At 38.5% G+C, this 131,827-nt stretch overlaps 7 protein-coding genes across 10 annotated transcripts; 4 read left to right on the forward strand and 3 right to left on the reverse strand.

Annotated features, from left to right (window-relative positions):
* The first annotated feature begins 845 nt into the window (after nucleotides 1–845).
* Nucleotides 846–15,498, forward strand: LOC120485531 (E3 ubiquitin-protein ligase TRIM16). Its single transcript, XM_039681354.2, is given in 7 exon segments — nucleotides 846–1,488; nucleotides 9,539–9,634; nucleotides 9,716–9,949; nucleotides 10,363–10,522; nucleotides 10,673–10,720; nucleotides 14,138–14,655; nucleotides 14,658–15,498. Coding segments are annotated over 7 exon segments (1,653 nt in total). The 5' UTR covers nucleotides 846–915; the 3' UTR covers nucleotides 14,682–15,498.
* Nucleotides 15,499–25,391: 9,893 nt separating this feature from the next.
* Nucleotides 25,392–31,447, forward strand: LOC120461208 (uncharacterized). Its single transcript, XM_089126843.1, has 2 exons — nucleotides 25,392–25,463; nucleotides 27,662–31,447. Exon 2 carries the CDS (start codon nucleotides 27,703–27,705, stop codon nucleotides 31,045–31,047), a length of 3,345 nt encoding a protein of 1,114 aa, XP_088982969.1. The 5' UTR covers nucleotides 25,392–25,463; nucleotides 27,662–27,702; the 3' UTR covers nucleotides 31,048–31,447.
* Nucleotides 31,448–44,919: 13,472 nt separating this feature from the next.
* On the forward strand, nucleotides 44,920–61,428 carry LOC120485540 (uncharacterized). 3 transcript variants are annotated; one of them, XM_089126950.1, is made up of 3 exons: nucleotides 44,920–45,207; nucleotides 45,708–45,761; nucleotides 45,846–46,673. In XM_089126950.1, exons 1-3 carry the CDS (start codon nucleotides 45,006–45,008, stop codon nucleotides 46,394–46,396), a joined length of 807 nt encoding a protein of 268 aa, XP_088983076.1. In that variant the 5' UTR covers nucleotides 44,920–45,005; the 3' UTR covers nucleotides 46,397–46,673. The 3 variants fall into 3 exon arrangements, with proteins under 3 accessions (XP_088983076.1, XP_088983077.1, XP_039537305.2); XM_089126951.1 differs by lacking the exons at nucleotides 45,708–45,761; nucleotides 45,846–46,673 and adding an exon at nucleotides 51,724–61,428 and having other exon boundaries at nucleotides 44,991–45,066; nucleotides 45,184–45,207; XM_039681371.2 differs by lacking the exons at nucleotides 44,920–45,207; nucleotides 45,708–45,761; nucleotides 45,846–46,673 and adding exons at nucleotides 48,754–48,825; nucleotides 49,465–49,606; nucleotides 51,724–61,428.
* Nucleotides 61,429–77,124: 15,696 nt separating this feature from the next.
* LOC120485543 (uncharacterized) lies at nucleotides 77,125–79,062 on the reverse strand. Its single transcript, XM_089126958.1, has 3 exons — nucleotides 78,580–79,062; nucleotides 78,028–78,081; nucleotides 77,125–77,943 (listed from the first exon to the last, which is right to left on the reverse strand). The coding sequence occupies exons 1-3, from the start codon at nucleotides 78,818–78,820 to the stop codon at nucleotides 77,393–77,395; spliced, it is 846 nt and encodes a 281-aa protein (XP_088983084.1). The 5' UTR covers nucleotides 78,821–79,062; the 3' UTR covers nucleotides 77,125–77,392.
* A 3,354-nt stretch (nucleotides 79,063–82,416) lies between these two features.
* On the forward strand, nucleotides 82,417–88,013 carry LOC120485538 (uncharacterized). 2 transcript variants are annotated; one of them, XM_039681367.2, is made up of 3 exons: nucleotides 82,417–82,468; nucleotides 84,457–84,600; nucleotides 86,088–88,013. In XM_039681367.2, the coding sequence occupies exons 2-3, from the start codon at nucleotides 84,516–84,518 to the stop codon at nucleotides 87,032–87,034; spliced, it is 1,032 nt and encodes a 343-aa protein (XP_039537301.2). In that variant the 5' UTR covers nucleotides 82,417–82,468; nucleotides 84,457–84,515; the 3' UTR covers nucleotides 87,035–88,013. The 2 variants fall into 2 exon arrangements, with proteins under 2 accessions (XP_039537301.2, XP_088983072.1); XM_089126946.1 differs by lacking the exons at nucleotides 82,417–82,468; nucleotides 84,457–84,600 and adding an exon at nucleotides 85,202–85,257.
* A 12,613-nt stretch (nucleotides 88,014–100,626) lies between these two features.
* LOC148969276 (uncharacterized) lies at nucleotides 100,627–111,264 on the reverse strand. The gene is made up of 3 exons (XM_089126959.1): nucleotides 110,748–111,264; nucleotides 103,951–104,082; nucleotides 100,627–103,747 (listed from the first exon to the last, which is right to left on the reverse strand). The coding sequence occupies exons 1-3, from the start codon at nucleotides 111,160–111,162 to the stop codon at nucleotides 103,473–103,475; spliced, it is 822 nt and encodes a 273-aa protein (XP_088983085.1). The 5' UTR covers nucleotides 111,163–111,264; the 3' UTR covers nucleotides 100,627–103,472.
* Nucleotides 111,265–128,852: 17,588 nt separating this feature from the next.
* LOC148969277 (uncharacterized) lies at nucleotides 128,853–129,809 on the reverse strand. The gene has a single exon (XM_089126778.1). The coding sequence runs from the start codon at nucleotides 129,807–129,809 to the stop codon at nucleotides 128,853–128,855; it is 957 nt and encodes a 318-aa protein (XP_088982904.1).
* Between the last annotated feature and the right edge of the window lie 2,018 nt (nucleotides 129,810–131,827).

Genomic DNA, 131,827 nt, shown 5'->3' on the forward strand with positions numbered 1-131,827 from the left:
CATGAACATTTCACGAATCCTCTTCAAGTCAACATTATTCAAATACTCACAGCAGGGGCTTGCTTCAGTGTGAGAAACTCAATGAGCAGATACTGCTTCTTCTTGAGAACAGGAGAATCAAATGGCAGTACATGAACACTTCACGAATCCTCTTCACACTGGACAGACTGGAGCTACAATCCTATACAGTGCATACTCAACACACAGCAAAGGGTTAATTCTGGCTCAGCACTCCAGGACAATGAGTGTAACGGCTGGGAACACGGACAGACACAGACAATCCTCACACCGGTGCATACGTCAATCACTTCAAATAGTAACATGTGAATAAGGTCTCCACTCGTTATCCCAGCCAGCTTGCTCCTCTTGTTTGATGAGGTAACATGAACCCTCTGCCTCACTTCTCTTTTAATCTTGTCTCTCTTTCCCCATCCAGGTTAAACTGCCGTTTTTAGACTCCTTCTCTGCAGTGGATCGCCCCTTCCCGCTCTATCCTTCCAGCTCTGCATGCCTTCTCATAAGCGGTGTTATTCTGGTGGAGAACTATCTGTACTTGTTGAGTTAACATGGTTAAAGTGGAGCTTCCACTTTATAAGCTATAAGTGCAACAACATTCAGGGTGGGTTGAGTAAAAGTGACTACAAATGTGGTGTTGCTTACAGGTGTTTAAAAAGTGTTTTCTTTGTGTTTGGAAGGAAGTTTTGGATCACAAAATACTGTCAATAAACACCATTGCACTTTTGACACCAGTGACTGTTCTTACCAACATGCCTCATCTTTACAGACACACCTGTTTTGCACACGACACACTCAAACACAGAACCAGAAAAACAGGAATCACATGAGTTCAGGGAAAATGAAACTGAAGTGTAGTTGAGCTGTTGTGTGTTTGTGTCTCTGTCTTCATGTTGTAAAATGGCAGAAGCCAAATTTTCTCAGGATGAGTTCATGTGTCCAGTGTGTCTGGATCTCCTGAAGGATCCAGTGGCCATTCCCTGTGGACACAGTTTCTGTAAGATCTGTATTAAAGGCTGCTGGGATCAGGAGGATGAGAAGAGAGTCTACAGCTGCCCTCAGTGCAGACAGACCGTCAGCCCAAGACCTGCTTTAGCTAAAAACACCATTTTGGCTGAAATGGTGGAGAAACTGAAGAAGACTGAACTTGCTGCTGACTGTTACACTGGAGCTGGAGATGTGCAGTGTGACATCTGTACTGGAAGAAAACACAAAGCCGTCAAGTCCTGTCTGGTGTGTCTGAACTCTTACTGTCAGAATCATCTTGAACAACATGAGAGTTGGTTTAAAGGAAAGAGACACAATCTGACTGATGTCACTGGACGACTGCAGGAGATGATCTGCCAAACACATGATAAGCTCCTCGAGGTTTTCTGCCGCACTGATCAGAAGTGTATATGTGTGCTGTGTGTGATGGATGAACATAAAAACCACGACACTGTATCAGCTGCAGCACAGAGGACAGAGAAACAGGTATGAACTTACAGAGATCCCATTATTATCATTTACAGGCTCATAATGTTGTTTATTAGCCTGACTTCGTCATACTCATATTCTAGTGAGAATATGAGTCTGAAACTCCTCCGTAGGGCTTTGATTATGAGGCGTGTCGTAACCGAACCAGGAAAAAAAAACCTCTACACTCAATTGGATAGTCGGTAGACCTACAACCAATCAGAGCAACGCAGTAAGTCAACTCCTTTGCATAGCGCAGTTTTCAACTACAGAACTTAGTTATTTTAGAAGTTAAATAACGAGTGTTGCTTCTTTTACTTACTCCTCCATGAGTGCCACCAAAGGAGAAACCACAACGACCACAGGCTTTTCATTACGTCCCATCTTCTTAACGACCGTCAGAGCCAGCTGATAAGTTACACTTTTCCCGAATCATGTAGGAAGGACGCCAAAAATATCTTTCCGATCGACAAATGCCTTGATTGCAGTTCTCTGTTTGTCTATTAAAATGAATGCGCTGTCGATTTATTTTACAACAGACGCGACAGCGGAATCTATACATCTCAATTCTCCAGCTGCAGTCATCTTTGAGGGAGACCAGTTAAGCGCTCTTTGATAACGTGATGATTATGTCCTTGCAGATCATCTGTCCATCATCGTATAAAGTCCGCCATGGCAATTTGATTGGCCTAAACGTTTCTTGTCTGATCATAATTACTCCTCAATGGATCGAGTCCAGACCGAACTTCCCGACCAAAAAATGTTGTGGGCGGAGTTCGGGCTGGCATCCAGGCTAGTTGTTTATGGTAAAGCTTCACAATCTTTTTTAACCCTCAATCTTTTTTCACCATCTTTTTTCTCAGCTAAGTACCCCCTGACCGGCCCCAATCATTTGAGAAAGAAATAAAAGCTATGACTATGATATAGGGATGTGCCATCATTATGAGATTTATTAAACGTAAATGAAAAACATTTGCAATAATATGTATCATTACTGATAACTGATCATGCAGTTTAAGTACCCCTTGACTGGCCCCAAACATGTTTGATAAAAGAAACCAATATAAATAATATATATAAAGGCAACCAAAATATTTGCTGCCTTTTGCCACTAAGAGGCGCTACAATCACAGACTTTGAAAAGTGTTCGTTTATTGCATAATCTGCAGCCGCGCCGCGGCTCATTCAGAGCGATTGAAAGCTGATAGCAAATTAATTCAAGTGAAACGTTGCTAAATGAATTAATAATCACAATACTGAAATTAAATTTAATAAATAATGAAAACTTAAAACATTGCAGTGGAAACATAGGCTACATCAATGAGGCTTTACAAGTGTTTACGACGATAATGCATCAGCAGTCTAATGGTAGCTCTGTGGTTAATCCATCAACCTCAACTTCATGGAGCTTCAACCGACCCAAGATTGAACCTCATTACATGCTGTTGGCCGACAGCTTTTATGTTTTACCGTTCTTGAAGCTTAAATAAGTAACTGTTTATTAGTGAGTTTATTAACTGTATTAGCAAGTTTTATTAAGTGTCCGTTAATGACGTAATTTGCCACTGCTCATTGAGAGCTGAGGTCGCAGATAAATTCAGGTTAAACATTGTAGTTAAACGAATTCATAATCACAACACTGGAAAAAGTAAATTCAAATAAAATAAATGTGAAGTAAAAATAGGCCTCTATTATCCCATCAAATTTAAGCAAGGTACACTTTAACATTAGGCTATGTGCACAGTTTTTCTATAATTTAGAAAGGCTTTGTCAAAAGCCTTTCTTTTACTTTGTGTTATTTAAATTTGTTAGTAGATTTATTAACTGAAACATAAGTGTAATAAATTAAACCCAATAATTTAAACATTAAAACATTTTCAGGGCTTGCAGTTACTAAGTGATGTTACTCGGCAGCATTTGTGTTTAAGCATTCTTTGTTCTATTAAGAATTAAATGGGCTGTTTCAGTTGGTGTCAACCAAAATGCCTACTTGCATTAAAAACCAGTCGCATTAAAGTCGTTCGGGACATTGTCAAAGGGACATTGTAACAGCAATGTAAGGAAGGACTTTCCTAAGACTGAATTTAGGAATTCAAAACTGCAGTAAAACAATAAAAACTCACTAATCTGTAAAAGAGATCAAAGGGACAGAGGGCACCACACAACTGGCCCAACCTGATATCTTCCCCCCATGTTGTGGTTCTTGACTCTGCACAATATCTTCTCACCTCTAGGGCTCATTCAGGCATGCAAATCTCACAAACCTCCTGCATCCAGCTGTGTTATGCAAGGGCGAAATAAATACTTCTGGCGCGAGACCAAATTGTTTCATTCCTGCAGCAGCAGAACAGGCAGAACAAGAAAACAACGCCTGTTCTTCTGTTGTGGGAGATGCCCCAATAAAGATTGTGGATAACCATTGGCTTAATCCCCCAAGCTCAGGCACAACCACTTTGGTCACGAGAAAGGGTAAAACAAAGGCTGAATAAAGATTTGGGTGATAGGTGTGTATTGTTCTTTTGTTTGTGAATCTAAGGTTTTCCCTTTTCATGTTTGGTATCATTTTAAGTGTGATTGGTAAAATGGCCTTAATTTCATTACAGTCATTGGAAATAGGAGAAAGATTGAGAACTTAGGAGAATCCTGTTCTTTTCCATGGGTGATGTCTTTTCAAAATATCTCCCCTCTCCCCCGGGGTATAGGAATTGACCAAAACAAACTCTGAAAGCTATTGGTACAACCCTTGTGTTCTGGGGGCCTGTTTCAGAAAGGAGGTTAAGTGAAAACTCTGAGTATGTTAACCCTGAAATGAGGGAAACTCTGGGTTTTCCGTTTCAGAAAGGGAGGTAAGTTAAACCTGAGACAGCAGAGTAAGTCAAGCCCATTTCTGAAAGAGAGGTAACTTATACTCAGAGTCAGTTACCATGGTAACTTACTCCGTGAACCTAACCTGGTCGGGAGCAGGTTTTCTTCAGTAAACTCAGAGTTTCTTGCGGTCTCCTCCCCTTTTTTAAAGAGGAAGTGCTGTTAAACTCCAACAATAATACTAAAATGTATTTACACATTCTTTAAGGAATATATATTGTTTGTCAATGGTTTAATTGACTAAATCTGTTTTGTAGCACTTTTCCCAAAAAATAAAAGGATTTAAAACGTTTGCTAAACTTTTATTTGATTACCACCGTTTTTGATAATATATTTCTATTAAATCATTAAAAAAAAATAGGAATAAAAAACATTTAATAGAACTCACTTATTTTTCAAACATAATTTAATAAGTTATTAATGATAAAAAATAAGATGTTAATCTTATTCATAATCAATTATTGAAGTTAGTTGATATGTTTTATTGAACAAATGTTTAATTTATTTAACTGTCATTTTAACTGATGATAATAATAACCATAATTTAAGAATGCAGTTTATATATTTAATAATTGTTTAATACCATAAACCGTGATCTGAGATGTTTCTCAACTCTCCCCACATGGGGGAGTCCCCCACCCCACCCCCACAAGTTACTCAGCAACTTTTACTCATGTTTTAATTTAAATTAACTACTTTTTACTTGAGTGGATTTTTAGACTGGTATTTTTACTTTTACTTAGGTAAAATTTTATCAAAGTAATAGTAGCCTACTTTAGGTTGAATAACATTCTTCCAGTTTCACCTCTATATTATAACAGTAAGTTACTCTAAAATAGTTATGAATTATTAACTGACATCTTCAACGGTGTAGTTAGATTAATGTAATAATCAGGCTACTATCTCTAGAAAGTATTGGTCTACATATTAGTAATTGCTAAATCTCAACCTCAACCACTTGATTAATACAAAGAGGAGAGACAAGAAATTGCACTTTTAATTCTTTCAAATTCACAATATACAATTGCATGAATTATTCTTGAATTCATCAAAGTGTGTAGAGGGAGAAGGTTACATAAAAAATATACCTTTTAAAAATGTATGTTAAATCCACTATTGTTTTATACTTAATTGGTTTATGTAGTAGCCTATTTAATGTAATTGCATCATATTTTATTTTAAATTACAGAAGAATTAAGAGTAATCCCTTTAATTAAATTACAATATTTAGATTACTTGGTAATTAATAACACCAAACACCTCTTTTTGTCTGGCGCTGTTGCCATGGTGACTCATAATATCTGTGCTCCATTGATAATGGCTTTTTATAGTTGTGGTGCAAGCGCTTAACTCAGAGTCAGTCAACTCAGAGTTGATTGAACTAACTCATTTCAGCTGTTCTGTAACCGAAAACTCAGAGTTTCCCATCTCAGGGTAAGTCAACTCTGAGTTCAAGCTTTAACTCAGAGTTGGTTGAACCTCCTTATTGAAACGGGCCCCTGGTCTGGGTATTTAAGGCTAGGTAACAGAGCAGTCTTCGGGAACCTGTAACCAGGAAAACCCCCATGCAGTGCTGTGTCAGTGTTTTCCCAGTGGAAAGGAATGCATTGCTTACTTTTAGAATCATCTTTGAGTAATTGATGTCATGTATTTACTATTTCTGAATTGCTTGGGTAATAGGCATGATACATTTTTTCAATACAAATAAATGTTACATCTTGATTTACTCTGGAGTATTCTGACGTCATTATTTTAGTAAATTATAGGAGGCTGGTGCTACCGCAAATCTTGCAGGATAGGTCAAACTAAAGGCACAGATGTGAATGGAGCACTAGGCACGTCCTCTGAAGACCTTTTGATTTCTGTCTATCACTGATTTAGCAAGTTGTATGGAAGTGGCTAAAATAAACTACATTCTTTGTACGTGTGAGCAGTAGGCAACCGACTTAAGAAGTATTAGTTCACCCTGCACCCTCTGACTAAATACAGAACTGACAAGGTTTGTGTCCGTTAGAAACACGATCCGGCCGACGTGATCTCTGTGCGGCATCGGGTCCATAATGAACGAATAATTGAAAAGGAAAGAAACACAGACAAATCAAAGATCTAAATTAAATTATAATCAATAGTTATCCCAGATAGCAAACTGACATTGAATCAACGTAGAAACATGACATCGAAACAACGTTGATCTGACATTGTTTTGCTCATCGAATTAACGCTGAACCAACGTCAGATGCGTCATTCTTTCAAAACTAACGAAAAATCAACTTGAAATCAACGCGTTGTTTCAACGTTATGAAAGCAAACCAATTTTCGATTTTCATTTAGCTTTAAAGAATGCCGCGTCTGACGTTGGTTCAACGTTAATTCGATGAGCAAATCAACGTTGTTTCAATGTCATGAGAGACGACGTTTCCACATTGATTCAATGTCAGTTTGCTGTCTGGGTATGGTTATTTTCTAATAAGAAACACAATCTAACCTTGATCATCAGTAAAAATTGGAGTCAGATTAAGCGTAGAGCTAAAGCAATATTGAAACTAAATTCTAATAAATTAAGTGAACTTCACTGGAGCGCTGAAAAGACATACACACATTATCCCTTCGCTTAGCCATTGGATTCCGTCTTTGGGCCAATGGGTGGTCCTTACAGCAGCAACTGCTACATTTAAAAATGTGAGTTTACTATCTGTTTATTAAAAAAAAAAAAAACCTTCATTATTTTAACAAGAATGAGACTGAATAGCACAAGGTTTTGTAATTTTTTATCTTTTTCAACAAATAATTTTGACATGGAGACGGTAAAGAGCCAGATGTTAAAAATAAACAAACAAACAAACAAACAAAAAGAATATAACAAATTTTAAGACAAATTGTAGCTACTATTTTTATAATAAATTAAAATAGTAGCTACAACATAATTTGTTAAATTTAATGAAGGCAAAATTTAAATGTACAAAAATGTTTTTAAACTGAATAGAAAAAATGCTTAGAACAAAAAAAATAGAATTCAAACTTTAAAAATAGAGATGACTACAATATCTAATATTAAACACGTCGGTGGGCAACAGTATTCCTCAGGAGCGTAGAAATTCGTTCACCCTGTCCTTGATCCATTTGCCATCACTGCTAGTCATGTGTGGAAATCTCTAGGCAACTGAAGTCGTTATAAAGTTTCTTACATTCACAGGCAGTTCACGTTTGCCTCTTGAACCATCCCAGCTTGTTGTGGATGCCCACTCTTCGTAGATGTGCTGCAGTACCACGGTAAATTTTGTTAATATCAGGGGCGGACTGGCCATCTGGAGCACCAGGACTTTTCCCGGTGGGCCACTGGCCAATATGAATTAATTGGGATAATACTGTCTTTTCTACACAAATGGATGAGTGAGTCGATCGCACAGGTACGGCCGACAATGGAGTGTGTTTTGTGCATTTGAGTATCTTGAAACACGCCCCCTCACGTCTAATTTACAGAAGCCCCTTTTACACAGATATTCCAGAACAAACAAGACTTTGAAAATATGTAAGTTAATTTTAATATTAGCAAATTATGGTGATCTTTAAGCATTAATGCTCAACGAAGCATGCTTGGGAACTCAGTTGTGAGCAAGGGAAAAAACAACATTGGCTACTGTATAGCCAGCATAATCTCAGGAGCTGAGTGGGGGATTGTTGAAGTGGGGGAGGGCACATACAGTATTTTGCATTTGAATGTTGTGTTACATTCAAAAACATTTAATGTGTGACGCACACACACAACTGAGAAACATTTTGATCTTATCATAAACACACACGCACAGACACACACTATATATAAATTTTTTTTACAGAACTGCTTTTGAAATTACTATTGGTATTATTATACAGATGTAAAGTCATTCTGTTGGATACTGTTTGTTCCTTAGTGTAAAATGGAAATGCATGCAATTTTATTTTCTAGACTAAATATGAGAACTAGACAAATCTCTCTGCATTAAAAGCCTAAATATAAAATTTAAAGGGATACTTTGAAATTAATTTTTAATATGTTTTAGGCCCCGTCCACCCGAAGACGCATTTCGCTGTATACTTATAAATTTTTTATCGTATTGGCGTTTCGTCCACACGGATCCGGCGTTTTGGGAGAGTGAAACCACTATTTTTTGAAACCGGGTCCCAAGGTGGATAAATCTGAAAACAACACCCTTGCGTTTTCATGTGGACGGCCAATCCGTATATTTTGTGAAACGATGATGTCATCACCCCACGTGTCGACTAGTCAGACAAGAACAACTGCCGAACTGCTTGTATAATAATATAATATAATATAATGCGGCAGAAACTTCCTTTATTTATTATTTACTTGAATGTGTTTTTCTTTTTTTAGGCCTATACAATTTTTCGTATGCTGCTTGTCTGAAAAAGACATTTCGTATTTTATAGGGATAGGGATTTAACGCAAAAATAATTTTCGACGATCAATGGGAATTATTTGATTATTTTGGCTATTCAAAAAATGCACCCCTGTAATGTTCCACTCCGACATTACATTTCTCTGTAGATTAAAGGGTTAGTTCACCCAAAAATGAAAATTAAGTCATAAATTACTCACCCCCATGCTGTTCCAACCCCGTAAGACCTTCGTTCATCTTCGGAACACAAATAAAGATATTTTTGATTGAATCTGAGAGCTAGATCAGTCCTACATAGGATGCCTAAGGGACTGGCTCTTGACGGCCCATAAAGTCATTAAAGAAAAGGTTTAAATATTCCATGTGCCTACAGCGGCTCAATTATAAGTTTATCAAGCGACGAGACTACTTTTTGTGCGAAAAAAACATAAATAACGACTTTATTCCACTATTCCATTACTTCCTTATGGGCGCATGCGCGAAAACTGAGACGAGGACGTTCTCATTCGTCTACTTCTTGTTACCGGCTGCTCACCGCTTAGGAGTTTTACCGCCCCCTACCGAATAAGATGATGTGCTGATATAGCTGGAAGCGCAAAACGTTCTGTTTACAAGCAGAGGAAGATGCGCGCTGTGCACTTAAAAGCCTTTAATCTTCTCAAAAAACGACAGTGTTCCTTATAATCCGGAGCGCCTTATATATGGATCATCATTTTATACGGTAGGTGGCTTCATTGACACTAGATTCATATCGGTTTAGTTGATGATTAATGTGATGTTTCTCCTGTCATTGGTTTGTCCTTTAGCAACAGCTGAAGGAGACGCAGAGGTCGTTCCAGCAGAGGATCCAGCAGAGAGAGAAAGATCTTCAGCAGCTGAGAGAGGCTGTGGCGTCTCATAAGGTGAGTCTGGAAAAGAAGTTAGAGACGTCTCAGTCAGGACTCACTGAAGCTCACTGTGTGATTGTGATGTGTGTGTAACAGCGCTCTGCACAGACAGCAGTGGAGGACAGCGAGAGGATCTTCACTGAGTTTATCCGCTCCATTGAGAGAAGCCGCTCTGAGGCGACACAGCTGATCAGAGATCAGGAAAAGACTGCAGTGAGTGGAGCTGAAGGACGACTGGAGCGACTGGAGCAGGAGATCAATGATCTGAGGAGGAGAGACGCTGAGCTGGAGCAGCTTTCACACACACAGGATCACATCCAGTTCCTGCAGGTAACAGAGATCTAGAAGAACAGGAGCATAGTGGACTTGAGCAAGAGACTCACAGAGAAACATTTCATGAGAGCAGAATGAGCCGTTTACTGAAGTGTTGATCTGTGTGTTCGGTTATTATATCATCATCAGTCAGAGTCTCATCTGATCTTCTTATATTGAAAGAAACACTTATAAATGCAGTTCAGCTCTGGAAAACTCTGAGGAAACATTTGTTTCCAATCAATATATCTGAAAGATATATTGATCTTCCAAATAAAAAGTTCAAACCTTTTTTTCTAACAATGTGAAATCCATGAATTGATGGCACCAGTTTCACTACTAAAGATCAACAAGAGGTGCTCAGATCTGCCAGTAGTGCAGGTTATTGATGAAGTGTGACGGTGATGAGCTTTGATTTCTGTTTTCTGTAGAGTTTCCAGTCTCTCTCAACTCCTCCTGAATCTACAGACGTGAATGACAATCCCTTCAGTTCTTTCTCCTCTTTTGATGGTGTGAGAGAATCTGTCCGTCAGCTGAGAGACAAACTGGAGGATTTCTGCAAAGAGGAGCTGAAGAAGATCTCTGACAGAGGTAAAGTCCTGGAGATTCATCAGCTCTCAGAAATCATCCTCCATCATCTCATATCATGTAGAAGATCATGTTAGAAATGTCTTAGGAACAGATGCAGGGATCATTTTCTCTCTTGATAATCACACTCTTCATGTCTGTTGATTTCCACAGTCACTTTCACCAATATTGTTCCCAGAACCAGGAACGACTTCCTACAATGTAAGTCACTAAGAAAACCAGCAGAGAAACTCACTGAGTGTATTCATGTTCTTCCTGTAGAAAGAGAAAGAAAACATAACTGAAGAGTTTTATAGTTGATCGTGTAAATTATCGTTTCTCAACGGGAGAACATCAGGGGCCACTGGAAGCAACATCTTCAAAAGGGGTGTTGAGGTGTTCTTGGAATGCGTTTGTTTGAAGATTTACGAGATTAAACTTGTAATTACTTGTAAAAGAAATGGTCTGCAACATTCTAACAATCTAGCATCTAGCAATCTAGCAAATGCATGTGTCCTGTTGTCAGTAGCAAAAGTAACGTAACATCCGCATTCAGTGTCACTGATTATAATGGGTTCTGTGTGCGTTCACAGTCATGATTTGGCGTCCAGTGTAGGCCGTGTGCGACCTGCCAGTTTACACCAATGTGGCCAGATTATAATAGACTATAATAGAATGTCTGTGGTGTCCCAACAACCTCCTAAGGGGGGTTTATGGGACAATGATGATGATGATGACATGATAGCCAGATTAGACGTGTCACACTTCCATAGCAAAGATTATTTACTTAAGTGTTTTCTTCAGCTTTCTGTAGCGCAGCTGCCGAACTTACAGTGAAAACAACTTCTGCGTTTAGCACATACTGTAGACACTTTGATTTTACCCCCAATTTTACCCATTGTTCATAATTAACCAGCACAAATTGAAATTATAACAATTGGTAAATCTGATAAATGACAGAGCAATTCATCACATCAAATATACTACTCTTTATTGTAAATTATATTTCAAAATTATAAATATACAAAAATTGCAAATCTATTCAAATCTGACAGATTACTTCAAACAGTTTGGCAAAAAAACAAATCTTTTTGCATTTTCAATGTGTCTAGTCAAAATGGTATAATGATTTATTGTGTGGTCTGGGACATTGTGAACAAATGTATATATTAGAGTATTAAGGTGTGTGTGTGACACAAATATCTTTTTGCTTTTTCCCTGACATCTTTGAGAAATACAAATGCAATGGCAATTATTAATGTATGTGTTGACAGGATATAAAATAATACCCAGAGCACTAAATTATATATATATATATATATATTAGGGCTGTCAGTTTAACGCGTTATTAACGGCGTTAACGCAAACCCATTTTAACGGCGTTAATTTTTTTATCGCGCGATTAACGGTCTTTTTGTCCTAGCAAACTTTGTAGTTTTTTCACATGCTTTTGCAACAGGAAGCGGCATGCGTCCTGATCCATTTCGGCGTCTCGAGCTCATCCACTCAAAGCCTGCTCGCAAGCCCAAACGTGTGTTTGCGGCGTGCCTGTTGTTTTGTTTCCGTTCTAGCTAGATCCGCTTGCGCTTTGGTCGAAGAAGCAACAAAACGTCCTCGCGCAGCGCAAGCCATTGAAATAAATGGGTTCAGAGCGCAGCGCGAGGACGTTTTGTGCCGCACACACTCGTTTCGGCTTGCGAGCCGGCCAAATAGTAACGTTACGTTTTGAGTGGATGACAAGCGCGAGGCGCCAAAATGGATGCCCTTAGAAGATTCTGAATGGAAAGTTTACTTTTAAAAAGTTGCCAAATTGTCCCATTGACAAGACCAAGTGATCTGTGTGTTTTGTCGTTGTGAACTGAGCTATCATCATTGCAGCACGTCCAGTCTAAAACACCACTTGATGCTTGATGATGGCCAACACACACACACACACACACACACACACACACACACAGATGATGCGAATTCTCCACCCCCTCATCAATATCAGGACCTCGTCAGTATTTCTTTCACCCTTTTATTGATAGACAGTGTTACATTGTGTGAGAGATTATTTATATATGTTAGTGTGAAATTGAACACTATTCCAATTTTATTTTCAATAATAATAATAATAATAAAAACATTTGCACTAAACAAGCCGATCCACTTTTCCATGTTGACAAGATCATTAAATTGAGAAAAAAATAAATGTAACAAAAAGAAATCAAAAGACATTTAGAATAGATAAAAATATGCGATTAATCGCCAGTTAACTATGACATTAATGTGATTAATCGCGATTAAATATTTTAATCGTTTGACAGCACTAATATATATATATATATATATATATATATATATAAATTATATACAGTATAATATATAATTTAAAATAAAATACATCTTCATTCCGTCCCATACCATAACATTTCCCTTATAGTAAGGTAATGTAAGCTAGCCAAACTGAGCCAAAGCTTCTGGCCTGGTTACAAAGTAGTTGTAGAGTTTTTGCCTGCATCAATAATAATGTATATAATGATGGGCTATTTTTATATTAAATGTTCTAGCCTAAAAATGTTAGACGAGCTTTCTTCCCTTCTCTAACACGACGTGTGTTCGCGCAATGTTGTTGGTTACCTAGTATCGAACGTACGGTGGCTGAGAATGTTCCGTCAACTTCAGTGTGTTTGCGCATCTATGTTGCCTAACGATCTTTAGGCAATGTTAGGCAACTATAGACCACACGGAACAAGCCACACAGACAACGGCCACTAGGCCACATTGAACCGTGCCCACTAAGGGCCACAGACCACTGGCCATTTTTTACATACAGGACAAGGCAACTTTGTGGCACAAGGCCTTTATACCCACACAGAGACAGAACCACTCATAGACAAGGCCCTAGGCCACATAGAGCCAATGCCATAACTGGCCACAAGACCACAGGACAAGGCCACATTAGGCTACATGGTCACAGTAGACCACACTTAACATAGAATAAGGCTGCAAGAGCCGTGATATCGTGATATGTCCCCAACTAAGCAAGCCAAAAGCCAATGCAACAGTGGCAAGGAATCAAAACTCCATCAGGTGATTGAATGGAGAAAAACACCTTGGGAGAACCCAGGCTCAGTCGGGGGCCAGTTCTCCTCTGGCCAACGAAGGAACAGTGATTACAAAACAAATTGGATCGAAACATTAAGAGAATTGTCAATTTCCATCTGTTTGGATGTCGAAGTAATCAAGTCGGTTTGGAGACGAGATGTTGAGGATCAGTGCCGATGGCTGTCGTTTCAATCAGGCCGGCACTTAAGGATGAGTCGGGATGGGTCCAGGCGCAGGTCCACCATAAAGGGTCCCTCGTAGACAAGCTCAACCCGAAAGCGAACGGACAGCACCGAACGGCCCCCGCACAAATCTCCTGGATTTTGAAAAACAATTGTTGACAACTATGCTCTCTCTCACACACACACACACACACACTAAATTAACTTCAGTTCTGAACTTAAGACGTAGTATAAACAATGATTTTCACAGGATATTTGGTAAACTGCATGGAGACACTGCTGATATATTGAACATGAAGAGTTCAGCTATAATAAAAGATCAGACAGATTAATAACTCCTGATTCTGATATGTTTTCTCTCCATCAGATTCCCATCAGTTCACTCTGGATCTGAACACAGCGAATAAACATCTCTGTCTGTCTGAGAGGAACAGAGTGATTACTAACACTGGCACAGTTCAGCCGTATCCTGATCATCCTGACAGATTTGATGATGTGTGTCAGGTGTTGTGTAGAGAGAGTGTGTGTGGACGCTGTTACTGGGAGATTGAGTGGAGTGGGATGTTTGGTGTGTATATATCAGTGTCATATAAGAGCATCAGCAGGAAGGGATCGGGTGATGAGTGTGTGTTTGGGTATAATAATCAGTCCTGGAGTTTGGACTGTTCTTTTTCCAATTACTCATTCAGACACAATAATATAGTGACTAAACTCCCTGTAGAGTCAATCAGCAGGAGAATAGGAGTGTATGTGGATCACAGTGCAGGAACTCTGTCCTTATACAGCGTCTCTGACACAATGAGCCTCATACACACAGTCCAGACCACATTCACTCACACACTCTATCCTGGGTTTACTGTTTATCCTGGATCATCAGTGAAACTGTGTTGATGAATGAGAACAGACTGTAGAGAGATTCTATTCACATCGTGGATCAGGGCCGGCTTTGCCGACAGGCGACACAGGCGGCCGCCTGGGGCGCCATCTGCTGGACGGGGCGCAAATTGCAGAATTGAAAAAAAAAAAGTGAATTAAATGTATGTATCGTATCATGAAAGCTGCGCACACACTGTACACTTTTACTGTACATTGTCTACACTACACACTGCTTGTATTTGTCCATTTCTTTTACAAGATTATACAATCCTAAAAAACGACAGGCGTGCCTTCGGCTCAAAATAGTCCTCGTCGGCTTTGTTTCGCCCGATTCGACATGTTGACAAGGGGATGCCCGCGTATATTCAAAATGGTTGTCACGCGCTGCTTTGTTTACGTTATGTGTATCTGCAGCCGGCCGACAGCGTCGGTTTTCCTTTATATCTGCAGAAATAGACAGTTGGCTCATTGCACGCAGGCGCAGAATATAGCTGACAGTCGCCTGTAGTTCTCTCGGTGTGTTCAAGTCATGGTTCAAGTGCAGCTTTTTACCCCGGCTTTCATCAGCGCTAGTTCGTCGCCGTTATATTAACCTTCAAATGGTCTTCGTTTCCTGTTTACACTTCTGGGCTTCGGGGTCTATACGACCAACAATTGATTGAGTAATTGTACAAAACATATAAATTTTTAATCATACAAATATTATATATATACATATATATATATATATATAGCCTATATATATTTTTTTTTTTGTTTGTTTACTTCTCATCTATTCATTAATGCTGTGTTTTTGGAGATATAAAGTACTTTTGTATCCATATACCACACAATTCCTCAACTACATTAGCTTGCATGAATTTTTTTTATTACTATTTTTTTTTTTTTTTTACATTGTGGGGGGGGGGGGGGGGGGTGTTGAGGGCACTCTCGCCTTGGGCACCAAATAACCTAGAGCCGGCCCTGTCGTGGATAGACCTAAAACAAATCAGAGCGATGAAGGAGATGACAAATGCAGAGCGGCGGCCAGAGGAGAAACATCTCCGAGTGTTGTTCTTTGCTCAGTTTTTAACAAAAAGGAAACGTTCAAATCGCTTAAAACAGACGCTATAGCTGAATCAAAGAGTGATATTCGATGGCGGCATCCATCTTTGTAATGTAGGCTACAAAATCTTCTTCAAAATCCCACCACTCTTGTCATCACCTGCCCTAACGTTTCTTATTGGTGCCTCGATTTCGACGGACTGGAAAAGGGCTTGAATGAGCTCTTTGCCAGACTAACTTTCAGAGCAAATCTAAATTTGCCGGAAGTTGTCTGGGATTTCCCAGGCGATCTCAGATCAGCAGGGACAAAAATAAATAAATAGCCTGAATAAACGGACAAAACTTGTCAAAGTGTTCGTGGAGGTTTGAGGTTTAGCAGCACACTTTTGATGCAGCATATTAGATGTACCTGTCTTGTGGCTGTCATGAACATAAACTTCTTCGCAGATTTTGCAAATTACAAATTTACCACTCTGTAAAACTTATTCCAGGCAACTGGTTTTAACAAGCAGTCAGGGTAGCCTTAGCTACTTTTAACAAGCAGTCTCTGCATAGACTCAACTAGCTGCCTGATGAAAATTTGACTATTTTAAAGTGTGCTTTTTTGGGGGGGATGTTGGTATAGCCAGACAACAGTACTTAACAATGTATACATATATTTTTCATTTGATTGGTTCAACCGCCCACCACCCACCTGAATTTAATTATTTATTAAAATAATTATTTTTTTTTATAAAATATTATTTCAGAACAGTGTGTGTTTGTGAGTCATGATGAGTGACGGTGTGTATTTTCTCAAACTTAATTTGAATTATTACAAATTAAAATTATACAGTCATTCAGTTCTTAGTTTTACATAAATAATTTCTATATGACTATCAAAATTATCTTTGAATTGAAATTATCACACAGGATTCATTGAAAATGGTTTAAAATAATTGTTGTAAATTTGATAAATAAAATTTCCAGTTATTAATAAAGGTGAAATATATAAACCCAGATCATCTGATTATACAGTAATCCTTTAATCAGTGAAAGTAGGATCATTATAATACATAATTGCACTGCTTTTAATAAAGTAGGATCATTATAACACATAATTATTATAATACAGTTTACATTAAATAAAGCTCCTCATGAACAGAACTGAATTAACAGACCTGAGACTCGGACAAAACTGAGATAAGATAAAAACAACAACAAGGATTGAGTCGAATCATCATCAGTTAAAGGGATACTCCACTGGTTTTCATATTAAACTATGTTATTCCCTCAACTAAGACGATTTGATCAATACCTATCTCGTCTCAGTGTGTGCAGTATATCACTCTGTCTTGCCATGAAACTTTGTTTGCACTTAGCTTACCCCAGTTCATTAAATATGTGCCAAAAGGAGAACACCGAACACCTTCTCGTTTTCCCTATTTAAATACAGTTACTCGAGTAGTGTAACTCGACCTAGGCTGGTGACACAAAATAAGACTTTGCGCTTGCTAGTTTGTGGACAATCATGGTTAAAACGTGCATCGTAAAGGGTTGTGATAACAAAGGGAATGTACATAGTGGCGTCATTTTTCACCGAATTCCAACACACCACATACAGCGGAGAGCTTGGTTAGCTGCTTTGAACAAGAATCCAAAAACACCGTTGAAGAATTGGCATGTTTGCTCCGAGCATTTCACAAATAAGGACTATACCTGCACCGGAACACGCCTCGAGGCTACACCGACAATATTCAAATCACGAACACAACAAAGTGGATCATCACCCAATGCTGTAAGTATACTTTTGCATGGTATTTGGTTTTCCTTGAAGTGTCAGTAACCTTCGGTGAGTAACATCTCTGTGAAATCAGTGCACTTCTGAGACAGGCAATAAGAAGTGACTGTTTTATTTACATAAGGACTGAGCTCAGAAATAAAAATGTAGTATAAGCCTAAAACCGTAGAAGTCCGTAGTATAACGTTATAGTGTCAACAAATCGGATTCTCTGTATCTTGAGACTGCAAGGTTACGTTTACCATGCTAATACATTGACTAATGGAAAGGGGAGGGATATTTTTGTCTCTGGAGAAACACTGACGCTAGTTCTACCATGCTAATGCCATGTCTGACAATTAGCTAACCAAGCTCTCTGCTGTATGTGGTGTGTTGGAAAAGATTAGCACAAACTAAGACGAAGCTTTGCAGTATACTATGCTTCTCCATCCATTTACGCTTCTTTTCGATGGCTGCAACTTCAGTATGGTCTTCCCAGTGGACCAGCACTAAAACTGTCTGGATTGAGTTGAGTAGGGGACATCTCTAGGGTCTTCAAGTGGGCACCTTACGCCCTCAGTGTTTCGTTGACTGGCCCACAACACCTCAAGAGGGCTCGGCAGTGACTCTGGCGTCCCAGAGTCACCCACTCCGTCCCCCACTCAACTCAGCCTTTACTGACCTCTAAATTCCTCCTGCTGCTGAGGTTGCTTCATCATCGTAGTTCACATGTGACCTAACCGCAATCTCACAATCTCTCCGCAACCCAACCATACGTGCCAACCCATTTGACTAAGGCTGTCGAGCCCCACTGGTGCGTTAAAGCAGTTTCAGTGGCAACGGTTCCGTATGGCATACCATCTACCGCAAAACACAATAGCTGTGTCCCAATGTGAAGGCTGCATCCTCCGAAGGCCGTATTTGAAAGCTGGTTGGCCACATTTGAAGGCCGATTGCATCACATCAGCGTGACAAAGGCTGTCCCAATTCAAATGCTGCAACCCCCGAAGGTCGCATTTGAAGGCCGATTGCGTCACAGCAGCGCGACAAAGGCTACCCTGATTCAAATGCACCCTTCATTTCGCCGTGAAAGAGAGGATACATAAATGGATCCTATGCGGTCTATCCTACCCCATAAGTCATTGCGCTGGTGACGACAGCATTTTTATTTTATTTAAAAAGGGCAGCCGAGAGTTCGGTGGTGGATGGCAAATTCACATTTAAACATAAAACGTTTTCATAAATCAAATTGCCAGAGAAACCTTCGTCACCATTGCGTGGCTACATTTGTCTCGTGGAAACGTGAAAACGAAAAAACACATTTTTTTAGATTCAATAAAATGTACGTTCGTGGTTCGACTTGTCGAGACTGTTTTCCAAAAGATGACTGCTGCCTGTATACATGAAGTGCACTGTCTTTATAAAATATCTTCTTATTAAACGGTCTGTACACTTACAAAGTTCTCAATGCTTTGTTTTGCATGTATGGACCATCATTATGTTACTGTGGGGCTATTTTGAGCCTTGTTAGTTGTAACGGTCACCAGCTGGAGTGCCCTTGATACCCACCAGAAAGCACTCCAGATAAGACTATGTTTCACACAAACTACATTTCCCAGAACTCACTGCCCGGACTCATCATCACTGATCACAATTACCTGTACCTCATTCACTGATTGCATTCCCCTGTGTCTCATCCTGTTAGTGTGTCTATATATACCTTGTGTTCACGGTCAGTGTTTGCGAAGTCTTGTTGTACTGTGTGTCTGCATTTCTGAGCGTTTTCCGTGTTTGTTTTCTGGTTTTTGATTTTTGGATTGTTCTTGGATTCTGATTATTGCTGCCTGCCCTGACCTCTGCCAGTTTCTTGGATTCCCTTTGTTTATTCTCCATTGTCCTGTCTGCCAATTCTCGACCCTGCCTGTACGACTATTCTTAATAAAGCTGCATTTGGATCTACATCTCCCAGTCTCTGAGCAGTTCATAACAGAAGACTTCGCCACACCGAGATCCAGCAGCCATGCCAACAAGAAGCCCAGACGTCCAGATCTTGCGTCTCCGTCAGGAGAATCGGTCCGTCGAGGACTATGTTTCTGAGTTCATTGAACTGGCCCATTTCGCCTCAATGAGCACAGAGTGTTTAATGATCTTTTTCCGAGGAGGACTCTCTGAACCACTCAGTTCACTCATGCCCTTACACAATCGTCACGGGACATTAGAGGACTATATTAACCAGGCCCTTTTGCTAAGTGGTTCCTTGTTTACTGTGGGCGTTGTAGAGAAGGAGCTCCATGAACCTGTGGTATCTACTCAACCAGAGCTTCACGTTATGCCAGAGCGTCCTGCCGAGCCTGCGCTCACCTTCCAGCCAGAGTCTCGTCCCGCCGAGACAGCCCAGCCAGAGTCTCGTCCCGCCGAGACAGCCCAGCCAGAGTCTCGTCCCGCCGAGACAGCCCAGCCAGAGTCTCGTCCCGCCGAGACAGCCCAGCCAGAGTCTCGTCCCGCCGAGACAGCCCAGCCTGAGTTCCATGTCAGCCCTGCCGAGTCTGAGCCTGTTCACGTCACTTCTGCCGAGCCAGAGACGCTCCACGTCACTTCTGCCGAGCCAGAGACGCTCCACGTCACTTCTGCCGAGCCAGAGACGCTCCACGTCACTTCTGCCGAGCCAGAGACGCTCCACGTCACATCTGCCGAGCCAGAGACGCTCCACGTCACTTCTGCCGAGCCAGAGACGCTCCACGTCACTTCTGCCGAGCCAGAGACGCTCCACGTCACTTCTGCCGAGCCAGAGACGCTCCACGTCACTTCTGCCGAGCCAGAGACGCTCCACGTCACTTCTGCCGAGCCAGAGACGCTCCACGTCACTTCTGCCGAGCCAGAGATGCTTCACGTCATTTCTGCCAAGCCAGTGTCTAAAGACAAGATGGCCGCCTCCAAGCCAGTGTCTAAAGACAAGATGGCTGATTCAGAGACTGTTCAAATCACTTCTGCTGATCCAGATTCTGTTCACGTCACCGCCTTCGAGCCAGTGTCTCCGGACAAGATGGCCGCCTCCGAGCCAGTGTCTCCGGACAAGATGGCCGCCTCCGAGCCAGTGTCTCCGGACAAGATGGCCGCCTCCGAGCCAATGTCTCCGGACAAGATGGCTGCCTCCGAGCCAGTGTCTCCGGACAAGATGGCCTCCTCCGAGCTAGTGTCTCCGGACAAGATGGCCTCCTTCGAGCTAGTGTCTCCGGACAAGATGGCCTCCTCCAAGCTAGTGTCTCCGGACAAGATGGCCGATCCAGTGTCTCCGGACAAGATGGCCGATCCAGTGTCTCCGGACAAGATGGCCGATCCAGTGTCTCCGGACAAGATGGCCGATCCAGTGTCTCCGGACAAGATGGCCGATCCAGTGTCTGCTCCCGATCCAGTGTTTGTTTCTGTGTCTGTATCTGTCCTTGTGACCATTTCTGTTGTAGTGTCTGTTCCTGAGCCGGTGTCTGGTCCTGAGAGGTCTTCGCCGCCGTGGCCGCCCGAGGGGTCTTCACCGTCGTGGCCGCCCGAGGGGTCTTCGTCGCCGTGGCCGCCAGAGGGGTCTTCGCCGCCGTGGCCGCCCGAGGGGTCTTCACCGCCGTGGCCACCAAAGGGGTCTCCACTGCCTTGGCCTCCCGCACAGCCAGCTCCGCCCTGGCCACCTCCACAGCCTGCTCCAACCTGGTCGCCTCCACAGCCAGCTCCGCCGCAGTCTCCAGGTCCTCTTCCGCTCCACGGGCCTGGCCCTCCATCCCGCCCCCAGGTCCGCCTCTGCTCCACCTCCCTCCTGGACATTTTGAGGAGCGTCTGGAATCTGCTCCTTAAAGGGGGGGCTATGTAACGGTCACCAGCTGGAGTGCCCTTGATACCCACCAGAAAGCACTCCAGATAAGACTATGTTTCACACAAACTACATTTCCCAGAACTCACTGCCCGGACTCATCATCACTGATCACATTCACCTGTACCTCATTCACTGATTGCATTCACCTGTGTCTCATCCTGTTAGTGTGTCTATATATACCTTGTGTTCACGTTCAGTGTTTGCGAAGTCTTGTTGTACTGTGTGTCTGCATTTCTGAGCGTTTTCCGTGTTTGTTTTCTGGTTTTTGATTTTTGGATTGTTCTTGGATTCTGATTATTGCTGCCTGCCCTGACCTCTGCCAGTTTCTTGGATTCCCTTTGTTTATTCTCCATTGTCCTGTCTGCCAATTCTCGACCCTGCCTGTACGACTATTCTTAATAAAGCTGCATTTGGATCTACATCTCCCAGTCTCTGAGCAGTTCATAACATTAGTGGTATTAACTAGCGATTTATTTTTACTTATTAAATGCCCCCATATACTAGCATTTACGCCAAACAGTTTTTAGAGATAAAACTCTTTACATTCGATTACCATGAAAACAAATCTCAGAAAACGGTTGACTAGGTACCGATGTTTTATTAGACCAAAGGTTCATTTTGCGCCGGAGTTCTCTTTTTTTTTCTCCTTTTTTATTTTTCCTTCTTTAAATAATTTGGTGTCTTGCTGGAAAATGTAACTTATGTGTGAAGAACAGTAATGTATACTTGGAGTCGCTGTTTTATGTCCACACTTTCAGTCTGTATCTGCCTTTTGTTGGTTTGTCTTGTACCTTGGATTGTTTTTGATTGATTGATTTTGACCCATGCCTGAATTACTATGAGTCTGCATTTCCCTTTATTTAATTAAAATTACTGCACTTGGATTTTCCTGCCTCCTGTGTGTGTTTCGTGACAGAATGACACTTGTTGGATACCTTTGCGTTTTTCTGTATGGGAGAAAAGAGTGATGTGTTTTCTTTGAGGTGGGATATAACTGTGACTATCTGAAAAGTGTTTCTCTGTTAACTTTCTTTTATATTCAGAATAATTAAAAAAACATGGGGGTGGCAGTTAAAGGCCCTTAAGCCCCATTCACACCGCCAGTGACACGCAGAGACATGATTTCATTCATTTCAATGGAGCACTGGCGACACGATGGCAACAGAATGTGGGCGTGTCAAGTGTCAAAAGTTGAGAATTTTAACTTTATGGAAATGAGAAGCAATTTTTACGAGCAACAACCAATAGGAGTGAAGTCAGCGAAGTGCATGTGATCCGTCTGCTGTACTGCAGTGTCATGTCAAGATGGAGAAGTTAATTTTAGCTGTTAGCAATTTCCCTGTACTTTACAATATATCTCTGTGTACATACAGAGACACATAAAAAAAATACATGGAAAAACATGTCTTGGATTGTGGGGATATCAAATATTTAATCCAAAGTTTTGACTAAACTGCATTCAATATGGTCTACCTATTACAGTACAGTGTGTATGTAGTCTAATAACTCTAATAACATCCGAGATCAAATGAGACATCTAAGATGATATCATCGTGCTAATCATGATCCGGCTAATTGGGTTTTTCGAACACTCCTGGCGGTTATGATTAGTATAGCTGGATTGAGTTATCTAAGATAACTGCACGTTCTCGTGTTGGTTTATAAGGGGACATGTATCGATAGCAGAAACAGTAATTAGCAACGCTGCTATTGGCTGTTCAGCAGGGCCAAAGAACACAACCAGTTTTTCTCCCAAGCAGAGCAAGAGCTTTTAATGCAAGGTTATGCCGAATTTCAGTCTTTAATTAAAACGCCAGGAACACCTCAAAGTGTGCAAAAGCCAGGAGAGAGTGCTGGCAAAAGTAGAAGACAAATTAAATGCGTTTGTGGTGGCCATGTTAGATGTAATTTTAATAACTTATTATTATTATTATTTTATTTTTATTTTCATAATTTTATAATAACTTTGTTCATTGTAATGTCAGAGTCACCACACTATAATAATGGACATGGTGAAGTGAAGTACAAAAAAATTCTACTTAATGGTAATTTTACTAGGCCTTATAGGCCTACTAGTCTATTTTAAAAAGGCACTGTTAAATAAATGATTGTCTGTTTATAAAAGCAACCAGGAAAAAGGCTGAAAAAAATAAATAACGATGCTTCTGCACAACCCGGTATCACGACAAGATGTGAAATATTCACGTTGGTGCACTTTGGAAAATGTGTAGATGTCACGGTTTAACCCCCTCAAACGTGAAACTTACACGTTTGCGTTAACACATTCCAGTGGAGATTCCCGGATGTTAACCTATTCTAAAAGTATAACATTACAAATGCAGCGAACACATACTAATGTCTCCTAATCTGTAAGCACTAAGGTAATCTATGGCACTGAAGTTACAGGAGTTTCTTCCCGTTGCTAAGCAAAGGAACTAGGTCAAGTATTTAAAAGGTTATGTTTAACACGGTTAATGTGGTTTAACGTCGATGTAATACGTTGTTTTAGCGTACCTTTTGCTTAAACGAGGAGCTGGGGGACGCCGGAAAAATAGCCGTTTTACTCATTAGGCTGCTTCATTAAAAACGTGACATTTAGATTTTTTTTTTTCGCGTGGATCAAGGCAAATGAATCCTTTTCACCTTGAAAATAATAAATGTTTTTTTTTTTTGCATTTCAAATAATAGAACATTTCTCAGTGATCGTCAATAAAACAAAATTCCATTTTTCTCGGTTTAGCGAAAACCAATAAATAGGTTGTTATGGCAGAGGCGATTGCGTGTAGAATAGGTCAACATCCGGGTATCTCCACTGGAACGTGTTAACGCAAACGTGTAAGTTTCACGTTTGAGGGGGTAAAACCGTGACATCTACACGTTTTCCAAAGTGGACCAACGTGATTATTTCATGTCTTGTCGTGATACCGGGTTACCAGTACTAAAGGACTTCCCATATCAGTCGCGATCTAATCCTGTTTACATGAAATAAGCCTGCTCGAGAGCAGGTTCAAGCTGACGGACCTGTTGCTATGACAGCAAGTCCAGGATGAGCGTCGAAGAACCAAACAATCCAAGATCATGGCAAATCGCCAACAATCAAATCCAGCTAACTGAGTTAGCGACGTACGAAGAACGGGCCCCTTCTCTAAGAGCACCATGGTGATAAGTGGTGCATGTGTAGTATAGATCAATGCTGTGAGGTGATCACTGGAAGGTGAGGAGAATATATTTGTTATCGTACTGTTCTGAGATGAGCAGTGTGCATTTGGGCCTAACAATTGTGTTTGTGTAGTTTTGTGTTCTTTCTTTTTTGGGGGGTTTCGTCTCTGTATACATTATTGTTTAAGTCTTATGTGTGTGTCCTTTATTTGTAGGCCTGGGCTGCAAGGAAAATAAGGGTGTTTGCTGTGCCACAGGAAGGTGTTTGACCGAGCGCAGTGTGAGTGCACGTGTGTGGTTTTCTTTGTTTCTTTTTGTTAAGAAAATAGAGAGACCCCTTTGGGTTGAGTGACGTCGGCTGCCGACCCCAATTTCCATCGCCAGGGCTGCCTAATTTGAATATCCTTGTTGAATGTGTTGTCTTTTGTGATTGTTTGAATCATTTTATATAATAAAAGTGATTTTATTGTTTGTATACCTCTCCCATGTCTCCTGCCTGACTCCAATTGAAACGAGCCTGTGAGCTTGTGTGCTCCTAGTTTGTCTAGGGCGATTCCCTGGAATTAAGCCTCCAGGGTGGTGTAGTTGGTTTATTTATTTTGTGATCGCCCTATCGCCACATATAGAACAACCTTAATGTTTTATAAAAGCATGCAGGATGATAAGAGAAGAATGTCTGAAAAACTAAATAAAATATGTGGAAAAAGAAACCAGCATAGTCATGCCAGTCAAATTATCCAAACCAAAAATAATAATTCGGGAAAGGAGCACCTGTGTGAACAAGGAAACAATTATAGTTTCGGTTCTTACAAGAGGTATAGCTCATGTTCCTTCCAATCATGTGACAAACCAAAAACAAATAATAATCAGGGAAATTCCAGAGCATAAAAGACGTCCTCTTCTTATCCACATATACTGCACCTCCCTTGACTTTTCACTTATGACTCAAGAAGAGGTTTGCTGTGACAGCATCTCAACAACATGATCTCAATGAATGTAAGTATTATAAATACATGCTCTGAACAGACATTCTGAATAAAATGCTTTGAGAATACACTTCTAAACAACATTACACTTAATGTAGAATAGTCTTTGTGCAAACATTATATATATATATATACACACACACACACACACACAATAGGGGTGTGACGAGATTCTTGGCTTTTGAAGAGACACGAGATCGAGTTCACAAACACGAGACAAGATTTTTGCATAGCATTTTTTAAGAAATCCTCAATGACTAAATATATAACTTGATAAATAGTCTGCTGATGCATTTGAAATGTTTTAACTTATCTTGTAATGCATGTCAATTAAGTTTGAGTATGAATTATCATATGCAGTAAAAGACAACAATATACAAGCATATACTGGTGGTGGTGGTGCAGTGGATAAGACACATGCCTTTGGTGTGAGGGACATGGGTTCAAATCCACTGTGAGACACCAATGTGTCCCTGAGCAAGACAGTTTAGCCCTAGTTGCTCCTCACATATATAGCAATTGTTAATCACTTTGGATAAAAGCGTCAGCTAAATGAATAAATGTAAATGTACTGAGTGGCTTCTCTTCTGCATGATTTCATACAAGTTTCTTCAGACATTTATGAGCTTCTAAAACTTTTAACCTCTTAACTTGAACTCCTTTCCACAAATTGATCATAGAAATGAAAACAGTATAAATAAAAATGAATAACAATTTTCTTAGTCGTAAGTGCAAAACAATAAGTGAAACCATAATCAAAGAACTCAATATTCAAAGTGCTATAGATACCGATTTTTTTTTTTTTCAAGCATGATACAACAGCTCAGATTAAAGGGGTCATGAACTGGCTTTTTAAATTTTATTATATTGTTGTCTGAGGTCAACTTATGACGTTCGCTTGGTTTTTACATTCAAAAACATCAAAATGAATAAGTAATAGGCTATTTTCTACCCTAGTTTTGAGCCTATATGAAAAACGCTCGGTTATTATGGCCGTCTCGCACTGAAGACTTGGAAATAAGCGCCCATTGCTGTGAGTGAATAACAGTTTTGCATATTATAATGAGTTTTAACTCACCCGTCGGTGTTCGGAAAATGTCCAATGTTGTCAAATGGCAACCGGAATGATTCACCCATACATGTTCAACCCAGAGTCCGTGTGTTGCACAATTCCTGTCAGATCCAATATAGACGGCATAGCCCCGTTCTTTAATCTTAATCGGTCTGCAAATCCAGTCTTGTTTACAAAACAATCCTCAGTGAAATGAAGCGAACAGACGGACGATGTTTTACCCTCATCAGCTGGAACGTCATTAAAAAAAAGTTTAACCATGCAGTCCTATTGGAATCCAGAGGAAGCTTATGCAGCGACTGTCTTCTTCCATAACCAGGCGCTGCACAATATTCTGTATTGCTCGGTAGAACGATCCGGTGTGTCATAATGAGGTAAGCATGTATGTTATTTAGCTATGCGTGTAATGCGCGAATCGTTGGGCGGGGCTAAACCGGCCATGTTGAAGTAGACGTTGATCTTCTTCTGCGGGGGTGGTGTTTTATCCTCTTTGACGTCATAGTTTCCCACTTTGAAAAACGAGTCGTTTGCTGGGGCTGGTGTCAATAAAAGCTTTCATTGGACTAACAAGGACGTTTTCTGTTCTGAAACTTACAGGATATTCTTATAGTATGATGACCTCTTAGCTCGAGGACAATTTGATTTCTCAGTTCATCACCCCTTTAAATGGTTTTTACAACTACACAGCCCAGCCTTAGATAGCTTTCATATAGGGAGATATTTGCATGCAACATGGAGCCGCTTTTAAAATGCAGGTTATGGAAATACTATTTGAATGTGCGTACACTAGTTATGACTCAGCAGCTCATGTTGGATGATCTGAATGGAATTGAAGCGACTGTTATCCAACTGAATTAACTGTTTTTTTGTTTTGTTTTTTCTATAAAAAGCAAAATGACATTGGAGTCGTAATGTACACGTAGTGGTGGCTTATTCTATCCAAACTTCACCCTCACACTCCGTCATGGCAATATCGTGAGACAGCTTTTCACCTCAACAAGAAATCGTCACATTTAAATCATGCGGCACGAAATTTTGTCACACCCCTAAAATACAGTATGTGTGTATTTATATAGTTTTGCTTATGTAATTTAGTTTAGCAGAGATTTATTTTACTTTGTTTATTTTCTAAATAGGCAGTAATGCTGCACCGTGACAAATATCAAGAGTTTTGAAAATGGAGGCATCAGGAAAACTGTTATCAGCACAGCTGATTTCCCAGCTGAAGGATGGAAAATGGGAAAAAGATGATGTTGTTAAATTGTTTGAAGCCCTCGTGGAGCAATTTAAAGCCAAGAATGAAGATTTTAACTCATGGATGATGAAAATTCTTCATCAAGTACAGATTCACAAAATTAGTGCGTCAGATTTGACATTGAATGATAAGATTGTAGATGATGTTGAGGCCAAAATTAATGACGTGGTCAAAAATACTGGTGATAAAACACTGAAAGATATTGTGGAGGAAATTCGTAAACAAGGAATTATTGCTGAAGAAATGATGGCACAAGTGACAGATATTGTGTCCTCTGTGTCAGATTGTCTATCAGCTTCTACAGCACCACATCTACAAGGGATAAAGCAAATTTTATTTAAGCTCTGCAAAGCAGTGCAAAAGAAGAGCAAGAAGAAAATAACACCTCGACTCACTCAGATGGTGTGCTGGTGCATTCTCGTTCTTTCTAAATCAAGTCGGCTCGTTCAGGTTTTAACAGGAGAAGGAAAGTCGTGCATCGTAGCAATGTTTGCAGCATATCAGGTCATGATGGGAAAAACCCCTGATATCATCTCCAGTTCTCCTGTACTTGCTGAAAGAGATGCTGTAGAATGGTCTGCATTTTATAAGGAACTATGTATCACTGTTGACGTCAACACTAATAAATCAAAAGACAAAGAGCTGAAGAAGTGCTATGACTGCCAGGTGGTCTATGGTACAGTTGACAGTTTTGCAGGTGATTTTCTGAGACAGCGCTTCCATAGAAAAGATGTGAGACCTAAGAGAGAGTTTCAGTGTGTTATAGTGGATGAGGTGGACTCGCTAATGTTGGACAAAAGTCTTGAAGTTGTCTACTTAAATAGTAATATACCTCTTATGGAACCGTTGAATGCGATACTAGCCGAAATTTGGTTGACCATCAAACAGCTGAAACATTTAGAGACTGGTGAGATTTTAGGCCCCCCTCGGCTCTTCTCTCAGGTTCTGTCTGAAATCATGAACGATAATAAAAACACTGATCAACTCAGTATTGTGCAGAATACTTTAGATGCTGCAAAACAACTAGATAATGCAAGTGTTAACCAAACAGAAGCATTTGTGACCAAGTTTATGGGAAACTTCCCAGAGTATTTCTTTATACTTTACCAGGAAAATCCTGATGGGAATTTACAGAAACTGAATGAGATTAATCCCACAGGTACAAAAAAGAAACAAGAAATATCCGTTCTTCTCCTTGGAAATGGAAAATGTCGTGTAGTGTACTATGACGAGGACTCACTAGTTCAGTCATTGTGTAAAATGAAAGCGTCTGAATCAACAAAGGAACAACAAGAATCTCATATTCCGGGTCTTGAAGAGCTCATCAATGGCAAGGTACAAACATGGATTGAAAATGCTCTGCAAGCAACCAAAATGACTCTGGGCCACGAATACATCCTTCATGGAGATGGAGTCGTTCCAGTAGATTATAAATTCACTGGTGTTGTGCAGAACAACATGAGATGGGGAGAAGGACTTCAGCAGTTTCTGGAGATGAAACACCAAACTAAACTGTCCAACATGAGTCTCACAAACTTCATGTCGAATGTAGGATTGTTAAAAAAATACACAAACCAGATTTATGGGATCACAGGAACTTTGGGGGACCAAACAGAGCTTGACATGCTGAAGAAGCTCTACGGTGATATTGACACCTGTAAGATTCCCCCATTTCGACAAAGGAAACTTTATGAGCTGGAAGGCTTGGTGATCCGTGAAGAGGTCGAGTGGATCGAGACCGTCCGTAATGTTGTTCGGGATCAAGTGACTTCCACAGTCTATCGAGGTCCACGAGCAGCTCTGATCATCTGTGAAACAATCAACCGTGCAGAAACGTTACAAGGGGCCCTTGTAGGCACTATCTCAAAACACAAATTAAAACTCTATGTGAATAACAATATGAACAACTCTACAATAATAGACGCAACAGTCCAAGCCGGAGATGTCATCATTGCAACTAATCTAGCGGGTCGAGGTACAGATCTAAAGGTCTGTGAAAGTGTAAATGAGGCAGGAGGTCTGTTTGTGGTCCAAACCTTCTTACCTCTGAACATCCGTGTTGAACGTCAAGCCTTTGGACGAACGGCTCGCCAAGGGAGTCCAGGATCTGCTCAACTCATCATGTGCAGCAGTCATTTCTCTGACTCCATTAACCTTGTGATGAGCCTAAATGCATCTGTCACCAGCTTACTCAGCCACCTGAACCATCTTTTATCTATACTGATGTCATGCGATTTTACAGAGACTGCATTTGAGGAAACGGTTCATCGCTACCTGACAAATCACAGCTTTCATAATTATGAGGCAATGGTCTCTGCTTTGAAAGACCTTTTAACCAAGAAATCATTTTCACCCCAAGACAGTCATTTGAAAAAGGCAAAAGAAGCCAGGAACCTTCTGGTGAACATTAGACTGTCTAGGTTACTTGAAAAAGACATTGCAAAAATCACAAAAGAGGAAGAGCTTTTTTCTGTTTACCTTGGCGAGTTGGACAAAATTTATGAAGATGAAGCTTTCTCTGACCAGCGTGATGTAATTGTGCCCTGTCTTCATGAGTGTTGGGGTTTGTGGCTCCTGATTCACTCAAGTAAAGACATTTCCATTGAGACACTGAAGGAACAGCTGAGGGGGGACTTGTTGATTGCAAAGATGGACATTTTGAGTAAACGGTCCCCATCCACCATGGTCTACTATTACATCAGGTCTGGAAACAATCTCCGTGAGAAAGGACGCCTGGCAGAAAGCATTGAGATGTACACTAAAGCTTTGGAGGACAATGCATGCGGGGAGATTGTTCCTGTCTATAATCGAGCACTGGCCACTATTATGAAGAAGGACTCTGGCTATATTACGCATGCACTGGCTGATCTAGAAAAGGCTGACAATGCAATAGATTCATATAAGTTACATCTGGCAAGGATTTTTACATATGTGCAACTGTCAAGCCAAGAGCTGATAACAGACAGTGATTCTTTGCTCAGAAAACAGTTTCAAATAAAATGTTTGGCAATAGACCTACTGAAGATCAACATTCAAAATGCTGTAATGAAGTTGAAGAGTGCTGAAAGCAGAGGAGGAAATGTGAGCTTGACAGAAAAACTCACAATTTTTCTTGCGGAAGACTTTCTTTTCAGTTCTCCAATAGTTCTGAGAGAGCTGCTAATGGAATTAATGCACATGAAGTCAGTGGGTCTTGACACCGTGTTTTCTTTGGACACTATATTTTCTCTCAGCGGCCTTTTATCAAAGGTGTTAAAACGGTTTTGAAACGTGTCACTTCTCTCAAGTACTGACAGAGGTTAAATTTACAATACATTTATACATATTACATATGTGATGCACTTTGATTCTAATTTAATTATGTGCCAATATTTGCAATTCTAATGACTTAACACATGCATTAGTTCTTCATCTTGTTTAATAATTAAAATGTCCTTCTGAAAATTATAATTCCAAATGATGATAGATAGCTGCTAAAATATACAGTGCATATTTATATATAAGATTATACTATACACTTTTTAAAAGATATTTTGTTGTGTATTTATGTATATAACCATAATGGTTGATCAACTGCAATGCTTGCTTTAAGTAAATGCAAGTTAACAAATTTAATCTATATGGAAAAAAGAGGAAATATTAAAGGATTGCTCACCCACAAATTTCAAAACTGCATGATTTTTTTGGTGCACAGAAGATAATAGGATAACAGAATTTTAATTATTGTGTGAACCATTTAAAATGATCAAGATTTTTTTTCTGCTCATCATTTGTTCTTGATTTCCCAGTTTCTGAATGCTGCGTATCATATCAAATACAATATGTAAGAACAGTTAGGGGAGGTTCAATAAATAGATTTTGGCATTTGGATGTCAAATTAAACAGATAAACCTTACTTAGATTACATATATAATGCAACAGCATTGCACTACATAAAACCAATTACAAAACATGTTGAATGGTTTAAGAATTTAAACACTGGTTAAATTAAAATTGGAAAAAATTAATGTATAGATGAACTTATGAGCACATGGTGGGAGATTTAAGAGCATTTCCTCTGGAAGCAGTCCTTGTGTAATTTTTTAGTAATTTGCTTAATAAGGTCACATTTCAGTGAACTTTAACGTATAGTGAATTCAATATAATTATTTTGTAAAACTGTTTTTGGAAACTTTGTCAAGCCTTCATGATTTATTAGGGCCCAAGCCCTGAGAGTCACACATCTTAAAAGACAATTGCAGATATTTGTAATTCAGTTTTGACTAGGCAGAATGAAAGTTAAAGATATCTTAAACGTCATTTTGACACCCTGTATGGCAAGCAATTTTAACATTTAAAAGTTAAGTTTGACTATCCAGAATTAACATTGTGGATATCAACGTCTTTCTTACCAGTTGTAATTACATTTTGGATAGTTTGTATCATCATTTAAGATATCTGTAACGTAAGTGTGACTAGTCGAAACGACAGATAGAGATACCTGTAATTCATTTTTGACTAGGAAAAATCTATTTTAGATATCCATGAATACGTAATTTCCCCTCCCTGCCATAATCAAAGAAGAAGTGGGTTAACTTCCTTATTTCTATGAATGGAAGAAGAAAAAAAGTAGTCATGGCATTGGCTGTATTCGAAAAACACCAGAAAATGTTTCCAGCATGACACAAATTGCATTCATTAGCATTAGCCTGCGGGTTTCTCAAAAATATTGGCAACATGCAATGTTTGCCATGCATTTCTATGTTTATGATCATGCTTAAAATTACCGTAGGTTATTGATGATGTAGGATTTACACATGAGAGAGATTTACACTAATAAAGATGCTTGTATGCGTGCTATTCTTGCCATGTCAGTGCAATAACATTAACTTCCTTAGATGAGAAAAAAAGTTCTTTGTTCAGGTTATTTCTTATTTTTTATTTATTTTTTTTAACAGTAAAAACCCATGATAGCCTGTAGGTACTGATTTCAGGTTAGTAGCTAACAGCATTAAAAACATGCTCTGCTCCCCCTAAAGTGGGATGTGGGCCTAATTTGCATACAGAAATCTGTTAAGACTAGTTAGAATCAAATTGTAGATATCTCTGGGTTGGATGTCATGTTGAGGACGTTGCATACCATGACGTTTACAGGTTAATTGGCGTTCGGAAGCTTCCATGAGGGAAAAATGTCAACGCGGGAATATAACTTCTACTCCTTTGGAATATAAAGTAAGGAAATTCACCGAATAACACGTTTGTGACACCTATGCTTATGAATAATGAAGAAAGCAATATCATAGATTACGTTAAAAAATATTTGCAGTATTTTTAACTTCCGCATTTTTTTTATAGAAAGTAGATAAGTAATTTAGCTAACGTTAGCATTATTATCTAAAGTTACCACTAGCTAAAATTTTAACCACCCAAAAGTACCCAGTTCCTGGGTAACGTTACAGTTTCTGCGGTCAAAATGGCCAATAATATAGCCTTGGATTTCATTAATGTTAGTAGCCTTTAGTTAACACTTTAACTTATTAGTACTGGCTTTCGTTAGCGCCATTACCCCCTTGGGCCGTTAATGGCGTCGACGCGAGTGTCTCGCATTTTTTCTTATCAGTGCAAAAGAAAATCAAATAACTCTGTCGATTGTCGTCATACAGGCAAGTGTTATACATCATTCAAAACTTCTAAATGTCTTCTTTTATTATGTACAGTAATAATAAAAACTTGTCGTTCATTGTAATGTTCTGTAACTCGGTGAATGCTTGCCACATTTAAATGAAACTTATGTCTTCACGAAATCTGAAGTCTCCATTTTTAAATGTAAATCATATCAAAACAAATATTCTCTGTTTAACCCTCATGTGGTGTTCAAAACCCTATAACACTTGTGGTGTTCCCGGTCAAAAATGACCGGCCCATAAAAAATAACTTATAAATTACTCATTATACCATATTTTCACCCAATCTTGGATTCAATCTTTTTGTCAACTTGTTCTCTTTCAATTAGGACTGGTTTTATATTTCTGTTTGCATCTGATTAATCGTGAGCCTCGTTTGTCTGAGAGTAGGCATCTCATTTTTTGAGTAAAAAAAATAATAATTTATGAGTAAATTTGGAAATATGAATATTTTTTTGAAAAAAATGGCTACTGTTCATCACACTAGTCTACTTTAATGTTTCACCAGGAATTTTGTTTTGAAACTTTTGTTTTGTAAAAAATATGGAACATAGTCACACTTGTGGTGTTCCCGGTCAAAAATGACCGGTCTATACAAAATAGCTTATAAATCACTCATTATACCATATTTTCACCCAATCTTGGATTCAATCTTTTTGTCAACTTGTTCTCTTTCAATTAGGACTGGTTTTATATTTATGTTTGCATCTGATTAATCGTGGGCCTCGTTTGTCTGAGAGTAGGCATCTCATTTTTTGAGTAAAAAATAAATAATTTATAAGTAAATTTGGAAAAATGAAAAAAAAATTGAAAAAAATGGCTACTGTTCATCACACTAGTCTACTCTAATGTTTTACCAGGAATTTTGTTTTGAAACTTTTGTTTTATAAAAAATATGGAACATAGTCACACTTGTGGTGTTCCCGGTCAAAAATGACCGGCCTATAAAAAATAGCTTATGAATCACTCATTATACCATATTTTCACCCAATCTTGGATTCAATCTTTTTGTCAACTTGTTCTCTTTCAATTAGGACTGGTTTTACATTTCTGTTTGCATCTGATTAATCGTGGGCCTCATTTATTTGAGAGTAGGCATGGTAAAAAATGGTCACAATGGGCGACCATTGAAAGTGAATGGGAGAGACTGAAAATAACAGAACAATTTAGTTTTCAGGAGCATGTTCATTATTTTCATGTACACATATGAGCATGTGTGCTTGCAAACATCGAGCCCTTGGACCTGTGCATGTATCGATACATTTACACGCTACCCAGACACACACACACACGTTAAAACACACAAGCTTTTTTGAGTATTACACACATTCTTTTCCAGAGAGAAATGATCCTCCCCACTATTTTCTGAGTCAAAAATCTGATGAATAACATCATGTGCAGAGAGCTGCTTTGCCATTGTGCTGCCACAAATGAATGACAAGCAAGGTGCTGTGAGGCATTTATATATGCCTGTGCTATCACATGATGTATATTTGTAAATATTGTCTAGTTCTGTGTGAGAACCACTGTCTATGGTGAGAACCTCACAGTTCCAAAACAAAATGTCATAATATTTTTTCTGGAAGCTGTGATGAAACAAGAACATGAAAGAAAGATTATTTTGAAGCCGGATCACTGCAGTAACGGCCAGTTTGTGTGTGTGTGTGTGTGTGTGTGTGTGGTAATGTCAGATGGATAAATGTATATTAGATGCAGGTTAGGGTAGAATCAAATTTCTCTCTGTGGAAAAGAATGTGTGTAATACTCAAAGTTTGTGTGTTTTAACGTGTGTGTGTGTCTGGGTAGCGTGTAAATGTATCGATACATGCACAGGTCCAAGGGCTCGATGTTTGCAAGCACACATGCTCATATGTGTACATGAAAATAATGAACATGCTCCTGAAAACTAAATTCTTCTGTTATTTTCAGTCTCTCCCATTCACTTTCAATGGTCGCCCATTGTGACCATTTTTTACCATGCCTACTCTCAAATAAATGAGGCCCACGATTAATCAGATGCAAACAGAAATGTAAAACCAGTCCTAATTGAAAGAGAACAAGTTGACAAAAAGATTGAATCCAAGATTGGGTGAAAATATGGTATAATGAGTGATTTATAAGCTATTTTTTATAGGCCGGTCATTTTTGACCGGGAACACCACAAGTGTGACTATGTTCCATATTTTTTACAAAACAAAAGTTTCAAAACAAAATTCCTGGTAAATCATTAGAGTAGACTAGAGTGATGAACAGTAACCATTTTTTTCAAAAAAAAAAAATCATATTTCCAAATTTATTCATAAATTATTCATTTTTTACTCAAAAAATGAGATGCCTACTCTCGGATAAATGAGGCCCACGATTAATCAGATGCAAACAGAAATATAAAACCAGTCCTAATTGAAAGAGAACAAGTTGACAAAAAGATTGAATCCAAGATTGGGTGAAAATATGGTATAATGAGTGATTTATAAGCTATTTTGTATAGACCGGTCATTTTTGACCGGGAACACCACAAGTGTAACAAGGTAACAGAACTCCCACAAAAAAATACGAAAATGTTCAAAAAACAAATGAGATATAGTTATACCGCTTGGGAACAAAGTCACTAAGTTTCAGTCCAAAGCGATAACATTAACTAGTATTTTCAGGAAAAAGAAAATCTTCTCCGGGTCAAATTGACCCGAACACCACATGAGGGTTAAGTAATCCGTATGAAAGAAACAATGTACAGTTTAAACGTATCAGCCTTGGCATTAGTTTTTTTTTTTATCTAGCATTATAACTGTAGCTTGCTGTCTGCCTGCTAGTGTCATTAACGTTAATGTACTACGTAGCTAGGGTCTAAATTTACTAAATATTGAGTCATTGAAAAAATGACTGCTCAAGACCCGTATCAATTGACCATGATCAGGCTTTAGTTTTAAATTTGTCTACTTATCCTTTAGACAAGCAATACTTCTCTCCCTGTGTCATGTCTAAAGCAGAATATATGGTTAAACAGTTGCTCCATAAAAAAGCTTGTTAATTGGGATAGTACAAAGGTCATTGGCCAGGAAATTAAGGTCATCTAGAAAAAAAAAAAATAGCCAATTCAATATCATTTCTCAGCCCATTAAAACAAAAACACACATCCTTGTTTTTGTTACTTTGTGAGACCCCATGACTGGGACATCACTTGTGGGGTCCACCCTTTCTAGAAGAGCTACACTTCTTAAAAGAATCAGCCAAGATCACATTCATAAACCCATATCTCACTTTAAAAATTAAGAACTTTTGTACAAGTGGGCTGACATGAAATTGGCAGTTTATATTAAAAGCACCAATTAAATTCAATGTGAAGTGAAATCACATTTACAACATCCGCAAGTCACTAAAATTATTGTGCAATATGTTTGAAAAAACTTTCTAAAGTAGAAACTCATCATACCCTGTCAAAATCGTTTTTTTTTGTCACATTATACACCCTGGAATTTAAAATAAAACAAACCTACATTTTGCCAGCGGTATTTACACATTAAAATCTAGTCTACACATAAAAATAAAATAGTGTTTACAAAAATTCAGAACAATTATTTTAATAGCAATAAAATATTAGAATAACCAATATAAAATTGCTCCGGTACAACCAGTTACTTTCCGGATGTGCGTAGTCCCACAGACAACACGCGTTCTTTGGAGGCATGACACAAAAATCCAATAAAAGGAAATATTTTACAAAATGTTTGATTTACCACAATTCTGAATTATTTATGAATATTTTTGTACAAAGAATTTAGATTGCCTTTATTGTCAATAAAATAGTGGTTACACTGTGCACTTGCATTTTTGCCACATCAGATGTGATATCTTAATGCATTTTATGTTGATAGGTTGTGGGGTGTTTGCCCTGTCCCCATTTCTAAAAGGGGATTTTGTTGTGGAGTATCGAGGAGAAAGGATAGACTCTGCTGAGTCTCAAGCTGTCTTTATGGTTACAGGTTACTTTTTCAATTGCATACATTTGTGGTCGACCGATATGTATATATTTTTTTACATTTATTTATTTTATTTTATTTTTATGGCTGATGCCGATATCTTAGAAATCAGGGTGGCTGATGGCCGATATTTTATATATATATACATAAGTGCTAGTTATCACCAGCAATATCACGATACGATGTGCATCACGATACTAAAGCCATGCTACGTATCACAATGTGGATTAGTGCTGTGTGGTATACCGGTTCATACTGAAAACCGGTGTATATTTTTGTTATGGTGTACATTTTTTATATACCGCCATACCGATGTATTTAATTACACAACGTTTGTAACGACCGGTATGCTGCGCCGCCGAAACTGTTTCAGACAGACCCTTTTCAATGTTGCACTTCTAAATAGCAACTGACCAACTGTGAGGCGAGGTGAGGGTGAACCAAACAGCAGTGCTCTGGTGTTACGTTACAGGGAAGGTGGATGCTGCAGAACTATGGCCTTGTTTTCCTGTCAAATGTCGAGAGCGCACTATTGTAGCACGAAAGTAAATTCATATAATGGGCGAGCACGAATCTCTCTGCTCGCGTTTGGAAAATAAAGTGTCGCGCTCTCAGATACACACTGCTCTTGTAAGAATAGATCTATTTTCTTTGGGCTCGCTCAGAGAAATTCGTTCTTGCTTGGTTATAAGAACATCACTCAAATGTCATGTTCAATTCTCCTGTTATATAAACGTTGTATTAATGTTATTTCCTGGTTATAAGGATGCTATTAGAATGTTAAGAAATAACAATTTTAGGTTATAGGTACTAATGACTATAAAATAGACCATCCCAAGTCAGTTTACTGCAATAATTCCTCTCTTAACCAGTAGAAAATGCTTTGAACACCTGATTATGCATGAAAAAAAACCTTCATAAACCGTAAAACAGGCATAATTAAAAAAAAAAAAAACGTCATAAACCGGAAAACAGGCATAATAAAAAAAATAAACGTGATATAAATGTTTGGTCAAACTGCCCAGCAGTAATATGGATTAATAATTAATAAATATTAATAATATAGTTTTCTCTAGTATTTAACAATTTGGTCTTAAGTATTGGAATGTGCACCAAACAAAGTAATTTCTTCTACGTTGAATTAATTTTAAATCCACGCATACTTTTATTAATTTATCCGAGTTAATTTATCCGAAAATTGCATGGCCGTGATTGAACTGTGATTGGGGCTGTCATTAATACATGAAACATGTTTTATGTTGAAACATCCTTTCATTTTGAAGCAAATGCATTATGTTTGCATTAGATGACGTCACTACATAGGTATTCCATGTGGGAAGAAATGCACATTATTTTTCCTAGTTTCCACTAGGGGCACTATTGACTGTGTTATGAAGTATTTTAATGGCTCAATGATCTAAAATTATGTTTCTGAGTATGTGTGGATGTCAAAAGTGTTGACAAAAGTGTGTGTGTAGGGCCTAAATATAATACATGGTGTTTAGGCGAGTGACAAATCACAATATCCTGAATGTCATATTTTACCCTCTCTCTCTCTCTCTCTCTCTCTCTCTGTGTGTGTGTCAGTGGTGTAGGATGTGTGTAGGCATGCATGCTGTGTGTGTGTGTGTGTGTGTGTGTGTGTGTATTTAGCAAGAGAAAGCGCTTCTCACTGTTGTTTTCTTTCGGTTTGATTCATGCGTATTTTACGCACAGACATGAACCTTTGACACAGCTTTTTTTTTTTTTTTAGCAATCTATGTTTAAAAGTCAATTGCTAATTTCTCACATACGTAGAGGCACAAACAAAACCATGCAGTAAGTCCTTAGACAATAATAACACCTTTCATCTTGCGGCAACACAGAGATGTAGCTGTGAAGAATCCAAAACAAAGTCTGCCTTTGTTTTGGATTAGACTGAGAAATCATACAAGTGCCGTTGATGAAAAAGTTATAAAGCCAACAGACAGCGAACCAACAGACAGCGAGCCGGAGTCTGATGGCAGTGAAACGGAGAGTGTGTCTGAAGGCTATGTGGAGTTTCAGCTGAGGCAAGTGGGTCTGCAGACACCCATGACAAGAGGAGAAGGACGTGCAGTGTCTGCCCTAGCAAAAAAAGAAAAATCTCCACCACCTGCTCAAAATGTGGCATTTATATCTGCAAGGAGCACCGCAAATCTGCAGCTCCTGCAAATGAGCTTTTGTTTATATGTTTTATATGTTTATAGAATTAAATTGTTTATATAAAAAAAATTAATATTCATGTTCATGGTTCATGGTGTAGTTTTGCTTTCTTTCTGGAGCAAATTTTATGTGTAGTGAGACAGGCACAGGTTATAATTACCTAGTAGAAATCAGGAAAATGTTTGCAGTACTACAGATGTTTGCAGTTTGTTAATTAAATGAAGAATGGTACCAACTGGTGGAAATCAGTAAAAAGTAAATATTTTTCCCCAAGGCTTGGTAATGACAGAGTATTTGAATATAAATTATGATGTTATGTTATTATGAGAGTGGGTTCAAAAATTGATATTTTAATGGGTTCAAATTGTCCTTAACGTGCTGTGTGATTTTTTTTTATTAAAAAATCTGACTTAAAAAATAATATTGCTGCTAATCATTGACATATTCAAGACTGTGATAATCCAAAGCCAAGGGATTCACTTTGCATTTACTGTATGTAAAATAATTGAATTTTTGTGTTTTTCCCTCTTATACAAACTGATGTTATCGCCACCAAAACTGGCATTTAAAAGGTTAAAATCCTGAAATTAAATACATATTTGGTAGTTATGATGAGGACTGATGCTGGTTAAAAGATTTAACTAAGTAAAAGTGGAAAATAATAATAATATATAATATTTTAGGCAGTGTTTAATATGTGGCCATTTTTGGTCCTTAACGCACAAACTGGGATTTTTTTTAAAAAATCTGACATAACACAAAATCTTTAAATGCACCAGAAATAATGTTGCTGCTAATCTTTGACATATTCAAGACTGTGATAATCCAAATCTAAAGTTTTCACTTTAATAATAATAATAATGAATAATAATATATAAAGTGGCCATTTTTGGTCCTTAATACACTCAACGGTGTTAAAAATCTAATGCAGCATAGGGTTAAGCAATTACAAGAAAATGAAATTAACACAGAGTGTAGATTACTGTTCCAGTAATTCATTGAGGTAATCCACACAGTATATATTATTTGTACACACTGATAAATATGAGAAATTAGAGAGATTAATTTAATAAATTTAAGACATGAAATCATTATTCAAATAAGCCTTAATAATATTATGACAGTACTATTGCACTCTGTAATAGTGTCACATGCTAAAACTTTTTGTCATTAAAGGGGGGGTTGACTGCTTTTTTTCTTTGCATGATTGTGTTTATGGGGTGTAATATAACATGTATTCATGTTTTTCTTTTTTTTAAAGTCTTATTTTTCATAAACTTCACGTTTATTGTCAGCCGCGCTCTCCTCTGTCCTCGAACGAGCGGTTGACTTCCTGATTCTATGAAACCACTCCCTCAGAAACATGCAGTGGGCTCAGATTAGTTAGCTTGGCCCGGTGTGTTGTGATTGGCTAAACTGTCGCTCACGTTGTCCGGAAGATTAACGCCCATTACCTTTACGGGCGAAACATGCAATGTCATGAGCTCCGGTCGAGATGTAAATATGTGTCGAACTGCAGTATCAGTTTGAGGCAGAATCAGACCGAGAAAGCGGCGATGAAGAGAGTCAAACAGAACCTCACCACACACGGCTCTCATTAAACGTTTCTGAATGATAATTTGCTACATTTTCTAACAAATGCACGTTTGTTTTACACAATAGCATCTGACTGGCAACAATAGCAACTGACTGGCTACTAATGTGATACTCAAACAGCGTTTGTTAGTTTACGTTCTTGATCAAATCTAAAATAACGCCATAAAGCATATATACATGAAAAATACGTTTAAAACATTAGTACTTATACAAAATTCATGTCCATAATGTTTGTACGCGTTTGTCGTAGACACAATAGCATTACTAGTAGCCTATTGTGGCTATAAAGCCAGCGCTGGCATTTGAAAAAAATAAAACACAAGGCTACGTCTGAAAATATTCATGAAAATACATTTAAAATGATTTAAATGTACTACTTACAGGTTGTGGCCCAACAACTGCTGCCTCTGGTTTTAAAGTTGTTCTTCATGTTTTAGTAACAGTTTCTTGTTGAATCCGGTGTTGAACTCGTGGAGATTCTGGAAGCTTTCTTCCGTAAATGCGCAGCACAGAGAGCTAAATTTCACTTTTTTCATTTTAAATAGTTTGTAATGTTGCTGTTGGTGCATGAACAGTATGTGCAAAGTTACAGCGCTGAAAGTTCAATGTAAGCAGAGATATCGTCTTTTTAAAATCAGGAAGTATATTGCCTACAAAAACGACTCGATTGGGACTACAGCTGGGTTATGGTACGTCACTAACCCACACATTTGCATCAACCCTCCCTCCGGAATATGCAGGAAAGGGCATGCGCATATTTCAGCAGCTCCAGCTCGTCGAGTGAGTTGTTCATCCAGCTGTCAGGTCTTATGTATTCGAACTTCCCACAGACGCTGTACTTCGTCAACAATGGATACAATTTATGTTTGATTATGTTCCTGAAAATGACAATCGTAATTTAGCTCTCTGTGCTGCGCATTTTACGGAAGAAAGCTTCCAGAATCTCCACGAGTTCAACACCGGATTCAACAAGAAACTGTTACTAAAACATGAAGCAGATCCAACTTTAAAACCAGAGACAGCAGTTGTTGGCCCACAACCTGTAAGTAGGCTAAGACTTAATCTGGTTTAATTACATTCGGCCTGTATCTAAATATTTCTGTTTTATTTTGCACAATTATGCAATTAACATTAGTTTCAGATTCCTCTTCTAAATCTGAAAGGAGAAAACTTGAAAGCAAAAAAAAAAAAGACAGTGAACAAGATGAGAGAGAGTCTGTCCTTTATCACGTGCCAACTATCAGCCCATTCATGGTTACAGAACGCCTCGCCACAATTATTGATGCGCTGAATGAAAGACTGGTTTCACCTGAAGAAGAGAGAGGACTGTTGAGGCCTGGCATGAGTCTGAATGTCATCACTTGGGACAATGTTGCCTCCCACCACTCTCGCCTTGGGAATGAATGGTTTGCAGAACAGCCCTGTATGATGATGCAATTCCTCCCTTCGTCCTCTCCTTTTCTGAACCCAGTTGAGGAGTTGTTCTCCGGCCATTTGAGCCACATGTTTAAATCTGGATGTTTCTTCAACCTTCTCTTGATGTTTCACTCTGAATGCTTCTTCACGTAAAGGATTGTAAGCAGTTTTAGGCACTTTCACCAACTCTAATCCAATCAGCTCAACTATAGCAGTGATTATCATAGACATCAGGAAGATTCACACCTTCATCCATTCATTCACACTAAACTCAGCTATTCGCCTTATTCACTTGGCGGCCATTTTGAAAATGGAACGCCGCTGAGGGGTACACTCACCCGGAAGGATGCATGCGACGCAGCAGCACCAGCAATGAAAACTCGCAATGCGGACCACCAATCATTCCTGTCTGCCCGAATTAACGATGCAAAATGTGAAGCAAAGTGCCAGTGACTGAAACATCCCCCGGGCTGTGTTAATTAAGGGATACAGTACCTGTATCGGAGGTTTTATCCACGACATTGAACGTAAGAATGGACGCCAATTTACCTCAGTTTCTGCAAGCTTGTAGGAAGTTGACTGTGTACTATTAGAATCTATACAAATCCATTACCATCATTATTTTTATTCTTTATGAATCTATACATATATGTAAACTTGTATTGTCACCATAGCAGCTTATCATTGTCAGTGTGTAACAGGATCAGTCCCTGTCAGACCTTAAAATCACTTCTCCTCTTTCCTTTTACATACATGTGAGTGATTTGATTGTTTTACATGCATGTGTGTGTATGTAAGCTACTGGATGTGTATCTATCTAAACAATAAAGTACAATTGTATCTAACATAGTAACTTACACAGTCAACAACTCCATATTACAGCTTAGCTTACTAACGTTAATTACCTCTGGCTGCTGCAAGCTCGCAGAAACAGGCAATGCGTCCATTCCTACGTTCAATGTCGTGGATAAAACCTCCGATACAGGTACTGTATCCCTTAATTAACACAGCCCGGGGGATGTTTCAGTCACTGGCACTTTGCTTCACATTTTGCATCGTTAATTCGGGCAGACAGGAATGATTGGTGGTCCGCATTGCGAGTTTTCATTGCTGGTGCTGCTGCGTCGCATGCATCCTTCCGGGTGAGTGTACCCCTCAGCGGCGTTCCATTTTCAAAATGGCCGCCAAGTGAATAAGGCGAATTGATCACCATCAACAACGACACCAATTACAGTAATGAGACAGAAGCAGCAAGAGCCATTAAAGACAAAAGCTGAAAATCCTCATTTACCATTATTTTGCATTCTATATATCTACACATGCAAAGAAAAAGATATTCATTTAAACTACTAACACTTCTGCTGACTGTCTAAGGCTACAACTTAATTTCCACTAAAATAATTGCCTTTTGCAGTAATTATGATGTGATGATACTTCCATAAATTCTAATTTTTCCATTTCATGTCGATTCGTCAGGGTTTGTATATTGGATTGCAAGGTTTTTACAATCGCTAGGACACATACTCGCGTCACTTTTTCAAAACTCTTCACACAGCTCTTCTAACCAACTTTCGGCTTCACAAAAGTTCACATTCATAATGCGCTAAACATACCAAAACATTTATTTATGTTTCAAACACACTTTTCAATCACAAAACAGACCTAAATAACACTAACATCTGGCAAAATTATACAATGTTCTTTACAAAACAGTGTTGACACTCAGCTGCGTATAATTCACTGCAGTTATATGGTGGCGGCCCGTGGCTGCAGTTAAATGGTGGCTGTGTACATTACAGAGCAAGCGTTCCTTTTTGAATGACTGGTAATGAACTAAAAGAAGAGATCAGATGTTTTAGTTTTCAGATGTATTAGCAAGAACAATGACAACAATGAAAGTAATGATGCAGAAGCATCAAGAACATCAGAGACAAAAACAACATTTATCGTGAATTTAAAGCGACAAGTTGCACTTTTACAAGACAATTATTTTGGTGAAATGATTCAGCTTTAGAAAGTCAGCAGAAGGGTAAATGTTTCATATGAATCTCATTTGTTTAGGTGTGTGAAAATACTAATGTAAATAGTGAGGCTTTTCAGCTTTTGTCTTTAATGGCTCTTGCTGCTTCCGTCTCATTACTGTAATTGGTGTCGTTGTTGATGGTGATCAATAGCTGAGTTTAGTGTGAATGAATGGATGAAGGTGTGACTCTTCCTGATGTCTATGATAATCACTGCTATAGTTGAGCTGATTGGATTAGAGCTTGTGAAAGTGCCTGTAACTGCTTACATCTGTATAAAATCAAAAATGTTTCACTTGTTTGGTCACTCTTGAAGACTGCAGCGCTACTGGTGAAGCAACTGAGATCCACGTGACACTGTTATAAAGATGGAGTTTATTAAAGCGGAGAGTAAAACCATGAAGATTGAAGAAACATTCAGAGTGAAACATGAAGATGTGAAGATTGAAGAAGCATTCAGAGTGAAACATGAAGATGTGAAGACTGAAGAAGCATTCAGATTGAAACATGAAGATGTGAAGATTGAAGAAGCATTCAGAGTGAAACATGAAGACACTGAGGAACGAACAGGTTAGATTCATTCTCAAAACTGAACTCCTTATTAAAATGTCCAGCTCTACAGAAATGAATGATATTTTTGACAGATATAAAACGAGTGTCCTAATTAAAGTGGTTTTATTTAATTGGGTCGTCTCATGTGGACAGACATGTTGAGATCACATGATCAATACTAATGCTGCCTTTAACATGAGAAGATCCCACTTCCAAGTTGGACATTCGATATTACAACACATTAAGAAAAATAATATAGAAGTAGCCCAAACAAATTATTATGTGTGACATAAAACTGAACATCTAAGTGAAAAATAATTATAACCATTGATTTTTATCTCTTATTTATGCAACATAATCTAACAAAAACGTTTATTTGGCATAAACCGTGAAATTTGAGTGATCATTGTTTCAGTTGTCGCTAAACTCTTCTGTACATAATTTTTAAGAAAAAAAAAAAACATATGGAAGTTTACAGTTACTTTGCAAAATCATTAACTACTTTTCTTTCTCTTTAGAAATAGGCACAATAACAACTACAATCAGCAGAAGAACATTCGTCATACCACAAGGTAACACATGCAATATTAATAAACATGCAATAAAATCATAATTGGTATAGTGAACACAGTAAAAGCATATCTTCTCTCTCACAGGTCTACAGGTCTGCTTCCTCACAGACTCAATGTGTCGGGGTATTGAGGACTACTTTCCAAACGCTCAATGCTGGGTTCATCCAGACACAACTCTCCTGAGATCCGTTCAACAACACGTAAAACACTTCGAGAAACTACACAACTACACAATAGTGATTCTCCACATAGGAACAAACGACATCGCAAGTGGAGCGTCTGCATCGACTGTCGTCCAGCGGATGAAAACTCTCATAGCCAGAATCTCTCTGGTCAATCCACACGTTCTGTATTTCGCCGTCAGCTCTATTTTACCACGAGTGAACGACGACTATACACTGAAAACTACAATCAAACAATCCAACAGCTTGATTCAAAACTGGACTTCACAAACAAGGAATATTCTATTTCTGAACACTTCAAAACCATTTCTCAAAAATGGAAAAGTAATCCAAAACCTGTACAAAGACGACGGACTTCACCTCAATCAAGAAGGAAAACACAAACTATTTTCATACCTTCATCGTTTCCTCTGGCATTTCTGCCAGTTTCCACCACGTCCAAAACGTACTTAAAACATCTCATGACAATCTTTCAACACAAACTTGACTTGTTCAATAGATTTGTGAAGCAATTAAATAAAGTTCACTAAACAAAACGTCACATATCTTCATAAACTTCATGAACTTTACCAACATAAAAACTCTACAACAAAGAGACGAGTGCATAGCACACAGATTTGACCTTTATCATTCTTTACACTATTTTATAATGAAGTTTAATTTGGTAACTTTCAACATTAATGTTATGAATATCAACTGTACACATGATATGCACATAATAAAAGTATATTTTGATTCTATCAAGAGTTCTGGGCATTTTAATTCTTAACATGAATCACATTATCCACAGATAGACAATAGATAGACATTAGCAACATACACAGTGCATAACTTAATCGAGACAGGACAACTGAACACTGAAAACAAGAACTTAGGGTACGTTTATACAACACTGATATGCATGAAGTTTTTCCTTTGAGTTTTTGGCGCATAGACGACATCATTGTCAAAACAATCCAGTTTCACACGAATCTGCGAAAAATTACTAAAAACCCTGTATTCTGCTGCTGTAGATGGCGATGAAACACTATAGACTGAACTCGTAATGCTGCTGTGCATGACGTCATCGTCTTCAGAGATTCATGTTTTTGTTGTTTACACGGAGGCCGTATTCAAAACCTTGCACTTTGAAACCCATTTCACCAATAATGCTGCTGTCGTTTAAACGAACGCCGAAAAGCATAATTTTTAGCTGAAAATGTTTTATTAATAGCTACATAAATATTAAAGGGGTCACGACATGGTGTTTTCTGTCTGTTTTATTGTGTTCCCTTAAGTGCAATCATAGTATTTCTATAGGTTTTTTATTTAGTGATTTATGACCTTTTTCCACCCTGTTTCTCATCCTCTGATTCAAACAGTCTGTTTTGGATGTGTTTTCCCTTTAAGAGTTCAGTGTTAACGCCCACTATTATGATTGGCTAAGGTCAGTTCTTATGCATAAATTATTATCGTGCCCTAGTCAGAACATGTGTGTATTCTGTGGAACTGTTTACAATAGTAGCGGGTGCTGCCGATCAGGTTTCTAAATTAACTTTTTAAAGTTACCAGCCAATCAGAATTTCCACTAGCCAATTTTTTTTGCAGTAAAAATAAGAGAAATTATGAGTGCCACTGAATCCATTTGAATTTTTTTTTTAACATTGTTGACATGAAAAACACAACAGAATATACACAGGAAGTGCAAACATTTAATTTCAAGTTTGGGATCTATCTATCATTTAAATCGCAGCTCTTCTTCAGAGGTGATATCAGAATCTGAGCCACCCTCTGTTTCTTTTGTTCCATGTTTCCGCACAATGTCAGCATGCCAGATGTCAATAGCTTTGGTTAGATCAAAGTCTTTGATGTCAGGTGAACACAACTGGGTTTTAAAGGATTACTTCACTTTTGAAAAAACTTTTGCTGATAATTTACTCACCTCCATGTCATCCAAGATGTCCATGTCTTTCTTTCCTCAGTCAAAAAGAAATTAAGGTTTTTGATGAAAACATTCCAGGATTTTTCTCCATATAATGGACTTCAATGGGAACCAGACGGTCCATGGTCCAAAAGACAGTTAATAACAGTTTCAGATGCAGCTTCAAATGTCTTTAAACGACACCAGACGATGAATAAGGGTCTTATCATGCGAAACGATCGGTTATTTCAAAACTTATTCCAAAAATGTAACTTTTCTAAGGACAAATGCTAGCCTTGCTCTATTCTGTAAGGCGCGTTTGTAACGTCACGTAATACGTAATTACGTTCAAAAGGTCACGGTCGACAGACACTGTTTTCAAAAAACGAATTTTGACTATTTGGATTTGAATATCGTGATATCTGGAATAAACTGTTTTGCAAAATCTAATTAATTTATGGAGTTTAAAAGTTTGGTGTTAGTAATTTTTTTTTTAAATTCAGCAACGTTGTGTTAAATCAAGAAAAAGGTGACAGTAAAGACCGTTAGAAAATATTTCTTTTGAACTTTTTTGTTTTAAGTTTCCTGAAAAAAAATATCACATGTTACAAAATAAATTCAGCAGCACAACATAAAATAAATCAGAATGATTTCTTTAGGATCATTTGACACTGGAGACAGGAGGAATGGCTGTAGAAAATGTATCTGTGCATCACAGAAATAAATGACATTTTAAAGTATATTAAAATAGAAAACCTTTATTTTAAATTCTAATCATATTTCACAATATCACTGTTTTTAATCAAATAATGTAGGCTTGATGAGCATAAAATACTTAAACATATTTTAAAAAAAAAAAAACAGTAATGTGTCCAAACTTTTGACCGGGGCTTTTATTTTGGTTTGGTGGTGTGACGTCATATGGCTGCGCCTTTGCTGGGACTCTTTGCTCCTGCTTTTAGTCTGAAACGGCTGAAGAAAGGTTTGTGTTTAAGTGTTTAGATCGATACAAACCCTGTTTGATTCGGTTAGATTTTGACTTAGACCGTTTTATAGCTTTATGAGAGCGATGAAATTAATTATTTATTTATATACATCACTGAATGTAACGTTGTAATGCTTGATTGTTAACACATCATTAAAGACTGTGAGTAAAGCGCAGTAGGGATGGAGAAACGGAGCTTTTGGCAACGCAAACAAAGTCCCTTTAAAACATTTACGTGTTATTCTATAGACTTTGACTCAAATCAATAAAACTAAATGCTTCTCGAAATGATTCAGTGATTCGATGCGCTCGAATCACCGCGTCTAACGAACATGAACGTGCAAGTTAATAAATAAACAATAGCGAATGATTTCATGAAAGTACAGTCTATATTAATCTACTTATTAATCACACCAAAAATGTATTCTAAATAATAGATATAGTAGGCTAATGATGTGTCTGTTTATTTGTGCTCTTTTATTCCTTTTTATTACTAGTTGTTAGGTTAGGGGTTTTTTTAATGACTTTTTGGCTAATTTTTAAGTCCATTAACTCTCACTCTCTTACCAGTGAACTGAACTAGAGCTGATTGAGACACTTCTGAATGTTAACTTTAATAATTCTTATCTTAAACAGGACAAACACACAGAAAAACTCCTGGTAAAGCGACTGAGATCCACTTGACACACTATTATAAAGATGGCATTTATTAAAGAGGAGAGTGAAGACATGAAGATTGATGAAACTCTGAAACACAAAGATACCAAGGAACAAACAGGTTGGTTTCATTCTCGCAGCTTTAATCATTATTAAAAATTTCTAGCTGTACAAAAATTAATGAAAATTTTAAATAATGTCTAAATAAAGCACTATTATCAGCTACAATTATTACTATGTTGAGATCACATGAGTAGCCTAGACAAACACTAAGACTGTGAGATGCAGCTTTTTTTCCCACAGCTAGCGTACTTTTCCCCTATCGTTTTCAGTGGGAGCGCTGCGTTTTTAAAACACCAGAGCTGTGTTCCACGCCAAATTTTTATGCCCTTCAGTCGCTTCAGTAACTTCCCTCAGTCTCGTTCACACAGATGTGTGTCATTGCTTGTGTTGCACGAGTCCCCACTACTAGTAGAACTTGTGTGAAAGGTTTCAGTGAAACACACCACTTGATCGCTCGGAATTCACTATTGAGCTAGTTTATTATTTAAACCCCTTTTTACTTAAAAAAAAAATGAATAAAATAAAAAAAACATTATATGCATATAAGTTGTTGGGAGAAAATCCTATGGGTATATGAGCTAATGGAGGAAAATAAAATTACGCACACAAAAAATCTCATTAGTTTAAACTTTGTGAAGATAAGGTTGCTTCGTAAACTTCAGAAAAGCGTGATATTTTGTGATGTCACAATCATCATCAGAGTAGACTCACTCCGTCCTTCAAAGTGCAGCTCTGTCCAAATAAACTTTCCTCGCCCACTTCACAAAGTGGAACGCACTTCAAAATGGCAACAGGGATCCTCCGAGGGGAAGTGCTCAGGGAGGTTTGAGTGCTTGCCTAAAAGTGGAGTGAAACGCACCCCAGGAGTGTTAAAGGGGTAGTTCACTTTGAAATTAATTTTTTGATATGTTTTAGCTTGCTTCAAGGGCAATAAAGATGTGTCTTTGTTTCCACAGTATTTTCAATTTTGACATTTTTCAGTCAAACCGTTGTTGTCTATCAGTCATACACTGGAGGCTAAGGGGGTCCACCAAAAAGCTTGCACAGAGAAGTCAAAATAAAACATGATTTAATGACTCGTAAATGTAAGTACACATTGATGGCCTAAGACACGAAACGAGCGGTTTGTGTGAGAAAACGAACAGTATTTATAGCGTTTTTCTATAGCGTGTTCACTAAACATATTTAGATATGCGGGAAACCGCAATGGAAGACGATTTCGGTATATCTAAATATGTTTAGTAAAAGGTAAAACTTCCGTAAAAATCTCCGTGTAAATATTGAGTGACGTCACACGCAAGCCATCACTTCCGCCGTAACATTGAACTGATTCAGTTCGGTTCAGTTGGACATTGAACAACTGATTCAGATCACTTAGACATGGCTGTGATTACACGAGGTAAAAACGATATAAATACTGTTCGTTTTCTCACAAAAACTGCTCGTTTCGTGTCTTAGGCCTACATTTCAGTGAAAATAAACAGCAGGTAATATGCAGCTTGTTGTGTGTTTTGAAACCAGCGAAAAATTGCAAGATGGTGTGGAAAAACATGGATTCGCACAACGTTCACAGGAGCGTTTTTTAGTGCCTGTCAGAGAAAACAGAATAAAACGAAGTATATAAAACGTATATATAGGCATGTAGACAAAAAGAAAGGGAAAGTTTGGCCTATTAGTTACTTGCCTAAACTGGACGGAGACAAGGAGCACCCTGTGATTCACCCTGTGAATCTGATTATAACAAGACTGAAGCGAACACGAATTTGTGTAGCTTACACTTAATCACACATTTCTAGGTGGGGTGAGGCAGAAGTTTAGGGGAATTTGATTACATTATTTCAGATAGCCCGTCGGGCAGGCCGGTTATGCATTTTGGTAGCCCGACTTGAAAGCACAAATGCCCCGGGACGTCGGGCTAGCAATTTTGCAAGCCCTGATGTAATATTTGGTTTATGTACAGATATGTGATTAAAGTCGAGCAGACATTGACTAATCGCTGATGACATCATTAATAAAGCAAGATGGGAACGCTTGCCACAATTTGCAACTAGAGGCTTATATTTGTGAACTGAAATGTTGACCTTGGCTTGAGAAGCCAGAAGCTTGTATGCAATTATTTTTCATTCTGTGCCATTAAACTGGGCTTAACGTTGTGTTTATCAATTTTCACCTTAGACCCGATGCTGCTGGAAGATGAGATACAAGAACTGAATGTTGTAAAGGAAGAGGAACATGATTTCATAACTGGGGAAAACCATCCTAGCTGCTCGCAGACTGAAAAGACTCCCTCACGAAAGAGAGCTCGAAAGACGGGGGGTAGACGATATTTCACCTGCTCTCAGTGTGGAAAGAGTTTCAGTAACCGTGAAAACCTTAAAGCTCACGTGAGAGTTCACAAGGGAGAGAGTCCTTACCCCTGCCAACAGTGTGGGAAAGGTTTCAGTGGAAAAGGAAGCCTTAAAGTCCACATGAGAGTTCACACTGGAGAGAAACCATTCACCTGCGAACTGTGTGGTAAAAGTTTTGCACACCAAGGAACGCTGAACGACCACAAAAGAATTCACACTGGAGAAACGCCTTTCAAATGTGATCGGTGTGGAAAGAGTTTCAGACGTAAATTAAACCTTAATGGGCACATGAAGCTTCACTCAAAAGAAAACTGCTTCAAATGTCATCAATGCGAAAGAAGTTTCACAGACAGCAATCACCTTGAGTGGCATGTGATAAGTCACATTGGAGAGAAGCCGTTCATGTGCCATTACTGTGGAAGGACTTGCTCAAGCAAATCAAATCTCGATGTTCACGTGAGACTTCACACTGGAGAGAAGCCTTTCACCTGCCAAGAGTGTGGAAAAGGTTTCAATGAAAAGGGAAACTATCTAGTCCACATGAGGCTTCACACTGGAGAGAAACCTTTCATGTGTATTCAGTGTGACATGAGTTTCACATATCGGCGAGACCTGAAACAGCATTTGCGAGCTCATACTGGAAATGGCAGTGTTGTGATTGGTCTACCAGTTACAGCGCGTAGAAACAAAAAGCCCATTATATGAATCTCAGCTCTGGAGGATTCCTTAAATCGGCATTGGTTGCTGGAAATGAGAACAGAGGGTGAAATTGTAGCTTCAGTACTGTATTAATGGCAGTTTAGACATCATTATTGGCGTATTCTGGCCAATTGTCTCAGTTTTGGACTCATTTGTTTTCTATCATTTTCCTGCCACATTTTTTTTACCATGGTTTTTCATTGATTACATCATACTTGTTAGTATTCAGTTCCTGTGTCCAGTATTATTGTGTTATACATGTTGTTTCATTGCTGTCCGCCTGTGGATTTACCTGAATTAGTTTTGTTTAACATATATCAACTTTAATTTTGAACCCTGACCATCTTCCTCTTCATAGCTTGTTTTCATATGACGTCACGCCACTGCGTTGCCATAGCACGAAATACAAATGGAGGGCAGGAAGTGATTCGCTGTATTCAGAAAGCACTATAACAAACTCAAAATGCCTGTGATTTTTGTCATTTATGGTTACTTAAATCGATCAAACCACAAGGAGTTTTTATCGTGTACCAAAAGTTGTGGTTCATAAGGGGGGAAAATGCAAGAAATTGATCGAAAAACTGAAAAAACGGCTTGCAAACCTCAAAAGTCTGCGGTCGGGAGGAGCCGAATGGGAAAATGCCTGTGTGTAACGTTAGTGATCACTTCGCCAAAGGTGAGTTAATACAATTTAAGTGACTGTTTGTGTAACATGTAACGTTTCCGAACTTTGTAAAGTCAAAGTATGTCTGTAAGACGAGGTAGTTGCTGATATCTACAGCCTCGAAGGCATGAAAATATTTCAATTCAGTTGAAAAATCGCTCCTCTTCATAACGTAAGGATCACGTCGTCCAACATATGTTTGATTTTTTGTTTATCTTTCTCTTGTAATAGCGTGTAAAGTAGTACAGTACAGACTTTCCTCCATCTCGTCAATTGCGCCCTCTATCTGAATTTCGGGCATCATCATAATCATGTGACTGAAACTCAGCTTTTGGACTCAAAATATGTGATATTGATAAACTTTCACTTTTGAACAGGGGGCCTAATTGTCAGTACAACTAACACTAGTTAAACAATTACTAGTTCCATATTGCTTCGTTAACTTAATTTAACTCTTTCCTCACCACTGAAGAAATCACAGTGTGACATTTTCTATAACAGTACAGAGTCTCCAGAATCAAAACACATGTGAAGAAGATGCAGAAACAACATTAAACCGCTCATCAAAATCATCAACATTAAACTGCTTGTTAATACATTGTTGTTATACTGCCATGTTCAGAGACTTGCATCTAAGAGTTTCACCGTCGGGACCGCACAAGTGCTAAAAAGTGAGGCCAACCGCTCGGTGGCTGGTCCCAGCATAGCTCATAAACCCCGTCATCCCCATGAATGGACGCAATGGAAGATAAACTATCAAATTACACTTCATATATATATATTCAAAGATGTTTTCTGTCATTTTTTGGGTATTTTTCATCCCGCTGATTTAAGTGTTTGTTTGTTATAAATAAGGTTGGTCTTGGTTCATTATTTGATACTAGAAAAACAGGAATGTGACGTCATGACAGTTTCTCTGAATTAAGTAGTCACTGAGGAACCAACCGACTTTTTTGGGATTTTCTGGAGGAGATTGGAGCTTCAACTTTAATTTCTACATGTCCATAACTATTTATTTCAAACAGTAAACTTTTTAGTAACCGTCTCTGCGGGAGTGAGGGTGGGACCTTGATATCATGGCTTTACTTCCTGCTCCCGACTCGGGTCCCTGTCAGTGCCCCATTATTAGGACTTTGGCGGTTTCACTTTTCAGGGAAGGAATGTCATCCATCTTTTTTGACAGTCTATGGTCGGTCCACTTTGACAATAAAAAGAATATGATGAGATATAGATCAAAACAGCTTAATATCATTGCATGAAATGTCGACCTAGAACTAGTTTTAGGACTGTGAAGCTTTAGGGCTGTTGATCATCTGTGTTTTGATCATCGTTCTGAATCCCATCTGTATTTGTAGTCTTTGACAAAAATACGACTTTCCCAGCTTTTTGCTCAAAATGTTGCTATTTTTTTATTAAACTGTTATAGAAAATTTCAATGTTTTTAATATTCTTTTCTTTGTACTTTTATTTTCCTTTTTGTTCCACATTATGAGGTTTGTTCCTTTTCAATTAAAACGTGTTTCTCCCCTTTTACTCTGTATTTACATAGCAGGAACTCTCTCACACACACAGCCAAAGATATGCTAAAGTCTTTTGTTTATAGACAAGGGAACCACCGCATTATAAAGCCTTTTGATCTCATCAACTTTTGATCTCATCAACTTTTGATCTCACAGGAGTAAGGGCAGTAAAAACACCATGGGGCGAGGGGCAGGTCATTGACTTTTGCTCTCACAGGAGTAAGGGCAGTAAAACACCATGGGGCGGGGGGAAAGGTGTATAAAAGCTGTCTGTACTATATGTCATTTAGGTCTGTGTTCCTATCGCGAGGTAGCTGTCGCGGTATTTTTGTGAACAAGCCTCCTTCAAAAGAATAAACATCTTTTGAAGTACAATTTGAATCTAATGTCTCTTACTATGATGCTGTTTGTTTGTTAAACTGTTTTTGCCACAACAGTTTTGGTGTCAGAAGTGAGGATCTCATGGCAGTTCTTTCTGGTCCTGAGACGGATTTGACGGAGTGAATCGCCCCAGTACCAGGCTACTGGTCTCATACCTCGGCGGTTTGAGAGAGAACTCAACAGATTACGAGAGAGAGAGCCAAATCCCGATTTTTCAGGGCCAGGAGGGACTCGCCTGAGATCTGAAAGAATCCGGTGGCAGTAAAGCATCTTGGTAAGAGACCTAAAATTTATTTTATTTTTATTTCGCATGGTGTAATTTGATATAACTATTAGGTGAACCATAGTGGCTGAACTATCTCTTTGGTACGGGCAGGGAAAGTTTTCGAGGGGTGAATTGAGGTGGTGACGGGCATTCCGACTCTTTTCCTTGAGCTGGCTCATTTGAATCGACTCACTGAAAAGAGCAGGTTTTTTTTAGAACACGTAACAAAAATTTTAATTGGCACCTGAGGAAGTCGGACCAATTTTTATGCCGAAAACTGATATTGACACCTGAGGAAGTCGGATCAATTTCATGCAATCGGAAAAATTTGTTACTAATTTTTTTTGTAACCGGTAATTGTAACACGTGAATCAGCACGAACAACCCGTCACTACAAGCCAATTTTATGCCGAAAACTAGCTCGTGGGGGCGGATAAAGGATCCGCTCAGGCTGATTATTGGTTAAAAATTGGCACCTGAGGAAGTCGGACCAATTTTATAAAATTGTAAAAATTGACACATTACAAATCTTTAATTGGCACCTGAGGAAGTCGGACCAATTTTATGAAATTGTAAAAAATTGGCACATAACAAATCTTTAATTGGCACCTGAGGAAGTCGGACCAATTTTATGAAATTGTAAAAAATTGGCACATAACAAATCTTTAATTGGCACCTGAGGAAGTCGGACCAATTTTATGAAATTGTAAAAATTGGCACATAACAAATCTTTAATTGGCACCTGAGGAAGTCGGACCAATTTTATGAATTTTGAAAACTGCTATCATTATTGAATTGAACCTTGAGTAGAACCATAATTACAGAGCATATTTGCTAAACCTTGCCGGATCGAGGTGACAGAACCGGGTCTGTTGAAGACGTTTGACAGATTAAGACGCGTCGAAAGTAAAAATCCAAGAGAGAAGATTCAGCTAACATGGGATCATCTTATAGTAGGCCTAGACAAGATAATTTTTTACAGTTTTCTTTGTGTGTGTATGTTTTGAGCTATGTTGTGAATGATGAAATTTGAGCAGTGTTTTCCGATGAATGTTTGAAGAAACTTGGTTTGAAATGTTGTGAATGAGGGAACATTGAGCGCTACGAGATTAAAAGTAGTGCGGGAGTCAGTTGAACAGGGCAGTGAGAAACAAAAAAGGGTTGTTATGGCTTAGTTCAACGAATAGGAAGATAAAAGTCGAACTGTCAGGAGAAATAAAGTTTTTACTTCTTCATCCAGTAAATGGATGCATGACATTAGATTTCTAGAGAATTTAGATTTACATGATAAGGATTGAAGTAGCAAGCACCAAGGCTGCTTGTGTGAAATAGATGGAACTGCATGTGAGAAATGTGTTTGGGGATTGTATGCAAACAATCGTGTACTGGTTAAATAATGAAGGAACTGGCATGTAGAGAAAGAAAGGAGAGGATAGAGAAGGAACTGGCATGTAGAGAAAGATTAAGAAGAAATATAGTAGAAAAAACTATATGTATTTTCCTAATAACTGAGGAGGGACTAAGTAATACAGCAAATTCTTGCTTATTTAGCCTGGTTTCCAGATTCTAGATGATGGGTTTTTATTGAAATAAGTGTTGTTGATGATAATGACAAATTAAAGACAGTCTGTGTTATGAAGGAATTTTGGATCAGGGAATCATTTCCCTGGATAAGTATGTCTAAAGTTAAACGAAAACTTTGAAAAAACAACTAAACGTATTTTGAGCGTTTATGTGCCATTTACCATTTAATCAGCTCTGTGTTACATTCCTGATGGGGACAGACTGCTTCGGGGGTGCACAGTAAATTGAAGTTTTGCAAGATAACAGTGACGAAAACAATGGTCAGATTCTTGTGATGACACACTTATAAGCAGGGCCATTTAACAAGTAGCTGTGGATGCAAGATGAGAAGGAATTTTTGTGATAAAATGACAGAAATTTCCGGTGTTTGTGTGTGTTTGAATATAGATCACTGTTTAAGTGACGATATTAACATTTTCGTCTGAGAAAGAACAGGAGATAAAAATAAGGTCATGAGATTGAAGACTTAATGAATTTATTTTGAAGGAAAGAACTATACAAAGAGTACTGGTCGTTGTAAAATTAGAGATAAGAAAATGAATTGCAAAATACTTTTAAAAAAAGTATTGCTAATTGCAGGTGCAGAAAACATGGAAGTCAGATATTAAATTTTGGCTATTAAGAACCTGATAACTAAAATTTAGATGATATTTGAAGCATTACTATTTTTATAAAAGATAAAATAGGCTAAGCAAGCCATGTTACAGATTTAACAGTTGATAAATGTAAAATGTGTAAAAAGCTTGGTAGTATTGAGCAAGAAAGAAAGAGAAGCTGATGTTTTGATTTTAGAAGATAAAACTTGTGATTTAGCTGAAACAATTTGCTTATCTGAATATGATGTGTGTTGGGGCGCACGAGAGTGACCAGCACGAGAAACTCAAGTAGAAATTTGTAATGTCTAAATTCTCTTATAAAATTGGGCTTTATTAAAATTACAAGTAATTAATGCAAAAGAAGCCTTATGGGCTACAGATAAAAGTTTGAGTTTGAGAGAAGCGGGAAGTACCAGTTCTGAATAACTCAAGAGTCTATCTGTCTCTCTTTTAATGTCAGCTAGAAGCTGTTATGAGCATGTTATAATTGATAATAAGCTATTTATGGTAAAATACAGTGTTTTCAGTTGAAAATCATAGACCCAGGAATGTCAGAATAATTCATTGCCAAAAAGAGGGCAATTTTTATTTGTAAATGTTTTAGAAGTAAAATTGAATGACTTTAAAGAAGTCTTTAAAATAATAATACAGATCCTAAACGAAAGAAGTTTAAGTGAAAATCTTAACTAGGTTATTCTTGAACCAGTTATATTTTTGTCTAGATCTTAATACGCACCATGAAGCAGAACCGATGACCCAGACTACAGATGAAGTACACTGAATGTACACAGTTGTGATCAAAATTCACTGAGTTTAATCTAAGCAGCTAGGTTGCTGCTTTTAAGATGGTTAATGGATTTAAGTGATTTAATACTGTTGTTATTGTTTTGGGATACTTCTACTGTGATGATTCTTGAATGTCTTCTCACCAACACCCAAGAGAAAAGTCATAACTGTCAAAATTGAGAAAACTCTTTGATAATTCTGCCTAATTGGATGGAGCTGTAACCAGTATGCATGAGGTGTCATCCCAACGACGGGTACGATCTTCGATAGCCCTAAAAGACAACCTAAGGCAGGGTTTCACCGCTACTGGGCACCTGCCCACCAGGAAAGGGAGGTGTAATCTGTGCGAAGGGAGTGGATGTGATGCCACTTTGGGCAAAGGGCATCAGAGAGGGGACTCAGAGGACTGTGATACAGTTTAGTCTGCTTCAACCAAGAGTCCACTCCCAAATATACTTTAGAATGAACTCATCCTCCAAAATGGCTTAATTATCATTGAGATAAAAGAAGTGAAGTTATTTATTTTATTTTATTTTATTTTATTTGGAATTCAACACAATCTAAACAAATGGTAGTCGATTGTAGAAATGGGGCCGGTGTAAGACACAGGGAACCTTATCAGACAGTGGGGTGTCTCAAACATCATTAACATACAGACCACAGGTGGATGCATCTGATGTGGAGACATTGACAAACATTTTTATGATGTTAATTGCAAGAAAAATGCAGATTTTAGGGTCTTGGGACAAAGGCATGGTGGTGGCTTAAGATGAAGACAACTAAAAGTCTGAATGACAAAGGTCAAAGGTTAGTGTAAGGAATTTACCCTGTCTAAATTACAGTCTTAGGAGGCTGTTGAAAAGATTATTCGTTTGTTCGAGAGAGAGAGAGACTGCTTGAAGGAGAAAGGGTTGGTACTTTATGTTTTCATTCAGACAAAGAAGCTGAAGCAATTTAATGATAATGAATCAAAACCAACACAGCTGACTTTTCTAGAATCAAATGAATAATGAACAAACATGTTTTGAAACTATAGTTAAGAGGCCATAGAAAATAATTAGATAAAAGCTATATGATTATGCAGGGTTTAAAATATCATTTAAACTGTAAAATCTTTTTAGAGAAAAGATAACAATAAGAAATATGAGCATTCATATTTAGATGTATTTGATGGTGATTGCACTTTATGTCTTGATAAGAGTGAGTTTAGAGGAGTTGCTCTGTCTGAATAGTGTGTGTCAGTAACCTCTGGAAAAGAGTGTTTTATCACTACTGATGAGTTAAGGCGAATGACAAATTCAAGAGAGGATGATAATTTTGAGTCAAACTGACAATCAAGCTTGTCTGCTGGTCATGGATTTTGGTCATTTATGATGAACAATTATATATGAATTACTGTCCGAATCAGTTTGAGTACTGGTGGAAGTTGGAATTGTAAAGTTAAATGAATATCAGTCATGGGTTGGGATAAACAAAAGGATTAGATTTTATGGCAAGAACAAAGTGACATATTGGCTAAGATATCGAATTATCAAGAGAGTCCTTAACATTTATGATTATTGTAAACAAAGGAAAAATGATGACTGACATCGACAAGTCTGTACAGCATGACCTGACTTGACAGAAAATAGAATGTAAGACTGAAGGCTATTAGCCTTCAAATGCTCTGATGAGAGGACACCATTGTGTTAATTTGATGCAAGAATGGATTCCTGCATAAAAAAGGGGGATGTAATGGTAACAGTGGCCAAAAATGATATGGTTTACTAGAGGACAAAAATGCCCTAATAAAATTGTTGTATAACAAATTGCAGGACTGATTCGACGGGAAGCGCCAGGGCAAAAAGAAACTGTATACTTAAACTCAAAATTTATTTTTCTCTACAGAGCAAAGCAGATTTTGATACAGGAATGTGCCCAATGGAATAATGACTGGTGAATGTGGTTGTTTCCTTGGTGGAAACTCTGCTATTTTCAATATAGCTAGAGTAAGACCAGATAGAGGAACATAGAATGCGCATGTGATTACAATGCGCTTCACGATTGCATTAACAATGAAAATGCTTTGCTCACAACAGGATTCAGTAACTGTAAAACTTTGCACTGTTATCATGCTTCTTAACAAAAACATTGGTGTGGGAAGATTTTGAGCCAGATCACATCTCATACTCACATTCTCATGCTGGCTCCCTGTTACAACAACAGGACCAAATTTTACATCACAATTGTAAAACTCCCCCATCTTTGTTTTGAGGCATGATTAATTTACACATAGCCACAGCTAAATGCAGCCACACAGATAACACCATTTGATAACTGTTTGTTTTGTTTTACTTTGAGTTTACTTTATTATTTGTTTTGTTTACATTGAAGAATGCTGTACGCTTTTGTTGTTTGTTGTACTATATGCTCTTTTAAATCACAGAATCCCTGTTTCCTAAAAGTTCATATCCAGTGCATGTCTTGGAAAAGGGACAGCTCCCAGATTGGAGTCCAACTGTCTGATTTGTTTGGTCCAAGATCCAGTGTATAGGTGTGAAGTGTGCGACAGTGCGATGGAAGCCTAATAAAGCAGGACTGAAAGGAAAACAAAGACTGACCAACTGGTATTACAACAAGCATGGGCGAAAAGTCTGAAGATGACATCTACACAACAGAAAGCATGTCTTTATGGACTGTGCCACCTTAGGACTCCATGGGTGTGGCCACAAAGAAATTTTAAATAAGGGATTTTTATTTTATTTTCATTGTTCTTTTTCTTTATTCCTACTATGCTTCAACCTATGTCTGAGATGACTGAGGGTCTGATTTTATGTCAGAAATGCGGTAACAGTGTTTACCCATTTAGCCCGGTTTTAGACAAAGTGTTTAACTATTTGCTTAACTTTTTTTTATTTGTTTATTTATTTTTACATTTAAAACTCTTTATTATCAGAGAATGATAAAGAGGAGGAATTGTTATAGAAAATTTCAATGTTTTTAATATTCTTTTCTTTGTACTTTTATTTTCCTTTTTGTTCCACATTATGAGGTTTGTTCCTTTTCAATTAAAACGTGTTTCTCCCCTTTTACTCTGTATTTACATAGCAGGAACTCTCTCACACACACAGCCAGTGGCGCAAAAAGTGGGTATGCGCTATATGCGGCGCATAGGGGCGCAGCACAATGGGGGGCGCCAAAGCGATGGTAAAAAAAATAAAAAATTATATATATGCTATATTGTATTTCTATATGTAGCTGCCGTTGTGCGTTTCTAAATCATTTCTGCATTCCTTCAATGTTATATAAAATTTTAGAGGACTAACAGCCAGGCTAGAGTAGGCGCCCTCATGGAGAACGGGGCGGGTAATATCGCGAGCGGGCGGGGGCGCCGTGAGCGCTGAGCGAGCAGGTAAAAGTAGTGAGTTGTCGTCGAAAAAGATGGATAAAACAAAATGCTGTGGGGCTAAAAATAGAAAAAGAAAGAGAGAAAAGGAGATGGCATGTCAATTGATGCGACAGCAGCTAAATAACTGCATGCATTTCTGAAAGCCAACAGGTAGGATTTAAAATGTGACATTCCAGGCATGTAGGCTATCTATGTCTCGGTGGCCATCGGGACTACCGGGAGATTCCCGCTGGGCCGACGTGCTTTTCAGCCAATACATTTCATCCTTTTTTTAATTTATTTGTCTTAACGGCCCACAAAACTCATACATTTGTTTGTTGTTTGTTTTTTGCTTAATTGGCGGCGCTGTGCTGGTGTAATGCATTGGTCAAAAAAGTCAGCTTTAGTTTTTTTTTTCTGACACACTGGCCCATGAAATATGTCATTATGCGCTTATATCTTTCAAGTATAGAAATTAGTGCAAAACTAATTATGAAAGTTTCCTTTATTTTTCTGTGCATTTGTTTTACAATAGCCTTTATGGCTATTACTATCATGGAATTAATATTATTACTATTATTATGTAGTAGTGTAATGTAGACAGACACTAACAAAAGAGGTTCAAATTTTTCTTTGTTTAATTTGCACCCTGAATATGGGTTGGAGCTTTTAATTTTGAACTTTCAAAGTGCACCAGACTGCTGAATTTAACATTACAGAACACAAAATTTTCTTACGGGGGAGCATGCCCCCGAACCCCCCTAGACAAACAGAGGTCCACCTACCATAGTTTAACCTAAAATCCTGTGAGGAATACTGGTATTGCTGTTCCAATGGAGCTTATAGTTTTCTTAGGGGGGGTTAATCAAGGTGGAGTAGCTATAGTTTAATTGTGTTAATAAACGACAATTTTGCACTTATTTTTTCTGTTAGGTCTCATTTTTTCCTACTCACTTATTACTCAGCACACTTACATTACATTTATTTTATTTTTTTTTATTTTTTTTGGGGGGGGGGGGGGGGGGGGGCTGAAATTGGGGGCACTGAAATTGTTGCTGCATACCCCTCTGAAACTGGGTAGTTGCGCCCCTGCACACAGCCAAAGATATGCTAAAGTCTTTTGTTTATAGACAAGGGAACCACCGCATTATAAAGCCTTTTGATCTCATCAACTTTTGATCTCATCAACTTTTGATCTCACAGGAGTAAGGGCAGTAAAAACACCATGGGGCGAGGGGCAGGTCATTGACTTTTGCTCTCACAGGAGTAAGGGCAGTAAAACACCATGGGGCGGGGGGAAAGGTGTATAAAAGCTGTCTGTACTATATGTCATTTAGGTCTGTGTTCCTATCGCGAGGTAGCTGTCGCGGTATTTTTGTGAACAAGCCTCCTTCAAAAGAATAAACATCTTTTGAAGTACAATTTGAATCTAATGTCTCTTACTATGATGCTGTTTGTTTGTTAAACTGTTTTTGCCACAACAAAACGTACTCACGTTCTAGTGTTTATAAGAGAAGAATGCATGAATCTAGAATAAAACTAGAGTCTGTTCTTCCTTTTGATATTGCATATTCAGATTTTCATACAACAAAATAGTCTTAACGGCCATGAAATGTTTGTGAAAATTACCGAAATCACTGGCAGTGGCTGGCAAGATAAAAAAATTAAAAGCTGTCGGGGAAAGAATCAACATTAAGTAAATCACTAAACAGTAAAATATATATCGTTTGCAATGGCTAAGAGTAGGGTTGGGAACCGAGAACCGGTTCTTTTCCCGAACCGGTTGTGTTTTTGAAAAAATACCGGAACCGTGCAAAAATTCCTAAGTTTCGGTTCCGAAAACGGTTCTGATGCCGATGAGATATCATCATGTGGGCGAAGTGCTGGGAGTAGAAGACGCCGTCTTATTCCTAAATGACAAAAACTTCACCACTGAAGTTGCGATTTGCTCTCACACGACGCACGCTCTCTAGCCTACATTCAAATCTGTTTGCGCTGAGAGAGAGAGAGCAGTTGTCGATATGAAACTGCTTTACAATCACACAGTCTCAATATTTATTTGTTTCACATATTCAAATGATTTCCGTTACAGAATTAGTGAGATTATAGTTTGAGTAATCATTGACGGTAGTGGTCAAAACAGATGCAGTCCGTTGTGTTCAGAATTTACAAAATATATACAATGAGCGAGTGCATCATAATGGGTTTTTTTCAAACCGTGTTTTTGTCTTATCTTGAATCACTACGTTAAGCCTGTAATAAGCGGTAATACTCGGACTTCTTGTTTAGACTGGCCGGCGGATCGCAGCTGCTGCGGAGTAGCCCAATGCCTGCGTGACTCGTCATGGACATAAACAGAGAGAAGTAGCTCCGGCAACAATGTTCTTCCGCAAGACGCATGCAGTTCTGTTTATTAACTGCTAGAGCGCCGATTTATCCAGTAATGAAATAAGTAAAGTCTTTATGAATCAATCATTCAAACCGTTTTAAAAAATAATCAGTTCTACACACATACCTGTATGTGTGTTAAAGCATATTATTTCTACTCCTTCTGAGAGGGTATTCTTCATTGTTGGAGATACAATAAAGGAGAGGTCTAAATTATTATAGAGAATGCAGAATTTTTTAATTTCCTTTATATATATATATATATATATATATATATAATTTTTTTATTTCAAAGATTGCTTAATAATATTTTGAGTTTGTTTAAATTACCAGTCTGTTAAACTAATTTGTCAAGTACTATAAGAAATAAACACAAAAAGAATTGTGGATTTTTCTCTTACTAATATTTTTAATTGAATGGGAACCGGAATCGTTTGGCGGAATCGGAACCGGAAAATTTCTCACGATTCCCAACTCTAGCTAAGAGACATTTACATTCAGGTAATTGTAGTCTGATTTTTCCACTGATTAAGAGACAGTTTTCCTTCCCAGTTCCTGAGGATCCTTTGATGACTCTATTCTTTCTTAAATGTCATCATATTTCTGGGTGCTTAAAACTACAAACTTACTGAATGGGTGGCTAAGTTAATTTACCTGGAGCAAAAGAAAACAGATTGAAATTATCATAACTCCAGCTCACTAGCGTGAAGGGAGGTTTGGACCTTCTGAGCATTAGATTGTACCAATTGGCTTGCCAAGTTCGATTTATTGTTGAATGGTTTAGTGAAGACCCTAAATCAGTCTGGCTTGATCTCAAATCTGCACAGTCCACATATCCCTTACAAGACCCCTTATTTGTGCATAACTCAAAGATGATAAATACTTTAGCAGGCCCTTAGTGCTTAATACTCTCAAAGCCTGGTGTGCTGTCCGAAGGCTGGAAAGCAGGATTGATACAACCTCTACTCTTTTGCTGATTCTGAATAATCCAGAGTTCCTATGAAGTACTACAGACCCTGGTTTTAACTTATGGCATTAATTTTTTAAAATTAAAGACACCTCCGCACAAGTTGATTTCCCTTTTCTATAAAGCTCTATGCTCCTATGGTAGAGTAAGATCCATTCAGCTCAGTATCCTGCACATAATACATATTTCACCTCATGTAAGACATAAATACAATCCAACTCTGTCACCACTCTACCCTAAATGCAAGTCTAATATAGGAGATTACACTCATTGTATCTGGACTGTCATGTGATCCAGGCTTACTGGCCCAGAGTTGTGGTTCAGTTGACCGTTCACAAAAGCCACGCCCCCTAGTTATTGTTACTACAGCTGTCAAACAAATGGTCAAACGCAACCAGCGTGACAGATTGCCATGACGGGAAGAGGCATAGCTGTGCGTTTCAGTGACCTTTTTTGGACCAATACCTCCGCAATATCCTCCAGATCGAGGCAAAAAGTGGAGGGATCTATTCAAAATATAAAAATACGCAATGAAGGAGACACGACTACGACCGAGGCTAATGCTTACCGGTCTCAAGCGAAATCTGAGAAACCCCATGACCTGTACCTGAAATGCAACCAGCACAGCCTTGAATCTTTTCAGGGCTCTAAGGATCTTGAGATCTAAGGATCTTGACCAAGATAACCAGAGGAGGATGAAGGAGCTGCAGGAGCGGCACATGGCTGAAATCAAGGTTGGTTTATTACCAGACAAGAAAGTAATTGAGATACACTTAATTTTACAATAAACATTTTACAATAAAAAAACAACCTTTTTTTTTTCTTTTTTTAGGAAAAAGTTAATTATCTAGAGATTGTACAAAAAGAAAAATTGCTTGAAAAGATTTTTAACAGGACCCCAGGAATTTTATTTGATGTAATATCATTAATGGAGGTACCCCCACATCCTGATCCAGTCCCAGACCCAGCGGCTCTCCACTGGTGCACTTGCCAAAATTGCAAGGAGATGGACACAGATATTGAAAGAGTGTGCTATCGCCAATCCCTGCAACATTGCATTAGTCAGATGGCATACATGCAATGTTACATTTTGGATGACGGTGTGTTGCGGCTAGCCCGAGCTGCATGGAATGACATTTTTTCACTTTCGGACAACCTGGAGCCCGGATTCGAGCAGAGACAATTTCGACATGCAGCCTATAGACAGTTTGTCTTGTGGCAGCATGGTTGCCTGGGTGTGGGCAATTATAACAAGTTGCTGTTTGTGGAAGATCAGGGACACATTTCCTGATCCCAGGGCCCACTACACTGGCTACAGGGTGCGCCGCTTAGAGTAAATATAATACTTAAGATTGATTATATTGCCATTATTGTGAATAGTTATCTTTTCAACTATTGGATACTATTTCTCCTGGAAAGAGAAAAATGAGTGCTTGTCTAAGAGATTTTCTCGTACTCTGTCCGCTGTGAGACCAACTGCTTGCTGGATGAAAGAGAAAATGTAAGTGCTCTACTGTGAAAGCACTCACTCCATCCCCTTATTCATCATCTGGAATCGTTTAAAAACCTTTGAACACTTTGCAGTTTGTACTGAAAGTGTCTTTTGGACCTTGAACCGTTTGGTTCCCACTGACGTGCATTATATGGAGAAAAATGCTGAAATGTTTTCATCAAAAACCTTGATTTCTTTTCGACTGAAGAAAGAAAGACATGGACATCTTGAATGACATGAAGGTGAGTAAATTATCAGCAAAAATTTTTTTTCAAAAGTGAACTACTCCTTTAACCCTAATTTTATTTTATTTTTAACCAGATCGTAGAGCGGCAGATCCTTGAAGCAGTGCTGACAGTAATTGGAGTGTCCGAAGAGGATAATATGATCATCCTTTTGGACAGTGAACTAGAAGTACCAGGTCATTTTTACCAGGGCAATGTAAATGACTTGGTACAGCAGCTGCCAATTACATTAAAGGTCCAGCATATTCGTCGTCGTGTGCTAAAACTTGAGGCCATGGATCCAACTGAGGCGACAAAATCCCTGGATATAGTCGAGGATGCAGAATCCCTGAACTTTATCTAGACCGCAGAATCCCTAGATGGTGAAAACACTGATGCTTAAAATGTGTTTGTGTCATTTTTATGGGGTTTTTCAATTTTAAAACATTGCCTAAATTAAAAAAAAAAAAAAAAAAACGTAAAATGCATGAGCTGTTCTCTGATTGTTTCAGGAAAAGATTCAAAGCATCAGGAATGTTGAAAACGAGTACAGCCTCTGCAAGTGCAGGATGTCCAAGGCATAACTGTCTGTCACGTTGCAGGTTGGAACATCGAAGGAAGCAGGATCCAAATGCAGCAGCAGTAGTAGTACTTTTATTAAATAAACCAAAGACTAGACATAACTGAGACACAGCGAACAAGATCAACATCAAACAACATCAAGAACCCACAACCACTGTAACACGACACATGGTTTAAATACAGAGACTAACAAGCTAAATGAGATAACAAGGGGCGTGGCATACATGAACACAAATGAGGAGCGGGAAAAAGGGAACAGGACTGAACCAAGTGCACAAAGATAGGGGGAACACAGATAGACATCATTACATAGCCCCCCACTTAAGGAGCGGATTCCAGACGCTCAACACAGACAAACAAACAAAACTGTCCAGGTGGGCGGTGGAGCGGAGGCGAATCTGGGGGTGGGATGGAGGGCCAGGTCCGTGGAGCAGAAGAGGAGCAGGCGACCTGGGCGAAGCAGGCTGTGCAGGCGACCTGGGCGAAGCAGGCTGTGCAGGCGACCTGGGCGAAGCAGGCTGTGCAGGCGACCTGGGCGAAGCAGGCTGTGCAGGCGACCTGGGCGAAGCAGGCTGTGCAGGCGACCTGGGCGAAGCAGGCTGTGCAGGCGACCTGGGCGAAGCAGGCTGTGCAGGCCAGGGCGGAGCTGGACGAGGCGAAGGCCAGGGCGATGAAGACCCCTCGGGCGACCGGGGCGGTGAAGACCCCTCGGGCGGCCACGGCGGTGAAGACCCCTCGGGCGGCCACGGCGGTGAAGACCCCTCGGGCGGCCACGGCGGTGAAGACCCCTCGGGCGGCCACGGCGGTGAAGACCCCTCGGGCGGCCACGGCGGTGAAGACCCCTCGGGCGGCCGGGGCGGTGAAGACCCCTCGGGCGACCGGGGCGGTGAAGACCCCTCGGGCGGCCACGGCGGTGAAGACCCCTCGGGCGGCCACGGCGGTGAAGACCCCTCGGGCGGCCACGGCGGTGAAGACCCCTCGGGCGGCCACGGCGGTGAAGACCCCTCGGGCGGCCACGGCGGTGAAGACCCCTCGGGCGGCCACGGCGGTGAAGACCCCTCGGGCGGCCACGGCGGTGAAGACCCCTCGGGCGGCCACGGCGGTGAAGACCCCTCGGGCGGCCACGGCGGTGAAGACCCCTCGGGCGGCCAGGGCGGTGAAGACCCCTCGGGCGGCCACGGCGGTGAAGACCCCTCGGGCGGCCACGGCGGTGAAGACCCCTCGGGCGGCCACGGCGGTGAAGACCCCTCGGGCGGCCAGGGCGGTGAAGACCCCTCGGGCGGCCAGGGCGGTGAAGACCCCTCGGGCGGCCAGGGCGGTGAAGACCCCTCGGGCGGCCACGGCGGTGAAGACCCCTCGGGCGGCCACGGCGGTGAGGACCCTTCGGGCGGCCGCGGCTGGGACACTGGGCCCCCCCCCAAAAAATATTTGGGTTGAGTCCCCAGATTAGGGGCAGACGGGGCGTGGACCGTCTCTCGCTGGACAGAAGGGACGGGCTCGGGCTCGGGCTGGACGGTCTCGGGCTCGGGCTGGACGGTCTCGGGCTGGACGGTCTCGGGCTCGGCAGAAGCAACGTGAAGCGCCTCCGGCTCAGCAGTAGTGACGGTGAGCGCAGGCTCGGCAGGGCTGACGGTGAGCGCAGGCTCGGCAGGGCTGACGGTGAGCGCAGGCTCGGCAGGGCTGACGGTGAGCGCAGGCTTGGCTGGGATAAGTTCCGGCAGATCGCTCTCGGTGGCGGCCATCTTGTCCAGACACACCGGTTCAGCGGTGGCCATCCTTGGAATGAGGGCTAATGTGGCAGTACCACGTTTCTTGTCCATTATCCCTACAACATATTTTGAATCGCTCAGTTGTAGGGCCAAGCCAATATAAAATCCTATTGTGCCTTGAGGGGGATGCAGTGGCATGATTGACGCGAGTGGCTCTGATAGTCCCCCTCTAAAAAATATCATGAGGCACAGAGGGTCAATAGGAGTCACATTTGCCAGATCGAGGAAATCCTGTACATACTCCTCAATGGGCCGGTCTCCTTGACGGAGACACATAATCCGTGCAACTGGATTCCTGGAGGTCATTGCTGCTGGATCCAAGTTAGCGGTGGGTTCTTCTGTCACGTTGCAGGTTGGAACATCGAAGGAAGCAGGATCCAAATGCAGCAGCAGTAGTAGTAGTAGTACTTTTATTAAATAAACCAAAGACTAGACATAACTGAGACACAGCGAACAAGATCAACATCAAACAACATCAAGAACCCACAACCACTGTAACACGACACATGGTTTAAATACAGAGACTAACAAGCTAAATGAGATAACAAGGGGCGTGGCATACATGAACACAAATGAGGAGCGGGAAAAAGGGAATAGGACTGAACCAAGTGCACAAAGATAGGGGGAACACAGATAGACATCATTACACTGTCACGTTGTCTCAAAAGGAAAGAACTGCTTTGGGTATTCAATCTTCATTGTTGGTGTTGTAACTTCTTTTGGAAGTACTTCTGGAATTTTTTTATCTTTGAAAATTTACTGCACACTTCTCTTTATACCAGTGGTGTCCAGGAGACTGCAACCCTCTGACTTAAAGAGGTCTCTGTGGGTTTGAAAAAGATGCCACTTTGGGATGTATTATATGTGTGGACAAGATGTCCGTGGCTTTGTGCACGGACACTGCCAGGTGTTCCTTTGAATGTTATAGGTGACCATTATCCTTCCAAGTCGGCTAAAACTATGAATGTCTGGCTCATGGATCGACAGGCATGTTTGTGATGGAGACCCACCAAAGTCCACAGGCACACAAAGAGGAACATGCGCTGCACAAGCAGCCTTTTGCCTGTTCACACATATAGATGCTTTTGCCTCTTCAAAAGGATGTCTCCTTAGCACAAACTATAGCTTAATCCACTCTGCTAAACCAACATCTGATATTGCACACATTCCTCTTGCTCACATCTAACTTGATGTATTGTTCCCCATGTTTTTCTCTGGACATGGACTGGCACAGAAAACCCATGTCCAGTTTTTTGCACGGAAAATATGCCATTTGTCTCATTGACAATAACACCCTGCAGATGACAGGCCTGAGTGAAGTCATGAGACAAATCAGCATGTCTCCTCAAGAGGTGTGTGTTATAATTCTACTTGAGGAGTCTAAGATTGCACACCAGATAGACTTACCATAAACCTCTGCTGCACCCTGAACCGATTGCCTTGCATACAAGTGGTCTTGTGATGGCCCAGGCTCGGCTGATGGAGTGGCACGAGGCGGATAAGCAGGGTTGCCAACTTGTGAGGTTTGCTTGGAGTGAGATACAGGGGTTGGACAATGAAACTGAAACACTGGCCAATGTTGGAGGTTTCACATCTATATGGCTGGCGGCCAATCTTCAGAGTGAAGCACGGGTGGATCAGTGATGGTTTGAGCTCCAATATCATGACAATCCTGATTGTATTTGATGGACACGACACTGCCGAGGACTACCAAACCCTTCTGGAGGATCATGAGCACCTGATGCTCATGATCATGCACCAACACACACAGCAAGACTTGTGACAGAAGGGTTTGATGAAGATGAAAGTGACGTTGAACATCTCCCATGGTCTGACAGTCACCAGATCTGAATATTATTGAGGTGTTTTGGAGGAGCGAATCCACCAGCATCGTATAGTGACCTGGACACTGTTCTGGAAGAGGAACGGCTCATAATCCCTCTGGTCACTGTGAAGGACTTCTATCTGTCAATTGGTGCTGTATTTGGATGCAAAATAAGGCCCTCGCAATTCTAACAAATTATTGTGTTGTAAAACCAGGTGTTTCAGTTTCATTGTCCAAACTCTGTATGTTGGGTCTTGTAGGCCAAATGTATAGTTTGTCCAGTTTTAATTTGGCATTAGGCTAACCGTTTAACTGATTTAAATTTAAATTTGTTTTTGGAAGTAAAGTTCATAAATTATTGTTCTTTCTCATATGATTTTGTAAAACTATGTTGAGACCTCTGTCCCTCTAGGAACTGAACTGTGACATTGAACAAAGGAAAAGCCTCGACTTGTACCTGGACATTAAAGAGGGATCAAACATCTTTTTAGTTATGATATTAAGTCTCAGTCTGTTTTAGGATGCCAAACGATTATTATAATAACATAATAATGATTTATATAATTATTCCTAATAAGTAAAATCCATATAGGCCTAACCTATAAATGTACTGTATAAATGAAAATATTTCAAAAGTATATTTTACTTACACTATTGTATAGGAAAATGAATCACAATAGTTTTGTCCTAATTTCTTCACTTGTAAGAAATAAACCCTTGAGCTTTTATTTTGGAGAAAACAGATCACCATGCTGATTGCGTGAGCAAAGTGCGCACTTTTCTTCTAATCACGCAGCACAAACAGAATGGCTATATAGGCTACTTAATTACAGTCTTGTGCTGTTTTATAAAGACACAATGTCATATCACGTTTTCAGTGTTGGGGAAAAGGGAGAAGAGAGAGTTCGCGGATTTGAACTGAGGTCGAAAGCGTCAAAAGCTGATTTCAAGCACCTCACACCCTCGCCCTACACCACTGTAGATATTCAGTGAAGGGTATCTTTTTGGTAAAAAGACAGGCATGTAGTGCAAATGTACGCTCTCAACTCACGTTCAAAGTCATAGGCAGAGCAGCGTCTCTCTGTGCATCGCAAAAGCCCGTGTTGACATTTTGTTTAATATAAAGCAGGAGATTACCAGATACAGTATTTTGCTCGTGCCCTTGGGTGTGTGTTGTAGGCAACTGTATCACGTGCCGTTTGAACTGACGCGTAAACTTCTCTGTCTAGTCTGTCGGTGTCAGTGTCAGTTTTCTCTGCGTGAGAAAATGCAGTGGTCCAATCAGTAGTTAAAAGCCAGAACTTGGTTATAGTAATAAAAAAATACAGCACAGAAGAATGTCTAATTTAGAGATTCGTGAGATTTCTTTGTTGAGCGTGAGACCGTGAGATTGAGGCTGAATGTGTGAGTGTCACGCCAGATGCACGAGAGTTGGCAACCCTGGGTAAGGCTTAAAAAACTGACCTTTAAACACTGAAACCCACTTATATCTATATATCTGTCTGTCTGTGTCAGTTGGTGGTTTAATAAAAAAAAGAAAAAACTCCAGTCACCATCCACATCTTTCAGTCACCATCTACAATCAATCGCCTCATCATGAACGGGGGTTGGGAAACGCTTAGAAAAGGCTAGGGCCCTCAAACTCTGGGGCCCGACTCAAGGGCGCTAGTCGACTCGTCGAGTTTCGGGGTCCTACCTTTCCGTGTCCTTATGGCAGCTTATTTAGTTAGTTTGACGTTTTTGACCTCTGTCAGTTCTAAAATTTGCTTTTTGCGAGATGGAAAACGGCGCCCCCTAGTCAATCAGCCATTTCGAAGAGGTGTCCACGAAACCACTATGGAAAAAATCCATTCATTTAATGGGCGAGTGGAATTTTTACAAAAAGGGGCCCCAAATTCAGCAAGCTGACCCCTAAAGCTGACGCTCTAAAGCACTGAGCTTTAGAGCGAAGTCAAATATTTTTTAGCCTCTGTGCTAAAATTTCTCACTCCTTTTTTCAGGGTGTCCGCGGGGTCTTAAAAAGTATTAAAAGTTGCTAAATCAATTTAGATAAAATGAAGTCCCTTAACCCTTTAAGTAACTTCTCAACCAAATGGTTGAGCACATTTTGAGTCACTATATTTTATTGAGAGGAGTACCTAACTTAACTCAAACTGACTGAGCCATCTCTATCATAATATATGAGGTATATTATGCAAAAAAAATCCACTAGATTTCACAGTGTCAACCAACTGCACTTGTCACAACACTTCTTCTAACATGGATGTCAGAAACAAATAAATCACCCCAGCCATGTGAACTGTTTTTGGTGAAATCTTGCAAACTAAGCATTTTTTTTTTACATATTACACTGTAAGAGCCTTAACTTTACAAAATTATGTTACTTGGTGCTATGAAAAAACTTTAGTATATTTTTAATAATTTGTCAAAAACATGCTCAACCAAACGGTTGATTTGGCACATAACGGTTAATTGTCAGCCCCCTTTTTGAAAATGGACATTCCAATGCACTATTAAAACTTGGTTGTAATTCAAGTATGCTTTGGAATAAAGACCTAAGTTTAGTCTTGTTTTAAAGAAAACACACAGCATATTATTGCTTAAGTAAAAATATATATAAAAAAAAATTATGAAAAAAGTTATGGAAGTTTTAAATTTACATTAAATCAAATATACTGTACAAAATATTTTTTCTTTTATAAAAAATATATATTTTACAAAATATTTTTTCCTATTAAATTTCTATGAAATCAAAACCATATATCTAACCAAGTTGTGTTCCAAATTTGAAGTTGATATCACAAAAATTGTTCTCATGAGATTTTGTTAAAGGCGTAATACCAAAACTGACATAAATTGCTTTGAATTTAATTGTGTGCATTCTGCTGTAACAAATTAATACATTTCTGTCCAAATATCACTTCTGTTACAAAATATGGAGCCTTGAGACTCACTTGTGTTTTGTCAAGATTAGAAAAGGTTTTGATCATAATATGATGGGCAATGAAAGTAGTAAGCGACATCTGAACCATTTGGTAGAGGCCGATGTTAAAAAATGTATGGGATGTGTTGAAATAAAATACATTGAGTGTGGTAACCAGCGACATAAGAACATAAGAATTGTAAACAAAACATTTTTCCATCACTTTTTTCTTGGTGCGTACTTCAAGTATTAAAAAGTCTTAAATACCATTTTCCAAGGTATTAAATTTTGTATCATCTTTTCGTTATGTATATCAAGTTTGCCTGAATTTAAACATTGTGTCGGCAAATAGTGGGGTTCTGTGTAGTTTATGGAATATAGATATGACATCCTCTGTTAAGCAGCCTAATTCATCCTTCTGCGTTATCACAGTTATCACGCGAATTGACGCGTTTATGTCATGAATCGCGGTACATACACGGTTGTTAAACAACATCGTTAACCAATACAGAAATTAAATATGTTTTCAAGAATATGTAAACAAAAAATGTAAAGACAAGCATTTAGGATCAATCGGTTCAAACGGGAAAAAACACTAATAAAACAGAATGTTCCACTTATCGTACAGAACGTAGGGCATTGATCTTCTTCTGCGGGGGTGGTTTTTTTAACCTCTTTGACGTCATAGTTCCCCACTTTTAAAAACGAGTCGTTTGCTGGGGCTGGTGTCAATAAAAGCTTTTATTGGACTAACAAGGACGTTTTCAGTTCTGAAACTTACAGGATATTCTTATAATATGATGACCTCTTAGATGTCAAAAGCTCAAGGCAAATTTGATTTCTCAGTTCATCAACCCTTTAATAAATAAAGTTTCATTTGAAAATCTGTTTGCAAGAGCATAATGCATATAGACCCCTTTTGCGCCGACGTCACAGTTACGTCACGGCGCTAGCTGGAGGCAAAACAAGTGAAAACTGCAGGCGGCCAATGCAAAACAGCAAAGATTCGGCTACATAATAAGGAGCTTAAATAATTGTTACTATTATTAAATGTCATCTTGTTGTGTTGTTTGGTGTAAGAATTGATGAAAAATGAATATGCTGTATCTGGAACTTTTATTTCTAGAAAATATTCACATCATTAAAATCGCACTGTAATGTCACTCTTTACATTGTCGTGGTCTCGGCGCTGGCTTGGCAGAACTGCGGATCGTACACACAAGTCTTGTACAGGACCATATAGACATCTAAAGATTTATATGCCTCAGTTTCTCTTTACGATCGTTTTCTCTATAAGGTAGGTGTAGAAGTCAGGCCACTCAACCGAGGTAACGTACGCTAATCCTGTCAGATCGATGTATTGAGTGAGCGTGTAGACGGCTACGGGTCGGCCAATCTGGTTCCGTCCGTTAAAAATAACTTTTGAAAATAACAATCGCGGTCCTGGACACCGAGTAACCTTACACATTAAGATAATATCGGATTTTCTCCAGTCATTGTTAAAAAACAAGCTAACAATCCTTGCTAACTAGCGTTAGTGAAGTGGCCAGATGGACCTTTTTGCCTCCACCTAAGCTCCGCCCACAAAAAAACGTCACCATGTTTACCAACTGTAAAAGGGTCTATTGTCTGTCTCACACCCTGCTACAGGAACCTGCGATGCTGCGCCAGTGGTGTCCTGATGCCCTTGATATTCTTGATGCTCCCCTCACTATCCCTGCAACTACAGCTGACTGTGAAAGAGGGTTCAGTGTTATGAAGCAGGTAAAGAGTGACTTGCGCTCACGCCTAAAAGGTGAGAACCTCTCTGACCTTCTTGAAACCCAGTTGTGCTCACCTGACATCAAAGACTTGGATCCAACCAAAGCTATTGACTTCTGGCATGCTGACAGTTTGCGCACACACAGGCCCGACTTTGTGCGGAAACATGGAACAAAAGAAACAGAGGGTGGCTCAGATTCTGATGGCACCTCTGAAGAAGAGCTGTGATTTAAATGATAGATAGATCCCAAACTTGAAATTAAATGTTTGCACTTTCTGTGTGTCAACAATGTTAATAAAATGATCAAATGCATTCAGTGGTACTCCTAATTTCTCTTATTTCATCCGCAAAAATTTTGGCTAGTGGAAATTCTGATTGGCTGGTAACTTTAAAAAGTTAATTTAGAAACCTGATCGGCAGCACCCGCTACTATTGTAAACAGTTCCACAGAATACACACATGTTCTGACTAGGGCACGATAATAATTTATGCATAAGAACTGACCTTACCCAGACAGCAAACTGACATTGAATCAACGTGGAAACGACGTCTCTCATGACATTGAAACAACGTTGATTTGCTCATCGAATTAACGTTGAACCAACGTCAGACGCGGCATTCTTCAAAGCTAAATGAAATCGAAAATTGATTTGCTTTCATAACGTTGAAACAACGCGTTGATTTCAAGTTGATATTCCGTTAGTTTTGAAAGAATGACGCGTCTGACGTTGGTTCAACGTTAATTCGATGAGCAAAACAATGTCAGATCAACGTTGTTTCGATGTCATATTTCCACGTTGATTCAATGTCAGTTTGCTATCTGGGTAGCCAATTAGCCGTTAACACTGAACTCTTAAAGGGAAAACTCACCCAAAACAGACTGTTTGAATCAGCGGATGAGAAACAGGGTGGGAAAAGGTCATAAATCACTAAATTTGAAGAAAAAAATAATAATCCAAAAACCTATTGAAATACTATCATTGAACCTAAGAGAACACAATAATACAAAAAATTATGAGTTTTGGGCGTTCATTTACACGACAACAGCATTAAGGTTTTGAATACGGCCTCCGTGTAAACAACAAAAACATGAATCTCTGAAGACGATGACGTCATGCACAGCAGCATTACGAGTTCAGTCTATAGTGTTTCATCGCCATCTACAGGCCTGGCAGCAGAATACAGGGTTTTTGGTCATTTTTCACTGATACATGTGAAACTGGATTGTTTTGACATGGTGTCGTCTATGCGCCGAAAACTCGCGCATATCATTGTTGTGTAAACGTACCCTAAGTTCTTGTTTTCAGTGTTCAGTTGTCCTGTCTCGATTAAGTTATGCACTGTGTATGTTGCTAATGTCTATCTATTGTCTATCTGTGGATAATGTGATTCATGTTAAGAATTAAAATGCCCAGAACTCTTGATAGAATCAAAATATACTTTTATTATGTGCATATCATGTGTACAGTTGATATTCATAACATTAATGTTGAAAGTAACCAAATTAAACTTCATTATAAAATAGTGTAAAGAATGATATCTGTGTGCTATGCACTCGTCTCTTTGTTGTAGAGTTTTTGTGTTGGTAAAGTTCATGAAGTTTATGAAGATATGTGACGTTTTGTTTAGTGAACTTTATTTAATTGCTTCACAAATCTATTGAACAAGTCAAGTTTGTGTTGAAAGATTGTCATGAGATGTTTTAAGTACGTTTTGGACGTGGTGGAAACTGGCAGAAATGCCAGAGGAAACGATGAAGGTATGAAAATAGTTTGTGTTTTCCTTCTTGATTGAGGTGAAGTCCGTCGTCTTTGTACAGGTTTTGGATTACTTTTCCATTTTTGAGAAATGGTTTTGAAGTGTTCAGAAATAGAATATTCCTTGTTTGTGAAGTCCAGTTTTGAATCAAGCTGTTGGATTGTTTGATTGTAGTTTTCAGTGTATAGTCGTCGTTCACTCGTGGTAAAATAGAGCTGACGGCGAAATACAGAACGTGTGGATTGACCAGAGAGATTCTGGCTATGAGAGTTTTCATCCGCTGGACGACAGTCGATGCAGACGCTCCACTTGCGATGTCGTTTGTTCCTATGTGGAGAATCACTATTGTGTAGTTGTGTAGTTTCTCGAAGTGTTTTACGTGTTGTTGAACGGATCTCAGGAGAGTTGTGTCTGGATGAACCCAGCATTGAGCGTTTGGAAAGTAGTCCTCAATACCCCGACACATTGAGTCTGTGAGGAAGCAGACCTGTAGACCTGTGAGAGAGAAGATATGCTTTTACTGTGTTCACTATATCAATTATGATTTTATTGTATGTTTATTAATATTGCATGTGTTACCTTGTGGTATGACGAATGTTCTTCTGCTGATTGTAGTTGTTATTGTGCCTATTTCTAAAGAGAAAGAAACGTAGTTAATGATTTTGCAAAGTAACTGTAAACTTCCATATGTTTTTTTTTTCTTAAAAATTATGTACAGAAGAGTTTAGCGACAACTGAAACAATGATCACTCAAATTTCACGGTTTATGCCAAATAAACGTTTTTGTTAGATTATGTTGCATAAATAAGAGATAAAAATCAATGGTTATAATTATTTTTCACTTAGATGTTCAGTTTTATGTCACACATAATAATTTGTTTGGGCTACTTCTATATTATTTTTCTTAATGTGTTGTAATATCGAATGTCCAACTTGGAAGTGGGATCTTCTCATGTTAAAGGCAGCATTAGTATTGATCATGTGATCTCAACATGTCTGTCCACATGAGACGACCCAATTAAATAAAACCACTTTAATTAGGACACTCGTTTTATATCTGTCAAAAATATCATTTATTTCTGTAGAGCTGGACATTTTAATAAGGAGTTCAGTTTTGAGAATGAATCTAACCTGTTCGTTCCTCAGTGTCTTCATGTTTCACTCTGAATGCTTCTTCAGTCTTCACGTCTTCATGTTTCACTGTGAATGCTTCTTTAATCTTCACGTCTTCATGTTTCACTCTGAATGCTTCTTCAGTCTTCACATCTTCATGTTTCACTCTGAATGTTTCTTCAGTCTTCACGTCTTCATGTTTCAATCTGAATGTTTCTTCAATCTTCATGGTTTTACTCTCCGCTTTAATAAACTCCATCTTTATAACAGTGTCACGTGGATCTCAGTTGCTTCACCAGTAGCGCTGCAGTCTTCAAGAGTGACCAAAGCGTTGAAACATTTGTGATTTTATACAGATTTCAGGGGGCCGTCCTTACAGAAGATAAAGCAAACAAAGCATGCAAAGGATGTAAGCCGTTACAGGCACTTTCACAAGCTCTAATCCAATCAGCTCAACTATAGCAGTGATTATCATAGACATCAGGAAGAGTCACACCTTCATCCATTCATTCACACCAAACTCAGCTATTGATCACCATCAACAACGACACCAATTACAGTAATGAGACAGAAGCAGCAAGAGCCATTAAAGACAAAAGCTGAAAAGCCTCACTATTTACATTAGTATTCCCACACACCTAAACAAATGAGATTCATTTGAAAGATTTACCCTTCTGCTGATTTTCTAAAGCTGAATCATTACACCAAAATAATTGTTAAAGGATTAGTTCACTTTTGAAAAAACTTTTGCTGATAATTTACTCACCCCCATGTCATCCAAGATGTCCATGTCTTTCTTTCCTCAGTCGAAAAGAAATTAAGGTTTTTGATGAAAACATTCCAGGATTTTTCTCCATATAATGGACTTCAATGGGAACCGGATGGTTCAAGTATCAAAAGACGGTTAATAACAGTTTCAGATGCAGCTTTAAATGTCTTTAAACGACACCAGACGATGAATAAGGCTCTTATCATGCGAAATGATCGGTTATTTCGAAACTTATTCCAAAAATGTAACTTTTCTAAGGACAAATGCTAGCCTTGCTATATTCTGTGAGGCGCGTTTGTAACGTCACGTAATACGTGATTACGTTCAAAAGGTCACGGGCGACGTAGCCGGAAGTACAGAATCAAAATCGTCCGACATCGTTGTTTTTCCTTTTAATTCCTTTTTTTGTAAACGGTGTTTGAGTTAGTTTGCACGTTCAACCTATGCGTTCAACTTGTAAACACTGACTCTGTACTTTCGGCTACGTCGCCCGTGACCTTTTGAACGTAATTACGTATTACGTGACGTTGCAAACGCGCCTCAGAGAATATAGCAAGGCTAGCATTTGTCCTTATAAAAGTTACATTTTTGGAATAAGTTTTGAAATAACCGATCGTTTCGCATGATAAGACCCTTATTCATCGTCTGGTATCGTTTAAAGACATTTGAAGCTGCATCTGAAACTGTTATTAACTGTCTTTTGGACCTGAACCATCCGGTTCCCATTGAAGTCCATTATATGGAGAAAAATCCTGGAATGTTTTCATCAAAAACCTTAATTTCTTTGAATTTCTTGGATGACATGGGGGTGAGTAAATTATCAGCAAAAGTTTTTTCAAAAGTGAACTAATCCTTTAAATGGGTTTCTCCATGCTGCCTTGCCGCAGCGCGATTTTATTCACGTGCTAGGCAGCCTGGACACCATGAACCAAATTTTCCCCTGAGATAGGGAACCAATCACAAACTATACTTGTTGGATATGAGATAGGGAACTATCTCATATCCAATAAGTATATAGTTTGTTCCTGCTTCTTTTTTAACTTTATGAATTATATATTAAAATATATATAAATTAGTTTCACTGTATATATTCTAACGTATGAAAGAAAAGTATGTACATTTTTAGAATAATTAATTTCTACATTAAACATAATACGTCATTGGATTCTCGACTCTCCTATGATTGAAGGCGACACTTCAGGTTTTTTTCCGGTTTACACCATGACATTACACGTTTTTACATTTTTTTTTTTTTACAACAATATGGCTACAACAATATATCTTCTTTTCAATAATTAGCTTATTAAAGGCCTGGGGCCTCATGTATAACCGTTGTGTTGCACAAAACAGGCCCAATCACAGAATGGGGAGGGAGTAGCAAGACAATGACGACGTATATGCGACACGCAGTTTGTTTATATCTATGGACCATGGCAGCGGATTTATACTTGTGCCTATGCCTGTTATTTCTGACAAGAGTACACAAAGGCCTACAGAAGAGTCTGCACACAGCAGTGATACAGGAGTAGCCAGTGTAGAGACAACTTTTCCGTTTTATTTGTTGCATGAGGCATGTGTGACACAAATGACACAGGGTTAAATTCGTTCCCTATATGAGTCTTATAGATATAGAATATTTTGAAAAAACAAAAATCACGGGGAGAAATAGAACTTGACTAAGTTGCACTAGAAATAGAGTTGCTTCAAAAAAAATTGTAATAGTAACTTTTACATTGTAACTTTTACATTACAAAAATAGTAATTTTTACACATTTACATTGTGAGCCCCCTTTCTCCCTTTCTCCTCACAAAATCCCTTCATTGAGGGGAACGTGTGTGCAGTCTACAGTGTATGGCATCAATCAAGTTAAGCCTGCCTGAGGGACTGTAAGTCATAATCGGCACGGTCATCATGATTGCATTATCTTCATTAAAAATTATAATATACCCTAAGTTGGCCAAAAAAAACAAAAAAACAAACAAAACAAAACTAAGAGCGCTAGGTAAACTTTGCAAATGGCATGACAGAAAGCTTCTCCGCATCTCCAATAGTGTAAAGGAAGCCACTCGCAAAGAATTTTAGGGCGATGAAAAGATTTTTGTTGAATGAACACATTGTTGTTGAAGCCCGGCATCGAATCGAACATTAATGTGCATTTCCAACTAAACAAAGTATAAACGACACCCTCACGACAATCGTTTCACAGGAGAACAGGAGATGCAAGAAGGCAAACTGACAAGCTACCTATCATAGAAATTTGGGAGAAAACAACTCACACTAATTCTTAAAAGATTACAATTTTAGACATTTTTTTCCTGAAGGTATTTTTGAATCATATTAACTAAGTATCTGCTTAATGTAAACAACCTAACTGTGCATTTCAATACTGACACATACATAAGAACACTGGGTCCCACTTTATATCAAGTGGCTTTACATACTATGTACTTGCATTGAACAATAAGTACAATGTATTATTGTGTTCCTGTTGTATTGTAAAACACTTTTGCTGCTATAGAGGTGTGATACGGGTAAGGTTAGGGACAGGTGTGGTGGTATGGGTCAGTTTAAGGGTAGGTTAAGGTGTGAGGGGAGGGTCAACTACGTAATTACAAATGTATTTACATAAAGTAATTATAGCTGTGATTACATGCTGCTATTTTTTGAATATAAGTACAATGTAAAAACATGTATGTACACAATAAGTCCATTGTATCAAATTATTAATTTCAATGTAAGTATTTAGTACTTAAAGCCACTTAATATAAAGTGGGACCGAACACGGTCCCTTATGAGTTCACACTCTATTTAACCCTTTTTATTTTCCTCAATCACATTTTTCACCATTTGCAGTTTTTATGAAATTTAAATCTAGTATAAATGGCATTTCCATTGGTCTTTTACATAGCATCTCCATCTTTCATCAGTAGTTCTTAATATTTTCACCATATAGTTGGACAATATGTATTTATTTAATACGCATTTCTCCCAAAATTCAAAACTAAATTTCTCTGACATATATTTTATTATAGGACTTTTGTGATTTGTGTGAGAACAGGACTTTTATTTTGATCTGGTGATGTGACGTCATAAGGCTGCGCCGCGATCCTGCATCTGTTGTGATTTGACTGATGAAGGTTTGTGGTTTAAACCATTTAAAATCGTTTCATTCAATTCAACTTGTTCATGTAATTTTAAAAGCTTTTACAAACGATGTTAAACAGCTTATTTATTATCAAGTTCAACATAATAGTGCTTTATCTAACTTTGTTTTGTGTGAGTAAAGCATGAGTAACATAAATGTTGTTGTAAGCACTGATGAGAAAAACCAAGTTTAAACTTAAAACTCTGTGTTAATTAATGAACCGGTTCTTACTGAAAATGATTCAGTGATTCAAAGTGCTCGATTCAAAACACTATAATCTGAAAACTATTTAAATACCAAATTTAAATCATAAACACCTAAATATCAGAGATGGGAGCAAGTCACACGTTCAAGTCACAAGTAAGTCATGAGTTCATGGGTGGAATAAAAATATGGCAGGACTTTTACTTTCTGACCCCTGGACTAGGGCTGCACGATTAATCGTACGATATTGTTGTGAGCATCTAATCAGTAAAGTCGGTTCCTTGATTAGTAGTAAATCACCTTCACCTGCTTTCAGATGGAAGATATGATGCAGATATGAGTGTTAAATGAACATTCAAAAGTGTTAAAGTTAATGAGATAATTAAGTGATTAATTTAGTGATGATTGAGCATTATTGAAGACACCTGATGATAACAAGCAGAATCACTGAAGGAGAAAATCACAAATTGTAAGTCACCGTTATGGAGATCAGTGTCTGCTTTAGTTGGGCTCTTGACACTTGTACTTTCACTTTAAACTTTGTTTGTCTGCTGTTATAGATTTATAACAGTCAAATGAACAAAGACATCTGTGATCTAATAGTGTCAGTTGTGTAATGACATAATCATGCAATGATCTGAAAAAGGAAACTCATTCAGATGATCTGGTATTTAGAGTATAAACTAAAACATTTAATAAAAATGATTCTGATCAAATCACTTTTATCTTTATTTAGTAACACAGACATCAATAATCAGCCTGTCTATCTCAACCGTGGTGACATTTATAATCCTTGTTGCCACCAATCACAACTCATTAATGGCTCCCATCATGCATTGCGGTATGAATAAATTATGATCTGAATTGTCTATGTAATTTACTTTTCCTACTTGAATATTCATCACCATTGTTGAGATGCATTGACTGAATCTTGATATCTGTGTGTGGCTAAAAGAAAGATTTTTTTTTTTTTTACAACTTTTAAGAAATCCTTTATGTTATAGCTCAAATTCTGGATATTTATGCAGAATCTCAGTTATAGTGTAACCAACAGCATAAATCACAGACATAAATTTCAAATAATGATTGTCAGAATATAACCAACACCATTTGATTTTTTTTTCTTTGTTTATCTGACAGGTATAACTCAGATGCAACAGCCAATTAAAATATAAAGTTTATAATACAAAGGTCAAGAGTCCAACTAAAGCAAACACTGATCTCCATAATGGTGACTTACAATTTGTGATTTTCTCCTTCAGTGATTCTGCTTGTTATCATCAGGTGTCTTCAATAATGCTCAATCATCACTAAATTAATCACTTAATTATCTCATTAACTTTAACACTTTTGAATGTTCATTTAACACTCATATCTGCATCATATCTTCCATCTGAAAGCAGGTGAAGGTGATTTACTACTAATCAAGGAACCGACTTTACTGATTAGATGCTCACAACAATATCGTACGATTAATCGTGCAGCCCTAGTCCAGGGGTCAGAAAGTAAAAGTCCTGCCATATTTTTATTCCACCCATGAACTCATGACTTACTTGTGACTTGAACGTGTGACTTGCTCCCATCTCTGCTAAATATAAACAATCAATATAATGTGTGTTCTTTTATTAGTCTGAGTTATTTTGTCTAACCACGAGATTTAAGTCCATTAACGCTCACTCTGACTAACTCTAACCAGTGAACTGAACTACTGAACAAGAGCTGATTGAGACACAGAGTGTTTGTTTCTTTTTTGTAAATTATTCTAATTTTAAACAGGACAAACAGAAAAACTCCCGGTGAAACGAGTGAGATCCACATGACTCACTATTATAAAGATGGCGTTTATTAAAGAGGAGAGTGAAGACATGAAGATTGAAGAAACATTCAGTGTGAAACAAGAAGAAACTGAGGAACAAACAGGTTGGTTTCATTCTCACAGCTGAACTCGGTCATTTGATCCTTATTAAAAATGTCCAGCTCTACAGAAATTAAATTGGTTGTGTTTCACATTGAGCGGGAAAGACATGTTCAGATCACATCACCAAACAAATACTAACATTTTTTGTCACACATTAAATTAGAAAAATACAATATATCCTATACCTAAATAAAACAATTGTGTAAAACAATATCTACTTCTGAACTGAAAACAATGGAATCGGTTGATTTATCACTTAATTGTGCGACCATATTAAATAAATTCATTAAATTGTGACTTTATATTTGTAATCTATATTATAAGACTTTTTTCCCCTCTCTAATGCACTCATCGTATCCAACCGTGACTTTATTTCCAAAATGATTGGATACACTGGTTTGTAAATGCTTCTTTTATTACATAGAAATGCAGTAACTGTTTTATATTTTCCACTGTTTTGTGTGATGCACATTGAAGTTAGCAGCTAAAGGGTTAAAACTGTTTGAAAATTAAATACAAAAACAGTCCTAATTGAAAGAGAACATGTTGACAATAAGATTAAATCCAAGATTGGGTGAAAATATGGTATAAAGAGTGATTTATAAGTATTTTTTTATAGGCCGGTCATTTTGACCCGGGAAGACCACAAGTGTAACAAGGTAACAACCCCACTAAAAAAAAAGTACAAAAATTTTCAAAAAACATTTGAGAAGTAGTTATACCCTTTTGTGAAGAAAGTCACTAAGTTTCAGTCCAATGCGATAACATTAACTAGTATTTTGGGGGAAAAGATAATCTTCTCCAGGTCAAAATGACCCAAAGACCACATGAGGGTTAAATCTGTGTTAGTGAGCACTTCTCCTTTGCCGAGATCATTCATCGACCTCACAGATGTGGCATATCAAGATGCTGATTAGACCGCATGATTATTGCACAGGTGTGCCTTAGGCTGGCCACAATAAAAGGCCAAGAATGCCCTTAAATGGACATGGTTTGGGTGTGTTTTCTTATTTATACACACATTTGAATTTCTCACAAAATCGTTGTACCTAATTCACAGTATTCAAATGTTGATGAATTCTGAGTATTCTAAATTAGCGACTGCGTGCCTGAAGTAATTTACATCAACATTTGAATATTGTGAATAAGGCATAACGTTTTTGTGAAAATGTGTGTATAAATACAAAGTGTATGCAATTATCAGTGAAAGACCCAGTATGTTTATTTAAAAGGAAGCAATAAACTTGGGTATAAACCGCAATACATTTTATATAAAATTGAGAATTTGTGGAATAACTTATAGAAAACTAATGATAATGTCTCAGGAGAATTATATACAAGGACAAACGAGATGACCTAATATTGAATCCTGTGGCACTCGAGTTAACAATATTGATAATAGGCTATGAGTTAATTAATATGGGATGTTGTTATTTTTGTTGTCTATTACTTTGTGCTAGTAATCTGGTGTTTATTTTTTCCACCTTAGACTTGATGGCGCTGAAGAATGGTCAAGAACTGAATGAAACAGAAGAAAAAGATCAGTATGAGAAACATCAAGTCATGATTAGACAAAAAACATTTAGTTGCTCACAGATTGAAAAGAATTTGTCCCGAAAAGCAGTTCAAAAGCCAGCAACTAGAAATTATTTCACCTGTCAACAGTGTGGAAAGAGTTTCAATCAAAATAGAAATCTGAAAGTCCACATGAAAATTCACTCTGGAGAGAAGCCTTTCACCTGCCAAAAGTGTGGAAAAAGCTTTACAAAAAAAGGAAGCCTTAATGTCCACATGAGAATTCACACTGGAGAGAAGCCTTTTGCCTGCCAACAATGTGGACAAAGTTTCATTCGAAAAGCAAGTCTTAAATGCCACATGATAGTTCACACTGGAGAGAAGCCAATCACATGCCCACAATGTAGACAGAGTTTTACACAAAAATCAACCCTTCATTGTCACATGAGAATTCACTCTGGAGAAAAGCCATTCGTATGTGGTGAATGTGGAGTGAGTTTCAGATTTGGAGCATCTCTTAATCGCCATACAAGAATTCACTCAAGAGAAAACAGTTTAATATGTCATCAGTGTGGAAGGAGTTTCACAGACAAGAAACGCCTTAAGAACCATGTAAAAATTCACATCGGAGAGAAGCCTTTCATGTGCCCTCACTGTGGAAAGACTTCCAAACAAAAAACAACCTTTGAGAATCACATGAGAACTCACACTGGAGAGAAGCCTTTCACATGTCCTCAGTGTGGAAAAGGTTTTGCACTTAAAGGCACCCTTGAGATTCATATTAGGATTCACACTGGAGAGAAGCCTTTCACGTGCCCTCAGTGTAAGAGGTGTTTCACATATCGAAAAGACCTGAAACGTCATTTGCAAACCCATTCTGAGATTAAATCGCAAAGTTCTGGAGTATGGCAAGAGGTTTAAAAAAATTAAAAAGGAAGATTTAATTGTGATCCGTGTAATTAAAAATGTATTTATGTATTGGGGGTGGTGGTCGCGCAGTGGATTAGACACATGCCTTTGGTGTGAGAGACTCAGGTTCGAATCCACTGTGAGACACCAATGTGTCCCTGAGCAAGACACTTAACCCCTAGTTGCTCCAGAGGCGTGCAACCTCTGACGTGTATAGCAATTGTGAGTCACTTTGGATAAAAGCGTCAGCTAAATGAATAAATGTAAATATTTAGCATCACACGTACAGGTGCATATGATAATTATTTGTTGAAAGTTTTCAATTGCTCAGAAATTTAAAAAGCTCCAGAAAATATGTAAGTCTGAAAAATTCATCACATCATGATTTGTCCATGTTTGCATTGACCTCTTTATACTTGTATGTTTCTTTTGTCGTGTGAATATGAATGTGTGGCCATTCCTCACCATATTTTTGTTTTTATGCTGTAAAGAGTCAATTTTTTTATTTATTATAATACCTGGCAAATAAATATAAACGTCAACCCGATTTGATTTGTAGGACTGAACCGGTGTTTAAGTTGGAATCAGTAAACAAATATATTATCATGTTCTGTTAATATTCACTTGCTCAGCAGTAAGGGTTTCACATGTGATAAATGCTGGGACATAGGCTATAGGCTGACAGGAATACTTCAGAATTAGAGACAAGGATCCAAACTTAAATTAAGGATAGTAAGGATACAATGACTAGATACTGCTTTGGATGCGACTAGCCTTGCGAGCCCCGTACATTATTCGGCTCCGGTAAAAAACTAAAACAAAATCTCGAATCTACCTTTTTCTGTCAAAAAATAGAAAAGATGTAAGAAAGGGTGTAATAGAAAACAACTGTTTTCCTTTTTGCGCTTTTGAGAGTATGCGCTTCTTTATGTATGTAATTTAATCTTTATATTTAGTCAAATAAAATTTGTTGGCAATTTTGGTTTGATCATATATTTTCACAAACGTATGTTTTATTTGTCAATAGTCTTGGGTAGGTAAATCGCGGGACAGCTCTAGTAGCTGAACCAATCGTATTTGATTTTTTTAACTCATTAAAAATACTAACCAATCGCAATTGCATATAGAGTGTTGTGTATGGCAAGCCATTTTAGCTTTTATTCATTTACAGGATATGGATTCTTGATATCAACAATTTAATTGCTGATATCTGTAATTGTATTTTCACTAGTGAAATTTCACCATAGGCTGCCATTCAAAATAAATTGTTGATATCAATAATTTATTTTTTACTTGTAGAAATATCATTTTTGATATCAGGAATTCGCATTTTTACCCGGACTTGAGTAAAAGTACAAGTGCTCTATCAAAAAAGTGACTTGAGTAAAAGTTGAAGTGCTCTTTAAGCACCACACTTAAGTAGAAGTACTAAAGTATTCAACATTTTTTGTACTTAAGTATTGCAAGTAGTTTATTTAAAAATTCACTACTTAAGGCAATATTTGAAAAATGCTGAAAAAGTTGGCAGACCCCAGCAGAGATAGAGGGGACGAAATAGATACTAAAACACTCTATCCTGATCATTTTCAATGCTCACAATTCCAACTCCTGACTCACTACAGAGGTTTTGACGAAAAAGCTGTTTTTTTATACTGCCGCTCGTACCAAGAGCATGGTGAGCTGAAACCTGCGTACATCACGAAGTGCAGAACATCCAATAGGAAAATTCAACTGCAGTAGCCACCGTTCAACCTGAAGAGGGCAGCACTAAGATGTTTTTACACCATATATTGTAGAAATAAAACACTTTATACACAAATGTCAAAAAAAGTTAATCGAGTCAATGACTGGTATTAATAAAGATCCATTCTTAGATCATCAACTAAAAAAAGTTGGTTTAGAGTTTAGTTACTCTTTAAAGAAAACAGTCAAAAATTTGAACTAGCAATCAAATAAACCGCTTTGGCGGGATACAAATTTGCTTTGGCGGCCGCCAAAAAAATGTCATTGCAGGACAACCCCTGCATTAGTTGTCAATGTGTGTGTCAATCAATACCATTACCTTATAAAACTGGCGTGTGATTAAAGGCGGGCATACACTGTGCGATGTCTGTGCGATTTCAGCAAGGTACCTACTCACACTGAACGAATAAATCGCATGCGATGCAAAGTCAAAGTTCAGGATTTATGTGCTCACACTGTACGGTCCGATCGTCGAGCTGCGACTTCACTGCTCACACTATACGTGTAATATCTGCGATAACCCCCTGGATTGCGCCTATTTATGTGTATGTATCCAGGGATATTGTCAAAACAAGCATCTGCTATCAGTATCAAGATGATTTAGTATTTTCAATTTATGCATTTAATTATTATTAGTATTATATTATCATTATTAGGGGAGGCCTATAGGCTAATTTTATTATTAAATTGATCCGCTATTATAATTAATTTGCCACGCAATATTTTCACAGCACATAACCAACGTGCTGCGAGAATAACAAAATATTACATAATCTTACTCCTCATTAAAAATTGTCTAAAACATTTAGGTCGATTACAATGAATTAAAGGCATATAAAATAACTATTAACCGTCTATAATATGTCCGAACATTGCCATAATTAATCATCAATGAAAATTAAAAACAGGTTTATTTCAAAAACATTGAGAAAATAATAAAAGAGGTGTTACATATCAGGTGGCTTGAAGACGGTGGGTAATATTATCCATTTTGCAACACGAACAACTGGAGGTAAGCAACAGTAATTTGTAGCTTTGAACTACAGAACTTGATCTCCCTCTTATCGTTTTTATTTTAATTTTATTTTTGTTGCAGATGAAATGGTTAAACTTCTGTTTTCGCGCAGGTGCAGTGAGGGAAAAAACACTGAGTTTAGGGCAATCGGTTCGTAGCTTTGCTTCAACTGTGCGATATAGTCACGAGGAGCGACCAAAATTTCTGACATGCCAGAAATTCATCCGACCATCCGATTGTCGATCGTGAGAGGTTAATCGCCTCTCGTTTCTCCCTGTACACTGCACGAACACTGCACGACAAACGACGCACGACAAAGCTGAAAATCGGTCCGACAGGAAAAAGAGTTGCACGAGTCAGAATTCGGCTCAAAATCGGACGAAAATCGCACAGTGTATGCCCGCCTTAACTAGACTAGATCTCTGAAAAGACTCGACTTGACTATGCTCCTTGTGACTTTAGACTTGACTCAGACTTGTGCCTTTTTACTTGAAATGACTTGTGGAAAAAAATTTTTTTTAATTATTGTGATTTTTTTTGATTATTGTGAATTATTGTGGACATCATGGGCACAGCAACAACAACGCCAGCTCCAGCCCCGAGGATAATAAAGTTTGGGTTTAGAGACTACGCGTACACGGCCAAGAAGAGAACGGCTGTGTGTAATATCTGCAGTGCCAAGATAAGTGATTAATCGGCCACAACCTCAAATTTCATTCGTCACTTCAAGCTTCACAGTGACAAGTAAGTGGTTTTGCTAGTTTTCAAGCATGAGATTTTCTGTGCGATCTATCTTTGTATGACACACCAATTCATATTTCTATTTTTTGCATGCTATCAACACGCATAATCACTTTTCAGTGTGTTTATGAACGCCATTGACTTAACGTTACATAACTGCATATAAATAGGACCAAAATTAATCCACCTCTTCTTGATGTGATCGCCTTTTAGGAAATTTAAATAAAGACACCGATCTGTTTTGTACATGATCGCATCCAGGTAGTAGCCTATGCATTTCCTTGTCAAAGGCATAGCAAACTGTAGACTGTAGTAACTAATAGTACTGACAGTAACTCGCGATTGAGTTATTTGACAAGGTTTGGCATGAATGTAGGTGAATGATACTCTACCTTTTCATCAACAGGTGCGTTTGCCACAATTTTCTCAAAATGACTTTGAAATGTTGTGGGTCCCATGGTGATCTGCAAGTGAAGAAATACTTTCAGTCTGTATATAAGCAAAGACACATCTAGATTATTAAGTTTGTTTCCATAAAAGGAGGAAAAGAGATACTCTATCAGTCCTTGATGCTACACAGCAAAAACTCCAGTGTTAAATTAACTCTCCTGGGAGTTTATATGACTCCACACTCAAGAGTGTTAAATTAACTCTGAAGCAGTGTTAAAGTTAATGAGATAATTAAGGGATTAATTGAGCAATGATTGACCAACATTGAAGACACCTGATGTTAACAAGTAGAATCACTGAAAGTGAAAAATCAAAAATATAAGTCACCATTATGGAGATCAGTGTTTGCTTCAGTGCGGCAGTCTGTCAACCCTTACATTTTATACTTTAGATATTGTTTTTGTCACAAAAGTCTGATGGGGCTGATCCACTGAGGGGCTGGAATGAAAGTTTTCATGACATCTTTTTGTGATGTGTTCTGCACGTCCGATATAGACATTAATGGATCCTTCGTACAAGGTTAAAAACAAGTTCAACATGTTTTCAACATAACTCATGGTCTTATTTAGACAATTTAAACTGTTTCTGGACTGAAGAAACACTCTCAGGATGCATTAAATTTACAATTTGAAATAAATTAGTTTATTTACATTGTTTAGATGTGGTTCAGATGGTGATATTTGTTTCATTTTAAGTCACCATTGTGGTGATGAGTGTTTGCTTTAGTTGGGCTCTTGGTCCCAATTCTTCTTACTTTAGCTTTTCTTTGGCTGTTGTAACTGTTTGCATAACACCATTGATTGTGCAGAGAAAGCCAAGAAAATTAAAAATTAGATGTCTTCAGATGTTTGCTTCATCTAAACTTATGTTTTTATATCTGAAATTTATAATTATTCATCTCGTAGAACTGCATTATTTGGACCAGTAACTTTATAATGACCACTGCATACAATATGTTTTAAGAAATTAAAACACATAGTCACACACAGATATCAAGATTTTGCATATGATTCTCAACGACGGTGACAACCAAAACAAAAAAGCCTGGGAATCGAGGATGTTTTGTACTATGAAAGCTACCCATCATGCATTGCGGCATGAAGCATTTTTTTTATTTATTGTCACCATTTTTGTGAATCATATGCAAAATCTTGATGTCTGTGTGTGACTAGATGGAACATTTTCTCAAAACATTGTGTAAATTTGCTTTTTGTCCAACTACTAGGCCAAATAATGCAGTTCCACAAGATTGGTGGTTATAAACTCCAGATACAAACACAAAAGTCTAAACACAACGTTAAATGCCCACTTTATATTGATTTCATCATCATCATCATCATCATCGTCAACAACCGACAAGGAGCTGATGAGAGCCAATTTTCTTGGCTTTCTCTGTCACAACAATGGTGTTATTCAAACACACAGTTACAACAGCCAAAGAAAAGCTAGAATACTAATTATTGGGACCAAGAGCCCAACTAAAGCAAACACTGATCACCACAATGGTGACTCAAAATGAAATAAATATCACCATCTAAACAATGTAAGGAAAAAAAATAAACATAAGTTTTAATTTAATGCATCCTGAGAGTTTTTATTTGGTCCAGAAACAGTATAAACCAGTATAGACCATAAATAATGTTGAGAATGGCCACATTTGAACTAGTTTTTAACCTTGCACGAAGGATCCATTAACGTCTTTTTCAGATGTCCAGAACATGTCAAAAAAGACGTCATAAAAACTTTCATTCTGGCCCCTTAGTGGAAGTCTTTTCAAACTCTGCCTTTTGTGACAAAGACATTGAAAAACATCTTTTGGACATCATTTTGCTTAGTGAGTTATGTCAAACCATAATCAGCAGCACCTGATCACCTTTTCTCTAAGCAAATAATGATCACCATTATGGTGACTTCGAAAATGAGATTTTTCTTCTTCAGCAATTCTGCCTGTGATCATCAGGTGTCTTCAATGATGGTCAATTATCACTAAATTAATCACTTAATTAGCTCATTAACTTTAACACTCTTGAGTGTTAATTTAACACTCATATTTTAACACTTTAACACTCTTGAGTCTGGAGTCAAATAAACTCCCAGGAGAGTTAATTTAACACTGGAGTTTTTGCTGTGTATATGAAATCATGGTTGACCATTTTTGAGGCCAATATTTCATCACATAAAGCCAATGCTACATGATGTGTCACTCAAATTTGCAACAGTTCTCTAACATAATTGCAGATTGTCACATTACGATCACACACCATGATATAAAAATGTTATAGCAACATTGAAGTGAAACAGAAACATACAGTTGTACACTGCACAACTCAGACAAACCTCAAAGTCAATTTCTGCACGGTCGGTGCCTTCATAAAAAGCCACGGTTTGCAACCTGTTCTGAAGGTTTTGGAAGTGTTTTTCCACGATGTCACCACTCTAAGGACTTGAGAACAGTACTGCTATGCTTGTGACGATGTCATCCATTTCTAACAGTGTGGCAGCACTTGTTAGGAGGCCAAAAAGATGCATGGACAGTTTGTAGTGTTTGGGGCAACTGATAAACAAGATAATTGTTAGTTTAACATTTATTACAGACAAAAAAACTTGAACCAAAAACCTCTCTGAAAAAGACAACAATTTACTATTATCATGCTTACATTAAACGTTAAAATTGTCTTACATTTTTTGGTTTATACTTTGTGTTTTGGTTTTGGTATAACGTAATGTAACACAGGCAGAAATAACTGTAGCTATGTTGTCTCAGAAATAACTGTAGCTATGTTGTCACATTCATAAATTGGGTAACAAATTGATTTTACAGTGTCACTGTTAAATGTTACAGTACATGCGGTTATTATAGTAATACCTATTAAATATGCTATAATTACAATTAATTAACACTAAACCAAACCAAACACTAATCCTGTTGTAAGTACATATACTCAGTACTCAAATTGTAACAAAAACAGCTTAAAAGAAAGTGTAACTGAATTTCTCTTTTAACAGAAAGACAAGTATTGAACATCCACTACTTTAAAATATTTTGATAAATAGTTTTGTGAGTTTTTGCAGTTATATGGTTCACTTTTTAAAGAAAATTCCAATGTAAACCATGACCATGTGCATTCAATAGTTTATTTCAAAGTTAATAAATGATATTATGTGACTAAACATGTAAGACAACACAAAATTGTGGATATATATATATATGAACTTACTGTTTTCTGCAGAACACTTTTGCGTTCTTCATAATGTGGCTTAGGCATCGATGAAGAATTGGCATGTCCACGAATTCTTTCAAATTTCCAGTGACAATTTCAAAGTACAAGCTGAGCAAGCTCTCCAATGTGAGTTTGCAAAAGGTGTATGCAACAGCTTGCATCAGAACAAGGGACCCATCACACATAACCATAACAGGTCTCCTTACAGATTTACTTCCAAACAACTTGTAGTAATCAGTCTGAAATGACTCCAAAAAAACAACAACACCGATGCAGTGTTGTGTTGGCAGGTGACATTTGTGGCAACGGGTATGGGGGAGGATCCTTTAATAGGATGCCTCACCACCAACTCGTATACATAAAAAGGTGCAGTTTTTCCTTGCGCCTTTTGTACAATGCTTCCTGTGCCATCAATATAAACAATGTCATCCATGCACCGCCGATGGAAAAGTCGGATTGTGTTTTTTGACCACAACATGACTCCTTTGCGGTGCAAGAGAACTTCGTTGTCTTCATCTGTTTTTTCCTCCACCATTTTGACAAGACTTAAGGTTTCATTCGTATGCCTTCTGCATTTATTTCTTGTCATGTAGGCAATGTTTTTGAGGACTGCAGCTGTAGATGCCTGGTCTCTACATCCTGATTCAAACATTTCAGGTTCGATTTTGTCCAGACACTGTAAATATAAGGCCCTTGGGAGCACTGATTGAAGTTGTTGCCCAAAAATGTCTCTGCTATCAGCCCTTACATACCTTCTTTTTAATTCATCAAGACTGTGACAAACCTCCTCTCCCTGAAATGTCACCCAGGCCTTGAGGGTACTTTCGTCCCTCACAGTGACCTCTACACAAACTGGGCAATCTGAGGGTTTCTCTAGGTATTGCTCTATTCACACCTGCCTTGTTTGGTTCGATTGAATCGAACTCTAGTTCGTTTCCCCCCATGGTGCGGACCTTTTGGGCAGGTGTGAATGCAGCAATCGAACTCGGGTGCGGACCAAACAACCGAACCGAGACCCAGCTGAAGAGGTGGTCTCGGTACGGTTCCAAACGAACTCTGGTACGGTTCGTTTACGGTGTGAACATGAACCGACCCAATTGCAAGAAAGCACTGCATCGAATGAGAATATTCCGGTGCGCTGTCTGGCCACACGATAATGCTGCGCGTCTTTCTGCGCATCGTGTGTGCATCATTGGAATGGAATGAATGAATGAATGAATGAATGAGTGCGTGCATCAGGACATTCACATACAGAGCGTTCTCTTTAGTCTAATCGCACAGATGCAAAAAAAAATCATTTGCAGTTCATAAAGCATTTGCAGTTCACCACCTTTTGGTGGTGGTTGACGAGATTCCCCCTTCTATGTAAAGCGAGTGCCAAAAAAAGTTCTATAAATGTAATGAATTATTAATATTATTATTCTTAATGTAAGGATAGTTACAATTAGAGGTCGACCGATATTGGATTTTACCGATAATGATAGTTAGGTTGGGCTGTCCCAGATAGCAAACTGACATTGAATCAACGTAGAAACATGACATCGAAACAACGTTGATATGACATTGTTTTGCTCATCGAATTAACGTTGAACCAACGTCAGACGCGTCATTCTTTCAAAACTAACGGAAAATCAACTTGAAATCAACGCGTTGTTTCAACGTTATGGAAGCAAACCAATTTTCGATTTTCATTTAGCTTTGAAGAATGCCGCGTCTGACGTTGGTTCAACGTTAATTCGATGAGCAAAATCAACGTTGTTTCAATGTCATGAGAGACGTTGTTTCCACGTTGGTTCAATGTCAGTTTGCTATCTGGGGTACTTGCCGATAACCGATTAATCAACCGATAGTTTTTAAAATTGATACTGGATAAAAACAAACATAACACTCCAAGTAAAACAATGCTGAACTTTATTATAAAAATACAAAAAACTGTATGAACCATGAAAACATGTCAATAAAAGGCATTCTTTCAAACAAACAAAAAATAATACTCTAAATAACAAATTAAACATTCCAAATGTAACTGTTTAACTGTTCTTTTTCAAGCCAACCTAATGAATAAAAAGACGTTTCAAATAATAACAAAATTTGCCATCTGAAAATAATTTAAACATTAAAATATGTGAAATGTGTGTTTCTTTAGCTATAACATGTTGCAAGTCCAATTTGTTAACAATGATTTATTAGCTAGTTTACATGAACTATGTGCATTATGCAATATAAATGTTTACAGCATTAATATTTGAGCAATACAATTTCACCTTGATCATTCATGTTAGTTCATAGAGTTTTAACTTGTATACCAGCATTTCATATCACACTGAAGAATCTTGAACTGTTTTACTCGAATAGCGAATCACTGAACTACATGTAGTGCTGATTTATTTAGTAGATATTTTTGACAGGGACGATACACACTGACAAAAATTTATGTGAAATTTGTCAATACTTTTCAACTGAATTATACAAATATACAAAGGGTAATTATACACAACATGTAATTAGTTCATGAGAAGAAAAAAGAAAAACTGAGGATCCTGTTTGAGCCCTAGAGCAGACCGGAGATCTCTCCATTTGTTGAAAGCCTTCCCGATTTTGACTCTCGTCTTATCCCGACGCCTGTCTGACTCCAATTTGGCCCTTTGGTGGCACTGGCACTACACAAAAGTTTTCTTTTCTTTGTCTTACATGAAGTTTGTGTTGCGGTTTGGACTACAAGCCGGTCTCTTTGAATCCATCTTCTACTTTTGTCGCTTGAGTTGTCTTCGCTGATACGGAGAATGGCGGCGAATACACAAACCTGCCAGATATAGCCAGGCGAGCGTGAACGTGCTTGACTTCACGCCCAGTCTCAAACTCCGTCCCAATCCCTCTTATTTATTTTACTGTACTGTGTGTTATAGAGGCAATCACAGTGATCAGAGAAGCGCTCATTCAGCCCATCAGGAAATTGTTTAAGCATGTGTGGGTTATAAAAATGGAAATTTTTAACATGAAATGTTGTGCAATGCACCTTTAACTACGTAGATGTTACCTATATTTTTTAGCTAGAGCAGAGGTGTTAAATTGTGCTGTGTCTATGTAGGTTTTCATTGCAACTAAATACTTCACCAGGTAATTTCACTGGTTAACACACTATTGGGTAGGTGGTGAAACTATGTTATAGCACATAATGGCACATGGTTAGACACCTCTGAGCTAGAACCGAGTTTTAAAAAATGACTGCTGTAAAATAATTTTAAGACTGAATAAAAGAAAAGTTATTTTCTTTTGTAGTTTTAACTTGTAAATTTCATTAGCTTGTGGGTTATACACAAGTATATTTTTTGAGTTAACTATGGAGAAACTAAAACTGTGCGAGTGTTAAACAATATTTTTAAGGATGGTGCACTTAAAAAAAATTATATAAAATGTAATTTTCATATCTTCATTTTTATCACCTTTAAATACTTGCCTAAAATAACACATTTCAATTCGAGTCACCTTTTGACATCACAATTTTGAGTCACAATTTAATGTCTCGTCTAGGGATGGGTATCGTTAAGGTTTTATCGGTATTACTACTCTTACCGATACCGCTTATCGATCCGGTACTTTAACAGTATTCTTATCGGTTCTTTTTGGTGTTTTTTTTTTTTTTTAAAGAATTAAGAACATAATTAAACTCTATATTTTGAAATGTAAAATAGAAAAAGCAAAACGAAGAAAAATATATTTTTGTTATGCAGCAATGTGCAGGCTTTTTTGTTTTATATACAAAAAGGACACATAAGAAAAAAAAAACAAGTAAAAACACAAGAATAAAATCAATCAAAGATACAAATTATATACAAAAGTGCTTTAATTTCTGAATCGTCAGCAGGTTTAGGCTATTAGACTGCTGCCCCTAAAGACCGAGAGCAAATCTAATCGGTAACCGGTAACTGAAGCACCATCAATTTCTCCCTATTATTTACGTCCATTTAAGACATAATTGTGTTTAAGTGAATAAACTGTGTTTAAGCGAATCTCAGAGCTGGTCATTTTGACATTTGTATGTATATTTGATAGTTAAGGAGGACACACGAAGCCCAAAGAATAGGCTACTTTTCTTGTCTCGTTGCAGTCCGTTTCGGAGCGTGCATCGCCTTGTGAACAGGCTCTTGCGCAGGCTTTTGTGTTTTTAATAGCCATTTTTTGATCTTGCAACAGTAGAAGACAGCATTTTGCAACAATCACCGATCGTGCTGATTCTGACGGTACGTTTGGGTACAGCGCTCCGCAGTGCTGTGAAGTAAAGGAAGTTAAGCTGGACAAATCATGCGTCTTGTTTTTTAACGGTTTTATCTCAAATATCTTCTTTTTATAATCTTTGGAAGCCGAAATACAAAATATATTAGAATAATATCCCACATCTAAAGTGTAACCACGTTGAATGTTTAGTTCTGTCCTCATTGTCACTCATTAAGCAACTGTCGTGTTGCGCGTGCTGTGGCTTTGCGTGAGAGATCGCTCTCTCTCTTCTCTCTCTCTCTCTGCTGAACTGCGAATTTCAAATTTGCATCACAGACAAATGGTTTAATTAAAATATAGTTTATATATAGAAAAGGCTGGCGATATAAACATGTTCAAGATAACGTCTTTATAGGAATGATAAATAATTTTTCCAGTACCGACAGCAGAACCGATAACGTCCGAGCTTATCGATACAGCGGTCTTTCAAAATTCAGCACCGGGGCCCGTTTAATTAGCCTGGTTCAACCAGACTCTAGTACATTTCATTTGTACATAGAGTCTGGCCTCCCTCAATTGAGAAACGTTTCCTTCCTTGTAGGCGGGTTCACTATTAAAGTTCAAATCTATTGGATCTGCCCAGAGTCACTCACGATCTGCCATAGCCAATCGCTAACGTGTGGTCGTGAGTGACGTATGTCATGCGCCGAAACGGCTGGAAACAACCATAGACAGTAAAAGAAACAACAAGTCCGAACTCCGAATGATCAGAGGATTAAATTTACAATAGGATTTCAGTCAACGAGCGCCGCAGGTTTTGTTAATCTAGGAACAATTATTAATTCGAAATGTATATTTGACATGAAGGACAGTGATTATTCAGTCAATGGTCGAAGCTGTGTCTAATCATTACAAATACGCCGCTGTGGTCGTTTTCTGATCTGCCGCAAATGCTGTAAGTTACAGTGAAAGATCAGTCTGTCTGCAGATGTGTAATAAACAACAATTTTTCATATTACGTATTTTTTTTCTTAATTACCTTAATTATGGTCTTCAAAGTATGTGTTTGTACATTTTTATATGGCATTTAGTTGTTTTTTTTTATTAAAACAAATTAACCATTGACATCTAAAACTGAAAATCAAATATAGTCTCCAAAGTATGGGTTTTCAAATTTTTATTTATGAATTTTTTTTTTTTTTTAAATCACAACCAATTTGTATGATTTACAACATGTAAAACTGACACACCAACCTCCTGTACGAGTGCACAAAGGGGCTCAAAATGTTCTATTCATCACAAGAATCAGTAAATTTACTGTTGGGAATCTGAGCGACTGACATGACTCCTGAGCGGATCTTCAACAATAGTTTAGCAGCCAGGACTCGGGGCTTCCGAACACCGCGAACACCAGGCTAAAGTCCAAAATGTCACGGTCATCGTGCACGAGCTGCCCAGCACAAACTTCCAACCTTTCTGCCTCCTTCACTTGGTCCTCCGTTGTGCAACAAGAGGTGAGATGATAACAATCCGGCTTTAAATTCTGTATATTCGGCAGTTTCTTTTCCAACAACAGACCGACTGGCTTTTCTCACGTCTTTCTCCGCTGCCATTACTGCACTCAAACTGACGCACTACATCAACGTCATCGTTCTCAGCCACTCCCTCTATTCGCTGATTGGTCCTACAAAAAATTGATTTCTGGAAACCTAAGGATATGGAGCGGTCCCAGACGCAGTACTGAAGTAAAATGAAATTGAGCGGAAGTGCGTAGGAGGGCGCAGCCAGGCTACCGTTTAATACCGGGTTTCGGTACCCATCCCTAGTCTCGTCCACATTAAATTGTGACACAACACATCATACCACCTCTGTATCCTTTCTGAACATTTGTCTTGAAATATTGTATATAAAACTGCACTAACCGACACTGTAGGAGGACTTTGCTCCATTTTTTCCAGTGAGTGACGTTCCACTATACTATTTCACGTAGATAGCACTATTTAGCATCAATGTTTGTGGGCAGTGGCACTGCAACAGTTAGCATTAAATCGTCTCAGATAAGTTAGCGTCCGAGGTACTTTTCCTATGGTTATAACTGACGTTTGAAACACTGTAAATGCGTCTGCCAATGAATAAATGTAACATAAGAATTAGGGGAATTCATTATTCACTGTGTGTGTGTGTGTGTGTGTGTGGTGCAGGCGCAATCCAACAGTGGAAACAAAAACATACTCCTTAATTTTGTTCATACAGGACATCATTCAATCTGCAAAGTGTTTACTTATATTTGTGTACACTCGCAATAAAACACAACATTGTGCTTGGCTGAAGAGGCGTGTCCACCGGCTGGCTCAGTCCTACACAAAGCCCGCCCTTTTACCCATATATGGTTTGGCCAGAAGGCGAGCGGGGTTAGGATTTCCCAAGATTTTCAAAGATGGGTCCGTCCATATCCCCATAAACTGCGTCAAAACTGTTCTTCAGAAAGTCTATGGATGATGTCACAGGCGCTTTGTCCATATTTTTTTTTACAGTCTATGTTCTGTCGAAACAAATTAACTGGTTCCTAAGAAGGACAAAAACTCCCATGATCGCGCCGATACCTCACGCACACACGTTCTAGCATTGTTAACTTGACATCGCAGGATGTCAATTCGTTATCGTTATTCTAGCATCAAAATAAAATAGTCAACCAAACATAGAAGTTTAACCAAACTATGTTCATGCAACAGACGTAGCCCCTTGTTTAGGAACGAGCTCCTCGGTTTGTTCTGGCGGGTCCTTCTCCTGCTCGGAAACACCCGGTTCTGTCACCCCTTCACTCTCCAAGTGTCACAATTCTATGTGTTTGAGTTCAGTTTTGAGATCTTGTTTGCCCTGTCTTTTGTGATTTTGGTTTAGTCCTGTTAGTGTTTCCCTGCTTTGTTTAATTAGCAATTCCCGTCACCTGTCTTCAGTTAATTATCCCATCAGTCCCTGTTCATTTAAAGGTGCCCTCTGTAAAAATTGAGGTTAAAATATCCAAAAATGAGCTACACGCATCAAAAGAATGAGAAGAAATAAGGTTGATGATGTCATTAAAAAAATGACAAGTTATAGTGCTGCCGAGATATAACCTAAATTAGCATGCTAAATTACTAGCCCCGGCCCGGCAGGTGTCGTAATACCAGTTTCGGCCATTGGAGGCGGTATGCGGGCGGGAAACATAACCACCAGCCAAACTGCAGTACACGAGTAACTCGCACGGCTTGTGGGTGTCATAGATGTACTTGAACCTGATGTCAGTCGTGTGGAAAATACAGCCCTCTACTACATTTCAGTTCAGGGACGAGTTAAAAAAAATGATTGGTCGATATTATGCATGAGGAATACATTTTGGTAAGTTGTAGCATACTGTATCTTTCAACAGTGTTCGTGTTCTTTTACCATTAGCTAGTAGAGATGATCGGTTCACGTGCGCTAGGGATCTGTCGTGTAAAGCGCCAATACTGTATTTATTGTTTGAATTGCCTAATAAAATTAACAGAATCTGAGAGCTGAGATTTTTTAATATATCATAACTAACCTGCTCTGTCTAGTCTGTCGGTCTCCGTGTCCTTTTCTGTGCGTGACAAAACTGATGTGTGGCGTGAGAGCGTGTGAAAAGTGTTGTGAGAGCTGGCAGCTCTGAAAGACGCTAGCTTGGTCCACATCAGGGAATGCTGTCTGTCAAATTAATTCAAACTAATAATAAAAATGTAATATGAACAAAATGAATACCATAAAAGTAGAATTAATAGTCTGGGCTTTAAAGGGGTGATGAACTGAAAAATCAAATTTTCCTTGCGCTTTTGACATCTAAGAGGTCATCATATTATAAGAATATCCTGTAAGTTTCAGAACTGAAAACGTCCTTATTAGTCCAATAAAAGCTTTTATTGACACCAGCCTCTGAAAACGACTCATTTTTAAAAGTGGGAAACTATGACGTCGAAGGGGTTAAAACACCACACCCGCAGAAGAAGATCAACACCTACTTCAACATGGCCGGTTTAGCCCCGCCCACCAATTCGCGCATTACACGCATAGCTAAGTAGCATAACATACACGCCTACCTCGTTATGATGGATCGTTCTACCGAGCAATACAGAATATTGTGCAGCGCCTGGTTATGGAAGAAGACAGTCGCTGCATAAGCTTCCTCTGGATTCCAATAGGACTGCATGGATAAACTTTATTTTTAATGACGTTCCAGCTGATGAGGGTAAAACATTGTGCGTCTGTTCGCTTCATTTCACTGAGGATTGTTTTGTAAACAAGACTGGATTTGCAGACCGATTAAGAGTGAAGAACGTGCTGTGCCGTCTATATTGGATCTGACAGGAATTGTGCAACACACGGACTCTGGGTCAAACATGTATGGGTGAATCCGGTTGCCATTTGACAACATTGTACGTTTTCCCCCATGTGCACCGAACGGGTGAGTTAAACTCATTATAATATGCAAAACTGTTATCCACTCACAGCAGTGGGCGTTTATTTCCAAGTCTTGAGTGCGACACGCCCATAAAAACCGACTGTTTTTCAGGAAGGCTCACAACTTGGGTACAAAATATTCAAAATTATTCATTTTGATGTTTTTGAATGCAAAAACCAAGCGAACATCATAAGTTGTCCTCAGACAACAATATAATACAATTTTAAAAGCCAGTTCATGACCCCTTTAATTTTCCCATATCGTCGAAATGCACCTGCTTGTCTATGAGACGGCCTTTATAATTTAGTATTGAGATGTTGTTCATTTAGTCTCTAATCTGTAAAAATCTTCAAATGCTCCACGTGAAACTGCGGTCTTCCAACCTTTTACTATCATGTCAATTGATTTGATTAATATGCACGAGGAAGACAGAGCAACACAGCGCTCGCCCGTGTTGTTTGAAGACATGAGAGTGTGCGGCCGTGGAGGTATACTGCCCCCATCTGGTATGGAATATGGCGTATGATTTGATTTTTTATCCCAGAGGGCACCTTTAAATCATTCGCTGAAGGTTCAGTATTATTTGAATCACATTCTGCAAATCTCCTGTTATCTTAAGGGAAACAGAAGGAAACCACTGAAAGTGTTGTAGTTATCCTGGTCATCAAATATCCTCGTGCCAGACCAAAGTCTCACATAGACAACATCTCCAACTTCCAGGATCAACACAACTCCATTAGAGGAGTTTAAATCACCCTGAACCTCATTATCAGAAGCTACAACCACACGCTGTCCATTCTTAACAATGGATGCAGATGATTGAGATGTGCCATAAACAGAGATTCTGAACATGTATGCTCCTTTCAGCGGGGCTGTGAAAATACCTAAATCAAACAACAAGAGATACAGAATCAGATGTTTACTGTATTATCGCTTAATCAGCAAACACACTGTGTAAAAGTTTTAAAAGATGGCAGATCATTTAATTCTCTTACACACATTACACAACTGCAGAGAAGTCTGAATGGAGCAGAAGGGTTTTCATTACTATAAACTGAGTTTTATGACTCATTTCATTGATCATTACCTGTGATTGGGTTGTAGGCGTTCCCTATGTTTGTGAGGACGTTCCTGTAGGTTAGTGTGATTTCAGTGGTAAAAGGACCAACATATCCACTGCCAGATTCCATCATTGAAGCTGAAAAAGCTATTTCTCTGTCTGTTATTGAAAAAAATAAGAAATATTATGATATATTACACGCTATTACACTGATGATGTATACACTGAATTTAACATCATTCAAGCACAGTTTCACCTCTATTTTCCTTTCTCAACTCCACCTGACCCACACTGTTAGACCTTACCAGGTTTTTTACAGTAAAATACTGGCAACATACCAAATTCCGACATTATCATACCATTTTCCATTAAAACAGTAATATACCGTAGAAAACAAAACTAGCCTACAGGAATATACTGTGAATTAACAGCTCTCAAAGTCAACACTCAGAGACTGTGTTCCTAATCACACCCTATACCCTCATTCACTATTCTCTACATTAGTTCACTAATATAGTCCACTTGAATGAAAAGAAGTGAGTGAATTGAGACACTGATGAACACCTGATAAGCAGAATCACTGAAGGACAGAGAAACAAGAACTGAAAAAGAGAAACACAAGATCTACAACTGACTTCCAGACACACAGAGTGTGAAAACAGTTTACAAACCAGTTTAACATTATTTATTTCATACATGTATAAAAGTTCTTGTTGAGAATTAACAGAGATTTAATTAATAATAAAGTTTTTTGTCACCATAATGGAGATCAGTATTTGTTTTAGTAGGTCTCTTATCCCTGGACTTGTTACATTTATCTTTCTCTGACTGCTGTAACAGTGAGTTTTAAAAAAAACATTTGTTGTAACTAGAAAAAGTCAAGAGGAAGTTGATCTGGTGTTATTGGCTTTTGCGATAATATCATAATCATTCTGGATATGTCTGAATTTCAGATCTTTCCTGTTTATACTATGTGAATATATGGCTATTTAATATGAAACTTATGTTAAGTTAATATTATAAAGCAAATCTGTGAATCTACAACATGAAATCAATATGTTGGTTAATCATGTCTTCTAAATAATATTGTAATCATATAAAACATTTAAATAATATCCTGTTTAAGCCAGACACACACAGACATCAACAATTATAATATTCATCTCAACAACGGTAACATTCAAAAGTTTCATGCAGCAGTGCATGCTGGGTTCCAGGATAGTATAAAACTCCCAGCATGCACTGCTGCATGAATAAAAAAATTGCCACCATTGTTGAGATTAATGTGCTAAATTTTGATATTTTGGTGTTTTTACAAGACTGTAGCACTGCTTTGGTTTATGTATGATATGTTAAAAAAAATTAGTCGTAATTAATTGCTGTGGTTTCACGGTGGTGGTAATGTAACACTTTTGGTTGAGGATTAAACTCTGAATGCGTAAGAATTAGGGCTGACCTCAAGATTCAGTCAAAGCTTCTCAACAACGGTGATGAGTAGAATATTCAAGTAGGAAAAGTAAATTACATAGACAATTCAGATCGTAATTTATTCAAACCGCAATGCATGATGGGAGCCATTAATGAGTTGTGATTGGTGGCAACAAGGATTAATTTTGTCACCACAATTGAGATACACAGGCTGGTTATTGATATCTGTGTTCCTAAATGAAGATGAGAGTGATTTGATCAGAATATATATATAAAAAAAATTAAGTTATAAGAAAAATACAGATATGCAATACAACCACAAAACTGTTGCTAACAAATTAAAGCAAATCACCTGAATAGAATTCATTTTTTAGATCAAGCTTGATTATGTCAAAACATAATCAACACTTTCAGATCACAGATGTCTTAATTGACTGCTATAAATCAATAGCAGCAAACAAAAATTAAAGTGAAATTAAAAGTGTCAAAAGCCCAACTAAAGCAAACACTGATCTCCATAACGGTAACTTACAATTTGTGATTTTGTCCTTCAGCGATTCTGCTTGTGATCATCAGGTGTCTTCAATAATGCTCAATCATCACTAAATTAATCACTTAATTATCTCATTAACTTTAACACTCTTGAGGGTTAATTTAACACTCATATCGTCCATTTGAAAGCAGGTGAAGGTGATTTACTACTAATCAAGGAACCGGCTTTACTGATCAGATGCGCATAACAATTAGTGATGTGTCGTTCATGAACGATTCGTTCATTTTGAACGAATCTTTAATATGACTCGGGACTATCGAGTTGTCTCAGGGAGTGATTCGTTCATGTTGTGTTACCCGCGCATGCGCATTGCACAACATATGGATTCTGAATCTGTACTGGAAACAGAAATGATTAGTTCATCTCTCGAATCTCGAGTTCGGGTTCGGGGCGAGTCCGAGTCTTTCGTTCTTCCTGTCAGTCCCATAGAGCCTATGCTGTCAGTACCGGAAAGAGAAATGATTAGTTCATCTCTCGAGTTCGGGTTCGGCGGGTCCGAGTCTTTCGTTCTTCCTGTCAGTCCCATTGAGCCTATGCTGTCAGACCACCGGAAAGAGGAATGATTAGTTCATTTGAGTCTTCGGGTTTGAGTCCTTCGTTCTTTAGTCACGTGAATTGTCACCGTATTGAATACCCAAATTCACAAACTTTTTACAAACTAATTCACAAACCTTTTACAAACAAGCACGTAGATGATGTATAATATAATAGTAGTTAATTAATGTACAATATATAATAAAACACACCACAGATGCATAATATAGAAAAGAGACGGACAGGGACAATAATAAGGAATAAGGAATAATGGAACCTTTGTTTATAATGTTTATTGAACATATTTTGTATTTTAATGCCTATATAACACAATATACATTCAGACGCAGTCAATAATACAAATCTAATGTTGTATTTCATGCGAGACCCGTGGCCACGTGAGAAAAGAACGATGGACTCAAACCCGAAGACTCAAATGAACTAATCATTCCCCTTTCCGGTACTGAAAGCATAGATTTATTGGGACTGACAGGAAGAACGAAAGACTCGGACCCGCCGAACCCGAACTCGATGAACTAATCATTTCTCTTTCCGGTGCTGACAGCATAGACTATAAGACTGACAGGAAGAACGAAAGACTCGGACCCGGCCGAACCCGAACTCGAGAGATGAACTAATCTTTAATCTTTCCGGTCCTGCTATATCGCATGGCACGGCCCAGCAGACAGCACAGATCGGAGTCAGACACTGACGAGTCAACAGCTAACGTCTCGAGACATGAGAGGAGGAGAACAAACCTGATGAATATGAAGTTGCAAAGCAAAGAACATCTCGGATCAGGAGGTGAGGTGATCTATAACAGGGTCAGACTGCAATAGCCTGAACTTGAGACCCAGCAACTAATTAATAGCTAACCTTGCAGTTATTTCAGTTGCTTTTGGCTTTGGCTGCATTACCCTATTATGTTATTTTTACAAATTTAATTAAGATTTTCGTAAGTACTAGATGTTTTGGGATATTTAACATGACATTTTAATTATTTAACACGGGAGTTTTTGCTGTGGGTGGAATAAAAATATGACAGGACTTTTACTTTCTGACCCCAGGACACACAACCAATAATGTGATGTCCACGTATGTGGACAACCAGGTCTTAGGAGGATAATTATGAAATGACCGAAATGAACGAAATGACTCGATAAAAGATTCGTTCATTTTACTGAACGAGACTCAAAGATCCGAATCAGTAAAATGATCCGAACTTCCCATCACTAATAACAATATCGTGCGATATATCGCCCAGCCCTAGTAAGAATGAATTATTTTGTAAATGAACAGACAGTATAAATCCTTACTAAACTGTGCGTCTGCACAAGTGTGACTTGCAAAAAAACAGCTCACAGCGTCAAAAGAAAATCTCATGTCACAGCATCAGCATACCAACTAAAGCAAACACTGATCTCTATAATGGTAACTTCAAACCAAACATTTTCAATTAAACATCTCAACAACATCTTCTATAGATGTATGACAGAAATAAAGCCCTACTGGTTAATAATAAGTGTAATAATGTGTAATGGCTGAAGTCAGTTGTAGTTCTTGTGTTTCTCTATTTTCTGTTCTTGTTGTTCCTCTTTCCTTCAGTGATTCTGCTTGTTAACAGCAGGTGTTCATGCTCAACAATCACTTACATATTCCCTGAATTATCTCACTGCAACACTGCATCAATGTTAATTTTTACTCTTTGTAGTGTGAATTTTCCTGTGGGGTAGAAAGGGTTAACAGTGTAAGATAAAAAGACACTCCCACAAAATGTATTCTACCAGTAATAAACTGTAAGTTATAAAACACACAGCAAAAACTCCAGTGTTAAATTAACTCTCCTGGGAGTTTATATGACTCCACACTCAAGAGTGTTAAATTAACTCTGAAGCAGTGTTAAAGTTAATGAGATAATTAAGGGATTAATTGAGCAATGATTGACCAACATTGAAGACACCTGATGTTAACAAGTAGAATCACTGAAAGTGAAAAATCAAAATTATAAGTCACCATTATGGAGATCAGTGTTTGCTTCAGTGCGGCAGTCTGTCAACCCTTACATTTTATACTTTAGATATTGTTTTTGTCACAAAAGTCTGATGGGGCTGATCCACTGAGGGGCTGGAATGAAAGTTTTCATGACATCTTTTTGTGATGTGTTCTGCACGTCCGATATAGACATTAATGGATCCTTCGTACAAGGTTAAAAACAAGTTCAACATGTTTTCAACATAACTCATGGTCTTATTTAGACAATTTAAACTGTTTCTGGACTGAAGAAACACTCTCAGGATGCATTAAATTTACAATTTGAAATAAATTAGTTTATTTACATTGTTTAGATGTGGTTCAGATGGTGATATTTGTTTCATTTTAAGTCACCATTGTGGTGATGAGTGTTTGCTTTAGTTGGGCTCTTGGTCCCAATTCTTCTTACTTTAGCTTTTCTTTGGCTGTTGTAACTGTTTGCATAACACCATTGATTGTGCAGAGAAAGCCAAGAAAATTAAAAATTAGATGTCTTCAGATGTTTGCTTCATCTAAACTTATGTTTTTATATCTGAAATTTATAATTATTCATCTCGTAGAACTGCATTATTTGGACCAGTAACTTTATAATGACCACTGCATACAATATGTTTTAAGAAATTAAAACACATAGTCACACACAGATATCAAGATTTTGCATATGATTCTCAACGACGGTGACAACCAAAACAAAAAAGCCTGGGAATCGAGGATGTTTTGTACTATGAAAGCTACCCATCATGCATTGCGGCATGAAGCATTTTTTTTATTTATTGTCACCATTTTTGTGAATCATATGCAAAATCTTGATGTCTGTGTGTGACTAGATGGAACATTTTCTCAAAACATTGTGTAAATTTGCTTTTTGTCCAACTACTAGGCCAAATAATGCAGTTCCACAAGATTGGTGGTTATAAACTCCAGATACAAACACAAAAGTCTAAACACAACGTTAAATGCCCACTTTATATTGATTTCATCATCATCATCATCATCATCATCGTCAACAACCGACAAGGAGCTGATGAGAGCCAATTTTCTTGGCTTTCTCTGTCACAACAATGGTGTTATTCAAACACACAGTTACAACAGCCAAAGAAAAGCTAGAATACTAATTATTGGGACCAAGAGCCCAACTAAAGCAAACACTGATCACCACAATGGTGACTCAAAATGAAATAAATATCACCATCTAAACAATGTAAGGAAAAAAAATAAACATAAGTTTTAATTTAATGCATCCTGAGAGTTTTTATTTGGTCCAGAAACAGTATATATAAACCAGTATAGACCATAAATAATGTTGAGAATGGCCACATTTGAACTAGTTTTTAACCTTGCACGAAGGATCCATTAACGTCTTTTTCAGATGTCCAGAACATGTCATTCTGGCCCCTTAGTGGAAGTCTTTTCAAACTCTGCCTTTTGTGACAAAGACATTGAAAAACATCTTTTGGACATCATTTTGCTTAGTGAGTTATGTCAAACCATAATCAGCAGCACCTGATCACCTTTTCTCTAAGCAAATAATGATCACCATTATGGTGACTTCGAAAATGAGATTTTTCTTCTTCAGCAATTCTGCCTGTGATCATCAGGTGTCTTCAATGATGGTCAATTATCACTAAATTAATCACTTAATTAGCTCATTAACTTTAACACTCTTGAGTGTTAATTTAACACTCATATTTTAACACTTTAACACTCTTGAGTCTGGAGTCAAATAAACTCCCAGGAGAGTTAATTTAACACTGGAGTTTTTGCTGTGCAGGTTTATACTGGCAACACTGTTGCCAGTAGTTTACTGTAAAATCTTGTTTTTTGGGTCACCGTTGTGCTGAAGAGTAGAGCCTGAGCTTCAGTCCAGGAGAAGAGCTACAAACATTGATGATACGCTGCATGTTGCTTTATTTAAAAGGCACGGTCTGTGTTAGTTGCAGAACATTTAGTTGATTCTTTTAAGTTTGTTTCTGCAAGTTAAGTTAGCTTATTTGAGTTTTAGTCCATTTCTACAGTAAATAACTGGCAACAGTGTTGCCAGTATTTTACTGTAAAAAAAACCTGGTAAGGTCTAACAGTGCAGAGTAAGATTTGATATTTCTGTGAAGGAATAAACATTCGGTTAAATGACATTCAGACTGATTATTGTAATAGATAGATAACAACATTTACAGAGTATACACTAAACTTTACTCTATCATTTACACTACGTAACATTTACATAATGTGTTTTACTTGGAGGATCATTGATAAAGGAGTGAATGTTTTGGTGAGGTACCGTCATTTTTTTTGTTCATCTCTTCTCTTAGTTGCGTCTCTAAAGCTGTAACGTTGGCAGTCAGTTCTCTGATGTTTGTTTTCTGCTCTGTAACTGAGGCGGTCAGTTCTCTGTTGATGGTTTTCTGCTCTGTAACTGTGGCGGTCAGTTCTCTGATGATGGTTTTCTGCTCTGTAACTGAGGCGGTCAGTTCTCTCAGCGCTGCATGGATGTCAGTGAAGCACAGATGGTAGTTTTGTTGGCTGTCAGTTGAAGCTTCATCTCTCAAAGTGTCTGTTTGAGGCGGATTCTGTCCTCCGTCCTCAGATCTGAGCTGTTGACTGATCCCATTCTCATTGAGTCCTCCATCTACCTGATGCTGTACGACACACACAAAGGTCTCCAACAGCAGCAGTAAACACACTAAACCCTTCATTCTTCACTGATGTTTGTTTCCAGCTCTTGCTCTTCATCCTCACAGCCTCTCATGTTCCTTTTATAGTGTCCTGATTTACTGTCTTTTGAACTTTATCTATATTGCTTCAGATAAATAACTAGTACATGTTAATTATTAATCATAATCAAAGGGATGTTCTGGGTTCAGTACATGTTTATCTCTGAGTCAAAGTTATTGTCTATTGCACAAATGTTGTGACTAAAGTTCAAGATCAGCGTTCGGTGTCCTTATGGGAAGCGGAGGGATAATCACAGGAGCACCACTGGTCATTTGAATCAATTGTCATGAATCAGAGATGGGAGCAAGTCACACGTTCAAGTCACAAGTAAGTCATAAGTTCATGGGTGGAATAAAAATATGGCAGGACTTTTACTTTCTGACCCCTGGACTAGGGCTGCACGATTAATCGTACGATATTGTTGTGAGCATCTAATCCAGGGTTCACCAATCTCGGTCCTGGAGGGCCACTGTCCCTGCAGAGTTTAGCTCCAACCCTGATCAAACACACCTACCTGTGAGTTTCTACTGATCCTGAAGACCTTGATTAGCTTGCTCAGGTGTGTTTGATCGGGGTTGGAGCTAAACTCTGCAGGGACAGTGGCCCTCCAGGACCGAGATTGGTGAACCCTGATCTAATCAGTAAAGTCGGTTCCTTGATTAGTAGTAAATCACCTTCACCTGCTTTCAGATGGAAGATATGATGCAGATATGAGTGTTAAATGAACATTCAAAAGTGTTAAAGTTAATGAGATAATTAAGTGATTAATTTAGTGATGATTGAGCATTATTGAAGACACCTGATGATAACAAGCAGAATCACTGAAGGAGAAAATCACAAATTGTAAGTCACCGTTATGGAGATCAGTGTCTGCTTTAGTTTGGGCTCTTGACACTTGTACTTTCACTTTAAACTTTGTTTGTCTGCTGTTATAGATTTATAACAGTCAAATGAACAAAGACATCTGTGATCTAATAGTGTCAGTTGTGTAATGACATAATCATGCAATGATCTGAAAAAGGAAACTCATTCAGAAGATCTGGTATTTAGAGTATAAACTAAAACATTTAATAAAAATGATTCTGATCAAATCACTTTTATCTTTATTTAGTAACACAGACATCAATAATCAGCCTGTCTATCTCAACCGTGGTGACATTTATAATCCTTGTTGCCACCAATCACAACTCATTAATGGCTCCCATCATGCATTGCGGTATGAATAAATTAGGATCTGAATTGTCTATGTAATTTACTTTTCCTACTTGAATATTCATCACCATTGTTGAGATGCATTGACTGAATCTTGATATCTGTGTGTGGCTAAAAGAAAGATTATTTTTTTTTACAACTTTTAAGAAATCCTTTATGTTATAGCTCAAATTCTGGATATTTATGCAGAATCTCAGTTATAGTGTAACCAACAGCATAAATCACAGACATAAATTTCAAATAATGATTGTCAGAATATAACCAACACCATTTGATTTTTTTTCTTTGTTTATCTGACAGGTATAACTCAGATACAACAGCCAATTAAAATATAAAGTTTATAATACAAAGGTCAAGAGTCCAACTAAAGCAAACACTGATCTCCATAATGGTGACTTACAATTTGTGATTTTCTCCTTCAGTGATTCTGCTTGTTATCATCAGGTGTCTTCAATAATGCTCAATCATCACTAAATTAATCACTTAATTATCTCATTAACTTTAACACTTTTGAATGTTCATTTAACACTCATATCTGCATCATATCTTCCATCTGAAAGCAGGTGAAGGTGATTTACTACTAATCAAGGAACCACTTTACTGATTAGATGCTCACAACAATATCGTACGATTAATCGTGCAGCCCTAGTCCAGGGGTCAGAAAGTAAAAGTCCTGCCATATTTTTATTCCACCCATGAACTCATGACTTACTTGTGACTTGAACGTGTGACTTGCTCCCATCTCTGTCATGAATGGTATCTCACACTTAATATTATTTATTAGCACTTAACATAATAAAACTAAGGAATTATTACCTAAAAATGTTAGGCTTGGGCGGTATCCAAGTTTTGATACCATCAAACCTCCTCCCTATTTTACCGCGGTATATTAGCGTGTGACTAATTAAAAATTACAAGATAAGGCTCAGAGGCATCACACATGGTGACGTTCAACCAGAGAGTGTCGATTCCAATAATGCATCTAAAAGCTGTCAATCAACTATTAGAAAACAGGAGATGCACATTGTCTCACACCAAAGAATGTGAGCAGAGTGGTGATATTTCCTCCATAGAGGAGAACGCATTTCTGAAGATCACACGCCGCAAGCTCTGTCCACTCGGCGCCGCGAGCCCTGAATGCCCGCAGTGACATGCAGGTTAGAAAATTTGAGAACAAACATTTGAATTGTTTATTAATAAACTAGTGTTTTCTATGTCAGTTGCTGCAAAGATAAAGATTGCATTGACGTTGCAAACTCACATCTTCGTGGTAGTGAACGCGAATAAAGAGTATAATGCACACTTCATAGCCTAAAGCAGAGAGCAGCCCATTTCTTTTAGCTTGTAAATGTTTTGTTTAAAAGTAGACATTTCAAGCTTACTGTATATATATACACTGTTAGACCTTACCAGGTATTTTACAGTAAAATACTGGCAACAGGCCAAATTCTGACACTATCAAACCATTTTCCATTGAAACAGTAATATACCGTAGAAAACAAAACTAGCCTACAGGAATGTAATGTGAATTAACAGCTCTCAAAGTCAACACTCAGAGACTGTGTTCCTAATCACACCCTATACCCTCATTCACTATTCCCTACATTAGTTCACTAATATAGTCCACTTGAATGAAAAGAAGTGAGTGAATTGAGACACTGATGAACACCTGATAAGCAGAATCACTGAAGGACAGAGAAACAAGAACTGAAAAAGAGAAACAGAAGATCTACAACTGCCTTCCAGCAACACAGAGTGTGAAAACAGTTTACAAACCAGTTTAACATTATTTATTTCATACATGTACAAAAGTTCTTCTTGAGAATTAACAGAGATTTAATTAATAATAAAGTTTTTTGTCACCATAATGGAGATCAGTATTTGCTTTAGTAGGTCTCTTATCCCTGGACTTGTTACATTTATCTCACTCTGACTGCTGTAACAGTGAGTTTTAAAACACATTTGTTGTAGCTAGAAAAAGTCAAGAGAAAGTTGTTCTGGTGTTATTGGCGTCTGTGATGATGTCATGATCATTGTGGATATGTCTGAATTTCAGATCTTTCCTGTTTATACTCTTTGAATAAATGGGTATTTAATATGAAATATACATTAAGTTAAGATTACAAAATAAATCTGTGAATCTACAACATGAAATCAATATGTTGGTTAATCATGACTTCTGAATAATATTGTAATCATATAAAACATTTAAATAATATCCTGCTAAAGTCAGACACACACAGACATCAACAATTATAATATTCATCTCAACAACGGTAACATTCAAATGTTTCATGCAGCAGTGCATGCTGGGTTCCAGGATTTTATAAAACTCCCAGCATGCACTGCTGCATGAATAAAAAAAAAATTGCCACCATTATTGAGATTAATGTGCTAAATTTTGATATATTGGTGTTTCAACAACACTGTAGTGCATTTTTGGTTTATGTATGATATGTTAAAAACAAATAGTCGTAATTAATTGCTGTGGTTTCACGGTGGTGGTAATGTAACACTTTTGGTTGAGGTTTAAACTCTGAATGATTAAAAAGGAATTATTTAGTAAATGAATAGATCATATGATGATTGTCATGTTTTGACAAATCATTACTAAACTGTGTGTCTGCATAAGTGTGACTTTCTTAAACACAGCTCACAGCGTCTTAAGAAAATCTCGTGTTACAGCGTCAGCAGACCAACTAAAGCAAACACTGATCTCTATAATGGTAACTTCAAACCAAACATTTTTAATTAAACATCTCAACATCTTCTATTGATGTATGACAGAAATAAAGCCCTACTGGTTAATAATAAGTGTAATAATGTGTAATGGCTGAAGTCAGTTGTAGTTCTTGTGTTTCTCTATTTTCTGTTCTTGTTGTTCCTCTTTCCTTCAGTGATTCTGCTTGTTAACAGCAGGTGTTCATGCTCAACAATCACTTACATATTCCCTGAATTATCTCACTGCAACACTGCATCAATGTTAATTTTTACTCTTTGTAGTGTGAATTTTCCTGTGGGGTAGAAAGGGTTAACAGTGTAAGATAAAAAGACACTCCCACAAAATGTATTTTACCAGTAATAAACTGTAAGTTACAAAACAGGTTTATACTGGCAACACTGTTGCCAGTAGTTTACTGTAAAATCTTGTTTTTTGGGACACCGTTGTGCTGAAGAGTAGAGCCTGAGCATCAGTCCAGGAGAAGATCTACAAACATTGATGATATGCTGCATGTTGCTTTATTTAAAAGGCACTGTCTGTGTTAGTCGCAGAATCCGGTGGAATTCTTTGTTTACAAAAGTTAATTTTTATTGTTTCTAATTAAATAAGTTCACAATAATACCTTGCTCACATTATTAGTGCATTATACATTTAGTTGATTCTTTTACGTTTGTTTCTGCAAGTTAAGGTAGTTAACTCGAGTTTTAGTCCATTTTTACAGTAAATAACTGGCAACATGTTGCCAGTTATTTACTGTAAAAATGCACTAAAACTAATAAGTTGTATTTTTTTTAGTTAACTCGTGCATTTCTACAGTAAATAACTGGCAACAGTGTTGCCAGTATTTTACTGTAAAAAAACCTGGTAAGGTCTAACAGTGTATGAAATATGTTAATGTTTTATCACAAAATGTATGAAATGCTGTTGCATTTAAGTGTTGGCTCAATTAATCAATTTACATTAAAAAATGTTGATTAAACTTTTTTTTAAATCGTCAAAAACGTTTCAGTGTTTCTTACTTTGTTTCAAGTTTGAGTGTTGGAAAGAAAAATGATACCAAGGACGGTTTTCATGATAATCCTGAAACATATTGCTGAATGTCATTCCGTCTAACAGTACGTCATTCCGGATAACGATGACATAGGAAATTAATTTAACCCGTATTTGTGTATTAGATTACACAATTCAGTTTTTTTTTTTTTTTTTTTTGTTAAGTATAAAACAAGTCTTATTTACTTTATTGGACAACATTTTTAAACTTTTTACAGCTTTTTTTTAATTTGGTTCTGAATTTTGAGTTTTCAGCAGCCAAAAATGAGCCCATGTCTATATGAAATACCAAATTGATTATAGTAATTTTTTACAAGCACTAATTGTTTGTTGAGCTCCAATTATGGATACCAGTACATTTGTATATGCCAACAATGGTAGAAATGTAATTAATTTAAAAATTGATTACGTTACCCAGGAATGACATTTTCATGGGGAAAAAGATTTGATTCACTGAAAAAATGGTTAATTACATTCGTGTTCATGTCATTGCATTACATACACAACACTCTAATAAGTATAGAAAGTCCTAAAATTTGAAATTTTTGCCAGTTTTATTTTTTTTCACATTTTAAATCCTTATCCGTCATTCACCCATCTACATATTACAATTTGAATTGCAATGGCAGCCTATTGTGATAATTAACAACAAAATTCCAATTACGTTTATAGAATTACAGTTTTTACTATTTGATGTACATATTTCCACAAGTGATTTCACAATGTTTGATACCAATAATGCATATGTTTACTAATTACTGATATCAAGATTAATCATATTATCTATTGAAATTTTAATTGATTATTGATTATATAGTTGATAATTAATATTCTTGTCAAATGTTTTTAACATTCCAGAAATGTGTCCTAAAAAAAGCTGGTGGAGATGAAGATGAGATCCAGAGAATTGGAAATGCAGAACCTAAAAATTCTTCATACCACATCAGAAGAATGGAGCAGATAGAGGAGCTGGATAACCTGGAGGAGAAGTTCCAAAGTAATCAAGAGAGAGATTTTCTGGTAAAACATAATTATTTACCAGTTTGCTAATTCTTTTCTTCAGAAAAAAAGTACTTTTAGTACTGTATGTGTCACAGTCTTCGTCTTCACCTGTTTGTCTCGTCATCTGCACTACACCTCCCCGGATCCTTTTGTTTCCACTCCCGGACTCACTCCCCAATCAGCCACCTGTTCCTCGTCCCGTCATCATCGTTTTCACCTGTTTGCACCTCGTTTAGTTTGATTCTTCTGTGTATTTAGTTGATTCTCATTCAGTTTGTCTTGGTCGGTCGATGTTTAATGTTACCCGGTATTTGCTCCTGTTTCCCTGTCTTCCTGCCTGTATTCTGTAAATAAACGTCATCTTCGTGTTCAAATGGACTTCTTCCGCTCCTTCTACCTGCACTCCTGCACTCCCACCACCACACCCCGTGACAGATCGACCGACCACAATAAACTGAGTATTATGGACCTTCCAGCGGTAAGCCTCCTCTGTTTGGACCAGGAAGACCGCTCCCTGGAGTCCCATACCAGGGACTTTCTGGAGTTGGCGTGCCTCACTCACTATTCGGACCGCTCGCTGTGTGTTTTCTACATCGCCAGCCTCAGCGAGCGGTCCCGGGCACGCCTCCCAGGGAGCGGTCCCGAAGAGGATTTCCTCGCTTGTGTGGAGTGGGTGCGGGTGTGCTGTGAACCCCCATTCTCCGTGGAAGAAGTCACCCGCACCACTCCAACATCTGAACCCTCACCTTCACTGGTCTCCGTCAGCCCTGCCGAGCCCGCGCTCACCGTCAGCCCTGCCGAGCCCTCGCTCACCGTCAGCCCTCCCAAGCCGGAACTCCCTTCACCGCTGATTCCGGCCAGCTCTCCAGAGTCTGAATGCTCTTCACTGCTGGTTCCGTCCAGTTCTTCAGAGATTGAATGCCCTTCACTGCTGGTCCCGTCCAGCTCTCCCGAGTCTGAATGCTCTTCACTGCTGGTTCCGTCCAGCTCTCCAGAGACTAAATGCTCTTCACCGCTGGTTCCGTCCAGTTCTTCAGAGACTGAATGCTCTTCACTGCTGGTCCCGTCCAGCTCTCCCGAGTCTGAATGCTCTTCACTGCTGGTTCCGTCCAGTTCTTCAGAGACTGAATGCTCTTCACTGCTGGTTCCGTCCAGCTCTCCAGAGACTAAATGCTCTTCACCGCTGGTTCCGTCCAGTTCTTCAGAGACTGAATGCTCTTCACTGCTGGTCCCGTCCAGCTCTCCAGAGTCTGAATGCTCTTCACTGCTGGTTCCGTCCAGTTCTTCAGAGATTGAATGCCCTTCACTGCTGGTCCCGTCCAGCTCTCCCGAGTCTGAATGCTCTTCACTGCTGGTTCCGTCCAGCTCTCCAGAGACTGAATGCTCTTCACCGCTGGTTCCGCCCAGCTCCCCAGAGACTGAATGCTCTTCACTGCTGGTTCCGTCCAGTTCTTCAGAGACTGAATGCTCTTCACTGCTGGTTCCGTCCAGCTCTCCAGAGACTAAATGCTCTTCACCGCTGGTTCCGTCCAGCTCTCCAGAGACTGAATGCTCTTCACCGCTGGTTCCGTCCAGCTCTCCAGAGACTGAATGCTCTTCACTGCTGGTTCCGTCCAGCTCTCCAGAGACTGAATGCTCTTCACCGCTGGTTCCGCCCAGCTCCCCAGAGACTGAATGCTCTTCGCTGCTGGTTCCGTCCAGCTCTCCAGAAACTGAATGCTCTTCACTGCTGGTTCCGTCCAGCCCTCCAGAGACTGAACGCTCCTCACTGCTGGTTCTTTCCAGCTTACCCGAGCTCGAGCTCTCAGCCCCGCTGGTTCCGTCCAGCTCTCCCGAGCGTGAACTCTCAGCCCCGCTGGTTCCGTCCAGCTTTCCCGAGCACGAGCACTCCGCCCTGCTGGTTCCGTCCAGCTCTCCCGAGTGTGAACTCTCAGCCCCGCTGGTTCCGTCCAGCCTTCCCGAGCACGAACACCCCGCCCTGCTGGTTCCGTCCAGCTCTCCCGAGCGTGAACTCTCAGCCCCGCTGGTTCCGTCCAGCCTTCCCGAGCACGAACTCTCCGCCCCGCTGGTTCCGTCCAGCCCTCCCGAGCGTGCACTCTCAGCCCCGCTGGTTCCGTCCAGCTTTCCCGAGCACGAGCTCTCCGCCCCGCTGGTTCCGTCCAGCTCTCCCGAGTGTGAACTCTCGGCCCCGCTGGTTCCGTCCAGCTTTCCCGAGCACGAGCTCTCCGCCCCGCTGGTTCCGTCCAGCTCTCCCGAGTGTGAACTCTCAGCCCCGCTGGTTCCGTCCAGCCTTCCCGAGCACGTACTCTCCGCCCCGCTGGTTCTGTCCAGCCATCCCGAACCTGAGCTCCCCTCACCACTGGTTCCAACCAGCCCCGTCCAGCCATCGCCCGAGACCGTCCAGACCGTCCAGCCAGAGACCGTCCAGACCGTCCAGCCAGAGACCGTCCAGCCAGAGACCGTCCAGACCGTCCAGCCAGCGACCGTCCAGACCGTCCAGCCAGTCCAGCCAGAGACCGTCCAGACCGTCCAGCCGGAGACCGTCCAGCCGGAGACAGTCCAGACCGTCCAGCGAGAGACCGTCCAGCGAGAGACCGTCCAGCGAGAGACCGTCCAGACCGTCCAGCGAGAGACCGTCCAGACCGTCCAGCCAGAGACCGTCCAGCCCGAGACCGTCCAGTCCCCATCTGCCCTTCACCCGGGGACTCAACCCAAATATTTTTTTGGGGGGGGCCCAGTGTCCCAGCCACGGCCGCCCGAAGGGCTTTCTCCGCCGAGGCCGCCCGAAGGGACCTCACCGCCGTGGCCGCCCGAAGGGACCTCACCGCCGTGGCCGCCCGAAGAGACCTCACCGCCATGGTCGCCCGAGAGGTCCTCACAGTCTGCTCCACCCTGGCCTCGCCCTCATCCTGCTTCGCCCTGGCCTGCTCCGCCCTGGCCTCGCCCTCATCCTGCTCCGCCCTGGCCACGCCCTCATCCTGCTTCGCCCTGGCCACGCCCTCATCCTGCTCCGCCCTGGCCACGCCCTCACCCTGCTCCGCCCTGGCCACGCCCTCATCCTGCTCCGCCCTGGCCACGCCCTCATCCTGCTCCGCCCTGGGGGACTCCCTGCTCCTGACCACGTCCTCCACAGCCTCCAGGGCGCCCACCCCCCCTCCCCGCTGATGTTTCGGCGTGAGGTCACGCCTACCGGGAGGGGGGAGTGATGTCACAGTCTTCGTCTTCACCTGTTTGTCTCGTCATCTGCACTACACCTCCCCGGATCCTTTTGTTTCCACTCCCGGACTCACTCCCCAATCAGCCACCTGTTCCTCGTCCCGTCATCATCGTTTTCACCTGTTTGCACCTCGTTTAGTTTGATTCTTCTGTGTATTTAGTTGATTCTCATTCAGTTTGTCTTGGTCGGTCGATGTTTAATGTTACCCGGTATTTGCTCCTGTTTCCCTGTCTTCCTGCCTGTATTCTGTAAATAAACGTCATCTTCGTGATCAAATGGACTTCTTCCGCTCCTTCTACCTGCACTCCTGCACTCCCACCACCACACCCCGTGACAGTATGTAATTCGTTTAATCAGTCCTGGATTTTGTTTTATATATTGCGGCCTAGAATGACTCATTTTGCTCAAAAAAATTTCAATATTTGCAGCAAAATTATTTTATTTTATTTCCAGTGAAACCCCACCAATAATAATATTACATATCATATGTAATACGTGTTAGTGACAGTTAGAGTATAAATACCTGTAAATAGTTTTTTACATAAATATTGTATTTCAATTTTTGTGTTTAAATTGTGTCCCTGGTTCCTCATGCAAAAATGCAATGATGACAATAGTAGAGAAATACTACATAAATATAAAAATTCTACTTAATACAGAAGTGTGTTTACTTTAAAACTATTTACACACATTTGGACTTGTCCTAACCAATACAATTAATTTCAATTGATTAGGTTAATGCAAGGACTGAAAATGTTTATTACCAATATTGTATAGTATGATATTTACCTTTTTTTCCTCTTAGATTACCCAGTTAACTAAAGTTGGAGGCAAAAACATCAGGGACTGCTCAACAAAGATTTTGGACAGGTCAAATTACAAGCATTAATTTCTTTCATTATAAAAGATTTTATTTCTGATACTAAAAGGAATGCCTGTTGTTACCTCTCACATTTCACATCTGCTCTTTGCACCAAGGACACTTACGAACTCATGAATTCATACACTAATATCTAATCATCTTTTCTCCATCTCTATTTCCCTCCACTTTCAGAATGATGACCAACAATCTACAGTTATGGCACTGCTCAACATGAAGGGTCACGGCTAAAAAAAAAAGCATTTCAGGCAATAGCACTGTTCACCACTGTGATAGGTATTCTATGGTTTTATTTTGAGTGTGTTTTATGGAATGGACTACTTGCTCTGAGCTTTGCGACGCACTTCCGTTTGGAAACAATACATATCACTCATTTCCGGTTACGTTTACTTTCAATGTACTGCGGTCAATGAGTTGAACAAACACCACCTAAAATGAGTGTCTGTAATAAGATTTTATATTTTGGACATTTTTATTGACAGAAGAAGGGATATTCTGATGTTTACCGTGTGCAGAATTTTCAAAACTCATCGGAACGTTAAGTTTAAATCCAAACCAATCCGAGAAAGCTGCGTCTGTTAAAAATACGCCATTATTTCACCACAGGTTGTCAGTGTTCGTCTACACTAGTGACCACGACGCTGAAACATCAGTACGAAACACGAACATTTATTTATTTGGATTAAATATTTTAATTAATAATCATTCAGTGTCGTTTTTCCAATGTCAATCGTTTTACTATTACATATTCATGCCCAAAATGCTTAATTAATATTCAGAGAAGTTGACTGTCATTCTATGTGTGCATTCTGATCGTAGGCACCTCACGATCATTCATTCATTCATTAAACTATTTTAAAAAGACAGGAATAAAGCACCAAATGCACAGTTTTTATTAGTCAAATTCATTAAAAAAATGAATACAAGTAGGCTAATACTGTTGTTAATGAGAAGACAGAAGACTACTGCAGGTTAGTGGATAAATATATTTAGCCTATTATTCAGAGTCGAACAGTTAGAAAGAAAATATATTTATAGGAACATTTCAGCAGGCTCAAGATAATGAATACAGAGATCGTTATTCATTGTTTCAATCAATTGGCATCCATAAAACGAGTAGTGATAATCTGCATTCTCATGTATGGACGTGCGATGAACACTCTAACCGGAAACTCCCGATTTGTAATAAGTAGAACATGGAAGTAGTTCTGCAAGTAGTCCATTCAAAGTGATGGAAAGAGGAACAAAGCATAATCTTTTTTTGTTGTTGCATTTTTATTAGACTAATAAAATAAATTAAATTATAATTAAAATGTTTATTTGAAAAATCAATTTATTATAATAAAATAATTAAATCAATAAAAATGTAATCAAATAAAAATAAAAACCTAGTTTTAAATTCATAAAAAATACAAATCTATCTAATCTAATGATGTAAACTAAATATACTAACAGATTTATATATATATATATATATATATATATATATTTAAAAGTGGACGTTTTAAGCTGTATATGAAGACCATGAAAACACGCCCTGTTTTATTTTATTTTATTAAAGCACGTTTTCTTGTTATTGTGAGTTTACACAAATAAAAGGAGTTGTGAATAATGTATTATTCTTTTCTGTATGGTCAGAAGTGAGTAATTGTTTCCACTATTAATAGGAAAATACGCCTCCATGTCAGGCAGTGCGTGCTCCACAAACACTTATGTATGTGCCTAATAATAGCGAACATTTATAGGTTAGCGTCAGAGCGAGCGGCCATGCCAGTCATGTTTAACAAATAAAAAAAATGCATTTTCTACCTATACCGTGCAAGTAAGCGCACTATTTTAAAACAGGCTGAGGCGGTAAAAACATAACCAACGAGAGGGCCCCATTAGAGGGTATGCAGAGATTTTACAGCATCCTATATATATATATATATATCCATTATTATTATTTATCCATTATTATGCATTATCCATTATGGATACATAAATCCATTATAAACCATTATTTTAAATTGTAATATCTTTTCACAATATTTTTTTTCTGTATTAGCAAATAAATGTAGCCTTGATGGGCATAAAAACGTCATCAAGACAATTCAAAGATTTCAAAAAATTTTCCACATCAAGACAATTCAAAGAATTATTGATTTATTGTTTGAATTTCCCAATAAATTTGAAAGAGATACTTTGTTTCTTTAACAAATCACGAAAGTAACAATTGCTTTGTGATTGTGATTCGACTGGAGTCAACTGAAACAACATCAAATTAAGCCATATTATAATTTGTACATGTTTTTATTAATTTCTGCAGGTGCAGTGGTTAAAACATCACTGCAATCTCATGCGAAAATGCGAACAAACTATTAATTGCGATTAGATGCGAACTCTAATTAATTCTTTTGAGTAACAAACTGAGCAGAACACAAATGTTTTTCTTTGTCATCATTACAGATGCAAACAAAAAGTGGAATACCAAGGCCACTGATCACGAGATCTACAAAGCCGTCGGAGACCACCTTAAACGTGCCCCTGGATGATCTGGCGGTGGGGGATATGTGGCCGTGTTTGTCAATAAATGTTTGTTTTTTTTAACAATATTTATTGTTATTTTTTGGTCAGTTGTTCTATTTTGAATTTATGCTTTAAATTAGGCTAAAGTCAAGACTGAAAAAGATGATTTTCAACAAAATTGACGTCTTTTTATAGACGTCATTTCAACGACTTAAAAAGACGTCTTTTCCCCTTTCAATTTCAACCAAATTTAGGCATAAAATGTACGTCTTTTTATAGACGTCTTTTCAATGACTTAAAAAAGACGTCATTTCCCCTTTCAATTTCAACCAAATTTAGGCGTAAAATGTACGTCTTTTTATAGACGTAATTTCAACGACTTTTCAACAACCTGTCTTTTCACCTTTCACTTTTCAACCAAAATGTAACGTTGTTTAGACGTCTGGCAAAGTTATCTTTTCAACGAGTTTTTGCTGGGTGGGATGTAGTTAGTTGATGTAAACTTAAAGGATTGATAAATGTTATCTTTTCCACTTTAATCTCTGTCTAGTAATCATCTGTCATATCCTAATTTACGGCGCTACAACTCTTAACTGTGTTTACGTTAACATGCACTGCTAAAATTACATCTAGCTAATGTTTACGTGCTGACACGTGAGCTCTGTAGTTTCTCAAAACAATTGTTTTCTTCTCTGTGATCTGCATGTCATTTCTAACAAGAGTAACGTTACCTATAAATAGACTGTAAAAAAATATGGACGTAGTATCCGTGACATCACCCGTAGGTTTCTGAAGACCGTTTTTGAAGCCTAAAGTGGGCGTAGCCGACCGTCGCCATCTTGGCAGCGCGTCACTCCCGGAAAAAACGAAAATGGGCAATGAGACGGGACGTGGGTGGAGCCGAGGAGCCTGCTGCTGAAACCACGCCCACCTAGCTCGACACTATCAAGTTGTCTTTGGATGGAAGAGATTGGCGGTTGATTTTGAACCAATTCAAACCAAGCTTACAATTTGAGGTAAATTAACCTGAAACTTCACAACAAAACTTGAAATATCTATTTATACTACACAAAGTTTAAATCGCTGCAGCACTTATAATACATGTGGCAACATTTATTTGCAACATTAGATGACTTGCAGAAAACGTTAATAGTTGTCATGAATAAAAATTAACGTTATAACTTTATTTAAAAACTTGCATCTCAAAGCAACAATTTGAAGCAAATCAACGAACCTGCATTTATGAGTGTGTATTTGGATGTCAACTGAATTTAACGTTATTAAGATTAATCGGATTAGCTGTTATTACCCATTTTCATTATTTAGCGTATTTTTGTACAAGCTGTGTATTTTTTTTTAGTGATCGATTTTGAGGTGATGGCCACCCGTGACAAATGCACCACGTCTGCACATAGCTTAAACTGTAAGTACTGCAAACTGAGCAACATTTCATTATTAAATTCTTATTTTTCATTACCTCATGCATTTATTTAACTCATTTATTTTCCTTCCTTAGACACAGTGTGGATCATTGGTGACAGCTATGTCAGATGTGGTGTCCAGAGAGCTGCAGAGACCATGGGCAGCAACCTCAGTCTGCCAGGCTTCCGTGTCTGTTGGTTTGGTTGTGGTGGAAAGGACTTCTTCCGTTCTTCTCCCACTCCCTGCGAGGAAGAGCAGCCCCGGATATCCTCCTCATCCACTGTGGCGGCAATGACCTGGGGGTGGTCAGCAGCGTCCAGCTGGTGAATACTATGAAGGAGGACCTGCACCAGCTTAAACTCCGGCACCCGGGCATGAAGATCATGTTTTCAGCTGTGACCCAGAGGTGCCGGTGGAAGGCTGGTGCCAATCCGATGAAAATTGACAAGGCAAGAAAGTTTGTTTACAGTGTTATGGCTACATTTGTTTGTAGTTTAAATAGTGCCATGATTGAGCACCCTTCCATTAGACATGACAGTCCTGGGCTATTTTTGAAAGATGGAGTTCATTTCACACCTAGGGGAAATGAAATGTTTTTAAATACATTAGCTAACTGCCTTGAAGGCCACATTCAAATGCAGTAAACTGCGTACAGTTGGCAGTGTTACTGCTTTTGAATTTTGCCTTTAGAGCCAATTTTGTTAGGCTCAAATATAGTCCTGACCATCATGTCTAATGTTGAGGTTTTTATGTTAATTTAGAAACACCTGTAGCCATAACACTGTTACCACCTCTGCTCTTCCTCATCCCTAAATCCCCTCTTCCCTTACCCCCCATCCCACCACACCATCCCATGGTCTCTGCAGCAATATCCTCTGGAAAGAACCTTTTAATAAAAGAGATTCAATCTTGCATTGATCTTTCAAGGCATGCATTGATTTTTTCATTTCATTGTTTTATGAAGTAAATTTAGAACAATGTTTTGATTGTTGTTTTAATGTTTATCAAAAATGAGTTGCCATGAACACAGAGTTATTTAAAGAAACACAGCAGAACTGCAACTTAAGATAGGGTATTTTAAACATTTTAATAATGTGAATGTGTGTGGATAACATAGGATAAGGGGGAGTATAAGTTAAACAAAAATCTAAGCAAAGCAAAAGGGTGCAGGGAATGACAAAGATATAGAGCCATGATGGAAGCTAGGATCAGAACGCTCATCATGGATACTGCAATAGGCTCCTCTGGCACATCAACAGACAGCATGAGTACGGTTACTGACAAAGCACACACAAATGGAGGGGACGTCACACACCCTACATGAGAGAAAGATGACAAGGTTGAAAAATACTAGTAGAATACATTCGGTATGGCCTGTCTTGGTTAAATGCCAGGAGTGAGAACATATAACGGGACAAACTTACAAGATACTACAAAACCACAGGTACAAGACATGAAAAAAATAGAGAACATACGACCGATACAATGCTGGAAAAGCAATATACAATGGTGGAAACTGAGGGATAGGAACAAATATGAACATTTTGCCCAGCTGTCAAACTTTTCTTTCCTTTATCAATTTTTTCAAAATCAGGCTCAGTACTAGGACTGTTGCTTCACCCTGTACGTGCTACCTGTACGTTTTAAAGTTCGCTTCGTGTACATTTTTTACTTTAACATTTATGTTTATATTTGTCTTTATATATGTACTGTTTTTCACTTTGTTTGAAGTTTGATCTGTTCACATTTTTATTCAATAAAATTTACTTGTTAAATGTGTACTTTCTTTTTTAATGCTTTAATATTTGATGAGCATGTAATATAGCTAATTATACTTTGATTGATAAATACTAATAAAAACCTGTTGTAAAACCCCTTACCAGACAGCTCTTAATAAGGCTTTGTTAATATATGTTGGTTATGTCTCCATTCAGAATAGACTATATTCAAGTGGAGCATACATGACACCCAAAATAAAAATGTTTCATAAACAATGTGGTGAGCAGGACGGTCGAGGGACGTGAGAGAAAGTCGCGAGGCCGGTGGTGCGATTGCTAATGAGCAGCACCTGTGAAGCACACCGGTCTCGCATCTCTCACGAAGGAGCGGAGCCATAAAGGGGGAGCGACGGAGTGGATGATCGAGAGAGGAACAGGCCTGCTTTTGTTTGTATTTTATTTGGTAAGCCAGCAGTCGTCCGTGAGGGGCTGCTGGCCGGTATTTGTGTTTTATTTTGGGTAGCCAGCAGTCGTCCGCGAGGGGCTGCTGGCAGGTAATTTGTTTGTTTATTTTATTTAAATAAAGTTTTATTTTATTATAATGATCCGGTTCCTGCCTCTTTCTTCCCTGAACTTTGTTACACACAACATATATTAACAAAGTCAATTCTAGAAGTAAGAGTTTACAGTTCAAGACTCAGAATTAATCAGATTGTTATTAATACTGAGATATATAAGCTCAAACATTATATATTTATATATTTTTTTCTTTTTTTAATGTGTACAAATAGTACGTGAATGTAGGATAACAACTTACAAGCACAACTAGCATAGCCACAAGTGGGTTCATGCTCCATTTTAAAATCTGAAGATATCTTTAAAATGATCCATGCTGTGGAGTATATATGGGGAGTTTTTAAAGTCAAGTCAAGTCACATTTATTTATATAGCGCTTTTCACAATACAGATTGTATCAAAGCAGATTGTATTAAAGAGAGGGCTGATTAGATTCTTATCAAATATTTTATTGCCCTGTAGACACCCATTTACAGTCTATTGACTAATGTTGGGTGAGAACCATACAAGCTTTATTGTAGTCAATTGACATAATGTTCACACCTCTGCTGGTATGATACTTTATCTTCATTACTCTTTCATCATTATTCTTTTGTTTGAATTCAGCCATTACAGCCTTTATTCAGGCATTATGCTTAGCCATCGACACCCATGTTATCCTACAATACATGTAAAATCCACCTCTTATTTTTAAGGCTTGTTAAAAAACAAAATATATACCCATTTTTTGGACCTTTTGTGATTTCTTTTAACAGATTAAATCATGTAATAGAATAGCTTTTGCAGCAGGTAGATTAAAGCAACAGGTATCATTAAGCTACATCTACACAATTTGAAATATTAATAATACACTTTTACTTACAACTCAATTTAAACCACCATCTAGTATTTGTATCATATTCTGGTCACAGTTTAAAATAGTGTTATGACATATAATGAATAAAAATATTATTCTGTATGACAAAATATTTAAAACAAATACGTGATAATTATTTCTCCAGATGCTGTATATTGCATGTAAGTGAACACAAATAAACCTGAGAAAACATGAATTGACTGCATTATGCGTGCAAATGTTACTAATTAATAATTTTGCGCTCCTGGAATAAATTAAAAATTTAATGTCACTGCAAAGCAGATTTATCATCACAATGGTCAAATATCAAAGATGGAGTCTTAAATCTTTATAATGAGGGGAAGTTTTTCCAGATCTAGAAAGAGTGTGATGTTTTAACGAGTGGTGAAATGTTTTACAAAAATAATCTGTGATCTTTACATGAAAGGGGTTAAGAAATATGCAAGGCAAACATTGTCAAATACTGCACAAAAGTGTGTTGACAACACACTTAACAGAACAGACACAGTCAACTGTTCAAGTAACGCATCAGAGCCTCACGGACATCCCTGCCCTCCTCCTCTACAGGCTGTGGCAGTGCCAGCACAGGTTCAGCAGCTGAAGGGGGATCCCATGCACTTTCATAGGCCTCTCCATGACTCTCACAAAGGTTATGTAGAGCACACCATGTCAGCACCATAGATTTCACAAGGTCGACCGCACAGTCATTTCTTTTCATAAGGCAATGCCATCTTCCTTTTAATCTTCCAAAAGAATTTTCAACCACTACACGTGCCCTGGATATTTTCGTGTTGTACACCCGCTCTTCCGTTGTCAGCCGCCCAGTGTCAATGAATGGTTTTAAGAGCCAGTTCTGCAAGGGATAGGCAGAGTCTCCAAGGATGTAGTAGCCAACATTCACCCCATCAATGTTTTTGGTGTTAGCTGTTATGTGGTTTCCACGGTTTGCCACCTCCCGCAGCGTGGAGAGTCTCAAAACCCGAGCATCATGCAGGCTTCCAGGCAGTCCTGTGAAAACATTCCAGAAAAGTCCCTTCCCATCCACAACACCTTGAAGGATGATGGAGTGCCAGCCTTTATGGTTGAAATAGTCACAGTGATAGTCTTGTGGTGCTATTATGGGTATGTGTGATCCATCAATAGCACCAATACACTGTGGGAGTCCCCATCTGTTCTCAACGTAGGCAGCCATTTCTTTAAATCTCTCCTGATCCGGAAGACGAATTTGTTCTGGTACCAACAACGTCTCTGCTGCAGCACAGAAGTCCTGAACACACCGACACACGGTGGAAATGCTTGCTCCAAAAAGATGTCCAACACTTCTGTACTCAGAGCCGGTTGCAAGCTTCCACAGTGCAATGGCTATTCTCTTCTTTAGAGGTACACACACGCGGAAGTTTGTGTCCCGTCGCTCCATCGCAGGGCGCAGTTTGTTGCACAAATAGATAAACGTTTCTTCCGACATTCTAAAGTTCACCAACCACTGCGTGTTTGTAAAACCAGGAACTATCACATCCCACCACTCAGAAGCTCTGTTAAACGTCCTGTTGCGGCGACTTTGTGTAATATGATACATCTGAAATACACAGATTACATTTCTTAATACATAATATTACCAGCAAAATTCATTATATGCTTTGTGACGATATAGCGATTGAGACCCTAAACAAGATTAACTTAGCTTACCATAGCGCGCCGTCGGGCAGACCGAGTGATGTCGTCATCTGGGCTTCGTTGTAAGAGTTCCCAGACTCTTTTTTTTTTTTTTTGCAGTATTTTGTTTTGCTGCCATCAGCCTCATTTTAAACACATTTTTCCATCTAGCAGTTACAAACATCCACATGCCGAGAATCAGGAACACCATCCCCTCGATAGGCTCCATTGTTCCTGTGTTGTGGGTTTGAAAATGTGGCGCTTTTAAGATGATGTCATGGCAGTAGAGGCGCGCGCAAATAACGATCAGTCCCACCCACTTTGAAGGGGTACTACTGCAGTGGAAAAGCAACCGAGCTAAAGCGAACCGAACCGATCCGTACCGAGTCGAGTCGTACCACGCAGTGGAAACGCGAAGCGAGCCGAACTGTTCCGCGCCGAGTCGAACCGCACTGAGCCGAACCGAGCCGTACCATGCAGTGGAAAAGCGCCATTAGTTCCAGTGAAAGAAACTCTTAATGCTTCAGAATACCAAGACATTTTGGACAATTTCTTGCTCCCAAAATTGTGGGAACAGTTTGAGGATGGCCCCGGCCATAAATACGTGGATGAGCAAGTCTGGGGTGGAGGAACTTGACTGGCCTGTGCAGAATCCGGACCTCAACCCAATAGAACACCTTTGGGATGAATAAGAGTGGAGACTGCGAGACAGGCCTCTCATTCAACGTCCCATTCCAAAAATTCCCATAAACTCACCCCTAAACCTTGTGGAAAGCGTTCCCAGAGTTGAAGCTGTTATAGCTACAAAGGTTGGGCCAACTCCATATTAAACCCTGTGGATTAAGAATGGGATGTCATTAAAGTTTATCTGCATGTAAAGGCAGACGTCCCAAAACTTTTGGCGATATAGTGCATCAGGTAACATGGCATGTGGGAAACTTTTTCCTTGTAGAAAAGTTAGAAGCTAGGGAGACCAGGAGACAATGGATGTTTTCCAAGCAGAAGTTCTTTATTGCTGGTAGCTGCAGTATTTCAACATCGTCTTACAAACTAAAATACAGAACTATTCTTATACATTTTAAAAAGGCGGTGTATACACTGAAACAAAGCAAATGTAAATGATTCAGGTAAGTCACCTCAGTTCTTCTATGCCTTGAGATGCTAATCTGGAGGAGTTACATTGATGAGGAGACTCTTGAAACAAAGCTAATGTAAATGATTCAGCTGGTTACCGGAGACGCTACTCTAATCAGTCTGTAAACCTTTACCATTAACTTAATGGCTAGGAAGTGCATAAAGACAAAAGCTAATGTGTGACACATGGAATGCTTGGCTTAGTCTTCTTGGCCTCACTGTATACATTTTTTCAGTTAAAAATACTGTTAAACCTTTATGAAACATAATAAATCTGTATTCCTTCAGTCGTTAGCTTATTGAAACTATTACATTGGTGACTCTCAGCTTTATTTTTCTTTTAGCCCTGACGAAACTTTCCACTTCACAAAATGAATGGAATACATAGTTGATATAAAAAAAAATCAGATGACTTGTAATTTACTACTTATTAATTGTGAGAAATACTTTTATAATGATTGGACCAAAATCCTCCTGATGTAATAACCTAGAATACAGTCTAACACTAGATGGCTGCTCTGTTGAGTCTTCGTCGTTAGTTAGGAACCTGGGTGTGCTGTTTGATACCAATCTTTCATTTGAAAGCCACATCTCTAACATCTGTAGAACTGCATTTTGCCATATTAAAAATATATCTAAATTATAAAAAATGCAGAGAAGTTAGTTCAAGCATTTATAACCTTAAGGCAAGATTAT

This window comes from Pimephales promelas, chromosome 24 (assembly GCF_988280905.1).
Source record: "Pimephales promelas chromosome 24, fPimPro1.hap1.1, whole genome shotgun sequence".
Taxonomy (NCBI): domain Eukaryota; kingdom Metazoa; phylum Chordata; class Actinopteri; order Cypriniformes; family Leuciscidae; genus Pimephales; species Pimephales promelas.

Bases quoted from the DNA above. Each gene is read 5' to 3' on its own strand.
- LOC120485543 (XM_089126958.1), bottom strand. From the start codon at position 78,820: ATGGAGTTTATTAAAGCGGAGAGTAAAACCATGAAGATTGAAGAAACA. The intron at 78,082-78,579 runs GTTAGATTCATT...CTTTCTCTTTAG, and splicing joins AGACACTGAGGAACGAACAG to AAATAGGCACAATAACAACT. The intron at 77,944-78,027 runs GTAACACATGCA...TCTCTCTCACAG, and splicing joins AACATTCGTCATACCACAAG to GTCTACAGGTCTGCTTCCTC.
- LOC148969277 (XM_089126778.1), bottom strand. From the start codon at position 129,809: ATGTCGGAAGAAACGTTTATCTATTTGTGCAACAAACTGCGCCCTGCG.
- LOC120485540 (XM_089126951.1), top strand. From the start codon at position 45,006: ATGGAGTTTATTAAAGCGGAGAGTAAAACCATGAAGATTGAAGAAACA. The intron at 45,067-45,183 runs ATGAAGATGTGA...TCAGAGTGAAAC, and splicing joins AGAAACATTCAGAGTGAAAC to ATGAAGACACTGAGGAACGA. The intron at 45,208-51,723 runs GTTAGATTCATT...TTTTCACCTTAG, and splicing joins AGACACTGAGGAACGAACAG to ACCCGATGCTGCTGGAAGAT.
- LOC120461208 (XM_089126843.1), top strand. From the start codon at position 27,703: ATGGAGGCATCAGGAAAACTGTTATCAGCACAGCTGATTTCCCAGCTG.
- LOC120485538 (XM_039681367.2), top strand. From the start codon at position 84,516: ATGGCGTTTATTAAAGAGGAGAGTGAAGACATGAAGATTGAAGAAACA. The intron at 84,601-86,087 runs GTTGGTTTCATT...TTTCCACCTTAG, and splicing joins AGAAACTGAGGAACAAACAG to ACTTGATGGCGCTGAAGAAT.
- LOC148969276 (XM_089126959.1), bottom strand. From the start codon at position 111,162: ATGAAGGGTTTAGTGTGTTTACTGCTGCTGTTGGAGACCTTTGTGTGT. The intron at 104,083-110,747 runs GTACCTCACCAA...TTTCAATAACAG, and splicing joins GATGAACAAAAAAAATGACG to ACAGAGAAATAGCTTTTTCA. The intron at 103,748-103,950 runs GTAATGATCAAT...TGTTTGATTTAG, and splicing joins CGCCTACAACCCAATCACAG to GTATTTTCACAGCCCCGCTG.